This window comes from Amblyomma maculatum, chromosome 11 (genome assembly GCF_055883805.1).
Source record: "Amblyomma maculatum isolate TAMU_Amacu chromosome 11, ASM5588380v1, whole genome shotgun sequence".
Taxonomy (NCBI): domain Eukaryota; kingdom Metazoa; phylum Arthropoda; class Arachnida; order Ixodida; family Ixodidae; genus Amblyomma; species Amblyomma maculatum.
This window is the reverse complement of record NC_139354.1, coordinates 107,345,278-107,473,065: the sequence shown is the minus strand read 5'-3', so window position 1 is coordinate 107,473,065 and position 127,788 is coordinate 107,345,278. Positions and strand designations below refer to the sequence as shown.

Genomic DNA, 127,788 nt, shown 5'->3' with positions numbered 1-127,788 from the left:
GTTTTGTTTCCAGACTTGAAGACAGGAAACACGCGTGCCATTTTCCACACGCGAGGAAAGGCAGCATTTTTTAAACAGTTATTAAATATGGCAGTCAGTACTGGTACGAAGATATAACTGAAGGCTTTTATTATGGCAGCTGGAATGCCATCAGGTCCAGGAGACAAAGATGGTCTCAGACGCTTAAGACTCTCAGTTATCAACTCCTCGTCAAAGAGAATGGAATTAGATAGTGCACCAGATGGGAGGCAAACGGAATCACAATGTGGATGTTTGTAAACGGAGGAAAAATGTTGTGCAAAACTGTCGGCAACATCCCGAATTTCCGAACCCTGAGAGTCAACTAAGCTGATACTTAAATCTGATTTAATGGAACGCTTGCGAACGTAACGCCAGAACTGACTAGGACGATTTGAGGCATACCTCTCTAAAGACTCAAGATAGGAGTCGTAGTCCCGCTTGTATAAGCGTTTGCAAAGAGAACGCACACGGCGAAACTCATCTGCCCAATTGTGAAACCCAGGGCGTTTCGCTTTACGATGGGCCCGTTCCTTGAGCTTTAACGCCGTTATTAGTTCCCTTGAAAACCAGGAAGGGAACTTCCTACGCGTAGGAGTATGCAAAGGTATGTACCGACGCATACCATCAAGAACTATTTCTGTAAAGCGACTGACTTGTCCATCTGAATCATTAATGTCATTTAAAAGGGACCAGTCGACGGAAGAGAAGAAATTGAAAAGACCGACATAATCACCACGTGCATACGCGAAACGGGGCGAATTCCCCACCCGATCTGAGTTAGTAGAAGGTGAGGCAGAGACAGCAGTAGTAACTAGAAGCGGAGGGTGAAATTTATCACAGCGAGTCAGCGGTATGTCCGAACTCGAGACTCGAACACTTTCAAAATTCGATAGACAGATGTCAAGAATATTACCGCAACAGTTTTCAATGAAATTGTGTTGCTGCAAAGAGTTAAAGGCTATGAAATCAAGTAGAGAGTTACACTTACTTAGTATGTAATGATTGTTGTGAGAAGAAATAAGTGAGTTCCAGTTGATACCAGGAGTATTAAAATCACCTAAAATAAGAAGTTTGTGTTTGCTATGACGGGTTATAACATGTTCGATTGAGAGCAGAACATCATCATAGGCTGAAGGAGGTAGATTCGGAGGAATGTAGAAAGCTGCAAGTAAAAGTTTTTCATGTCGATTTAAAGTGAGCTCGAGCCACACACATTCTTCAACAGTTTCCAGATCGGAACGTCGAACACACTTCACAAAACTGTCAATAGCAATGAGCACTCCACCTCCTCTTGATTTGGGACCTGTTTCAGGGCGGTCGCTACGAAAAACAGAGTAATTATTTGGAAAGAAATCATTGGAAGGAATATCACTTGACAGCCAGGTTTCGGTAACCACAACAGCGGTATAACAAGAGGACAAGACGCTAGAAAAAAATTCTGATCCCTTAGTCCGAAGACCTCGGGCGTTTTGATAATAGATATCCAAATTAGGGGCCACTGCAATTTTGCGTCAGTTCAGAGGGATGAAGCATATCGTCGTAAAGCTTCCCACGAAAGTCCTTGTATATGCAACCCATCGGCCACATCGAAGGCTCAACAAGCTTACTGTAGGATTCTTCATCAACTTCAATATGGAAGGACGAGTAGGAGTCGTACCTTGTTTTCAGCTGCCGGCAGGAAATGGGAGTAATATTCACTGATTTTAGATGGTTGGTAAGGTCTACCGATGTAGTATCGGGACTGAGTTTAGAGACGAAAATAGTCTTCGGATGCTTCTTTTGGTAAATGGCAACGTTCAGGACAGATGAGCTCGATGCGCCAGTAATGGCTCGACTTCGGTGCTTCTTCATCTCACTGGGTAAGTCAACCGCACGGCGAGGAGCAGAGGCAGAAGATGAACAGGGAATATCTCCAGGAGTCATCCCTCGATGAAGAGCGGCGGAGTAGTCCACAGATGGCTGCTCCTCACGGGTAGGATTGCCCACGGAGACAACGAGAGGACGCTCGACGAGAGGACGCTCACACTGCGAAGCAGCGCACCGCACAAGCTCCTGGCGTAGGCCGCGAACATCGGCACGTAAAGAGGCGATAACCTCGGCTTGTTGTACGAAAGCCCGCGAGTTCTCTACACGAAGGCGCTCGTTCTCTTCCCGTAGCTGGGCAACCTCATCGCTCAGAAAAGAGATTCCCTCAAGCGCGTCGAGGAGGAGAGCCCGTAGCGAGGCAAACTCACCGCCATGTTCGCCGGTCGCGGCTGAAGGGGGAAAACCGGTCGGGTGGCTGGGCAGGAGCGGGGCACCAGGGACTCTAGCACCACCGTCGCTAAGACTAACACCGTCAGACGACGACGACGCACACAAATTACACAAGAATGGCCGAGAGCCGGACTTCAGAAGTTGCAGCTCGTCATCCGCCCAGGTGACGCACTTCGTGTGAACACGTTTCGCACAGTCGGCACATCGTAAAAACTGCTGCTTGCCAAAAAACGGGCGGGAGCACAGCGCACATGCGTCCTTACTGGGCGCCATCTTGGAAAAAAAAAAAAAGAAAAAAAAAAGAAAAAAAAAAATAATAATAATAATAATAATAATAATAATAATAATAATAATAATAATAATAATAATAATAATAATAATAATAATAATAATAATAATAATAATAATAATAATAATAATAATAATAATAATAATAATAATAATAATAATAATAATAATAATGCGTTACCAATCTAGCAGATGAGGTGACACACCGTATGAACTCCGTTTGGCACAGCTCCAACGAGGAAGTGATGCGGCTGGCGCTGGTGCGTGGCGGCCCGGTCGCCGTGGGCTTCGAGGTGTACCCGGACTTCCAGTCGTACAGGGGCGGCGTGTACCAGCACACCACGCTTCACCGCCAGCTGGGCGCCCCCTTCGACCCATTCGAGCTGACCAACCACGCCGTGCTGGTGGTGGGCTACGGCCGCGACGCCCAGAGCGGTCTGCCCTATTGGACCGTCAAGAACTCGTGGGGCACCGGATGGGGAGAGGACGGCTTCTTCCGCATCCTGCGCGGAGCCGACGAGTGTGGCATCGAGAGTCTCGCCGTTGAGGTTGACCCCATTCCCTGAATAAAAAGTCACTCATCCCCCATTGTGAGTGGACTGTTGCGCGATACGTGCAGAACTGAGCAAAAGTTAACGCAGCGCTTCTTGCGCTTGTTCGGACACCGAAGCAGCTGGTTTCCATAGCGACCTGTTGCTGTGTGAAAATGGTTTCTGCGGCAACTGCACGTACTGAGCTGGCTGTCGCCCGCCAGGTGTGTCTAAGGGTGTCTCCCAATATGGAACACACTGGTGACGGGAAGGTTCGTCTGGTAGAGCTCCGTATAACAACATTGGTTGTAAAAAAAAGGAACAAAAAGTTAGGCTTTGGCTTGGTTTGGTTTGATTTATGGTGCTTAACGCCCCAGAGCGACACAGGCTATATGAGAGACGCCGTGGTGGTTGGATTCGGAATTTTCAACCTACTGGGGTTCTTTAACGTACACTAACATCGCAGAGCACACGGATGTCTTCGTTTTCTTCTTTTCGAGGCGAAAAGCAAGGCGCCCGTGCGCTGTGCGATTGAGGGGAGGGGGGGGGGGGGGGCCGCCAACCAACGTTCAGTTCAGTTCAGTCGTTCAGTCGTGTCCGACTCTTCGTGACCCTATGGACCATGTCACGCCACGCTTTCCGGTTTCTCACTATCTTCCTAACATTACATAACTTGATCTGCAGCGCCTCCAGGATGCCATCCAACCACCGCGTTCGCTGCCTACCCCTACTCCGATGACCCTTAACCTTTCCCAACATCAAATCTTTCGCGGCGACTCCTCTCTTCTCATCAGATGACCAACGTAGTAGGGTGCAAAAGCGCATTCGAGAACCTCTTTAAGGCTGAAATACATGCAGCGTTTTTTGCGGCGCCATCCTGGCACCTTAAGATTGCAATGCTATAGCGATCCGTTCTGTATCCATCGCGCACGAATGAAAGTTGGTGAAGACGACGACATGCAATGCTCAGCTCGCTTGCCCGGTGACGCCAGATTCGGAAACGCCTTCTGGCTAGATCACGTTGCATATCTATTATATAGGTAGTTGATTAGGGCATACCGTCGCAGACACATAGGTCTATTCGAATTCATGTCAGATGCGTGTCAATTACGAAGCGAGATGGTATGACATCATCTCGGAACATGAAGAATTATTGAGTTACAAATTCATACGAAATCACGTTGTATTTTTGTCCCCACTTCCTGTCTCTACGTGCGCTTCCTGCTCACGCCGATCGTCAGGCAAGTAAGGCTTTCGCCTTGAAATGGGACGGCGTCATCACGCGATCATCTCCCCAAGCCGCACACTGGTGATAGGCGCCGCCAGTGCGCTGAGTACTGGATTGTGATGCAGGGGAACGCAAACTGCGTGATGGCAAACAGTGGGAATTTCTCAAACTACCCGATAACGGAGAAAAAATTAGCTGTGGTTTAGCTTGTGGTTAAACCTGGAGTTACGCGAGAGCAATCTGCATGGCTACGCTTAGGTTCCGCTTCAAAGTAAAGGCATGACTTTTGCTCATAGTAGTTTACTCAATGGTTTCAGCTTTATTTATGTCATAGGGGAATCACTTCGCGTATGAGTACCCCTTGCCTCTCGTCGTTGGCCATTCTCATTCGGGTGTAGAAGACTTCTAGTGGTATGACATTGTCTCTACGCCGAACTCCGGGCACACCGCCGTCACACCATTCGAACGAACCGTCTGTCTTAGCAACTCGCTGTTGTCGTTCGCCTCTACCAACTACCGAGTTATCTTCTTCTCCTTCTCCATCTTTTGTTTTTCTTCTTTTCCTTCTTCTCCTTCTTCGTCTTCTTCTTGTTCTTTTCCCTTTTCTTCTCCTTCTTTCCTCCTTCTTTTCGTTGCTCGGACACTCTCGGTCTATACCACGTGGCAGTTGCTAGGCAACGGCGTGACGCGGAGCATACAGCATACGGCACACAGTGCCACGGTGCCCAGGCGACGGCTTGAAAACCTAGCACAGTGTAGCTTTCGCTACAATAAGCGTTCATATGCTGCGTAATCAGAAGAAACAACAAAGGCTGTCGGTTTTCAAGCTGCGTATTTCTAAAACGTGTTTGTTCAGATCGCGCGTCCGTTTCACCTGAGAGGTTATTCTCTGTCATATTGTTATGCTCCCAACTGAGATCCCTGTTCTGTGATGTTTGATATGCTACACGTAATATATATATATATATATATATATATATATATATATATATATATATATATATATATATATTGTCACGACTCAAGCCACGATTCAAGACAAGGAGCCGTGAAGGTACACGGTACCGTGAAGGTAAGACCTGAGAGTCAGGTTTTCTCCTAGCTGCGATGACAGTGTCCAGCACCAGCGCGCCTCCCGAGCCAACCAACCCTTCGTCGTCGTCGGCACCAAGCACGGCAGTCGCGCGGCGCTAGGCACGTGGCAAATTATCAAGGGACTTTAGGCAATATATATCCTCGTCGTCGCGGAATATACACTAGCGCACACGAGCCTGAAAGAGCGTCGAAACCCAGCACGAGGACGAAGTGCTTTCGCTACAGGTTCAACATCTTTCTGGCTTTGTTTTAGAGCGCGGCAGTTATGCACCCGTTCCGCGGTTGAGCCGTGCCACCGTTGGTAAAGCCCCTTTAGCCGTTGATGCGTTGTCGGTGCGACTGAACGAAAGTGTCACGATCTTTCAGAAGAAGAGAAACATGAACCTGGAGCTCTGCGTCTTCTTCTAAGAAATTCTATTTTGCTCGTGAGAAAAATAAAGAGTGCTGTATACATACATACAAGCATCTCTAAAATTATTCGCCTCAATATACCGCAAACATACTTATAGATCGTAATCGATATTCGTATTCGTAATTGATCTTAGATTTTTTTTTTCGAGAACATTTTATCCTTAGTCATTATCATTGTTTTTATGCTGCACACATCATAGCGTAGCAGCGAATCATGCCTGTGTAATTTAACAATGTTAATAAGGTCATTGCACCACTACTGCATACATGGCAGCAGGATTTCCATAGTAAATAAAAGATGCCACTTGGACAGCTTGACTAGGCCACTGACAACCACCCGTGATCTTCATCTCGAAAAGAATCCAGTTAACTGCGTCTCGACATGACTATGTATAAATCATTATTACATTTTAGAACAACTGTGCAAGCAGCCGGTCTCCCCAATAATTACCAAGGCGAATCATCCGTTTGTTATCGTTGAACCTCACACCATAAAGGAGAAGCATAGTAGCTTGTATGCCGTTTGAATTAATTATTTAATTAATAAATATTTCAACAAAATATGTGCTATTACGGTGTAAATAATGACAAAGTTGAGAACAACACCTCGACTGCTCCTCGACCTCTCTCCTGTCAGAAGCAGCAATGCACACAAAGATAATTCAGAGACTAAGAAAGAAAAATAACATCGGAAAAAGAAATAAATATACTCGCTCTGAAATATTGGGCAAAGAAAAAAGCTCTTATGCAATGTGCAATGTGCTTCAAGATAAAACTAATTTTGCAAGAATTAAATATGAAGATGAGCCGTAATATCAATAACTTAACCGCATTTTGAACTGTTTTATAACTTGCTATATAAGTGTTTGCACCAGGACCATTCGTGGGCGGAATGTGTTGCAGAAGCCTATAAGGTGGATCCCTCAATGTTTTTTTATTACACTCTTAAGTGAAGGCATTAAACCTTCATTCGCAATAACATTAAAACGTATTTTAAAAAAAATGTTCGAAAATTTCTGATTTCGCATTCAGGGACACATTTTATCTTGCTGGGAACGTCGCACTTCCTTTAAAAAGCTTTTTTTTTTCTTTAATAAACATGCTCATTTAAGGCTTCATGTAGCCAAGCAACGGCTCTTCAAGAATGGCAAAACCCAGTTTGCGTTACATCTGCGTATGTTTTGGTGTTTTCGAGACTACCAGATAAAATACCATAATTTATACCTTCATGTTCCACTCCTGGTTATCTGAACAGCTATTCCATGACTGTAGCTCTTTTCATAACGCGCGCTGTCTACTCGAAATACTCGGACATAAATGAGTGGCCTAGCATACCTACATGCTCTGCTTTGCTACAAGGGAATGTTACAATCGGATTTAGTTACATTGGTCAATCGAACATCCACGCAAGGCCGCTGAAACCACGCTTTGTTATGCTATCTCATTATGAAGTTGTTTTTCTTTTGTGTGTGTGTGTGTGTGTGTGTGTGTGTGTGTGTGTGTGTGTGTGTGTGTGTGTGTGTGTGTGTGTGTGTGTGTGTGTGTGTGTGTGTGGGTGTGGGTGTGGGTGTGGGTGTGGGTGTGGGTGTGGGTGTGGGTGTGTGTGTGTGTGTGTGTGTGTGTGTGTGTGTGTGTGTGTGTGTGTGTGTGTGTGTGTGTGTGTGTGTGTGTGTGTGTGTGTGTGTGTGTGTGTGTGTGTGTGTGTGTGTGTGTGTGTGTGTGTGTGTGTGTGTGTGTGTGTGTGTGTGTGTGTGTGTGTGTGTGGGAAAGGGGGGGGGTAGTAATGAAAGCAATTTAACATCAAAGTAAGTACCCGGGACTAACAGGCTTGGGGCGCTCTTTCGGGCGCGCATGTTTTCGCATAAATCATTTAACACCACTATCCATAACAATCTGCCGCCTTGCCGCCTGCAGGAGCTGTTAAGAGCGAACAGTGAAGAACGTCTTTCTATGATTATATCTGGGCGGCCGAAACAAACGTCTGGTGAAAGCTTCAGAGCCGAAACACATCAACTCACTTCGCAGCAGAATATGACGCAGAAGTTGGCAGATCTTGCTCTGGGATTTATGGAACTATTCACGTTATTATGAGATCAAGATTATGCTACATAACTAGCCAGTACAACCTGAGCATAACACTTGCGTGCACACTGATGGCTTCGTTGTCTGCCGGTCATCCCGCGATATGTAACGAGATTGCATCTGCTGCATCTGCCTGCCGCGTCTCCCCCACCGTATTCAGTATGCTTCAGCTACTCCACTTCTTTTGGCAATATACGTCCTTTGGACTACTGATTAGGTACAAATTTGTGTTCACGTAGGCCTTAGGTTACGTAAAGGGCCATATTTCTGCGTATTTAGCTGCTCGAAAACTATTAATTTAACGCAAAAACACAGCTGAAAACGAAACCGTAACTGAAGCCAGACAAGCTTGGACAACTACTTGACTTGAGTAACTTAAAAAAGAAAGCTCGAGCCCCAAAGACTTCGCTACATAGCCACAGAGAGCTATCCCCGAGTATAAACGTTGCCCTCAGTCTCGGCCGGAGCAAAGCTGCTAGACTGCAAAACTGAAACTCTCTGAAAGTGATACTGAAACTGAAAAAAATATTGGCTTCGAGCGGTTTTAAGTGTGCTCATTTTTACTCCCGTTCCGGCCCTTGGTGATGATACCCTTTTGTAACGCCCTTCTTTAATAATGTCTTCGTCTGAGGCACACTGCCTTTGCGCTGATGTGTGTAAAAGTGGCGGCAAATGCTACGCGAGTAAGACGTCCCTATGTGCCCGAGTCAAGCGTACAAATGCTCTCAGACATAGACGGGTTTAATGAAAGGAAAACAGAGAGGTTGGCCTGATTGATTAAAAGCTGGCCTGCTACTCAGCACTGGGGCCCGGAGAAGGGAAGAATAAAGAGGATCATGATGGGTGACGATGTCGGAGAAGGCATTGGAAAATATATGTATACAGGCACGGCAACTTGCGTTACAAGCGCAAGTGAACTCTCGTGTCGCACAAAAAAAAAAGAAAAAAAAACGGCAAAGAGTCTACACTGAGTAGACATCTTTCCCCTTGTCCTGTCAAGCATCCATAGCAGCAACTCCTAAGACAGAAGTATCTTATCTAAACGCTTCAAGGAAGCAGCTAGCACTTTTCATTCACACTCATTCACTGAGCACACCAATAATATACGGTCCACAGTCTCTTGATGCCACAAGATGAACATTCCGGGGAGTCTGCCTGTCGCTTTTCGTTCCCGCTGTTCGTTGAGGCCTCCGAGATTCGCAGAAATGTCGGAGGCCATTTTTACTGACGATGAAAGATAGCAGTTAATGATTTGTACAGTTAGTAACAAGCACTTTATAATTGCGATGTCTATAAAGCTATAAATTTCATTGAGGGCACGCAATGCTCAGTAAACTAAATGCTCTGCAGAAACAGTGTGCAACGCTTTACGTACCCGCATAGGTGTTCTAGCAAAATTCTGCGATATTAAGGTACAGGCTTATACTTACGATTTTAATACATGCGTTGCTTCAGCCTGAGCAACTGCGGGACGTATATGTTCACTAACGTGAATGCTATCCAAGCGCCTCACGCCCTACCTCTCAGCCTTCCGCTGAAGGCAGTAGGCCGTCGGCAACTGGGTGCTTGAGTTCAGCGCAAATAAATTCATTGTACCGACTACCGCATTTAATGTTCCGTTAAGATATTACCACTTCAAATTATTTCTCTCGTCTCTCTTCGTCGAAGCTTATTTCCGGGTTTCACCGAGGTAAATACCGCAGCGCTGTCAGAGTCGTCGCTCGTGTCGTCTGCCAGCGCACGCTACCGAACAATGTCAGATACGGGGAGAGGAACTTGACACCCGAAAATGTCGTGCCCCAGAGTCACACATAACTCATCAGCCCATCATCATCCTTTCAACACCTCTTCAAGCACCGGCCGCTATTGTTATTGCCAAGTCATTACATATATTCAGAGGCTCCTCAGAACTTCATTGCATTACTGACAGCAAGATAATGCCAAAGGTATACACTATAGAATCATGTGGCACCTTATAGTGAAAAATACTGAGCTTATGTCTTACACTGGGTAATATGCTTGTCTTATAATGATCTTAAGTTATGACATTAAAGTTGTTTTATACCCTTGTAGGTTAATATATGATAGTCATAAAGATCTATAGCATCATGCTCACATGCAAGGCTTCTGAGAGCTGCTGGACACACGATGTGGCCTCCAACAGAAACCTGTACCTGGTCATGCTACAAGCAGTTGTACAGTTGGTACTTTTAGCGAAAGTGTTTGTTTTCTATTTCTGTTTGGCAATGCTTTTCTGATTGAAGGCTAACATTTGGCTTGCTACAACAAAAACTCCCATAGCAAAGTACTCCCTTAGAACAGTAATGTTTCTAGCTTGCTTACATGTAGGACGTAGCAATGGCTTAAACAATCGTCATAGAGCAAATTCTTTCCACATTGTCCACCACGTTACTGTTTGGCATTGTCCCTTGAAGATAGCTAGTATTTTAAGTTGAGACCGTTGTCCACTCTTAGTTTGAATTTGTGAAGGAGGAGGAGGAGGAGGAAACAACTTTATTTAACGCATTACATAAAGTGTTAAGAATGTCCTGGGCCAGGGTCACCAAGGCCAACTGATCTTGCAGCTGGTCAGAGGCTAACCAAGCCCGCCACGTTGGGGGAGGAGGGTGTGGAAAGTGAGGAGATTGGAGGGCGACAGGGCATGAAAAGATGCAATGCTCCAAGTTTGCATAGTGTTCTGGGCAATTTGGGCACGCAGGGAAATGTATGATTCTGTATAGAAAAGATCGGGCAGGAGTAAGCAGATTATTTAGTTGTATGCGTCTAAGAATGCGGATTTGCGTGGTAGTGAGAGATTTATAAGGAAGAGGAAGTGTACGGAGAGTTTCTCTAATGTTGTCGTAGTGAACGTTGATTTCTTTTTTGTAGTGAAGAGTAGTGTCCCACGTTGGTGAATAAGGCCAGGGAATCCCAGGCGCCCGGTGTTGAAGTTCGCGGGCGAGGCGATGCACTACCTCATTGCCTGGGATTCCAGCGTGACCAGGAATCCACCTCAGTGTTACAGTGCGAGGCGTAGTTTGGTAAGAGCTCTGTGTAGATCATCGTGTAGTTCTTCAGGAATGCGACCCGTGTGAATGGCGCGTATAGCTTGTATTGAATCAGTGTATATAGTATATCCTGAAGGGTTAGGGGGTGCTTGTGCGAGGTCTTGAATACTGGTAACTATTGGTAGGGTCTCGAGAGTCGCTGTAGGAGGAGAATCTATGTAAGGACCGAGGGTATGCGTCACTACATCGCTGCAGCTCTGAATTGAGTAAGCAGCCGCTCCGACGTTAGTTCGTGATGCATCTGTGTAGATGATCGTGGAATCTGTTGGATGAACATGGTTGGAAACGCGAGCGGAACGTCTGCCTGTGTTAGTGTCGGGTGCAACGTTTTTTTTTTTTTTTTTTTTTTGGAATGGGGATTATTCTGAGGTTATCCGGGAGCGAAGAAGGAAGGGTAATTAATTATAGGGAGGTCGATAGGCTTGAGTGCAACTTGCTGTAGTATCCAATGTCCTTGTTTGGTGCTAGAAAGACGTGCCATTTGCCGGTCGCGATGTTGTTGTATGAGGTCTCCCAGGGGCAATGCGTGGCGTGCGGTTTGCGAAATGCAATTGCATCCGTCGCAGCTGCGCATCAAGGCTAAGTGGCTTGCGCGTACAGGGACCAAGAGCTCCAGCCTCACGACATATGCCTCTCCGCTCCGGTACGCTTACGCTCATCGAGGCAAAGTGGCTTATACGTAGAGGTACCAGGAGCTGCTGCTTTCTCTCTGCTACGGTGCGCAGCCGCGCATCGAGGCAATTGTTCAAAACATGAAGCTATATAGGCTTATACATAGTGGCTCATACCAGGAGCTGCGGCTTCATCGCATCCGCGCATCGAGGCAATAGTTCAAATCATGAAACTATGCCAAGTTGGATAAATTATAGCGCAAAGAAAAGCCACTCCAGAAAATCAGATGCATTCAATGTCATAAGATCCTTATTATTTATACACATATTATTGGCAAGTCAAATTCTTCACCTTCATAAATGCCAGACAAGCATAACCAGGTGTGTGTCTGTAATAGTCTAGCTCGCTCTTTATCTGTAGGCTTGACTTAGACGTGTGTTTCGTTGCTATGGGTGGAACAGACATGAACCTTGGGAGTTTAAGCTCGCAACTGGTATGATATTGCTTTTTAAAGGCAAAATGTACTGTGAGCCCTCCACGGATCTTCTTTCATTTGTACATACCATGACCTTCTTCTTCCTCTTGTACATACCATCATCATCGTCCCGCGGCGCCGGCTCCGGCACACGCTTGGGTTTTGTCCATCGGAATAAACGCCAGACACGGCATCCCTTGCCTTGCCGTCTCGACCTTGCCGTCTCGACCTGGCCTTCTTCCACAACTGCAACGCTTAGTTTTCCGGATGGCGGACGTACAGGAAGAGTTGTTGCGGGACGGAGCGGAGAAACTGAGCGGCGGTATGGGGATGGGGAGCGGCGTCGAGATGCATGGGCTTCATTAGGCTCAGACGAGGACACTGGAGGCGGAGAGAACCGACGAGGCGGGCTGGGAATATACCGGCGTTGATAATATGAAGTTGAAGGCAGATCAGGTTCGAAGGCGTCGTAACCACGGCGCTCGTTCTGAACGCGGCGGCGAAAGAAGCGGGATATGTGTCCTCTAATGCCGCAGTAGTAGCAGACTGGTCGGGAGGGGCGCCAAGGTGCGTAATAGGGTGATGCAGGTTAAGCCGTCGCCATTGCATTGATGTGATTGTAGGGCGGTGCCGGTTGGGGCGGCGGAACAAAAGGAGGGGGTGATGCTGCGACGTGCGCGTAAGTCGATGCTGGGCGGGGTGCAGGAGGGTCGGCCGCCATAGGTCGGGTGATTGTTGCCAGCTGATCTTTAATGATGTTGCGGAGACCGGCGTCATTAGAAGGTACGGAAGAATGATCGCACCCGTGTCGACAGACAGGCTTGAGGGCTTGGAGCTCCTCCCGGATGATGGCTCGAATCAGTGCCCGCAGGTCCAGGTCAGCAGAGGTCGGGCCAGTAGCAATGCCGGGCTGCAATCGGGAGGACTGCAGCTGGTCGATGCGTTGGCAGGTCGCAATAACGGCGTGGACAGTAGAAGGATTCTGGGCAATTAGGGTGTTATAAGCCACAGAATTAATTCCTTTCAAGATGTGGTGTACGCGTTCAGGTTCCAGCATGGTGGGACTAATAAGCCGGCAAAGTGCAAGTATGGCTTCTATGTAAGACGCGTACGACTCATCGGGACCTTGGAGGCGAGAGGCGAGCTTGTTCTTCGCGACCTCAGTCCGAACTGCTGGGTCCGCGAAATATTGGCGGAACTGCTGCTTGAATGTGGTCCAGTTAGTGGTGTGGGGTTCGCAGTTATTAAACCAGGTTCTGGCGACCCGTCGCAAAATATCTCGCTTAGTCCTGTTTCACAAGCTCTATCATCATCCTAGCCTGATCGTGACGAATTCTTTTTTCAACCTCACTATGTATCCCATCGCATTGACCCTCATCATAAAATCGGCCTCGATAGATGTAATACACACGCTTTCTTACAGCCATTCATACCCAGAAAATCGACTGAATGGAACCATCTTCCCGCAGATATTGTTTCCATCAATGATAACTCAAATGTTCGTGCTGCTTTAGCTAATATTGTATACTGACAGGATTTTTTGCACTGCTTCTTATTGTATAAATTTTTTTGTATTTATTGTTGTATTTTAGATATTTTTGAAATTCATATCCTTGTAAACGATACGGTTATGCTTATTTTGTTTTGTTGTTAACCCACTCCCCTCTTCAATGCCTTTACGGGCCCTGAGGGTATTGTAAATAAATAAATAAAATAAATATAAGTTCATCAACTAGACAAAAACGACAGAGTGGTAGTTTACAGAATAAAAAAGTTGGTAATTTTAAATTATATTATTATTGATCACTTCTTTTTAAAGCTGGAACAATGTCTTATGAAATTTGCCTCCTAAGCCACTTGAAATGCAGGTTTCTGCCACGGCTGAGAGTGTCAAACCGGAACCGGAACCAAGCGCAAATTTCTCTCTCCATCTTGGAACTGAACCCGAACAGGAACAAATCGGAGGAACCGTTCCCGAACCGGTTCGCAGTATGGTTCCGACCCACTTTTGCTGGCAAAATACATTTATTATTTTTCTTCTATCGCAGCTTTCAGAGCGCTCTTCTCGCTTATTTCCAAAGCACCAATACACACCGCAAACATCACAAACATATTGAAAAAACATCTCTTGCAAAAAGTTTAAAAGAACAAAGAAAAAGCATATATACATGCATATATCTCTAATTTCTGGTGTCGAGTTATCGTTTCATCCCAGGCATGGATGACCGCTGCACTGCGCTATGGCGCCGCGCATGGAGGAAGTTGTCCCATCCGAGAGCCTTCCTAGACAGTGTACTGATAGCATATAATTCGTAAGCTGAGTCACATATTCAGATAAATAAATATATAACCATGTACAACTCAAAAACGAAATGACGAGTCTGTTAACGCAAATCATTTTATTTTCTCATCGCTCGACAACATCGCAATGAGTCGCATTGCACGTGCATAACAGCCGTATGCGACGGGACGCCAGCAGATGCAATTAGATTCACCGACACTTAAGGAATGCTAGGCCGACGTTGATGGTGTGAAGGCTGCATTGGGCAGGAGTTTACAGGTCTGTTCTTGAGATGTGTCTGAACTTACCACGAAGAGTCCATAAGTCAATTTCCCCTCTTGTGTTCTCTTGTGTGCCAGAAGATCAAATCAGTCGATATTGTCGACCATAAACCCTGACTGCTCATTGGAGGGTCAAATTTTAAAGTTAAAGCTCAGCTACTTTGGTCATCTGATGAGAAGAGAGGAGTCGCTGGAGAAAGATTTGATGTTGGGAAAGGTTGAGGGTAGCCGGAGAAGGGGTAGGCAGCGAACGCGTTGGTTAGATGGCATCCTCGAGGCACTGCAGATGAAGTTATGTGATGTTAGGAAGATAGTGAGAGACCGGAAAGCGTGGCGTGACATGGTCCATAGGGTCACGAAGAGTCGGACACGACTGAACGACTAAACTGAACTGACTGTTCTCTTCCTTTTGTCCCTAGTGATGACTGCTTGTTTTATTTCTCTTGACAAGTTAAACTATGCCAGGAGTGAAGCTCCGATGTTCAAATGTGAAGACTGGGAGGAGCTAGGAACTAAGTGGAATCACTCGTGGGAGTATTAATTCACAAGCTCTGTCATGGTGTGCTATCGCTCCGGCCCGTACAACTACGGCCTAAAAAAAAAGGAAAGAAAACGCACTTCATCGCGTCGTTCACCATTACTGATGCGAATACCCAACACAGTCTGAAAGGCGGCACTGAAGGCTAGCTAGAAGTGCTCTATTGACAGAAAACGTAACTAATGAGTAACCTGGTCCACCTCGTCCATAGAACGGTTGCTTGGCGGGCTAGTTGGTTCATATCTAACTTGTATTGCAGCGCGAACCACAAGAAGGGACGACGACAGACAGAGTGAAAAGAGCGCTGACTTCCAACTATTTATTTCTCTTATATGCCACGCATTTATACAAATTTGAAGCTTCAGCAGGAGAGAGCAGGAAAAGCAATCAGCATGAAAGGCATAGGCGATAGGACAAGGCCCTAATCACCATCGATCCAGAAACTTCAGCTTTTTCTTGGTTAGTGCGACTGATGGCATGCTTACACACTTTTCCTCTGTACGAGCTATGTTTACCGCCTCAATTGTCTCCCTGACACACTGATCATTGTGTCAAGCAACGATTGTGCTTTTTTGGAACGCAGGTACGCAAGGTTTTCTGCGGCGACGTGTAGACTCATCGCCACAATTACGACAGTGCGTGCTAAGATGGCCCTGGTCACCATCATTTACATTCTTGTTGTGTTCTTTCAATCTGGTATTTATACACCTGCCAGTTTGTCCAATGTATTCGCGTCCGCAGGACAACAGAATGCGATATACAACACCTACGTCGCAAGTGACAAACCGATTCTGGTATCTAATCATGCACGATTTTTTTCTTTTTGCTATAGCACGGGTTAGTTTTTTTGCATAGTTTGAGTGGGGCCGAAAACACAACGTCAACGCCTGCGCGCTTTCCAATCTTCTTCAGGTTGTGGGAAGTCTGGTGGATATACGGAATGACTGCTACTCTTTTGCGTGCATCCGGGCCTGTCACGGCATTCTTTTCAGATTGCCGGACTTCTTTCATTCTTTGGAGCAGGCCCTCGGCCACAGAAACTACAAGGGCCTCCGGGAACCCCGCGTCAGACAGGTGTCCAATTTGCAGGGCTAGACTTTCTTTAAGCATATGGTCACAGGATTTAGTCAGGGCATTTACAAAACAATATTTGACAACGCTGCGCTTTACAAGCTTGGAGTGGGCAGATACAGCGGGTAATAAACATTTTTTCCCCCGTGGTTCATACCCCCAACAAACATGGTCATTACAAAACTTTAGTCTTAGCTCCAAAAATCTAATGGAATGGTTGTTGGGCATTTCATGCGTCAAAATTAAAGGTGTTAAGTTTCGCTTGAATGTCTCAAGCACGTCTCCAGCTGTAACATGAAAATCCGCATTGGCATTGTCAATTATGATTAAAAAGTCATCTACAAATCTAAAGACTTGGACAACACTTGTACCTTCGAGACATCTTTCGATTATTCTGTCGTGCATGGCTAAAAACAAGTCGCTAAGGACAGGGGCAATACGTGATTCAATGCATACTCCGCGTTTTTGCAGGTAAAACCCTTTGTGCCAGGTGGCAAAGGTAGATCGCAGGTACACATCAAGCAATTCTAGAAAGCCACTAACATGTAAACCCCAACTGTTCTGGAAAGAAACGGCACCCATCCTATCAATGGCCTGTTCAACACATGATAGCAGGGCATCATGCGGAAAAGAGTAAAAAAGGTCCTTTATGTCTATGGAAAAGGCCGATACATTTGCAGTCTCATGCTGCCGCGAGTATTCAACAACCTGTTCAGAGTTCCTAACAAGGAATGGGTCTTCAATTGTTAGCATGGCCAACTTATCCTGCAGAAAAAGAGCTAAACATTTCTGCCACGTTCCCTTTTCTGAAATAATCACACGAAGTAGACAGCCATCCTTATGAGTTTTTGCGGAAAAGATTTTTGGAGCTAAGACTAAAGTTTTGTAATGACCATGTTTGTTGGGGGTATGAACCACGGGGGAAAAAAATGTTTATTACCCGCTGTATCTGCCCACTCCAAGCTTGTAAAGCGCAGCGTTGTTAAATATTGTTTTGTAAATGCCCTGACTAAATCCTGTGACCATATGCTTAAAGAAAGTCTAGCCCTGCAAATTGGACGCCTGTCTGACGCGGGGTTCCCGGAGGTCCTTGTAGTTTTTGTGGCAGAGGGCCTGCTCCAGAAAATGAAACAAGTCCGGCAATCTGAAAAGAATGCCGTGACAGGCCCGGATGCACGCAAAAGAGTAGCAGTCATTCCGTATATCCACCAGACTTCCCACAACCTGAAGAAGATTGGAAAGCGCGCAGGCGTTGACGTTGTGTTTTCGGCCCCACTCAAGCTATGCAAAACAACTAACCCGTGCTATAGCAAAAAGAAAAAAATCGTGCATGATTAGACACCAGAATCGGTTTTTCACTTGCGACGTAGGTGTTGTATATCGCATTCCGTTGTCCTGCGGACGCGAATACATTGGACAAACCGGCAGGTGTATATCAGATTGAAAGAACACAACAAGAATGTAAATGATGGTGACCAGGGCCATCTTAGCACGCACTGTCGTAATTGTGGCGATGAGTCTACACGTCGCCGCAGAAAACCTTGCGTACCTGCGTTCCAAAAAAGCACAATCGTTGCTTGACACAATGATCAGTGTGTCAGGGAGATAATTGAGGCGGTAAACATAGCTAGTACAGAGGAAAGGTGTGTAAGCATGCCATCAGTCGCACTAACCAAGAAAGAGCTGAAGTTTCTGAATCGATGGTGATTAGGGCCTTGTCCTATCGCCTATGATCTTCATGCTGATTGCTTTTCCTGCTCTTTCCTGCTGAAGCTTCAAATGTGTATAAATGCGTGGCATATCAGAGAAATAAATAGTTAGAAGTCAGCGCTCTTTTCACTGTGTCTGTCGTCGTCCCTTCTTGTGGTTCGCGCTGCAATACCAGCTCGTCTATAGTCTGCGTGTTGACAAGGAAAGTCGGGACTCGGGACACAGACCTTGAAAAGCAGGGAGAGGGACGAGTCCAAGCGGAGCGAAAGAACGTGCGGCTAGGCCCTAAGAAAAAAAAAACAGAGGGGCAAATTGCAGTAATTGTACTATTATTCTTAACTGCACATATATTCTCTCTATTATTCAGATTATATATATATACTTAATCTCTATTATTCTTAGTCTACGTTAATAATAATCATCACTATTTATAATTTTTATATACCTCACTAATGATTTCATTAGTAATTGATTTAAAGGAAAGGAAAGCCGCAGTATCTGTCGCGCTCTTCCTGAAGGCCCGGTTAGACCTCGTGAAACAGCGCATTCGCACTAAAATGATACTCTCATTGACTTGTCTTTAAAAAGTAATGAAACAACTGCAATCTCATTTCATCGCCGTTAGTCATAGCCTACCTCAAACACTATTTGCGGCGCATAGGTATCTCATGCATCTACATATAAATATTTAGGAATCAGCCTAACACGGGATCTTTATGGAAACAACTCCATTATGAACGTACCGACGACGCTAACCCTGTTTTTGGCTTTTAAAACATGACTTGCGCCTGGCACTGGCTACAGTAAAACGTTCCGAATAATTTACTCTTGTCCGCCCTATCAACTAGAATACTCATTCTCTATCTGGGGCCCCCAACAAAATAACCTGGCCAAAAAATTCCAATTCATTCAAAACCGCACCATAAGATTTATATATTTTGATTACTTATATCATAGCAGCTTAACATCACTGGAAACAGAACCTCCCTTGCCATGAATCCCGTCGTAAAATGAGCCAGACTCGCTTGTGTTTCCAGAAGTTTTACACTATCAAGCCCCGCAATACAACATGCCATTGCAATTCGTGGCAGTGAGAGCAGCCTGCTTCGAGTAGTGTAGGTCGACATACAACGCGCCGATCGGCAGCATGGTAACCAACGAGAAACAGCTTGAAGAGCAGTGAAGAAGCGAGAATTACACCGCCTCCCTCCTATTTCCCTAATTATGCAAACAGCCACCGAGAGCCATCCCGTCAATCAAATTAAGAATTCATTCATTCATTTTAAGTAAAAAAAAAACAATAAAAGGGTACGTAGAGTCTTCCTTCCAATGCTCGTGTGGACGAGACCGCTTACAAAACACAACGTCCCTGAAACTGTCCCTCTCATCGTTAAAAATATTTTTTTTGAGCCTGTCTGAACCAGTTTGGGCAGGGTCGAACCGGCTCGAACCGGAACGGAATGTCTCTCCGGAGCCCAAATCGAATCCGAAAGGCCTGAACCCGAACCCGAACCGAACTCGAAAAAATTCCAGTTCGGCACACTGCTGCTACCAGTGCATGCCTGTGTAATACTGCAATGCTGCGGCTGTGGTTTATGTTAATATATAGCATCCTTTATGCTTAGTTCCTCTACATGTGCCCTCCATGCCATGGCCATTGCTGACGGCTCATAGCAGCAAACAATTATAACATGATGATATGTTGGTCAGAGTGACATGTTGGAAACGACGACATAAAAACATTTATATACTGAATGCCAGTTTCTTCATGTCAAACTATGCACGCATATTTTGGTATTTTACATGGGTTTTGTTGCAGTGATTTACTATATGACCTTCCTGAATGGAGATGTACTCGTGCAATGCCATCTGAAAAAAGCAATTGAGGGTGTGGGATTCGGGCTTGCTGCGGCTGCCCTTTGCGCGGCCGCCGCCCGCTTCCCAGTTGTTCTCCCCGTTCCCTTTCTCCCGCCTGAGGCGGCGGAGAGGGGCTCGAACGACTTTTCACTGTCGTTCGGGCCACAGCTCCGCCCTGGCGTCCCAGTGGCTGTTCTCATTGGCGCCTTTTGGCGGGAACACGGCACCGCTTCGACAGCCGCGCTCGCGCGACTGTCCGAGCGGAGCCTAGAGAGAGACCCCTCCGAGACATCGCAAGGTGCGTACGCAACTGTTCTTGTCTGCCGGCCTTTGTCCGCGTAGACCAGTGTGTACTCGAGTTCGTCTGCTCCGGGTCTTACCTGAGAGCGAAGCTCGAGCCTGTCGATCGTGATCCAACGATCCGAGACAGGCGTACCTTGCGGTGGTTGCCCACACTCTCTCAAAGGAACCCTTTGGTCACTGCGAGAGAGATCACAGCACGCCCTTGCGTGCTTGCGGCGCGCACTCCGTGTCACTTGTGCGCGCAGGGGAGCCTTGCTCCTCGCGCGCTCCCTTGACACGGTGAATGCGTATGTGTGTGTATGTGCGTTTGTAAATATGCGTATGTGCGTTTGTAAATATGTGTATGTGTGTGCGTGTGTGTGTGTGTGCCGCTGGAGGATGGCGTTTCAATAAACGTCTCCTTTGTGAACTTGGAGGCTGGTGTCCTTGCAGCGAAGTGCTCTCCTCCCGGTGGAGGTTGAGTGCGCGCTGCAGTGTTTCAGTGCGCGCGCGGTGACGGCTGATCGGGGCTTCGGCTCGCGCGACGCTCGAACCCGCGGTGGTTCGTGGCCTATGTCCACGTAGAAACCACAACTGGCGCCCAACGTGAATTGTCCCTGGCTCCATGAGTCGTTGGACAGCACATCGGCCGAGCCGGTCGCCTTGACGATCAAGCTCATGCGCCATATGCCTGCCGCCCTCTGCGCGGCACTCGGCAAAGGCACTGAAACACGAACATGGTTCTTCGGACCACCCTGCGGTGGGACCGTTGACCATATGCCTCCGCTGTTTCAGCTTTACGCCGTTGTGGAAGCAATGTGCGCGACGCCGCCACTGCCGGCATCTCCGCACAACAGCACCCGTACCCCGCTTGCAGTCATTTCTGTTCGGGGAACGGCGAGGCGTCGGCCGGGCTCCCTCTGGAAACCGCACCGACAGCGCGCTCAGTTGGCTGATGCGGCTCCGTGAACTTGCGAGCCGGCTGGCGCGCCATTCTCTCCTGGTACAGCATTTCGACTTTTCGGTGCAGTATCTACAGGGGAGAACGAACGTGGTAGCTGACGCCCTATCCCGTGCTCCACTCGCCCGCGACAGCGTCTTTACGCCGGCGGGCAAAGGGGCGAAACAGCGGACGAGCCGCAGATCGGCACGGAGGGGACGCCCGCAGACGGGTTCCCCATTCCGCTATCCAGGCAAGCAGCGCCTCGCAAAGCAGGCGAGGGTGAAAGCTCTTTGTGAGCACATCTGAGACGCCGATGCCAGCGGAAGTTTTGCTGCGAACCTGCGGGGGGACGAAACCAGGCTCTCCTTTGGGATGACTGGGATCGTTTTCAGCCACGAAGAGCTACGACGGTCTAGCAAAATGACCCGTTTTGTCGCGATGTCAGCGACGGTCTCTGGGAGACGAAGCGCCGTTACGCTGCTTGTATTGCAGCGGGCGCAGCGCCGGTACGCTACTTGTATTGAGCGGGCGCAGGGGGGCACGAGTCAGCGTGTGTCGCGGCGTGCCCCGGGATTCATATTTGCTGGGCCATGACGGGCTCGCGCTGAAATACATAGCCACGGATGATGAGTCCATGAACCATTTGAAGTGGCTATTCCCCAATGTCTGAGCGGCGCTCTGTTGCGTTTCTCTCACGACAAACCATTGGCTGGTCATCTGAATGGCTCCAAGGTTTCAAGAAACTGAGTCAATCGGTGACTACAGCCCGGCATGAAGCGCGACATTTTCCGCTGTTGCCGTTCCTGCCATGTCTGTCAAATGGAGAAGTCGAGGGGTGGCAAGCCACCGGGCATGACGAAACCAACTGACAGTGTGCGTCCGTGGCAGATGGCCACCTGCGATTTCATGGGGCATTTCCCCAGTAACAAGCAGGGGCTCATTGCTGAAGAATCCCCCTATGGGGAAAGCCAGCCGTGCCTACATCGCAGACCTTAAGGCCCATGCGTAACGGTCTGACGAGCTTGCGCTGGTGCCCATTGTCACCACAGGCAAGTGCCAAGGCACAACCGATGCGGTGGAACGCAGCCGTGCCCCGCACCGGTACAAGGTGAGGCGACGTTCACCTGTGTGATTGATGCCGGACGACGGGCCTTTTCCGCAACCGAAGGCATACCGCTTCACCGAGCGAGCTTGCTCGTTCAACCCTACCCGGAAGCAAGGTTGGTCTCCCCCTGTTCTGGCTCGCTCAGTTCCAGCCTGTGTGCTTTATTATTTTTTTTGTTTTGTGTGCCTCTGTTCCCATTTTTCGCTTTCTTCTGTTTCCATTCTTGCTTCTTAACTTGTAAATATTGTACAGTGAGCGCCTTCTTTTGTACAGCGCGTCTTCTCTCCTCTTCTTGAAATTGCGAGGGTTGCTCATTAGGCAGCCCCGACGCGCGGCTTTTCTGGTGCGTGCGGAAAGGAAGTTGGGGCCGTTTGGGGACGGGGAGCATGGACGATGCCCCTTTCACCCAAGGCCGCCGCGGTTGCGAAGGTGCTCGGGGCAGGTTCGTTGCTGAAGGTCGGCATCACCCTTTGTTTGGTGTGTGAGTGGCTGTGCGTGTGCGCGCCTAGGCTTGGAGGCGACGACGTCGCGCCATGTGTGGTTGCCGGCGTGTGCGGAGCGCGGTGGAAAGGAAGCCCCGCGCGGTCTTCCCATGTGCGCCTTGGATCGCCACGGAGTCACGGACTTTCCACACCCGGGGCCCCTTCCACGTGTTCGCTGTCCCTGCACCTAACCTGTACCATCACCGACCGAGATCGTTTGCAGCCAAGGATGAACGTTGGCCACCCAGAAGTCAACGAGCGGTGAGTCACCGCAGGCTCCCTGAGTTGCACCGACGAACTTTGGAACTTCTGTATAAAGTTGTGTTTGTACATAGTTGTTCTGTACATAGTTGTGTTCTGTACATGATTGTGTTCTGTACATAGCCGTTGTTACTTAGCCTCCGGAACTTTGTACATTATTCTTCATGTCATCTTGTTCATTGTTTTTTTTTTTTTTTTGTGCGCCTTGCTAATGTTTGTCTTTCTTGAGTGTCTGTCTTTCGAGATCTTTCTTGCTGGAACTGAAGTGTAGTATTTGACTTGTTGCGTGAGGATAGCATTCTTTTCCTCATGCTGGGGACCTGCCGCGTGCTTTCACTGATGGGTAGGAGGGCAATTAAGGAGAGGAGGATGTGGGATTCGGGCTTGCTGCGGCTGCCCTTTGCGCGGCCGCCGCCCGCTTCCCAGTTGTTCTCCCCGTTCCCTTTCTCCCGCCTGAGGCGGCGGAGAGGGGCTCGAACGACTTTTCACTGTCGTTCGGGCCACAGCTCCGCCCTGGCGTCCCAGTGGCTGTTCTCATTGGCGCCTTTTGGCGGGAACACGGCACCGCTTCGACAGCCGCGCTCGCGCGACTGTCCGAGCGGAGCCTAGAGAGAGACCCCTCCGAGACATCGCAAGGTGCGTACGCAACTGTTCTTGTCTGCCGGCCTTTGTCCGCGTAGACCAGTGTGTACTCGAGTTCGTCTGCTCCGGGTCTTACCTGAGAGCGAAGCTCGAGCCTGTCGATCGTGATCCAACGATCCGAGACAGGCGTACCTTGCGGTGGTTGCCCACACTCTCTCAAAGGAACCCTTTGGTCACTGCGAGAGAGATCACAGCACGCCCTTGCGTGCTTGCGGCGCGCACTCCGTGTCACTTGTGCGCGCAGGGGAGCCTTGCTCCTCGCGCGCTCCCTTGACACGGTGAATGCGTATGTGTGTGTATGTGCGTTTGTAAATATGCGTATGTGCGTTTGTAAATATGTGTATGTGTGTGCGTGTGTGTGTGTGTGCCGCTGGAGGATGGCGTGTCAATAAACGTCTCCTTTGTGAACTTGGAGGCTGGTGTCCTTGCAGCGAAGTGCTCTCCTCCCGGTGGAGGTTGAGTGCGCGCTGCAGTGTTTCAGTGCGCGCGCGGTGACGGCTGATCGGGGCTTCGGCTCGCGCGACGCTCGAACCCGCGGTGGTTCGTGGCCTATGTCCACGTAGAAACCACAAGGGAAACTAGAAATTGCCCTCGGATCTAATCAAAATTCAGTAGAGACAACTTGAATTTCATTTTCCCTTCTTTTGCAGGAGGAGCCCAGCCTGCTTTGGACATGTAAGACCAGCAACGGCTGATCGAGTGAGTGTGCGGGATAGTAGCTGCTCCCGGCATCCCGGTCTGAGGAGGCCGCCCGCAGAGGACTCGATCTTCTTCTCACCAGTTCCCAAATATTTGGTTTCAATAAACACCTTTTCCTCCTTCCCTTCCCCAAGGGAAGAGCTGTCACGGCCAAGGATATCTTAAAAAAATGATTCAAGTATAGATTCTTAGTACTTCCGATGGTCTGCTTTTTACCATGCCGTTCTGTAATTTTGTATCCAGTTTTAACATGGATATATTTTTAGAGTAGACTGCTTATGCAAATTTTTACAATAAGGTCTAAAATAATAAAAAATGATGCTTTCACAAAAATTTCACGCTGGTATGCTTATGAACTTAGCATGTTTTCAGAGACGATGCGTTCGTGTAAATCTCAGCTAGCATATGTGCCTCTTGGACGAAAGTTTTAATGGCACACTGCTTTTCAATGCTTTGTTGTGTTAATGAAAGTAAAGCAGAGAACAGGAAACTTAAACACCTGTTGCGCATTCCATTGTCTGCTTTACTCTTCCACGAAAAACGCATTAAACACTAGTATGTGACTGCAATTTCTGTGACAGATGCTTGCTGAGCTTTACACGAATTTTAATGGCAAATTTTTACACAATAGGGAACCCTGTGAGCAAGTTCTGGAGAAACGTCCGAGTGTCTGTCTCCGGATGCCCGTCGGACATCCGTGGGACGCAATTCGAAGACACAGATGATAGTCCGACGGATGTCCACGGTAAGTATGTCGAACATAAACGGATTTCCGGCGGACATCCAAACCTCCGGAAAAAAAGGACGTCCGTCCGAAACAAGCAGATAGGTAACTTGTCAATACTTGACACATGACACTTGTTATAAAATTTAAAAAAAAAATTAATTATTTATATCAAATCAGTAATCATGTTGTAATGAAAGTCGAGAACAAACTCGTCACTAAAACTGCATATTTTAATATGAATTGAACGTGTTTATTTTTATAATGTTTACGGAGCATTACCTTTTAACATTACGAAAACGTTCCTACAACGTCAAAAGACGTTCAAGACTTAGAATATATAAACTGCCACTGTTCAGAGGTTTCTCTCTGATTTTGAGCAGTAGCGGTGGACTTCTACTGATAGAACGTTTCAAGAAAACCTCTTGGCCTCGTTCCATCCATACCTCATATATATATATATACTTCAAAAATTGTTTCAATCTGTACTGATTTACAATTCAGCAGTAACACGTAAGTTTAAGGGCTCTGCTCATGAGTAGCACAGGTTGTATATCCTATGTAGTAACTTTAATAGGATATATAATGATGAGCCCGGGTTAACAGCATTAAATAAGTGGTTGAGTTTTACATGGTTTACTGTGGCCTCTATGTTGTGCTGTCGTGCTTGCAGCATTTTTCACGCAAAGTTGATTGAAGCTGCTGTGCGCATGCACACAATTATATAATAGCGGCGTATGGTCCTTCAACATTGTTATTAAACAATATTTTAAGATTAATTAATTTTATATAAGGGCTATTATAATGTTATATTGGTTATATTTACGTGTGCGTGTAACGTTTCCCTAACGCCAGAAGAAAATCTCATCGAGAACATTGCGTTAATGTTTGACCCGAACAAATAAGTAACGTTATTATAAGGTTTGGGGCTGCCTGTGTACTACATTAAAGAAATACTACGAATTTGTTTGAACTCTTGAGTCTCGCATGTTTCCCGCTTGTCTACCCGAAGAGGTGTTATTCCCACTCACGGCACAGCTTAGCTACTCATAATGACATTTTTGATTGATTGATAAACTTTATTGGAGAAAATCGAGGTTAGGGGTAGAGGGTTAGAAAAGAGCAGTAGTCGGCCGTCCTTTGTCCAGGAGTCCGTTGGCCTCAGCATCGGCTCTGGCCCGTTGCACCAGCATGAGCTGATGAGAGAAAGTAGCACTCCCCTAACATTAGGCCCTCGGCACCTTAAATAAGAGTGTTAGTGACGGCGAAATAGCTTACGGATATTATGACATTAAAATAGTGTAAGCAGAGGGGAAAAAGCCTTTGTGAAATGTGGATTTAATAGATGGTGTGAACGTCTAGCGCTGCCAGTAATTCGGGCACAGCAGGGTCGAATTTCCAGCCGCAGGGCACAGCTTCAGCACGAGAGATGGGCGCCGGAGGCAAGCGATGGTGATGGCCATGCCGCAGCGTTTTCCGTTCTTTGTCTTCTTTACATTTGCAACAAATTATACCAAGCCATAATACTCTAAGCTGAAGCACGATAACCAGTAGCGCATCAAATAAAAAAAAAAGCGATTAAAGACAAAGTACCAGATGAAGGACGAAAAAACACATGCCTAACTTCTGCACCAAACCTTTCATACACTAGTAGTAATCCTCAGTGGAAAAGAAATACTATTACACTAAACAAAGACAACAGAAACGTAAACATGGCATGAACAGTCCTTTTCTTTTTTAATTCCGTAAACGTAAAAAATTCTATCCTGATATATTTCATGATTTCTATTGAATGGTATAAAATTGAGTATTAGCGCAGCCATAAGGATTAAGTATGCAACCATCTAGTGATGTTAGGGCCATCGGAAAAGCCGGGAGATGTCCGGGTTCTTCTATTTCCTTGATAAAAAATCTTCAAAAGTTGGAACCGAAAGTCAGAACCGAAAATAAGAACCGAAAATAGAAACCGAAACCTATTTGAATAAAAATACTTTGGCGCGTTTCCTTTCCGCCGTCTGGCAACAACGTTGTTTGTTTCTTTTTTTCCGGGAGAGATGGCGCAGTGGCAGCAGTCACGTGACTTTTGGAGGCGGATGCGCCATGGCCCGCTTGTGCAGCCTGTTCTGTCAGCCCGCTGTTAAGTTTTCGTGAGCGAATTGTGCCGCCAAAAAGGATTACCAGGGTTGGCCTATGCGACTGCGGACAACTTCGGTGAGTTTCGATTCTTGTGTCAGAGCTGCTCTGCTGACAAAAGGAGTTAGCCAACGCCGGCACGTTAAACTCGCGGCTGCTAGTCACGGCTGGCTCTACAGTCCAGCCCAGAAACCTCCCACCTCCGTCCGTGTGTAGCGCTCTTGCTTTTTTATTATTCTCTTACGTGCGCCCCTCACTTCAACTCTTGGCCGACCGTGGTCGATATTCGTTAGGCTTATGCGCTCCGTGTGTGTTGTTTATTCACGAGGTCTGTCCGCGGGGACCCTTGGTTGCGTTAAGCGCACGTCAGATGAGAGGCCGCCCGCTGGGTGATCGCGGCTGGTGCGCCGAGATTTAGCTGCGATCTTTGTTCTACGCCGTTTTCTTGATATCTTTATTGCCGGTAACAGTTGGACGATGAACAATGTTGCGCAGGTCTGTCTTCTGGTTGCCCAAGGCACCTTGCTCCCGCGCGAGCATGCTTTCTTTGGCCACCCAGCGACAAGCCATGTTTCACACGGCCACTGCCACTTTCCGCGACGCTCGCGCTATGCCGGTTTGCCCGGCAGCTTCCAACTTCCTCCTCTGTGGAATGTAGTCGTAGTAGCGGCTTGGTATGCAGCGCCGTGTGCTTCTATGTCTTTCGTTGGTCGCTCATTTAACGGAAGGTGGTTGCGATCGCTGGAACTCACGTCGGTGACAGCGGCGTTCTTCGAATGCATACGCCGTTTAGTTCTTTCGGTAGAGAAGAAAGCCGGTCGTGGAGTTTGCCGGACGGAGGTCGCGATGGTTCGACGCTCCAGTCGCATGCGCATTCCCTTGCCAGAGTGGGGATCGCCTGTTTGCCGCCTATATAATAATATTTCCCTTTTACTTCTAAAATCGTAGTGATGCCTGGCTTTCGTTGACTACTCTCAAGTTTGTGTGTGGGCTGCGAACTGCGGAAGCACGTTGCGTAGTTGCTTAGGTCGTTTGTCACTTCCGTGTTCCAATGGATCAGGTAAGAAAGTGCATCGGGCTCCCCTCGCCTGACGTTGAGAAACAAGTAGGCCTTCTGAAGCAGAGCTGAGCGGGTTCGGAGCCACGAAAACAAGGCACCTCGCGTCCTACAGCAGCTTGTCAAATACTGGCAGACCGCGGTTGAAAAGCCTCACCAGATTGCGGCCTCGCTCGATCGGGTGTATTGCCCTCGGAGGCACGCACCTGCGTGATGCAGTCGGTCGCGTCGCAACCGTTCTCGGGTACGTTCAACGGTTAACACAGCTGCGGAATGTCGATGAGCTCGCGAGGGCAGGGCAGCCTGTTCGGGAAACACGAGCTCCGTTCCAGCTGGCTGTTGTGGCGGCACTGAAGTGTTGCGCAATTGTAGTCTACTATTCAGAACTTCGTGAAACAACGCGGGTGCCTTGCTTTTCGGCGCTGATTTCGGCTCACACCCGAGTCGAAACTCCTGTCGCATACAGGGGGTTTCTTTCCGCGGATCCGTTACTTTCCTTTGCGCCGGAAGTTACCTGCTGCTTTGCGGGACGCGTAAGTGACCGAGCTGCCACTGGCCGTTGGGACGCAGTGACCGCCTTGGCAACGAGACGCTGTCGTGATTTGGTTTGCAGTCCTACCATCGTCGCCGAGGGTTTTCTACGAACCCAACTTTTTCCAAATCATGTGCTGAGGCAGTGGTCTCGCATTTTTTTTTTTCTTTTGAGGGTAGTCTATTCGACGGAGGTACATTGATTGGTGGACTGCCATGGAGTCCAATGCTTCGCAAAGAAGCGCATGTTTTTTTATTCACTTCTCCATGCGTCATACTGACAGTGTCGCCCGTTAATGCCTAACGTAATCTAACCATAATCGAAAGTATTGTTGGAAGTTGTTACCAATTGGTAATGTTTTGCGCCTTTTTCTGCTCTCGTTCAAGCCTGTGGAATGGGCCGGCGTTGCCAAAAGTCTCCACGGCCTGCGGCACGCTAGCTGACTTCCCCTATTCCTCCCATTTATTGTGAATAAAGTTATATCAGCCTCAGCCTGCTCTCCTTACACAAGTACTATAGCTGTGTTCATGAGATGCACTGTCATAATACGCTTCGCGATCATTTGCTTCAGCGGTCGGTGTGCATATCACGCTACCTGGACGACTGCCGTAAGATTGGATCGTTTACATGCCACAGCAGTGTATTTTAGCACTCATTCCTGCCTTCGCCACGTTCCTGGTGCGCTAATATCAGTAGCTATATTAATTCCTGAAAAAAAAAAAAAAAAAAAAGACCAAAGCCTAATGCACTGTTCCGAATTTATCATTTTTCCGACTGGTCTGTTTTCGTTTTTTATTTTCTGTAATTTATCGAACCTTTCATTTTGCTTCAATTCGCTACGTAATTCCCGACGATGGTTCCGGAAGTATTGCCACTGAAACGTGAATAGCATCGGGCAGGCCTCCCGGGTTGCGTTTCGATTAGGGCAAGGTGGAAGTGCGTGTTCTAGGGGAGAGACCCGTTGCGCGAGCCATGGTCGGGTTCGGTCTCATTCTTCGTGCTTGTGCTGCCCGTTCGCAGTGTGCCGCTTGAGCGGAAGTGGCGCGGGATCGAGGTTTGGCTGGATACTGCTGGGGAGAGGGCTATCGATTGAGCCAGCTCCGAGGCACCAGGTGTGCAGAACAAAGCCGCTGACGCGGGGAAAAAAAAAAGGAAACGAACTTTGCAGTACAACGAGTCTTTCCCTTGGTAGGTCGAGTATCTGAATTGCGTCGTGGTTGAGAAAGGGACTGCGCCATTAGCAAGTCCTATCCGACGCACTAGCACCGGAAGATTGGCATTCTGCAAAGGGACCGCTGTATTGCGGCCGACTCAATGCAGCTGCGTGCTGCGAAGGCTAAAACATGAATGTTTCAACACAAGTTTTCTTCATTTTTGTTTCTTTTTCACTTTCGCCAACTATCTCCACTGACTTCATCGTGCCCGTCTCGCGATCCAACAGTCCCGATCGCCCTATACAAATTAACTAGGCTTTCTTTCAGCTCAATAGCTTTCTTTCGGTTGCAGGAAGCTTCGTGCATAATCTTGTGTCGATCCGAATATTTTTAACCTCTTTTTGGCCCGTAGCGTCTTTTTGGTCCATGAGGCCCTTTCGAATTTGGCGCCGTTTGTTAATTTGTTTCCCGGGTGATCACATCACATACCTGCTTGGCCAATCTGAGCTTTCCGGGACCACATTTCGTGCGGCAGCGACGGGTTTACTTATATCGGGACACATACGGTATCCGCCTTCTTCAAACAATGGATGTCCAGCTAATTCTGGCTTGGTTCTTTCGCAGCGGAAGACGCATTGATCGGCGAGAAAGTTAGATTTTGAAATCTTCCAGCCACTCCGCTCACATTCGTGACGTCAACGCAGAAAAGGGCTCCGTGATCACCTGTTAAGTGAATGGCGTCGTTGCCTGGCCTCATGGGATCCGCCTAAAAAATCTGTGTCGACGCGCCATTTTATCCCGAGATCGGCTAAAGGGGGGGGGGGGGGGTGCACTTTTATTTTGTTCCTGTTGCTAAAACAATAGTTGGCGAGGTCAAACCACCTCACCACTCCCTGAGTCGTTGAACTGGCAGGCTCTGCCAGCTCGAGTCTTGAAACTACGATGAGAGGGAGAGATCAGAATCCTACCTTTTAGGGCCCTAAGATCTCGAGCTATACGCGCTTCGGTCACGCAGGTACGCAGCTTGGGGAGCTTACATCACGGACACCCTCTCTAGCGCGCCTCTTCGCAGGTGATTTCGAGAAGACAGTGACGTCGTTAAATACTTGCAGCATCTACCGTCATACATTCCTTATTTTCCCCTGACCCTCTCTATTCTCAGTGGTCCATACCTAGACGAAACAGACAGTAGCACCTTGGAGATTCTTTCGATTGTGCATGCGGTCCAGGAATTGACTCATTTTCCCCCGACTGACATTTTTTGCATAGCCAATAGCCAGCGTGTTCTCACAAGCAGTGATTGCACAAGCGCTGATACCAGGTCTTCAATGTGGGATCTCGGAAGTATGAAAACATCGAAGGACCCCTGCAACACATGCAACAAAAGCGAGCGGAGCAGGTTCTTCTTACCACTATAAAAAAAAGAACGGGTTGCTCCGCGCCATTTAGAAGGAGGGAGGGTTTGGTATACAGGGTTTAACGTCCCAAAGCGACTCAGGCTATGGGGAGACGCCTCAGTGGATGGCTCCAGAAATTTCGATCACCTTCGGTTTCTTTAACGTGCACTGACATCGCACAGCGCGCGGGCGCCTTGCTTTTCGCCGCCATCGAAAAGCGGTCGCCGCTTCCGGGATTTAATCCCGCATCCTTGGGCACAGCAGGCGAGCGCCCTATAACCACTGCTCCACCGCGGCGTTTCGCGTGCACTGGTCGCGAGATAAGAGGGTCCCGCCGAGTTCGCAATGAACCTGTCAATCCCAAAATTGATGATTGGACCAAAGCATTTATCCGATGCTTTCTCATTCACTGTTCGCTCCTTAAATGCTTTCCGTTAGTACTTTTTACTCGCAAATCAAGGAAAGCCTTTTTGTGATTTTTGGTGCGAAATGATCGCGGTAAACTGTGTCGTATTTTGCACCTCAGAACTGGGCAAACTAAGCAGAAAGCATTTCAGTGTTCGGTAACACGCACATATTCATTTGCATCCAAACTGCATGTCTCTAAAAAGAAAAGGTTTTTTTCGATCCCGAAAGAAAATGTGTACTAGTTAACATTTTAAACATTAGTTAGAGGAATGGTCAGGACACAAGAGTTACGCTTCTGGCGGCCGCTACGGGAGCCCCGTGCTCGCTATCTTGTTCGACCTTCTTTCTGTCGCGGCGGAAGTACACGTTGTCATTCTCAGCCAGATTGGACCGAGGCTACTCTGACGTTACGTCATATCGAGGAAGCTAATGCTCTTGGCTGTCAATGCGTCCTTTGCTGTAGGAACGAAAAGCACCAGCATCAAGAAGACGTGTACGTGAGATCGGTTTTTTGCAGGAAGAAAAGTTGGGTGGGGTTCTACTGAGGCTGCGCTGACAATTATAATTAAGCGCGAACAGACTAGGCCGAAAAGGAAAAAGGCGCATGCCTGCCCACGGTTGACTTCTCTTTTCACTCTGGAACGAATGAATCCGCTCCAACAGGACCATTTCAGCGTCCTCTCACTGCGGCTTCATCGGACGAAATTTGATTTCCGGATGGCGTCGACTACCTCGCAGGTCGGCGTACGCTACGAAGTTCGACTCGAATGATCCGGAACATCTGCGCGAGCTGATCGACGCGTTCTAAAACCAGAATGCCTAGCACTCTTCAAAAGGCTCTTTAAGTTCTCGTTTCGTAGATGTTCCATCGATCACTCAATCAGTCCACGCGAATAGTATAGGGTGCTGCGCTCGTTATCCCTCCTCTTTGTCACTGTGGCGCCAGATATACCTCGACTGCTCTGTATTTTTTAATCTGGCTAATCGGTCTGGCAGTTATCTGTAAATTCGCCATTTTTCTTTACGCTTAAATTATCTGCACTTTTTTTACTCTCGACCAGTTGTTAACCGTCAACTTCGTTACCTTTGATTATCTGGGTCATTGGGTCATCACAGGGTTCTTAAACGCTTCGCAAAGCAGTCAGAATTCGCTTCGTGAGTACATTTTCCTGTTTTTCTTTTTTCTTTTTTTAACCATGAAAACAGACCGTAAACCTTTTGCCATCTCCCCTATGATGTTTCTGTCTTCTGCGTCCGATTCTGGAAGCGGAAGTGGAGGTGCTACAGCATTGGGCGATCGGGATTACGTGTTGTCTGTGGTGGATGAGATCAACGCCGACGATGAAGTCAACGAATGAAGGCCGTTGTGCAACCCAACATGCAGGCGCTGTCGAGAGACCCCGCATCTCTTGACGCTGACTCAGCGGCGAGCTTCGCGACCGTGGCCATGCATGTGCGGCAGGATCGAGCGCCACACGAACGACCACCGAGGCAGCCTTTTCGCGAAGACCCTTTGAATGTTTATTCCGTGCGTGTTTGCTGAATGCAGGGGCTGCCGACGGAGCGTACGTCGTTCTTTACCTGCAAAACAATTCGAGGGGCGGGGCACAACTTTTTCCAGCCTGCGCTTAATCAGCTCGTACAGTCGTGAGCACTTTTGTCTAGCTCGTGATGCGAATCAAAGTGAACTCTTGCATCGACTACTGTGCCGGAGTACACGGGTTCGAATCCGACCGTCGGCGGCTGCATTTAGATGGAGGCGAAGCGAAGAGGCGTCTGCGTGTTGTGCGATGTCACGTTGCTCTGTCGCGTCCTTTATGGATAATCCATTGTCTGAATATTGTCCGAATGCCGGCAGAGTTTTGCGCAAACAGTCGAGGCACTTCGCTGTAGGCGCAGCAAGTTCTTGCTACTCATTGTGTGTAGTTGCCTTTTTGGCGGCCTTCCTTGTGGTTGTTGTAATTGGTGGGGGATACGGCGAAGGAGTATCGTGCGAGCGACTCCGCGATTCCGGTATGGGTGACTGCGCATTGGTCGGCTCACCTTAGGCGCCAGGGAGGCTGTGTGCGTAGCAGGTGTTCTCTGGTCTGTGCCACGCTACGACCACATTTAGTATGTTGGAGTACACGCTGCGACCACAGAGTGGCCTAGGCGGGAACCGCTAAAAGCATTGAGCAGCGGCAATCTGGCAGTGGCGGACACGGCCGACTGAGAGCCCGATATGCAGCGGATACGATTCTCACGCGCATATGAAAACAAAAGCGGGCTGAAGCACTACGCACCCGGAAGTTCAAACGAGCCTTGAGAATCTTCTCCCCTGTGGCGGATGATTGATTAGGGCGCTAGACTGCGAAACTCGTAAAAGCATTACACCGTTCCCGACGACGCAAAAATCTGCTCCGCTTCGAGAGACTCGTAAGACGTACTCCAAGATTAACCGGCGCGCTGGAAAGCGATGTTGGAGGCGAAAAGCAAAGCGCCCACGTGCTGTGCGATGTCAGGTGGTTGATAATGAAGCGATGGCTTCACTACGCTAGGTAAAACCAAGGCCACCGTGTGCTTCAGATGACCTTCAAACAGCTGCAGTGTCAAGCTGGAGCTTAAGCCACAACCACTTTGGGTAGCTATGTTCTCACCAAAGGTCAAAGTCAAGGTCAAATGACGTGGGAAGTAGCTTAACGCGTGAGCAGCTGCGTGGCGGAACACATGATCGCCGACGTCAATGCAGAGTGCATACAGAGGCGCGCCTAGGCCGGGGCTATAGCTTCACACTAGGAGCCCTCCATTACGGCGTCTCTCATAGCCTGAGTCTCTTTGGGACGTTAAACCCTACAAACAAAGTTTCAGAATATTCCGGGGCCAATAAGAGCTGCTATCGCGTTCCCTTTCACAGGTGCAGCAAAGGGTGCTTTGAGAAGCACGTATTCTCTTATTCCGTGGCCGCATGCTGCAAATTAATGTTGTGGATCGTAGCTTAAAGGCTCTTGCACAGCTAATTTAGGACGCCCCGACGACCCTCTGTTTGGCGGCTACGTTGAAACTTCATGTGCGTTAACTAGGACAAGATTCATGTCACATTGTTGGGAACTAGACGGGAAAACTATATGCAGGCCTAAAATTATTACGAAGAAAAGTGATCTGCTGCTTGGCAGGGGAGAAGTTTAGGATAGTCAGTGAGGTAAGTAGTTAAGATCCACATCGAGGGAAGTAAATGAGGAAAATAGCGTCGGCGGGCATTCGGCATGCAGCCATACTAAGGTTTTTGAGAGCTAGGTTTTGCGGCCACAGACCGTTATAGTAAGGAAATTTTGCACAGCCACGCCGATGCGATGACCACCACGGAGTTCTTTTCGACTTTGACGTCATGATTTTTTAATGACTGGTGATGAAGTCTTTAAGTCAGGCTTTCCCCGCGTGGTTTTTACTGCACGTGGAAAACCTGACTAAACAAGATTGGAAGGAGGGAGGGGGACCGTTAGCAGCCTGCTGATATTCGCGAGCACTTGTGTTCAGCTGCCAGCAAAAATTATAAAGGGAGGTGCGTAGAGGGCATAGTATACTGAGTGGTGGCGTTGTTAGAGGGCGAAATTGAGTGTACGGTGTATATATATATATATATATATATATATATATATATATATATATATATATATATATATATATATTAGTGTGTCAGTGTATGCTGTGTGTTTGGTTTGTAGGGTTTAACGTACCAAAGCAACTCTGGCTATGAAATCCACCGTAGTGAAGGACTCTGGAAATTTCGACCGCCTGGGTTTTTTTTTTAACGTACACTGACATCGCACAGCACACGGACGCCACTCTGTTTCGCCTCCATCGCAACGCAGCCGCCGACAGTCGAGATCGCACCTCTTAATGTAAATTGCTTTACAGGAAATGAAAGGTGCAGCAGCTGACTCATCTGCGCAGACACCTGTAGTCTAGTCTGACGTGCTCAGTGCATGCCGCAGCCACTGACTCTGCTTCGTCTGGGCGGTCGGCACTGTTTGCACTACGCGGCCTAGTATTGTGGGAAAACGAATCGAAACTTGGATTCTCGGTTGAATGCGCCGTTGTATTCTGTCGGCGGTGGGCGGCCGAGCGAGTCCACAGAATACGACATAGCGTTGGTGACACCTTCGCGCTTCAGCGGCCGGTGGGCGAGTGGAGTCGTCCTGATGAGCTGGCATTTGCGAAGAAAGTCTCCTCCTGTGCGTGGGCGTAGCGTGCGATGGCCTTCCGTCGCCGTGCGTGTAATGGCGTAGTGCGCTCCACGGTGTCTGGGGAAGATGTGCGGGCGTCGAACCGCGCCCACCTTCCTCCGATGGGGTCTCCCACGCCTGCTTCCCAAGAGGCTGTTGCCCAGCGTCGACGCCGGAAAGCGAAGGAGGCGGTTTGAAGGGCGCTTTCTACTGGGGCATCCCCCGACGGGCACCCTTGTGCGGACTAGTGTCGCAGTGATACTTTGGCCACCGTGACGTCACTACTGCACGAAGGCTGACGGGAACCATGGTTGGTCTCGTGTGCTGCTAGGCGTCCGTGACCTCGCGAACAGACGTACCGGCCCGTCTCTCCTTCCGCGGCTTCCTACGAGAGAAAGTGAGGAAATGGTCCTCACCACTCCTGAGCAGGCGCTTGCCAGCGCTCCAGCCACTGTACCAGCGTCGCGGGAAACGTGGAAGAGAAAAATAAGAGAGATGCTCTATTGTTGCTTGTCTTTTGGCGCCCCCCTTGCGACACAGTGAGCTCTGCTCCTACACGCGTGACTACTTCTGCGTGTCGTGAAACACCCTGGCGAAATCGTACAAGACGAGCAGAAAAAAAAAAAAAAAGTTTTGAGAGCACTGCAGAGACCTGCGTTTGCGAAATGCGAAAGCGTGCTCGTTGGCTGCTCTTTAATAGCTCCTAGAGTGGCATGACTCAACACTTTTGAGAATCCTGACTCGACAGTGGTCATGGTCATGAATTTGAATTGAGCATGTTATGGACACCATAGTAATGGACCTCCGATCTGACTCACTCATTACAACTGACCTTGACCGATGACAAAAACTATGACGATTCGCATGAAATGACATTTAAATAACACTCGTAGTTAACTACATACGCATTCTTGACTACCAGTGTGATCTTAATGTCATGTCATGTCACACGTTACATTTTGAACGCGGCCCAGAAAACGAAACTACGAAGCACGATGAACGTCGAAAAGCGCGGCCGGCTTAAAAATCGTAGGAGTAAAAAAAATGCGGCTGGCCTCTATCGGAAGACACCCAGCTCACTCTGATTAGTGCGCTGAGCAGCTATGCTGGGCCCTACCACTTCTTTTTTGCATCTGAGGTGCAAGCGTTAGACGACCTTTGTAGTCCTTGAAACCTCCGGATTAAGTCGTTTCGCACTACGTGAGGTATCCGGTATTGCTTTTTCTGTGGAAGCGCGAAGCGCCTCTCGCGGTTCGCGAATGTCGGCGCTTTCCTTTTCGATTCGACACGGCTTGAACGGCTATTCCACATCGAAAAGAGTTCGGATTCACTCTGGCCGAGGTTCGGCTCACGTCTCCAGCCGCGGCTTGGCCGTGGTGTCGGGCTCCGACTGCGGCCCCGCCATTCTGTCCGGACGGCTGACCCATTTCCCTGCTGTGACCCGGCCTCGCTGTGTGCCCAGAAACCGACTGTGCGCCGGAACAAAAAATAACGCAGGCTCCAGCGCGAAGCGTGAAACCGAGCTCCTTCCTCGCTCCCTCCTCGCTCCCGCGAGAGAAGAGCATCCATTGTGACGCGACACGGCCTCCACCGAGTTTCTTTGCCCCTGCGAGCATGCAGATGGATCCGCGCCACGCGAAGCCACGCGCGCAAGCGCGTTTATTTTCTCAGCGTCCCCGCGCTTAGGGCTTCTTTATTGTCGATAGAAACTCCTCTCTCTCTCCCTCCCGCGCACCACGCCTGAGAGACGGCACCTCCCAGACACAGCGCGCTGCTGTGCTCCACTTGGGAGACTAGGGCGCCGACTTGCCAGGGATGCTGCCGAGCCGTTCCTGCGTCACCGCTTCGGTGTGGGGGCGACCACGCCCGCTTCTCCGCACGCGAAGGAACAATGATCATTTTATAAAAAAACAGTGCGAGTCGTTTTTGGGCCCGCCGCCGGGCAGCGCGTAGCTCTTGCCCACTGTGAGGCGACGGCCCTCCTGCGTGGTCCGCGGACTTCATTGTCATCGGGTGAAGTGCACGTCGCCGCGAAACGATTCGAAAGCGCTGTCTGCACCTTCCTGTCTGCACCTTCGATGGTGGCGGTCTTAAGTCGCTGGACATCAGCCAGCGAATGAAAGGATTGAGGAACAGCCGAGTCTACTCTTCCTCTTGCGCGGTTTCGGGGCTCACGCAGAGCTAGCTCAGTCAGTAACTGTCCATGGAAAAGCCTAGCAAAGAAAAGAAAAACAACGGGAAATGCAGTTGTCGGTTGGTTCGTATATATAGATAGGGTCTAACCTCCCAGAACGACTCGGGCTTTGAGAGACGCCGTAGTTGAGGAGGCTCCGGAAATTTCGACTATTCCTACATGAAGAAAATGTTTAAGTAAATTCTAGCCGAAAAAACTGTTCTCTAGCACAAACAGCGGCCTTTTCTAAACCTGTGTGTTGGGCGCGTCATGTGAGCTTGTAGCCACTGATGCGTCACAAGAATCTGAGAAAGCAAGCGAAACGGTCTGGTGCCGCACTCCTTTAGTAATAACTGCTTTGCACCACTACCTGCGGCGTCTTTCATCTGTAGCAACGTTCAGGCACGCCGCCGAAGGGAACTTCGCCGCTTGCAAAAAAAAAAGAAAAAAAAAAAGGCTTTGGTTAGTGTGAAGCGATAACTGAAGTATACTTACACATGGTAAAGCTCTATACTCAGTAGGAGGCCTTTCTTTCGTTATAGCTATGAAGAGACTCCGGTGCGCGCGTTGGTGACGATGCTGAAACCAGCAAACGAGATGTCAGCGATCACGTGTCGCCACGCAGCTGATCACGCGTTAAGCTACTTCCCATGTCAGTTGACCTTTGGCCCTTGACCTTTCGTGGGAACATACCTACCCAAAGCGGTTGTGGCTAGGTTCCAACTTGACCTCGAAGCTGTTTGAAGGTCATCGGAAGTGAAGCTGTCGCTTCAGAAATAGAAGGAACAGGTGTGGCTGGTTCTGAGTAATGAGTAACCAGGGCATAGTGCACTGTTGTTCCTCTGCACAGTTAGCGGCTTCTTCCTCAAGGTGCGCTGTGGATCAGGGGTTAGGGCACCAAACTGCTGTACTCAAGGACCGCCGGGTCGATCCGGCCCCTGCAACCGCATTTTCCGTGTAGGTGAAAATCGGAGGCGCCCCTGTATTCTGCATGTGCGATGTCAGTGCACGTTAAGGAAACTCGTGTGCGCGAAATTTCATGCGCCCTTTACTAGGTGTCCCACGTAGCCTTACGACATTAAACTCTTTAAAACCGAACCTTCAGTAGCGCAAATATATGGACGGGGGGATCGAAGTCCTTTGTTGCGAAGCCCTGGCGGCGGCGATGGAAACGACTCGGCTCTGAATCCAACGTCGGCCTCGAAAGGCTTCGCAGTTTCCTGGTGCCTAACAAGTCTTTGTTGCGTTTGGCCAAAAGCCGGCGTGAAACAATGCGATCGCAAAGCAGGAAATGTCTCGCGTCGGATGTTGATTCTTATTCTGTTTGGACTATTTGGTTCATGGCTGATGTTGATTCTGACGACGGTGCGAAAGGGACGAAGGCAAAGAAGGAACACGAAAACAACAGGACAGTCGTGGCGTCCTCAGAATCAACATCAGCTATGGACCAACTAGGCCAAACCAAAGTACGTCTCATGTCTCCTGCCACTTATCCGGAAGAGCTGCACCGCCGACACTTGGCGGGAAACGGGAGATGATTCGTACATCTTCTAGTGTATCAACATGTGCGAGACAAATCCAGTTAACAGTAAATAAACTAGCGACATGGGCGGATAGAAATGGCTTCGGGTTCTCCACACAGGACTCAGTAGCTGTTTTATTCTCGTTCAGACGAGGTCTGCACACAGACCCCACAGTCTATCTCGGTGACGTTGCTCTACCAGTAAAACGAACATGGAAAGCTGTCGTTCTCTCCCACATAAACACACTCAAAAAGAAAGCTTCCCGATCCTTAAAATGCTGCCACATATACGCTGGGGATCCGAGAGGACATGCCTTCTGCAGATTTATCGTTCGGTCGTACGTTCGAGCTTAGAATATGGTTGCATTGTGTACGGGTCTGCAAGACCCTCATACCTTAAGCGACTGGGCCCAGTCCACAACCTAGGTTTGCGTCTTTCGACTAATGCATACAGGACATCGCCTGTGACAAGTCTGTACGTAGAAACAAACGAACAACCATTACAAGACAGAAGAATCATCCTTACCCCATACTTGCAAAATGCCCCTCAAGAACACTGTTCACCAATAAACCCCAAACCACATCAGGCCTCTCGTACTCCGTTTTGAAAAGCAGTGCCTGGAGCTAAACATACTGGATACACTTCCTGATATTGCACACAGACCTGACTCACTGCCACTTTGGTACATGTTCCCTGCCTTATGTGACAATAAATAACACGTTCGCAAAGCAAAAACACCGCACAAGCATATTATACAAGAATCCTTGGCATTCAATGAGAAATAACAGTAATCACACGGCATTTTATACGGATAGTTCCAAAACAACACTTTATGTTGGCAGTGCTGTAATAGAAGACAAACGGGAAAAATATGGGAAGGTTGCCTCAGTGTGCTTTAGTATTTGCCGCCGAATGTTACGCCATGTCATAGCAGTAGAAAATGTAGTCAACAACAACATAGAAAACAGTATCATTTATACAGACTCCCTCAGCGTACTTACATCACTACACACCACGAATGCAACAGTACCTTTAGTACACAAGGACTTCACATTAAATTCTGCTGGGTACCAAGCCATGTTGGATCAGCGGTAAGGAGAAGGCTGATGTATGTGCCGCAGTCGCCTGAATACTTACGTACAGAAAGTGAAAATTCCACACAATGATGCTATGTGCAAGGAAATATAAGAGAAAAATGGCAGGGAGCATAGGATAAATAGGTAAACAAGTTGCACGCAGTAAATCCAGCTATAGAGGAATGGAAAACATGTAGTCATCAGGAACCTTTCATTGAAGTAATTTTATGCCGCCTTCGTATCGGACACACGCACCCACCGTGCACGCACTTAACACACAGCTTCATTCTAGCAAAGAAAGACACCCACAGAACACTGCGGAGAGGTGGTCACCACAAACCACATCTTAACCTGTATAAAACTCGATGAACGTGGAAAAAGCGTTCGCCACAGTTCTGTGGCAAGTACAATCGTTAACACCCTAGCTTACTCCTAGGAGGAAATTCACTAGGTATGACGTCTTCTCTTGTTGATTTGTTAAAAGATGCAAGCGTCCTAAACGTATACTGCAGTGTTTTAAAATAATCGTTTAACTTCATCTCACCAAACAAACATGTAAACCTTGCACTTGTCGCATAATGGCCTGAGCTGCCTGTTTGCCATATAACCCAACACAACGCAGTTCTATCAGTGATTGCGCACCTGTGGAAATGCAGTACGTAACAGCTTAGCGGGGAACGAAGTCTGTTTAAATTCGTGCCCGTGTCTCTTGCTTGCGCTGCTGTCTTAGCTGATTCTAAAACCGCTCCCTGTCCGTGCTGACTGCAGGCATTGTGCAGCCCAGCTCCTTCCTCGTCACGAACAGCCCGGTGCGTGCCATTGCCACTTTCGCGCGTCTTGCTGCTTTTGTGCACATCCAATGGGTGCTGAAAAGACCACTTAAACGTGGCGGCCCCCAAGGGCACGTGAACCGGGCCAGAAACTCCCGATGCAATCCTTTGTGGGAGCACACATTGCAGTGCACTCCACTACATTCCTTTGTCTGCTTCTTTGCGGTTGTCTTTTTTTGGCGCGACCGATATAGCTGCGTTTCACGCATAGCTGGACATTCGCAGTCGTATTCTGCAAATATCCATTTAAAGCGTGTTTTCCACGCTTGCTGCGGCGTCGCTCCCACCCCTTGCACGACTTTGTAGCCAGTCGTAAAGAATTCCGTTTGAGTAACCTGCAGCAGTCATGACTGGCCTCTACATGGTTAACAGAATGCGCAGACACATTTAATGTTGTCGATCATTTTTGTGTAGATTTTTGAAGCGATAGCTTAACTACGCGAGGTAAAGCCAAGGTCACCGTGTGCTTCCGATGACCTTCAGACAGCTTCGAGGTCAAGTTGGCAATGAAGCCACAACCACTTTGGGTAGATATGTTCTCACCAAAAGTCAGTGTCAAAGTCAAGGGTGAAAGGTCAATTGACGTGGGAAGTAGCTTAACGCCTGAGTAACTGCATGGCGTGACACGTGATCGCTGATGTCAATCTCGAGTACATAGAGAGACGCGCCTCGGCAGGAGCTATCGCTTCACACTAGGTTTAACGAAGCTAAACCATGGCCTATTTTATTTTATTTTTTATATATAAAACGGTCCATTTGAATTTAGGTTTTCTTGCAGTAACAATTGCACCTTTCAGAAGTCCGAATTAAGAAAAAATTATATAGTCAGTGAAACTCAACTAAAGCAAGAATAATAAGTTGTTGGCTCCCAAGTTTCTGTCTAGGTGGTCTAAACGAATCCGGCTCCCTCCTCTGTGGCTGCCCACATAAGCCTTGTGTCGTATAGGGACGTTGAATCCCACAAATTATTTTTTGTTTTTTTCCTTGTCGGGGCAGCGTGGACCGAACAAACTAGTTTAGCGTCAGGGATGCTGGGACTCTGAGAACACGCCCGGCGAACTTAATGAGAACTGCGCTGGAGTTATGAATTATTTTATTTTCAAACAAGCATGCTCCCATAAATGTCTGTGGTGCGTGGTGTAGGGATGTACCAGTGTTCGTGGCGTCGTGTTGGGGGATTGGTGTTTTCATGTAAGTTAGCGATATTTCGAAACATATTGTTTGACAAGGACGTAAGAATGCGAAATTCGTATAGTTTGATGACTTTAATGATACGGAATATTGAGAAGTGGGGGCTAACGGGATGTGTGACATACATTCATTATGGCTCTCAACGGAGCCTTCTGCAATCTCAGAAGTTAGAAGTTTGTTACAAGTACCTCTATTTCCCCGCACCAAGTGGAAATAGTTGATATGCTATGCAGAAAGAGAGTGATATATTAACTCCTTGGTTCTATAGTTGGTAACATATGTTGAAATTTTCACAATACTCCTACATCACGAGCTAGTTTAGTGGCTATCAGGTCCTGGTGTAGGTAAAAACGTCCCCGGAAGAAAAGGCTTCTAAGGAAGCGGCTTGTAGGAAAAAACGCCCCCAAGCTGAAAATTGGCCATCTGAATAAAACGCCCAGGAACTCACTTCTCAAAACATTTGTCTGGCTTCGTTCCCCAGCTCTTCAAGTAGTCGGGACTAATCAAAAAACCTAAAATTGGCTGGCCGAAGTTGTAGTTTTCGGGAACCGCCTACGGCAGGAGCCTAGTGGCGGGCGCCAGCTCAGTGTAGAATTCTTGCCACACTTCCAGTGGTGATGGAGTTTTTGTTTTAGGTACAACAGGCCCAGGCTTAACCGGTCGTTCATAGGGCCATGTGAAACACTGCTCGCAGCTTCCAGCCCACCTAAGGTGGTGGTCAGCGCAGACTCTCTCCCGCAAATGAAAAAAAAAAAAAAAGCGATAACGAAGGAGCTGTCAACGTGGCTCTGTTGCATCACCAAATCACACGACGACAGTGCAGTGCAGGCCATGCCATGAAACATCACATTACGAAACAGTTCGACCAATGATGTTAAAGCACTGAATGATCCAGAGAGGTGTTTGCCTTCGGCCAGTAATTTTCTGCTATCATTATTATTTTTGTTATGAACTCCCCGCATCAGTATGTCTTCAAATCCGAAGAATTGATGTACGGTACAATATTGCAGTAAGGCATGGGGAAACGCAATCTTCGCACAGTGAGAATTACACAACGTGAAATTTATAGCAGCAAGAATGGGTGGAAACAAACTACAAACAACGTTAGAGCTGAAATCATAAAATAAGACTCAAAACAAAATCGTTAAAGGACAGTGACTGTAAAAGCGATTCATTGCTGATAAGCGGGGCGCCAGGCGAGGCTAAGCTTTGCGATACAGCACATTTGATTGCACCCACTTGGGGACATTTTTTTTTTTCCTACTTCCTTAGCGGATCCCATCAGGCCTACATGGTTGTTCCGCGGCATGAATTCGTTCATTAGTATGCGGATTGTACGGACCCGGCCTTTCGCGCGCAGCTTCCCACTGGGGAACGACCTGCGAACAATCGAACGCGTACCTGCCGCCGATGTCCGGGCGGCCAATTTGCCCGTCAGTGTGACAGCGTCGTCTCCGAGCCGAGTCCCCGCCCGGCCGCGTTCGTCGTGGCCTTGACCCGGAGCTTGCCAACGTTCCTCCGCGTACTTGGTCACGCTTCGCGACAGCTTGTCGGCGCAATGCTTGGCGCTGTCGGGAACCGTTGGCGCGCACGCGGCGTGACGGGGGAGCGTCTCGGTGCACGTGGCCGCTGTCGTCGGGCGGTTCCGTCGGAAAGCGAACCCACGACCTTGAGACACACGACGATTCCGAGGGAGAGGAGAGCACCGCGACACGTCGCTCGTCGTTGGAATTCTTCGTGCCGCAGAGTGTGTATGCTGACTCCAGAGCACGCGGTGTAATAAAGCAGAAGCGGCACACCAGCACGCCAGGGCATACCAAACTGACGATCAGCGATCTCTCCTGGCCACGTGATCAAAACCGGTACCACGGAGACCGCTGTAAAACGGCATTTATGTAGTTTTTTCAAAAAGCTTTAAAGTAAGAAAGGTGTCATTTTGAAATACATTATTTCTAAGCCTGTTGAAGCAGCATGTAGCGGTTGACTTCGTTGGTCCCTCTGTCGTTGTGCGAAGCACACAAGCATGCCGTCGATCGTTTTGAGCCAGAAGGAACTCAGAGTTTTAGTTGGTTATAATTAGGCTCCGGATGCTATGCTGTGGCATCATGACGAGCGTTGTTCCTCCTTTTGTCTGATTTCACTCTTTCTTGTATGTGTGTGTGTGTAATATATATATATATATATATATATATATATATATATATATATATATATATATATATATATATATATATATATATATATATATATATATATACACACGGTTAGTGTATGAAAGCGCCGCCGCTGTGGCTCACTGCCTAGGGCGCTCGACTGTATAGACCGAGGAGATGGGTTTGACTCCTGCCGCCTTTCGACGGAGGCGAAGCGCAGGGCTAGTTGCTACGACGGCCCGCATGGCCCATGTCACTTTGGGGCGTCATCACGTTCTTGTCATTATACGCGTTAAAAAATCTGGTGGTTGAAATTTCCGGAGCCCTCCACCACGGCGGTGTCTTTCATAGCCCGAATCCATTTATGACTCTAAAACACTACGAAACAAACCAAACCATATCTCACCTGTAGTAAGAAAATCTGCCCGCTCCTCTTGGTCGCGCGCGTGAACCCTGACAGCGCGCGACCCAATTAGCCCCTTACTACATGAGCTTTCTTTGTCCCAAACGCTAAGGTGCTCCATTCATGGCAACCTTTGTTTGAAGAAAACTGCTGTTGCGACAATTTTGCGAATTATTGTCGTGCATCATATATATGATACACCGCGCAGTTAAGTTGTGAAAATACATTGCCCATAAGCGGCTCTAACTGAACGAGAATCACATTATGGATTACCAAACGGCAATTTCACGACAAAAACATTTTTTTAAAGAGCCAGACAGAGCGGATCTAAGCACTTGGCGCATATTTACAGCTGTGGCATTTCCTGCGACAATTTCTCAACGCAAGACCTTGGAACTGTCTAAATAACAGCGCTGGGAACGACACGACGAATGAAGACACACAGACACAGGCGTTATTTAGATATGCAGTACCAACTAGCCCGACATCTCGCTCTCGTCAACCTTGGAACTAGCCGAGTGTCTTGAAACAGTGTACCATTGCTCGTCCAAGCCAAGCTATATTGCCCGAATACTGAAGAGCGTCGGCTGCGCATTCGTTTCACTGGCGTTTACCTTGAGGAGCGCTCTTTTTTTGTTATTTTTGCAGATCATTTTCTTCCACCTTCTGTCCATCTCAGCATTATCTTGTAATAGGCTGGTACAGATAATTAGTTTTTTTTTTCTTTGTTCTCGATTGCCTTTTTCTTTTTGAAGAGCTGGTTGTAGTCAAAATAAATAGTGTTTCCTCATTCCTATCGAATTTCTGCAAGAAACAACAAATGCTTCCTCCTTGCTCATTTATAATTAAAATCGCTAAGTAATTAATTCCAAAGATTCAGTTAGCGCGCACATGTATTCCAGAAGCCCACACTGTGATACTGAATAAGAGATATTTTCTTGCAGTTCAGAAGAGTATAGCGTAAAGGAAATTTATCATATACGATACACTATGCGATAAGGATCTAGGATTGGCCGTGCACTCGGTGCGACGCTTCCACGTGTGTGCAAGCTGTGGCTGTGAATGCCGAGCGGTGGTGCCTCGGCAACCATGACTGCCGCCGGTAGTGCTGGTGAAGTGTGCTGGAGGCGAAAACTAGGTCCGATCAGCAAGGAAAAAGCAGCAGCGAAAACAGACCGCAATGAACAAGAGACAGGTTACGGTGTGTCGTCTTGGCGGGGCCATTTTTAGCGCTAAACAAACCATGCGGCCCCGGTCGGTCACCGTTCTTGTCCAGTGTCGCTTAGCACTTCCTGGACCCTGCGCGGCCCGTTGCTTCCGCCGCCTGCGGGGACCGCCGCTGCTTTCGGTGACCTACTGGGAGCGCTGCCTCTTTACCTCCTTGTGCTCAGCGCGCTTGGTCTCACTGGCTCCTTTCGCGGCTTGAGCAGCCCGCTACTCCTGCAGCTTCTTGGCGGATTCGCTGCTTTCGGCGTTTTACGCGCTGGACGCATTGTAATAACGCTCGTCCGCCATTATTCGGCCTCCTTAATCGCCTGTCAATTTGTCGGATAGCCTTACAGGGAGTGCGCCCCTACCTCACAGTGGCGGCTATTTTGTGGTGCGTGTAGCAGGACGACAGGATGCATGCATATCTGATCGCCTTATCATCGCCTGCCCCGGCTTGCACTGCTAAAGCTGCGCTCCGCACCACAGAATGGCGCCCGTGACGTCATTCGAATACTTCCTACAAGGGGAGAAAGGGGGGGGGGGGGGGGGGGGGTTAGTAGAGTTTTGCTAAGGTAGGCATGTGTAGAGGTGAATAAACCGTTCTAGCCTCATTTATTAATCTGCCAACATTGCGCCCAGAGGGCATTACAGTAGGGAGGTATATTACAAAAAGTGACATGTAAAAACAAGACACAGTCATCAGGACAATCATTAAGAGCGATACGTCTTCAACGTAGACTTGAAACAAAGTTTGAAGAAGGTAATCGAGTAAACGGACCCAACACCCACAACTTGCCTACAACATACTAAGCTAAAAAAATAAAAGCAGGAATACAAGAGATACGTAAAACGAAGCATAATAGTCAAAACAATCAGTCAGAATGACAAGTCTCCAAGGTATGGAGGAAGCAGTCAACTGAAAAGACGGTAAGTAGGCATAGCAGACTCAACCCTAACTAGCCAGCAGCATGCTAAAAGCCGAAATCGAATCTTTACACTGAGGCAGGTAGGTGCTGCAACAGTAGAACTGAGTGTTTTCATGCCGTAACGGCGTATTCTGATTGTCTATTCCATTGTTTATTGTTCGTGGGAAAAAAGACTATTGGTACACAGTTGTGCGGCAGGCTATTTCACGAATTTTACGAGATTTGGCTGTTTGTGGCTTGGGCGAGATGTCCTAGCTATCACTCGACTTTACGGCGCGGTCACGCACAACAGAGCACCCAGCCCCCTACCTCATGCACTTCTCGGCTGTTCGTGACAACCACGTCATTCGATGCAGCCCTGAAGGTGCTTGCTACGCGATCGGATGAATCACAATGCACCACGCTGCATGAATGGTGTTCACTGTGACCGCCACTGTTGTTGGACGTAGGAAACATTTTTTTGACGTCCCCCCCCCCCCCCCCCTTCCTTTATTTTTGCTGTGGCTCCTGACTATATAAAAAGATCATTTTTATGTCTCTTTGTGTATGCTTCTCTGGTAGCGTATCATTCGATCAATCGTTAAGCGTTATATATATATATATATATATATATATATATATATATATATATATATATATATATATATATATATATATATATATATATATATATATCGTGAATGATCAAGGTCATCACTTTCTCCCTTTTTGCTTGTTGCATGTCAGTGTGGTGGCGCTCGCCGTCTGTGCCTTCGCGCGGCAGCTACATGCGCCAATTGTGGCGCCATGTACCGATCGAAAGCAGATTCAGTCGCCAGAAAATAATGCCTACTGCAGTTATACCAGTAATGTATATATAGTACCTATTACGACACCTGTATAGCACCAGGCACCGAGGCCGAGTGGTTCGACCAAAATAAATAAATAAATATATATATATATATATATATATATATATATATATATATATATATATATATATATATATATAGAAGCCTTTCTAGTGAAATGGTTCTAATGGTGCCCGAGGCGCGGATGTGAGGAAAGTAGTTGCTCTCTGCCGGATGCTATTTTGGACAGGAAATTCGGCTTCGAAAGCCTCAGCGGTCGGCTTTGGGACGGCTTCGCAGGGCGGTATCATGGGAGCTGAAATCGCGTTCGCACGGCAACCGCGTCATTTAGGCTTAGTTGCCCTGCCGAAGTTTAGTTGTTCCCCTTTGTTTTTTGTTTTTGTTTTGTTTTGTTTTTTCTTTTGCCCAAGTAATTCGCGTCAGGGGCGTCTTTCGTTTTGAATGCCTCCGCTACAGGCATTCGGATTCGATCGACTGACAATGATATACGCCCGAGATGTTTGGAGGAGGAGGAGGAGGAGGAGGCGGAAGGAGAGTGATTGGGATGGCGTGGTTTGGTGTGCGCGCTTGGCTCGGCAGGTCATTGGATAGCCGCTTGGTCGACCTCGGCAGCGAGAGACTGCGAGAGGGAATGAAGCAGAAAGTGGGCCGGGGCCTCAGCTATAGTGCTCTACCTCAGCGCGTGCCCGCAGCTGCCGGCGCCCAGCTGCTGTTTGCGAGCTGTCGCCGAGCTGCTCGTCGCGGGCAGCGCGGAGTCTGTCGCGGGCAGACGGCGTGGCCGAGAGGAAGAGGCTGTTTCCGCTGTTCTTCCCGTCCAGCGCTGGCGGCGCCCTTCGGCGAACGTCGTTCGATCGGCGACGGGGTGCGGCCGCCTGGCTGGGCCACATCGTACGGACGGCGCTGTCGTCGCTTTCTGAAATTCTTCGCGTGCCTCTGACCGAGTGACGTGAGCTCCGAGGTTTCGCTGCCAGATGTTTCCAGGGCTGAGCGATGGAAACGACGCAGCTGGGGGCGATCACGAACGCAGAGCTCACAGTCGTTTTGATGATGACGCGGAGAACCACATTCCTCCGGAGTCATGCGAACATGCGGAGTCATGCAACATCTGGCCTACGTGACCTTAGCTTTACTATATGATCGTTGTCGTACCTACACTTTTTTTTTTTTTGCTATCACCGAATTTAAAGATACACCTAGATGGCATTTAGCAGCTGTGTAGAATAGTTCCAGCTCTGATGCTAGCTAGATGCAATTTGCGGTTGTCCGAGCACCCCATCGTGTGCAGGATTAAAACTGCGTGTTTTCGTTGCTCAGCAGCTTCGTTTGTTTGAATTCTGATTTTTTTTTGCGCGTGTTGTTGAATATCGGCCAGGACATAAATAGTTCTAGTTGACGCCTACCCACAGTGCGTTCACGGTTGTTGGAGGATACATCCGTGCGTTGTTTGCCATGAACTGCGTGCTGCTTTGGCTCGGCAGTTATAGGGCGCTCGACTGCTCAACACAGGGACGCGGATTCAGTCCCGGCCGCTTTTCGATGGAGGCAAGGTGCACGTGTGCTGTGCGATGTCAGTGCACGTTAAAGAACCCCAGGTGGTCGAAATTTCCGGAGTCCTCCACTACGGCGTCTCTCATTGTCCGGGCTGGTGTTTGGAGACGTCAAGCAGCGCAAAACCATGAACAGTTTTCTACGAGCTAATTTTTTAGCTTGCCTTGGAGATGCTCCTTGTTTCGTTGAATAAATGACGCGCTCAGTTTCTGCCACGTATGGAATTCGCGACATAATCCGTCGTGATCGATCAGGTCACGTCCGCCGCTGGACAAAGCAAAGGGGAGGGGGGGGGGGGGCTTAAGTATGACTTGAACCTAGTGATAGAGCGAAAACTGTGAATGTTGCAGCGATAGCCTGTTTACGCCCGCTTTTCAATCTGCGGTCTTTTTTTTTTTTTCATAATTTTTATTTAAATAGCTTTTTGCGGAAACATGGGAACCTTATATTTTTGAGTGGACGCCACGGAATTGTGGCCACTTACACCTAACCAGGTCAAGATCCTCTTTTGATATTTTTTTTTTTGTACATTGGTACATCGATTTATAAGCATATTATAAGGAAGGAAATGTACAGTATCTGTCAAGGTCACTTGAAAGGGAAAATGGCGTAGTGAAGCTTTCGCTTCAAAAAGCCTGTCTTGGTGCTTTCCTAGTCATCGCTGTTTTGCATTAGCCGCAGGCAAACCTCCAGATGCCACGTCTCCGCCTTACTTTCGTGAAGGAGTTTCGAGGTTCGGACCCCAGTGCAGTTACGATACCCACCCCCTTTTCGTTTACCTGAACTTACTTTCCCGCTGCGTGGTCCTCTACCTGAGGTGGGATAAAGTATCTATTTTTGCTAAAAAACAACAAACGTGCTATGAGCCCTGAACCTTACCTTACGCCCCTTACAACACGTCCAACAAGACATCATGCACAATCTGTAATTCCGTATCAAGCCAAAATCAATGCATTTAAGTATTCTTTTTTCCCTCGTACTGTTGAAGAATGGAACAAGCTGCCTTCTGATGTAATAATGTCCATTGAATCTATTGATAAATTGCTGGCGTTTTAACGTGTTTCATATTGGTGTATATTTTCTTGTTAGTATTGAACATGTCTTATCGTAATTTGCTTGTCACTTGTGTTTAGTATGTTACTTTTGATGAATTCATATTTTATTGCATTGTATTCTTTTCGCCCCTCCTGCTAGGGCCCAGTTAGGGCCTGCAGTATTTGGTAAATAAAATAAAAATATTTGGGAAGTTGTTCTTTGGCCCCACCTTGTGGCGTCACACTCATTGACCAGTTCTGCCGTATTAATCACCATCGTTCGATCGGCTCTGTGGAGTCGCCGTTTGCGTTTTCCCCTTGAAATTATTTCTAGTTGCCCCAAGAGACATTCGGTGCGAGTCTTAAGTGCATCTACCGCTTGTTTCATGTCTAATGCGGCGGGGCTAATGTTGCCATTCAGCCGAACACTCGCGGTGCCGGCGTATTAGTAGTCGGTATTGTGACGTAAAAATCACGAGCATGCCTCCTTTATCATCATCATCATCATCATCAGCCTGATTATACCCACTGCAGGGCGAAGGCCTCTCCCATATTTCTCCACTTAACCCGGCATGCCCCCTTGCGCGTGGCAATTGGCTGCTGACATGGCCCGACACTGATTGGTGGGTTGGTCGTGTGACGTCACGAGACCACGTGACATGACCGAGTTGGCGGGAGCTACCGACTCGGGGAGTCTGGGAGTGTGGAAATAGGGATGGAACCCCCCGGAGAACTTGTATCCCGATTAAGACGAGCTCTCCCTTATGCCACGTAGGTGCGTTCATAAGTCTTTGTTAACGCTTGGTGCGAACGCGGGGCACGCTCGCATAGGGCTTGCAATGGTTAACGATGCATGCTTATGCTTGGTGAACGGGGTGCTTTAGGTCTGTACTATCGTACCTCGAAGTGTTCTGTCGAGTATGTTTCCGAAGTTGCAGCTTACCGCTATTTGTCGATTCGCTATATACAATAATTTCGTGAACAGGCTGTCTTCAGAACTGGCGCCGCTGAGAAAGCTGAAATTCTCAGCTGTTTCGTGGCGATTTTGGGCCAAATACGCATCCGATGCTTCGTCTATGCACTTCGTGCTGCGCTGCATTTGCTTTTCTCGGTGCGACCTTTTCTGAGAGCACGTGCACTGCGCGTGTTTAACGTAGAAATGAGCGACACCCTCTTCTTTGGATATCGAATCTTTATTCTGCTGTTGCTCCAAAGTAGGCCCCAACCTTCGTAATTAGTGGGTGTTACCACACAAGGTCGAAGCATGGTCGGTCGATCTTTTTATATTTATTTAAAAATTTTATATATTGTTGCCTGATGGCTGGGAAGAAGAGATCTGCAATTGGTTTTGCTGCCATTTTTTTTTTTTTTCCGAGGCACAGGGAATTAACAAAGACGAAGAGGTGGAATGCCGCGCTTATATTCTTTGCTGTTTTGGCCAACTTTGGTTATGAATTACACTAAATATTTTAGTTAGGTTTCTGAAAATTCTTTGAATAAATATATGTATGTTTTTATTTGCATTCAGTTAATTTCGATTTCCTGGGTAGTGTAAATGTTTTTATAAAATTTCTCAAAATCGGCCCAGGAAACGAAATTTTACCTACTTTAGAGGCCTTTATCTCAAAAAAGGTTTATGGCAGAGTAGCAGTAATTCCACACTATATTCTCGTTATACGCCATGCGCAGCGCCTATAGGGGCGCCACTGAAAGCCGCCTAGCGGCGGCCGTCGGAACCCGAGGCGGGCCTCATGCGGCAAGCCTGGCCGTGGCGCGCGCGTGCGATCTGCCGTTTGTGCGCGTCTCGCGGGCACTTCTGCGGTGACAGTGGGCGCAAGGGGATCGCCTTTTATAATAGCGGACATGTGTTTGATATCACGGCCGTCTGAAACTGCATCGCCTCCATATGCATCAAGTGTCTCCTGCAGACTGGCGTAAACAAGGTTGCGTATATATACGAAGTGCAGCTCATTTTGGGTGCCCCGCTTTCATTAAACGCCACCCTAATTCGTTCATTCCTTGACCTATGAACCAATGCTCTTTCTTTGCTTCATGGTACACGCTTGCTTCGTTTACATGCAATAAATTGCTATAGAAAACTAGGTAGCGTCTTCGAAACTGCGAGCGGTTTCGTAGCGGTGCGACCGCAGGAAAAGCCAGCGAGCTTGCAAATTCTGAGCATCAGATAAATAGCGCATATTGGGCTCCTGTAGCAAGAGTTCAGATTTTTCATGCTTGCGCTTTACCACTGCCTGTACGGCATGGATTTCACGTATTCCGTCGTCAAAAAGGCAGATCGGGTAGATAATTTCATGGGGAAATGAGATATCAGCATATCTGAAAAGCCGCATCACAGGTTAGCCAAGAGCATATTAGATTTAAACTTTATATGCTATTTTATTATTGTAATATCATGTTGATTTCATTTGTATCACCCTCGCACCCAACTGCAGAATTACAGCGCGCTTTATAACGAGCTCTAGAACATTTAGATTGAATATCAAGTACAGCGACATGTTATGTTTTCGTAATCTTGCCAGCCAACAAGAACACTGGCTCTGGTCTTCAAAGTAATTCCATGGCAAGTTTCAAAACGCATATTGGAAAATGTCTGTTCAATAACCTGCCGCAGCGGCTCAGGCTACTGAGGAAGATCGAGTTATCGGGACCGAAGTCGACCGCGCCGTCCGCGTTTAAGTGGAGGCGAAACGCAAAATGCAACCGTGTGCTGTGCGATGTCAATGCACGCTAAAGATTGTCTGGCTAAGCATTTCATAAATCTAATGCGTATTGTATATTCCCGGTAGCGGAGTCAACCAAATTTAAACAAGAAGTGTTCATGGAAGGCGCAATGACAAGCAGAAAACACTAAAAACATAGTTATCAATGGTTATCACTCAGCCCTGCCACACGGTAAATTTAATACCTTTTCCATCGAATGACGTTCGTTCAAAATGATATTTGTTTGCTGCTACCCGAGAAAATATAATAACATTCGATGAAAACGACCTTAGGTATCGAATGAGTTTGAGGTACTCATCCGAATGCGATCAACGAGGAAATGTGTTATCTCGACGCCAGAGACTCGATGAGAAGATACACCCAAAATAAACTACAAACATGCCACCTGCAATAAATGCTACTGTGCTCCTATAATTGTGCAGCTTGTCATGTTTGTGAAATATGCCAAATGCCACCGTAAAAAAAAAAAAGAGAAAAAACTGGCACCCATTGCTGCCAGCCAATCCGTAGCCCCAGCACCCAGCGCGGGCGGAACAGGTCGCTCCTGCTGCCGCGGTCTGTCGGCGCCGAGTTGCCGACACGGCGAATTTCTTTCGCCACCTTCAGAAACGCATGCTCTGTTGATTATGGATAATAAGCGCCTAATTTCATGAAGGAATAAAAAAAATTACTATTTCCAAAGCGCTTCCAGCTACGGCTTTGATGTGAAACCGTTTAGGCGTTTAGGCATAGCGACGACTAGGGCCTAGCACGCGGCCAGAGCGCCGTCGTCGGCTGCTTTCGCGGGAAGCGTCGTTGCGGTAAGCTCGCGGTATCCGATGTGGCAATCGTTACGAATTTGCCATATGTTTTCTTGATGAGGACAAGCTAGGGCATTTTTCGACGGGCCTTAATACGCCGAGCGAACGATCTGGCGAAAACGTACGGGAGTCAACGGGGCTGTAGTATGCTGCGCCATAGGGCGATACTCGAAGGTTCTATAGAAGCGCCTTCGGACAGTACACTAGATACTGCCTATTTTACGTGTTGATCTTGACACTTGCTTTAGTGCGCAAAGTGTACGCGTTGTTGAAACTCGTACGCGTTTCGCAGTCGAGCGCAGACGTGTGCACCTTCCGTGCCCTTTCGTAAACAAATGCCGCCGACATTGCCGCTGACTTCGTAATTGATAGTCCTAATCAACAGGTTGGTTGCAAGGCATGCAAGACAGGAATGTCAATTTAAAGGCTGCTTTCGTTTACAGCGCAGTGATCTTCGCAACATATTGAAGGCGCACCAACATTTGCATGTCAATCGCAGTTACCATACTTTGGAAATGGCATTAGCTTTGGTCGTGTAGCAGCGCGTCGAAAAAAAATGGCATTAACCTAAACGAATGTCATTCGGTGCGATTGCTTGCTTTCTGCGTCGAAAAACCACGATTCACGGCCACCGTCGTTCTCGTGAAGCATCACTGGAAACTTATACAAACATGTTCCTGGCAAGGTTTTATGTCTGTTTGAAAAATCAACTACGCAGCAATTCTTCCCGGACATTGCTAATTATTGACAGCGGCGTTATATCAGTTAAACCACGACCAAAGACGAAAACGCGACGCGCGCGCATAGAGGCTGACATGAACAGCGCCCGACCGAGCCCGCCTACGCTTTGCGGCTTTGGCGACAGGCGGCGTTGTCGGCGTTTTGCGCATCGCCTATACTTGTCTATCAAACTGCTAAAGCTCATATCTATATAATGTTTCAATACAGAGGTATGATAGCGCTATTTAAAAAAAAAAAAGAAAAAGAAAAAGCGAACAGTGAATATTTTTGTGGACAATGAAAAAAAAAAACATTTTTGATATTTCTTTTAAACTTTGTTCACCTATTCTCCTCTGCTTTAGCTTTCAAAACCGTTAAAAACATGTTGCATAATTTTGTTACTCAAGTAATTGCGGCCACTTTAATAAAACCGCAAGGCACATCGCATCAAGCAGGTCTGCTGATCCTACATTGCTGAATCGCCAAAGATTTTTAAATTTTGGCATAATATTGTAGCGGGCAGAAATATATTTACAAAAAAAAAACGATTAAATATATATACATTGAGAGACAACCAATGAGCCAGACAAAGAGTGCCCAGCTTTCGACCGGCTTCTTTCTCTTCACCTTCCACGCACGAGCGCGCCACTTCATTTTCATCATTCTCCGCCCGTAATAATATTTCATCTGGTCATTGTTGTCTCGACGTTGCAAATTAGCTGTGACAGACACCGCAAAGAATAATTCGGAATCAATTTTGTACGCGTGGAGTTCATGATATGCGCTGTGGAATCGGGCAACACACGGACGTTTTTCTCAATTCACTTTCGCCATGACGCGGATTACACTAAAAGCCGATAAAGTTCAATGAGAAAGCAACGTATTCCAAATAATTTTTGGTGAAATAGAAAAGTTGTGAAGGGCGTGGAGAACTGCCGCATTAAAACAGTGTTTCAGAACTGCAACCATATATTCTAATGGTTCGACGACGATCATTGGCTTCTTCCCTGTACACACAGTTTCGTTCATGCAGTCCCGGCTATGCGTGCCGGCTCATTTTCTAATTAAATGTTTTTCACCACCACCACCACCGGCATGAAGTATGAACAGCAGATCGAACACGTGGCAAAAGGCCCAGTTCAGACCGTATGGATGCCGTCATCTAAGATAGGCGCGAGCATCCGATTACCAATATTCCATATTATTATTATTATTTTTTTTTTTTGTATTTGATACCTCGCTTTGCCACATTCATGCTTTCCACCGATCCCATCCGGCGCAGCAGTTTCTCGGCTGTCGTCCGCGTTGGTGAAGCGGATGCTCGAAGCTCCCCGATAGTGCTTTGATCTCGCGTCCTTCATCCCCTTGTTATCGGTGTCTGGTTGAACAGCTCTCAGTTGAACAGTTGAACAGTCTCGGGTAGCTTGAACAGCTACCCGAGACTACTAGTCGAACTCTGTCGGTCCGAAGACACGAGAACGAGTTCTCACTGCGCCATCTCTAAAAACGAACGTCTGGGGTGCGCATACCCCCCGCTACATGGCCGCTCCGGCGACCAAATCGTCTCAAAATTAACGTCCTCATGTTCCGTCGACATCTATTCCGTACTGCTGGGCATTTTTTTAAGAATCTGAAATATACGCCTAGCGGGTAAGAAGTCGGGCCTACAGTAATTGCCAATCCTTGCGTAAGGGTCTTATTGTACTGGTCGTAACTACTAGTGCATCAATATTATGCAATATGTTTTTAATGATTTTGAAAGTTGAAGTAGGGGAGAATAGGTGGACAAAGTTTAAAAAATCGAAAAAAAAAAAACATTGTCTATAGAAATATTCACTGAAATTAGCGCAATGATATCTCTGTATTGAAACGTTATAAAAATATGATCTTGAGTAGTTTGATGGATAAATAAGCTAAGGACATAGTGTGGAATTATTGCTGCTCTGCCATAAACCACTTTTGAGATAAATGCCTGCAAAGTAGGTAAAATTTCGTTTCCTGGGCCGAATTTGAGAAATGTTATAAAGACATCTACATTCCCCAGGAAAGCGAAAATTGCCTGAATACAAATACTCAGATAATTTACTCAGATAATTTTCAGCTACCTAACTTTAATATGTTTTGTGTAATTCATAACCAAAGTTGGCCAAAACAGCAAACAATATGAGCGCGGCACTCCACCTCTTCGTCATTAATAATTCCCTGTGCCTGGACAAACATTTTGGCAGAAAAATAAATTGCAGATCTCTTCTTTCCAGTCATCAAGCAACAAATATAAAATTTTGAAATAAATATATAAGGTCGACCGACCATGTTTTATTTGATCCTACGTGGAAATTTCACCCAGGTATACGCCTTACAGTTTTCTCTCTGACCTTCATACTCGGGAAGCGGGTGGCAGACCACTACTGATGCGGCTGTGTCCGGTGACTCAGGCCATTGTGGTGGGTTTGTTCCTGCCGTGGCCTTGTTCTGAGCCACTGTTATAAACTGAAGGCGGAGGCCGCTCCGCCGGAAACGTTACACAGAGTCGCCAAGCAAACGACTCAGGTTTATTCTCAGTATGAGAGTATATAGGAAGAAGGGAGAAGGCCCGTATCATGCATCAGCAAACGTTATAATGACAGACGTTCCCAAGAGGAGACAGGCATAGATGATGGCTGAATGGTTTCGATTCGGTTAGCAGTGTGTCACTGCGTTTACAACAAGATCGAATGTTTTTCACCTCTAGTAGCAAAGTGCGCCACAAAGTTAAACTCTCCTAGTGATTCCTTTCTTGTAACTCGACCCGCGGTGAGTGTTCGTTGCCAAAATATACCACCTAAATTCATTCCCATCGAAATTACTCCGTAGCCCTCCACTACGGCTCCTCTTTCTCTCTTTCCACTATAACTCTCGCCTTCATCCCTTCCCTTACGGCGCGGTGCGGGTGTCCACAGAGCAAGTGTGACAGTTACTGCGCCTTTCCCTTCCTCTGAACCAATTATTATTATTATTTTAAGCACCCCACCTTCCTCCACCGCTCTCCACCAAGTGTCCACCCATCCCCACCCACCTGCACCTTCTAATCACATCCGCCCGCCTTTACACTGGAGAAAATTTTTGTCGGTTCTTGGAAGTCTTGGCAAAATTGTCGCGTCAATGCCTGTTCGCTTAGCAACTGTTTATTTAAAAAAAAAAAAAAAAAAAAAACCTCTTAATGCACACCTGCGCAATGAGCGCTCTGCTTTCAGGTATATAAGGTCTCGTTATAAGAACGCAGTAATTTATCGTTTGTCACCCGCGTTGCACGAACTTCCGACGAAGCGGCGAACTTGGTCGGTCAGCTACGCACCTGGACCGGCACATTACTGCCACTCCCTTCGTGCAGTAAATCGTGAATCTAGGCCTCGGCCGCCGCTTTTCGATGGAGCCGGAAAAGCAGGCGCCTGTGTGCCGTGTACGTCACAAAACTCCAGGTGGTCGACATTTCCGGGGCCCTCCACTACGGCGTCATAGCCTGAGTCGCTTTGGGACGAATTAAGCTCCCACAAAACAACCAACCAACCATCGCTCAGGGATCCTGTAGCCATAGCCGTGGCTCGAGCTGATTGCAGCGCCAAAAATTGCGCCTTTGTTGTGTACCGCTAGAATTGCGTTCGCAAAGTGTGGTTCCGTGTTGGTCCACTTTCAGGCTGTGCTCCGGCACTGGTTGAAAGTGTGTCGTCACTGCAGATCGACCCACGGTTCAAGAACCAGGACGCCGTGGGCCGCTTATTTTTGGTGCGGTTGCGCATCTTCCACTTCTCGACACGCGTGCAGGCTGACGTCAGGGATTGCACACCCTCCCTTGTTTGCCGGCTTCTCGGGACTTGTTCGCCTCCGCGTGTGTACCCGGTCGCCACCATCTGTTTACGTTAAAGCCGCCGTTTGAGCTTGGCCTTCGAGCCGCCAGTTTTTTCGAGCGAACGGGGAGCACGTACGGGGCGGCGCTTCACTGGTTTCCGGAGGATCCTCTTGCCACGGATCCGGCGCAGAGGGTGTGTTCTGCGGTGATGAGTGATGGCCGCAATTGCGCACGTGGGTTCACAAATATGCGCTGCACAAGTTAGTTTTTGTTTTTGTTTTTAAGGAGCGAGCTGAACGTATACCCTAATCGAAACTAAGAAAAGCGTGGCAGTTTATCCGCAGAATCCATGCGCCATGAGTTGTGCTGTGTATATAGAGCTATCCCAGAACAGCGGCGCATCTAAGTCAAATGCGAAGAGAGAAACGCAACACAGGCGCGCACACACTGCCAACTGTAATACAAAACGGAACCAGCACTTCCTGTTTCACACCCAAGCACAACTTCCTCCTCTACACCCAAGTACATCACACTCGCACACCTCTTCTTTCCCAAGCAGATATGTCTAGCCGACAATATGTTAGCCACCCTCACATCCAAGGTAGCGTCCAAGCAACGAATACAAGACCAAGTCCACCATTCACATCGTCCATACAAGACAGTCACAACTTCCGCCACTAGACACAAACTAAAAACCGCCACACATCTAACTTTTATTGCTAACATTTTTGCTGGCCAGACCTGTCTGCTTGGAAAAGAAGAGTTGTGCGAGTGTGATTTACATGCGCGTAGGAAGTTGTGCCTGGATGTGAAATAGCAAGTTCTGTTTCCGTTTTGTATTACAGTTGGTATAGTGCGCGCCTGCGTTGTACTTCTCTACGTGTTCGTCTACGTTGCACCGCAGTTCTGTGTATTATGCACCAACTCTCCCCATAGGCTGTTGTTCTTGTATATAGAGCTGTTCGGATCTGTCAAAAATAAAAGGGATTGTGAAAGAATCCGCCAAGAAAAAAAAAAAGAAAGAAAATGCAACAGTTCCATATAATCACAAATTTTCACACTGACTAAAGGTATTTACTAAGGTAATCGCTAATAGAATCAGGACAACCTTAGACTTCAATCAAGCAAAGGATCAAGCAGGGTTTCGGAAACGGTACTCTACTACCGATCATATCCACACCATCAATCAGGTGATAGAAAAATGCTCGGAATATGACCAGCCCTTATACATAGCATTCATTAATTACGAAAAAGCATTTGACTCAGTTGAAACCTCGGCGGTGATGCAGGCATTGCGAAATCAGGGAGTAGATGAGCCGTACGTGAAAGTGCTGGAAGATATATATACAGTGGCTGCACAGCAACCATAGTTCTGCATAAAGAAAGTAACAAAATTCCCATAAACAAAAGTGTTAGGCAAGGAGACACAATCTCCCCAGTACTATTCACAGCTTGCTTAGAGGAAGTATTTAGAGACTTGGAATGGGAGCAGTTAGGGATAAGGGTAGATGGAGAATACCTCAGTAATCTGCGATTTGCTGATGACATTGCCTTGCTAAGCAACTCGGGGGATGAACTGCAAATAATGATTGATGATCTAGACAGGAAAAGTAGAAAGGTAGGCTTGAAAATCAATATGCAGAAGACTAAGGTAACGTTCAACAGCCTCAGGAAGGAACAGCAGTTTACATTAGGTAGCGAAATACTGGAAGTAGTAGGCGAATATGTCTACTTAGGACAGGTAGTAACCGCAGATCCGGACCATGAAAAGGAAATAACAAGAAGAATAAGATTGGGATGGAGAGCATTTGGCAAGCACTCGCAGATTATGACTAGCAGCTTACAGGTATCGCTCAAGAGGAAAGTATCCAACAGTTGCATCTTGCCTGTACTCACCTATGGGGCTGAAACGTGGAGGCTAGCCAAGAGTGTTTTACTTAAGTTGAGGACAACCCAGAGGGCTATGAAACGAAAAATGGTAGGGGTAACATTAAGAGATAGGAAGCGTGCAGAGTGGGTGAGAGAAATAAGTTACTGACACTCTAGTGGAAATAAAGAAGAAGAAATGGGCACGGGCAGGACATGTAGTGCGAGGAGAGGATAACCGATGGTCGCTGAGGGTAACAAACTGGATTCCAAGGGAAGGAAAGCGTAGCAGGGGGCGGCAGAAAGTTAGGTGGGCGGATGAGATTAAGTTCGCAGGGGTCAAGTGGATGCAGCTAGCACAGAACCGGGTTAAGTGGAGAAATATGGGAGAGGCCTTCGCCCTGCAGTGGGTATAGTCAGGCTGATGATGATGATGATGATGATGATGGTGATGATGATGAAAGAACAGCTAACCGACCCCATGTCAAAGTAGTTTTTCGGCTCCCAAAAGGTTTGGAAAATTGAAGTTAACGCCGAGTTCACACCGCAAGAGGGCACAGTCAGGCAGGTCCCTTGCTCTGCCCCTCTGGCATTCTCCGACGAAGCACGACCACACTTGGCATTTCCTGATTGTTAAGAATTTATTTACATATTGCGCGCGTATCATACGTATTACTCGGAGCGCGGCCTCTCCGCACGACACTCCGGTTCAGTCCCCTCTGTCGTCTCTTCTCGTCACTGCGTCCACCGTGCTTGCTCCGACCCCTCTCTCCCTCCGAGAGTCCTCCGCTCCAGGTCCACGGCTGTCTTCGCGTCCCAAGCTCCCAACACCTCGGAGGTTCGAACGCTTCCCAGAAGCCGGCGACCGTTGCAGGCTCCCGCTCCCAGACGCGGGCAGCGGCCAGCTCGGATGACACGGGCAGTGCGCCTTGCGGGAGCCCATAAATTTCTCCTCCTTGCCGTCCTCCCGGCGCCGATTCTCCGGTCCCCACCGCCGCGTCGCTGCTCTGCTTTCGAGAATGTGTTTAGTCCGCCAACGCTTCGCGGGATGCACGGCATACACAAGCACGCAAAAGCCAACCGTTCGTTCTCGCGGTGCTCGGGGCAACACACAGCGTGCACGACAGGCACCATGGATCATGACAATCATTTTGTTCCATGCACCCACCGTGGTGATGGAGTGGTGAGGGCGCTCGACTTCTGTGCCCAAAGCAGCGGGATCGAATCCCGGCAGCGGCGGCCGCTTTTCAGTGGAGGCAAAAATCAAAGCGTCCGTGTGTTGTGCGATATCAGTGCACGCTAAAGAACCCCAAAGTGGTCGAAATTACTCCGCAGCCCTTCACTACGCCGTCTCTCATAGCATGAGTCGCTTTGGGACGTTAAAGCCCACAAATCAAACCAAGCCATTCTTTTGCATGCCAAGAAGGCTTCATCTTTACTCCATCCCATTATCACGCGCCAAATGGTACGTCTGCCAGACGGGTTGGTCCTTTAGGGAGAGCCTGTGAGAGAACAGAATAACAATGTTTACAGTGCAGTTAAAGAGCATCTCGTCATTCACTGCAGAGACTATGAAAGTAAACCTTGCCAGCCTATATAACTTCCATGCAAAAGTGTTAAGCAGGTACAGAGAGAAGCTAATGCGAGAAATTATTGAAGCCGCACGAATTACGTGGTCAAAGGGCGTGTGTGCAATAATAATAATAATAATAGGTTCACAGGAAGGGAAAGGCGCAGTATCTGTCACACTTGTGTCTGTAGACACCTGAACCGCGCCGTGAGGGAAGGAAAGAAAGAAAGAGGAGCCGTAGTGGAGGGCTACGGAGTAATTTCGACCACCTGGGGATCTTTAACGTGCGCTGACATCGCACAGCACACGGACGCCTCTTCGTTTCGCCTCCATCGAAACGCAGCCGCCGTGGTCGGGTTCGAACCGGGGTACTCCGGCACAGTAATCGGGCGTCTTACCACTGCACCACCCCGGCAGTGCAAGCATTGTAATTTCTAGGTGCAGGGAAGCGATGGAGGCTGTATCATATTTGTCATGCGCATGAACAAGCGGGCATCGCCTGTATGTTTTCTTTTTGTGGTTCAGATTCTTATCTTTTTATTTCCACGTTCCAAGCAGTATAGACCAATTATCGCCCGTCCGTGCGTGTCTTCCTTCCGTCATTGTCTAAGTTGCGCGGTTCTTGAAAAGATTTTATTGCAGCGGCGCAGCTTATGGTCCGCCATCGTCATATTCTTGGTTCAGATCCTCCGCATTTAAGCGATGAGAAATTAGTGCGTTGGATGGGGAAGAAGTGAAGCCACGCTACTGTCCAAGCTATACGAGAGCTGTAGCAGCTTACGGGGATATTCCACGATCGTGTTTGACCTCTTTCGACTTGCACACAGAAGCAGGATCTGTTTTTGTTTGTTTGAAAGCAAGTTTAGCTGGCGCAGAGATAAGTAGCGCTAATTCGATGCTGCTAACTTCATTTACCCTCAGTTTCTAGATTTGGCTTATTTCGAAGAACTCCTCTGATAAGCCGGGCTCGCCGTCAGGAGATTCGGTATTGCGTTTCTTTCCGTCCAGAACGTTGTGTTGTCCGAGATTTGATGGTACAGTGTTGAGTTCACGCAGTCAGGCTGCGTGTATCTTTCCGAGCGCTCATGGAAAAATGCCGGTGAAATTACTTTTTTGCTTTAATATTGCGGTCATATTGAAGGTAGCCGTATCGGTATGCGTGCAGCGCGTTCTAATGAGAGAGCGACCATCCCCATAAGTCTCATCGAAAATTTAGTTTTTATCGGCAATATATAGAAATAAAAAACTAAATACCTGCGTCGCTTTCAGTGGCCGCGGTTTCGCAAGCGGAATGCGTGTGGCAACTGTTTCGCTTTTTTTTTTTATCTCGTTTATTTCTTCGCACATTCCAGCGGCCGGATTGCCGTCAACATGGCCGGAGAGAGCCAGAATATTCTTTCTTTTTCTTTTCTTTTTTTTTACAGGACGTTAATTAGATAGATGACGTAATTTGTGGTTTAACGTCCCGAAACAGCTAGGGCTATGGGGGACGCAGTTAGTCGAGGACTTCAAATTAACTTCGCCCTCCTGGTAGGCCGTAACGCGCACAGATGTCGCACAGCAGACGGGCGCCCTCAGAATTTCGTCTCCATGGAAACGCTTTCTCCGTAGTCGAGCGGCTGGCCACCGAGCCACCGCAGCAGGACTCTGACTGCGGGTGTGCAGGGTATTATAGAGATCCTGGATTACACGAGTGCAGTGAGGCCTCACATTCGAATGGCGTGTAAGGCATGGGTGCAGTATATAACTTAACGTTGTAAAAAAGAAAGGGAAGTCATCAAGCAGGATGGCCGAACAGAGTAAAATATGCGCATTAACTTAAACGTATCTAGTAAGTGTTATAAACGTTCACCGGGGAAGTTTCAGTGCTGCACGTGCACTTTCAAACATATATAGGGGGTGGCTGTTCCTAGCCCTACGGGGCTGGGACGGTAGGTCAACGCCGCTTGCGGCGTGGGCTAGGCAGCCGCTAATTTTTATCTGTTGTAGGCCGCTAATTTTTATCTGTTGTAGGCCGCTAATTTTTATCTGTTGTAGGCCGCTAATTTTTATCTGTTGTAGGCCGCTAATTTTTATCTGTTGTAGGCCGCTAATTTTTATCTGTTGTAGGCCGCTAATTTTTATCTGTTGTAGGCCGCTAATTTTTATCTGTTGTAGGCCGCTAATTTTTATCTGTTGTAGGCCGCTAATTTTTATCTGTTGTAGGCCGCTAATTTTTATCTGTTGTAGGCCGCTAATTTTTATCTGTTGTAGGCCGCTAATTTTTATCTGTTGTAGGCCGCTAATTTTTATCTGTTGTAGGCCGCTAATTTTTATCTGTTGTAGGCCGCTAATTTTTATCTGTTGTAGGCCGTCATTGCACCCGCCACCGCTTCGGTGGTGGCGGACGACGGCTGTTGTTGCGGCGCGCGTCTTTCTCTCCCTCTTCTTTTTTCTTTGTCTATTTTCTCCTCTGTCTGCACGAGGCAGCGGAGGTGGCTCAGCTACAGAGCCAGTAGCAGGCCCGTGCATTTCCTTTTCCTTCTTCGTACAGCCACAACAACAACAACAACCAACATATATACGTATACATGCTGGCTACCGAGACGTGGCGAGCTCTCGACGGACCGGACGAAGGAAATGTCAGTCGGTACGATGGTGGCGGAGAAATACCGGCCGCAGGGAAACGGGTTCGGGCACTTTCCCTAGAGTGGTGCCATGCCGGTCGCGGGCCGACATTCCAGCCCCGGCGTGTTAGCCGTTGCCTGGGAGGGATTTCTGCCCAGGAACTCTGCGTGTGATGAGCTTCCACTGCGTTGCCGAGGAGCTCGTCGGCGTTCGATCAGCCCGCTCGAACTGCATTAGCTCATCACCGGCGGCGTTCGAGGTGGATGCATCAGCTGCGGGTGTTCTTAGTAAAGAAGCTCCGCTGAATGCGCTCACCGAGGCGAATATTTGTCCCGCGAGAACAGGCGTGAACGCTGTAGTCGAGATGTTCGTCACCCCACATCGTCACGCTTCGCACGCTGTATGCAAATCTTTCTTACCCCGTATAACGCTCGCCATTCTTGTGTAACTCTGGGATCTCTCCCGTGCGCGCCTCGCTCGGGCTGCCGCTTTTCCGACGAAGCTCGCTCTCGGGTGTGGCCTTGCACCGCTGCCCTTCCCGCGGGCTAACCCTGCTGCTGACTGTCGGCCGAAGTATCATCGCAGTCACGTGGTGAGGGTGGCCGGTTATACTGAAACCGAACACGCCCACTTGAATTAATGGAGACGAAATGCGATAGGCGCCACAGGGTGCTTTCTGCGCGGGCTCAGTCATTGCGGAGCACTCCACTCTTTGGGACGTTAAACCCCACAAACCAAACCAAACCACTCCACTCCCTCTTTCATTCTTCCTTCATTCCTCATCATTTCCCTCGTGGCGCGGTAGAGGTGCAAACTGAGACAGCGTCTCTTCTTTCATCAAAATCGATTCTGAAATAGAAGTATTGCTCTAGCTAGCACCCAAACGAGCTCAGCTGTACAGCTGTGAAGAAAAGCTTATACAGTTTTCACTGAAACTTCGCATTTAAAAAAAAAAAACAAAAAAAAAAAAACAATCGTGTTAGTCCGAGGATTCAATCCGGGACCGCCGCCCATATCTGGCGGTGGTGCCTCCCCTTTAGGAATGGTCTCTACCTTGGAAGGAATCACCTGAATGCATTGGAATAATGAACTTTTATTATTCTGCGCCGATAGGCGCGTGTGCATTTTCATCGACATCGACGCCCGCGTTTTTGCCCACCTTGCCATGCGACTCAATAAAGCCTGTTGTCAGGGCTAGTTGGTTTAAAATATTTCAAAAAACTGGGAAAAGATCCCCTAGCGAAAAAGAATTGGCGCCTGTCCGTTGTCCCCTTCTTTTTCTTGTGTGCGCCATGTGACGCCCTCCGGAATCTGCTGGCACTCATCCAAGCGAGCGCTGGTGCGTCGGCGTTCAGGCCGTGGACAGCTGCACGATGTCCGTTGGCTCGCTTTCATGTTTACGTGCTGCGTGGGCAGTACTTTGTAATAAACACTTGCCCGGTCTCCGCTGTAGCCACGGGCACAGTGGGGCAAGGTTAAAGGACGCACTGCGTAAGCGCAGGACAATAAACCGAGCATCGGTTTTCGGCGAACTGTATATATAACGTCATTGATCAGCATGGCGGAAGTTCTTAGCGTGGCATATATGCCCGCGTCATTCGGCCGGCCCACCGCAGTCGCGGTGTGACCACGCGCTTTCGACGGAGCGCTTCGCTACCTCGGCTGCAGCTCGGTGATAACGTTTTTTTTTTTTCTTTTTTCTTTTTTTCCACCGACTGCTCTTTGCGCATAGTCTCTTTCGGGCGGCGTTGAAACATCGATGCGGAACGAGAAGCGTGTTGGAAGCGTGCGTTCGATACGCGAGGGGCGCCCGTCACGGTTGGGTTCTTGGGTTCCCGCACACACGACTCCTCCCGTCTTCTTGCTTAATCTTGCTCAAGTTGCGGCTCCCCCCTCGCCAATGGGAGCAGGTCGCGGGTTCGATTTCTCCCGCTCTGCGAGCAAAGTCGCTGACGCGTTGCCTACGTAGGCCGAACTTTTGTCGGGCTCCTTTGTGAGTCACATACCTCATCACCTCGGAGCGTTGTGAGGAGGTATGTGGGAAGTGCATGCGCAGAGCGCCGGGTTTAAGCAGACGGCCGCTAGGGATGCCGGTCGCATTGCCCGAGTTAAAATACCGTTCAGCGGCATCCCGGAAATACTTGGCTTCGTGTGCTGCAATCACTTGCATGGCTGATGCTGTGCCCTACGCTCCACTGCTTAGCCGATCGGTGTGCGCTTTGGCGTTTCCTCCATGGGTATTGCTTTTCGCGAGCTAGCTACAGTGCGGTAAGAAACGGAGGGCGTGAAGATGGCCATCCGCCCTTGGCATGCAGGGCCGACGCATGTCCTCCATGGGTATTGCTTTTCGCGAGCTAGCTACAGTGCGGTAAGAAACGGAGGGCGTGAAGATGGCCATCCGCCCTTGGCATGCAGGGCCGACGCATGCTTTGCGGCGCTTTCTTTCCTTCCGGGGCTGTGCTTTTTGTAGCACCGCACCGAACAAATGACCGCGGGCAAGTTTAGTTGTCTCCGCGTGTTAGGCGTTGCATCACGAGCTGGTCACGCCACCTTATTCTCCACCATCGTGCAGTTTGCGGAGGGCAAAACGCTTGTCTAGAACACTAAGCTGCTCCCACTGGACGTTTTCAATCGAAAGTTTCACTACGCCGTGTATCAGCCAAGGTCAGCCTGTCGGCCGCTTGACCTTCAAAAGGGTTGTGCGACCTTGACCTGATGTCCACCATTCCGTGGTGTCCACCCAAAAGTATACTGCACCTTCCTTTTCCAAAACCTACCCCAAAGAGAAAAAAATGCGTATTGAGAAGAGACTATCGCGGCTACTCTCAAAGCGAGGCTTGAGCGTCCTCCGTAACTAAAACCACACATAACCAGGCTTAGCACAGCTTTAGAGCGTTATCACATAGGTGTAAGCCATGCTTGAACACCCACACTTTTCCATACTCACCCTTTAGTATCTTGCGATAACGCGCCTTGTTAATGAATGATAAAAAAATTGTAATTGTTAATTCGATTCAATTGTATCATATCAGGGAGGTTCCAAAGTCGGTAACTGCATCGGCACCTTTACGGTAAAAGAAAAGCACAGTATATGCACAGCTCGGTGGACACCTGAATTACACGCGCTGCAAGGGAAAGGGTGAATTAAGGTCGTAACGAAATGAGGAGAGAAGAGGTACGATGGTGGAGGGCTCCGGAATAATTCACTCGGGCAATCCCGGGAACGAGAAGGCTCACGAATATGCCCGAGGTTTCGTCGGCCGGGCGGTGAGCACCTCGTTTCCCGCGGGCGCGATGGAGGGCTTGCTCTCGTTACATGATATAACTCGCCATTTTAGCCTGGGAAGGCGCATCTTCCCTCCACCACACAATTCATTAAGCAAGGCCCAGGAGATACTCTGGCGCCAGCTACAAACCCGCTCCTTCCCCTGCCCCAAAGTTTATTCATATATATCCAAAGAGCAGGTTGACCCTGAATGCAAAGAGTGTGGCGTCGACGCTAATTTAGACCACATTACATGCGGGTGCGCGGCCTATCCGCCACCTGCCGATTTGCTGCCAGCTCCATCTCTGGAGGAGTGGGAGGCCGTGCTGCGCTGCTCGGACCCGGCCATCCAGGCTCGGGTCACTGAGTGGGCCGAAGAGATCGCCGACAGGACGCAACTGGCGGCCATCTGGCGCCGCCAGCAATCAAACTGAACCTCATAAAGCCGATGAAATAAATGTTTTCCCATCCATCCATCAACCACCCAGGGATCTTGGACCTGCGTTTACACGCACAGGGGGCGTTTCGATTCCCCAGACACGGTTGAGTTCGAAACCTGGTACTCCGGCTCAGTAGTAGCCGAGCGTCTGGACCACTGAGCCACCGCGGCGGTTGCTCTGTTAGAGCCCACGATCACGCATTAAACCATCGCTTTGGCATTACTTGCGCGGCCCGCTCCGCGGTCGACTGCTGCACACTGTACAGGAGCGTTCGTGCAAGCTTTCGAACTCCCGTAGAGCGCAGTTTTTACCGCTTACCCCGTTTGCGCGGCGTACTCAGTCCTCCGACCGCATTGTATTGCGGCGTCACGCGTTTTCCACAGCGCACGCTGGGTCACAGACCGATAGCCCCGCCACAGTACGCGTCAATGGAGCCACGCCTTATTCAATACCTAATTCAAGACCGAGGTTTTGGCTCAGCTGAGTGCGAGTTTTCTGGCCGCGCAATTGCGACATGCAGTGGCGGGGCTACCGGCGGCAGGCCAGAAGCACCCCGTGGATTGGTGGCATAGAATCACTGGTTCTGAGCAAGCGCGGTGTCCTTGATCACTTATTTGTTTCAAAACTGAGGCCATCTGGCATATAACGAAGAAACTGCAAGCTTCCTTGCACGATATCACGCATATAGCAATTTGCACATGTTGGTCGTATACAATAAATAAAGAAATGCACATAACTCCGAAGGGCTGTGCAAAAGCTAGTTAGTAGTACTTGCTTATTAACTAATAGTCGTGACAATACTATCCCGGCATCACTGCGCTGAATGTCCTAAACTGTACGTAACTTTATGTGGGTATAAACCGTTTTGCTGCCAGAAGTCTGTAATGGGAAATCAGACTGAAGCAGCTGCATGAAGTGCAGGACGTAAAGTTCGTGACAAACTCCAATAGTCGCGGGTCATTCGCCTCTGGATGCAAACAGTTCAACGCAGAGCGTAAACGCGGATGGCATGCCCTGTGATGATTTGCGGTGCCTCCATGCAGTTCAACGCCGACGCGAGGATTTGTGCATTAATTATCATTTTAATTACGAATATGCCGCACTGAAGCTTGGGAGTGTCCAAGCTCGAAAAATTAAATGTGCAGCTTTAGGCGCGCCTTTGCTTTGGCCAGCTACGTGAACGGCTAGGCGACATCTAGGCTCCCAACGTTTACGCTTCCTGGAACACATACGGATAGCACGCTCGGTTTTGAATTGTTTTCTCCAGCCGTCTTTTCGCGCAACATTCTTCCGACTTCTGTGCAGTTCGTGTGCCATTCTTCGGGGCGCCGGTAGTGAGCAAACCCGTCCGCATGTACACGGTTTCCAAGGAATAAAACAGTAACTGACTTGCACCCTCTACAACGCCCACCCGCTTGTGTACTCGCGTGTCACCACGTAGCGGAAAGCGAAACTCGGCAACTTGTCGCGCCCGCGCCGCTAGAGTAGCAGCGGCACTCTTCCGTCCTCTCCCCCATCTCTCTGCTGCCAGTCAGCCGTAGCATGCAGTGCAGTGTCAGTGCAGGCGGTAGTAAAACCTTGGCGAAGTGCCCGGCGACATTTCTGCTAGGCCATTCGGGCTAAATGACCTGTTGTCGCGCGTCTGCCCTCCCACTGTCTTCCCCGTGAGGTCATCCTCTGTGCAATGGTGTGCGTGGTTGATGCATCGATCACGTTTTCGAGTCGTTTCGTGGCTCGCTCACGTGCAGGTTCGCAGCGGGCAATTTCGATCGCGTTCTTCGCCGAGCTAAAAAGCGCGTTATCGTTCCATTAGTCGTTTTATCAACGTGCGCCACATCGTTGCGAGCAGCCGTCTAGCTACGATCGAGGTCGCGCCCTTATTTTGTCTCGAAAGCCGTCGGGCGATGGAGTTGATATATACTGACGTTCTGTCGACGAGGTGGCCCACATGCGGGCCCTGTCGGCTCCGGGCGCGTATCGTCGTCGCTATCGGCCGCTCCCCGTAGCGTACTCATTTGAGGCACATTCCGCCGTGCCCCGCTACCGGTCTATGTGTATGGTGCTCGCATTCGTATTGCGCCACGGCATATGCCTGCAGGCAGTTCCGCGCACTGCAGTGAAAAGGCAGCCAGCCTCGGCCCGTTAATAACTACGATGGTCGACACCTGACAGGAATCTTGGCTCCTGTTTGTATTTCCGTTCGTGACGGGAAAAAAAAAAAAAAAAAAAAAAAAAAAAACTTAGCTTGCACGTTTGGTAACAACCACCGTGGTCGCGGCATCTCCGCAGGGCTTTAATAAAATGTTCTCCAACTTCCCGAGTGTTCCCTGAGCATGGTTGGAATATTAGTTCTGAGGAGTCGTATACACTAGCTTTTGGGGTCGCATCCTGCAAAATGCTATGAGCTAGCACGAGATTATTATATGTAAGCATTGTGATGCCATGCTGTGTAGGCATTATAGGTTCAGAGTGTCTGCTTTGGCTGTACTCGGTAGTAATCAGAGCGTGCGCCTTGACAATACGCCATACTCACCTCTTCTTTGTCCCTGTAGTTAGCGCTTTAAAAGTATGTCTAATTCTGATACAACCAACAAGCCCAGCTTTCTGTTCACCAGTGTGGACATTTTATGCTGTGCTTGTAGTCATGGGTGCACTCTGCTGTCATCCAGGTAAAACCATAAAGGATTTCATAAGTGAGAATTCTGATTCACTTGATGGCTAAAGGATACAGGCATCTTGGACACTTACATGTACATGTGCAGCCCCTTTTCAGCAAAAGAGGAAAGCTGCTATCAGTGCTGTCTTTACTTATCTGAGAAGGCATAGTGCCTTTCAACAATGGGAACACCTCTTTGACATTGTCTTTTATATCTCGGCCATTTGACTGTATGCAGCTGCCTGTTTTGTACCCTCAAGAATGTGTCTTATCGTGTTATCTCAAGAATGATAATTCATAGCTGATAACACTGCCTATGAAGGGAGGTATGCATTGTTTTTATTCACACCTGTATCATCAGTCCTTGACTTGGGAAAGGTGGGACACCATTGGTTTTTCATGCACTTTCGTAGGCATAGGTTTCAAATGTTTCAGTGGTGATGTTAGACATATTGTACAACCGGTCGTATGTTTTTATCGCACTCTGTCTGTTGTTCATTACTTAGCTTGTAGACTTCAAATAGGTCCTTATAAAGTAGATTTTTTTCTGGAGACTAATGAGACAGAGTGAAGCTCAGGTTTATAGGGCTGCTCCCAGAAAGATTAAGGGGCTTGCTTGTTATGCAGAGAAGGAGCTTACGTTTTCAAATTGTTGCTTTGTTTAAATGCTGCACTGTGCCCACAGAGTGCATGAAGAACACTTTGTTCCTGTGCTGGGTCGATAACATACTTTTGGCTTTCTATTCAGAGGGTGCTGCTTCTAGCATAATTTGCTACACCCTATTTGTGAAAAGGATGCTTTTCACAAATAGGTTGCTTTACAAGTGGGAGACCAGCAATGGCAGTAGATGTTTCTCACAGTTACACGTAGCTTATCTTGTCTTCCACCATTTATGTCTAGAGTGTTTGGAACCAGTAATTAGTATGTCGTCTTCTTGAAAATTTCTTGTGCTATGTGACTTTCTGAACGTAAGTGATTTCACGGTCCCTGTGGTAAAAAACGTATAACAAATCCTGCCATTTCAATAATAGATCGCTGACAACTAGAACACTTCTGACAAAAGCTTGTATATTCCTGTAAAAAATTTGCAATTGTTTTGCTCTGGAGAAATAACAAATTGCACTCCTCACATCCTTTATATAATATCTGTTTTAAAGAGATGGGTATTTATTTCAAGTCTAAATGACAAGTGGCATCTGGAAACATAGGATTTAGCTCGTCTACATTACTGGCACACCACTACTGCTGTTCTAGTTTGATAAAAAAATTGATATTGTGAATGCTGCTTTCCAGTGATAGCATATTGGCCTGAAAATGTGTGATTTCGCATCATTTAGCACTTGCTTGTTTGAAGCAAACATTTGTCACAAGGCAGCTAGCATTCTTAAACGTCTCTTTGTGTGAACTTTCATTGCCTCGGCAAGGAGGCTGCCTCTTGGCTGTGTAGGGCCATCTTAGCACTGCCCATCTTGGTATCAAGTTGCAAAAACCAGGTAAACTTAGATGAGGCTGTGTCTCGCTGTTCTCTCTTCGCATGTAGCATTCTCCTGCCCAAGCCACACAGTAAATTTAAACAGAGCCTTGAATCATCACCACCACCAGCAAAGGCAGAGTTTGCATCAGAGTCAAGTCTCCTTCCTGTTTAATCAGACCGGTTCTTGGACTGGGGTCTAAAGCCTCTAGCGTCCTTCTGCGTGCAGCGATGGTCTGGGCAAAGGCAACAACAAGTGCTAGTTCACGCTCGATGCGCGAGCAGCACAGGTTAGGTTTGGTGCCAGGCAAGATGGAACTCTCGCTGCGCACAGTCTTATTGCTGCCTGACTGAGCAGGCCTGATAAAATATACCAAGCAGTGGTGTTGGTCTGGTCCTTCTATGCCACAAACCAAACATTTCGCGTGGTCAGTTTTGTGGAGGTAGGTCCTGGCACTGACATTTTCTGTTGGTGACATGGTGCCATTCCAGCAGACAGTGTCATGTCAGAGAGCCAAACAGCATTAAGATGGAAACAAGAAAAGACAAGGTGAGCACCGAACATTCAGCTGAGATGTATTTGAGCTGAAAGAGAAAATTTATAGCTTTGCGAAGTGGAAACAGAGGTACAAAACAAACAAAATATTTGGCAGAGTTATGTATACTCCCTGTCCGCACAGAATAAACTTGAAATAACAATATCAGTAGATAGACCTCCGAAAGGGATGAACTCTGTGCCCTGCATTTAAAAAAATAAATAAAAAGTGGGGCTACATGAGGAATGTCAGTTTGGAGCTAGTGAGGACCCCTGGTATGAACTTTAAGCATGTACTCACAAAACTCACTCCTGAAAGGCTCACTATGTGGGTGATCTACCTGTGAGGTTGTAGAGTGCCCACGTTTGTTGCGTTTGGCTGACCTCCGCCTTTCTCCGTGCGTCCATTGCCAGGTGTCAGAGGAGCAGCAGCAGCCAGGCTGGAGGCACAGGAGGCGACCACTGCAGCTGCGTCCCATGTGTTCTTCCTGGCGGGGGAGCTGCTGCGTGGGTGACGGCATGTGCGGACGCCCCCCTCGGGCTGCCCCCTTCCACGGCACCGTCCGATAAGCCATGAGTGCGTAGCAACCCCCTCTTCTTTAATGTACTCTGCGTTGCAGCAGGAAATGTCTGCCCCCTTCTTTGTTGAACATGAGATAGCACACACATGCATCAAGCGCTGAAGCCAAGCATGAAACTATGAAACTGCCAACATTTGCCACAAGCGTACTGGCCTTCATCTTCATAGGGGGCATCTTTCCGCCACTGCATTCGGCTGATAAGCATAGGGGCAGGGGCTGGAATCCCAGCTGCAATGGTCACATTTCAATCAAGGAAAAGTACACGTGGAAAACGCTTATTAATAAAAAACGCTGTGGGGTAGTTGGAATCAGTCGGGGGAGTTGTCTTGCATAGCCCCTGTATGACTTTGGGACGCTGAACCCCCTCGCAGCATACTCATGCTGTACCTGAAGAAGTCACAATGAAGTCTGATAGGGCCACCTTTCCCTTATCTGTGCAATGAAGGTAGCATGCTTATGGTCATTCTTTTAGACCCTGTTAATGTGACAGTCGTGTGAACCAAGTTCAGGTGGAGAGTGTGGCCAGCCTGCACTCACCAGTGTGGGTGCAGCTGAGCAAGCAGGAGGTGACAGCCTTTTGGGGGGGTCATCTCTCGAAAGGACATGAATAGCCCAAGATGTGGGATTCTCAGCATTGGACTCCATAGGGAGTGGTGCGATGTGAATTTGTCAATCTCACATATTATGGCCAGAGAGCAGCGGCTTCTATGGGAGGTGGTCGAGGACAGCGGGCTCTTTTATTTTCGCTGTGAATTTTTTTCTGAAATGTGTCTGTGCGGTTACGGATGCTTGCAGCTTTTCAGTGTTTTGCATTCAGTCGAATGATGAATTCACACCAGAATTCACACCACGCATAATAATAAGCTGATCACTAAAATGCAAATGATTGGTGTGCCTAGTGAAATTGTACATTGGATATCTTCTTATCTCGCAAAGCGCAAACAGTTCGTTACTGTTGATGGTGTTAACTCTTGTTTATTCGATCTCCTTCCTGGCGTTCCCCAAGGTCCGGTTTTAGGGCCTATACTGTTGAATCTTTATATAAAACATCTGGTCGAAGCACTGGAACCAACACTTTTGATTAGATTATTTGCCGATGACTGTGTAATTTAAAAAAAATATTAAATCTCTTAATGATCAAATATCTCTAAACGAAAATTTGCAATTTTTGGAACAGTGGTGCAGCGAATGGGCAATGGCCATTAACATTGAGAAAACTGTTGTACTTAACATTACAAATAGAATGAATAAACTTGAACTTCAGTATTACATAAACAGAAACCTAGTCAGGCAGGTAAATGAATATAAATACTTAGGCGTAACGATTACTTCCAGACTAAAATGGACAAAGCACATTGACAGTATATGCTCTACAGCATGTAAAAAACTGGGTTTTTTAAAACATCGAATGGGTGAGTGTCCAAGCCCATTAAAACTTAAGGCATGCAAAGCATATATCAGACCCACACTTGAATATGCCTGTGTGGCATGGGACACTTATGCATCAAATGACACCCAAAAACATGGCTCAGTAGCCAGTTTTATTTTTAATCGATACAAATCGATACAAAAGTTTTACTTTTAATCGATTTTTAATCTATTCTTCTCGCCGGCCTTGATCCGCTAAATGAAAGGAGAAAGAAAGCCTGTCTAGCCTTCCTTCAATCGTTATATTTTTCCACACTTGGCATTAAACCTTAAACCTACCTGAAAAAAGATTCCTCCAGACCCTCTCGCCATAAGCACTGTCTTGCCTTATCACCTATATTTGCCCAAACTAATATGTACAAATTTTAGTTTTTTCCACGAACAATCGCAGACTTGTCCCACCGATTGACTCGCCGTTTTTATCGCCTCCCAATTGAAGGGCCATATGTTCTACTGTGCATTGTATTGTTTGTGTTATCAGTTCATCGCTGTGTAAAATTCTTTGTTTTATTGTTTTTGAACTACATGACATCTGACGTAAACGACCTCTCCTGCTTGGGCATGTAATATGCCTGCAGTATTTCTTAAATAAAACAAAAATAAATAGATGCTATGGAAGCCTGCATAACAAGGCCTAAACTCAGATTTATTATGGAAGCCGCCACAGAGTACTAGTGGCACAAATTCGCGAACTGCCTGAACTGTATCTGCATATTAACGCTATACTTCTGGCACCCCACAAACCAAACCAAACTTTTATGAAACTAGTACACTCAGTGTAATGACACTTAAAAGGCATGTCTGTTAAAAGTCGTGAATTGAACAGCTCCACTGCGGTGGTGCGGTGGTTAGGGTGCTCAACTGCTGTGCCATAGGATGCGGGATCGAATACTGGCCATGGCATCTGCTTTTCGATGGAAGTGAAAAGTAAGTCATGTACTGTGGGTCAATGCACAATAAAGAACCCCGGGTGGTCGAAATTTCCAGAGCCCTCCACTACAGCATCTCTCATAGCCTGATTGCTTCGAGATGTTCAACTCCACAATACCAAACTAAACCAAACCATCATTAATTGAACACTGGGGGCAAAATAACGTCATTCTGTATTGATAGACAGGGATCTTCTAATAACAAAAGAGGCTACTCTCACTTAAAATGACATTTTTTTGCAGTAGAAGAGGCAGAAATATGTACGGATGTCACCATACCATTAGCTTTGTTCACAAAGAGACTGGGGAACATCAATACCAATTTTGTTCCCATGGATCCCTGATGCCGGGCTGTGCTGCCATTCACTTCCAAACAATCATCAAAGAATCATTTTTGTCCTTAATGTCATGGATCCCTACCAGGGGATGCAAAAGTTTTTCCCGGCAGTAAATCTGTTGCGTTCTGTAAGGGGGATTTATGTAATCAACTTTTTAACTGGGAACAGAAACCGGATGAAGCTGTTGCCAATGGGCCTTTAAAGTTGCCGGTGTGTTGATGGTAACATCTTTTTATGATGCATTGGATATTGCATAGTCTAGTAACTGAAACAGAGATTACTGTATAATAACAGCATCCTGACGTGCCCATGGGGCAGGCTTGGGGTGAGTGCCCTTGTGTCCTAAGTAGGAAGAAAGGCCTAGGTAGAAATTCGGATGATGCAGAGTAAGTGTAGACCAACATTCTTAGAGACAGTTGGAAAACTGTGCTGGCGCGCCGCATTGTGAAATGGGCCCAAACAATCGCCGATCCAGCGTGAGTTGATCGCAAAGCAACCGCAGTGCCACTCTCCCCCGCTCCGGTTGACGGGTGAGGCCATAGAGCTAATGCACAGGTGGAAATTTTAAAGTACTACTAACCCTCTTCTTTCAGCAATGCAACGAAAAATAAAATTGTGTTTGCATTTCTAAACACACTACACATGTAAAAGCCACCACGTCTCTTGACGCGTCTGAAGCAAGGGGGCTGTAGACGTGGTTCAAGCGGGTCGTCTGCTACCTGCCTGCTTGAGATACACCTGCATACACGCTGGCGTTTCATGCGTACAAAGGTGTGTTTAAAAAAATGCACGCGCAGTTTTATTTTACATTACGTTGCTGAAAAGAGAAAGTAATATTTTAAAATTTCCACCTCACCCATCTACCATAGCCGGAGAGGAGGCCGCTGGGGTCGCTTTGTGATCCGCTCATGCCAGATCGACTATCGACTATCGTTTTGGCCCACTTTGCACTGTGCAGTTTTCCAACTGACGGCGTAAGATCTGTTGTCACAGTGGTGGTGGTGTGTTCATGCAGGTAGTGGCAACCTGACGGAAGAGGAGCTTCTGGAGCGGGCTGCGGAGGAGCGGGCGGCCATTGTTGCGCGCTACGACCGCGGCCGGGACAAGGACAATGTGGCCCAGATTGACCCCTGGGAGGACCCTAAGTTCGAGCTGTATCACGTCACCGACAAGTATGGCTTCATCCAGTGAGTGCTGCCTCTCTGCTCCACCCCCTTCTCCTCATTTCTGGGAACCCCTCATTCTCTCCTAGTCGTCAGGGCTGGTTCCGAACATATTTGTGCAGCTGCTGACTGTGGCAGAGTGGCTGCATTAAGCCCGGCTCACTCTAGCGGGAAACTCCCCGCAGCAGCGTAGCGTTCATGGCACCGCTGCGTCGCAGCTCCTCAGAATGGCACTCACACTGCGCGCATTTTCCCGCAGCATTTGTTGTGGAATGCAGAGGGAGCGGAGCAAGAAGGGGTAGTCATGTGACACCAGAGAATAAGGGAAAGCAGGAATGCAGAAGACTAAGGTAGTGTTCAACAGCCTCGGGAAGGAACAGCAGTTTTCATTAGGTATCGAAGTAGTGGAAGTAGTAAGCGAATATGTCTACTTAAGACAGGCAGTAACCGCAGATCCGGACCATGAAAAGGAAATAACAAGAAGAAAAGATTCAGATGGAGCGCATTTGGCAAGCACTCGCAGGTTATGACTAGCAGCTTACCGGTATCGCTCAAGAGGAAAGTATACAACAGTTGCATCTTACCTGTGCTCACCTATAGGGCTGAAACGTGGAGGCTAACCAAGAGGGTTCTACTTAAGTTGAGGGCAACTCAGAGGGCTATGGAATGAAAAACGGTAGGGGTAACATTAAGAGATAGGAAGCGTGCAGAGTGGGTCAGAGAAATAACTCAAGTTACCGACATTATAGCGGAAATTAAGAAGAAGAAATGGACATGGGCAGACATGTAGTGTGAAGAGAGGATAATCGATGGTCGCTTAGGGTAACAAACTGGATTCCAAGGGATGGAAAGCGTAGCAGGGGGCTGCAGAAAGTTAGGTGGGCGGATGAGGTTAAGAAGTTTTCAGGGGTCAAGTGGATGCAGCTAGCACAGAACCGAGTTAAGTGGAGAAATGTGGGAGAGGCCTTCGCCCTGCAGTGGGTATAGTCAGGCTGGTGGTGATGATGATGATGACGTGCTTTTCTTGCGTCGTCGTCTTGCTGGGAGAGGAGTTGCAGAGAACAAGCAAAAGGAGAAGGGGCTGCTCATGTTACACCAGCGATGCTCCCGTCGCTGGCGCAGCCACCGCCAGGGAGTCATTGAACTTGGACTGACGTCACTGTCCGCGGTTGGATCCGATTGGCTACTAGGATTAGCAACCATAGCTCTACATAAAGAAAGTAATAAAGTTTTCATAAGGAAATGTGTTAGGCATGGGGACACGGATCTCCCCAGTAGTATTCATAGCTTGCTTAGAGGAAGTGTTCTGGGACTTAGAAAGAAAACACTTAGGGATAAGGGTTGATGGATTATATCCCATTAATCTACAATTTGCTGATGGCATTGCCTTGCTAAGTAACTCAGGGGTTGAATTCCAAAGAAGATTGAGGACCTAAACAGGAAAATCAGAAAGATAGGCATAAAAATTAATGTGCAAAAGACTAAAATAATGTTCGACAGTGTCGGGAAAGAACAGCAGTTTACAGTAGATAGCAGAACACTGGAAGTGGTAGGCGAATATCTACACTGAGGATAGCAAGTAACCGCACTTTCGGACCATAAAAGGGAAATAACGAGGCGAATAAGATTAGGATGGAGTGCATTTGGCAAGTACTCGCAGATTATGGCTATAACGTCTTACTGGTGTTGCTCAAGAGGACAGTATATAGCAGGTGCATTTTGCCTGTACTGACCTACGGGGCTGAAACGTGGAGGCTAACAAAGAGGGTTTTAGTTAAGCCGAGGACAACACAGAGAGGTATGGAACGAGAAACTGTAGGTGTAACGTTAAGAGGAAGCGTGCAGAGTGGGTCAGAGAAATAACTCGAGTTAATGACAGTCTAGTGGAAATCGAAAAGAAATGGGCATAGGCAAGACATGTAGTGCATAGAGAGGATAGCGATGGAAAAAGAAAGCGTAGTATGGGGTGGCAGAAAGTTGGCAGATGAGGTTAAAAGTTCCGAAGGGTCAAGTGGATGCAGCTAGCACAGGACTTGGTTAGTTGGAGTAATATGGGAGAGGCATTCACCCTGCATGATGACAGAACCTTGGTAAGGAAAGGAGACTTGATTATTTTCACTTCTTTGTTAGTCTTTCCACATGTCTGGTTTGGCTTGGTGCAGCTGCTACAAGCCTTGTTAGTACTGAGAAACTTAAGGCAATTTCCACTGGGCGCTCCGGAGCACGTTTTCTTGCTCCGGGATGAAGATTTCGAATTCCACTGGTCGACCTAGATAGGTTGCGCGTATTCCGCTGGTCGTTTGAAGCAGCTCAGGACGTCTAGCTCGATCTGCCGATCGGAGTCTGATCTCGCCAGAAGTCCTAGTCGCTGATGCGGTCGCTTGCGGACGCTGCTGGACTGTTTTGGCTGTTTTTGGCCGGTTCAGTGACATTGGCAGAAGACACTGGGCATCACCGTTTTTTTGCGCGAAATGTCGAAGTGCGTTTATCAAAAAACTTCTGTAGCGTTAAAATAGTGCGAAAGCAAGTTGTTGAGGGCCGCACTCCTGCCTATTTATCAACCGCAAAAATGTTGGCGCTGGGATGCGGTTACAATTTTCGAAAACCGGCTCAGCATTACTTCGACCAAGGCTGATTCGCTCTGTAGCGCTTTAGGTCGGTTCAGGCGCCTGGCTCCGATCGACCAGTGGAAATCGTCATTAGGCTTTTGCATCATCACTGAACTAGAAAATGCAACTGTGGCATTGCCTGATTCGCTAGCAGAAAATTAGTTTGTAGTTGTTGACAGCATGGGACCACAGTGAATTAGAGATGCAATTGCTGTTTGCGTAGTCATCCAATGAGTACCGTTGCTAATGGATATCAGGGTTCACTCTGCAGAGAAGTGGAGGTTCAAGTATAGATTCTCAACACCTGCAGTGGCTATAGCAATGTGCGTCATTCTTTTCTAAGCCAGCTAGCTGCGTTTAGTTGGGACTGTTGCATTCTGTTTCATTTTCTCTCATTGCACTTGTTCACACTTGGTTCTGCAGTATGCTGTGGATCAGAAAGGTACAAATATAACTGTATGACGAAGACATGCAGAAGCTCGTCATTTACTGTGACATTTTCGTTTTTTGTCTGTGAAATGACTTTTTGAAGAAGACAGGTTTGTGAGTTTATCGCGAGCATTTGCTGTGATGCTCCTGTGGTGCTGATGTTTTCTCTTCACCTTGTTTGCAGCAACGAACGGTTGCCAGATAAATACACGGTCCACGAGGCAAAGGTGAGTGGAACTTGTCTTCTCCAGCTGACTGCGTCCATGCCGGCTGATTGGACAGTCTTGCCTCTTTCTTTTTAAAGCGCAGATGTGCGTGGAAGGGTAGGAAATGAAGCCAGCTCTCGTGGATAAGCAAGGCGTTAGAGGAACCAGCTTGTAATGTGGCCATTGTAAACCCTTTAAGGCTTTATTTACAGAATTGCCTGCACAGTCATCCTGTACCCTCAAAATGTGCTGCGTCTAGTATTGAATTTGTTTCAGACAAATTTGTCATCCTTCACATTGCAAATATGGTGCATTTTCATGCCAAGTACTAAAGCCAGTAACTAATTTTCCTTAAAGTAGTGAGCTGTATGTCACACCTTCCATCATTGTGCAGACAGGTTTTGTTCCTCAGTAACAGCATTATCGTAGCTTCTTCTGTGCGATGTCAGCGCACCTTAAAGATCCCCAGGTGGTCGAAATTATTCCGTAGCCCTCCACTACGCCTCCTCTTTTTCTCTTTCCACTTTCACTCCCGCCTTCCTCCCTTCCCTTATGGCGCGGTTGCGGTGTCCACAGAAAACAAGTGAAACAGTTACCGCTCCTTTCCCTTCCTATAAATAATTTAATATATAAAAATTTAAATGTTTTAAAAATTACAATGCTGACGATTGAGGTTTTATCTACAAAGTGCTCGATTTGCATGTCTCTTGGTGTTTTGTGTTGAAAAACTGAATTCTTGGATAGGCTTTGTGAATGAATATTTTTTTGCATTGAAATAACCAATGGCACCCTAAAAAGAACATGTAGTTGGGGAAATACTGAAGCACAAAAAAAAAATGATTGGCAGGCTTGTGCCAAGTTGTTAACAGACACAAATTGTATTTGATAACATCACAGTTACTAGTTGAAATATTGCCAGATGACAACAAGTGGAGGTTGTTTCAGCATCTTGATGCGAGGGTAAGATATACACTTTCTCTTGAGGTGCCTCTATTGCTTGAACGTGAAGTCAAACCGTATTCTTTCAGGACTTGTGTTTTACCATTGTTGGCTGGAGACTCGCACAAACTGCATTCTGTGGGAGCTGCTATCCACCGTAAGCCAGAACGGTTCTCAGTGCTTCATTGGTACGTGTAGAAATGACACTGCAGTCATGGGGTTATAGTTTGTTAAAATGAGGCAAAGGTGTCCATCATTAGAATAACTCGGAGCCTGGTGATTGTTACGGAACACGTGGACTCACAATGGGCGGTTCTCTCTCTTCAACCCAGGTGCGTGACCAGGAGAATGTGCGCCTCAACAAGTGGCGCAAGATGCTTGAGAGCTGGGACAAGTACTACCCCAACGAGAAGGCAAGTCCCCTCTTCACTCACCTGAAACATTTCTTTTAGCACAAGCAGTGTGCATGTGGGCTGACACCAGAAGAAACTATGCACTAAATCCATATTCATGCGGTGGGTGGAGAGCCTTAGTCAGTGGCAAGCGGTAAAGGTAGTTGAAGAATGTAATTTGATGTGCAGCGTGGCGTTTCTGTGCTAGATGGGGCCAACTATGCACCTGCCAACTCAATGGTTATTGCAGCACTGTTGGACATCCTCCAGATATCCACAGGACATCGAGGGAATTTTGGTGCCCAGTAGTTGTTTTTGTGCCTGTGCTCTGTTGCTCTGGGATCGGCTAGATGGGACGCCACGAAAAATCCCCAGCCTTTTCAAATTTAAACTCCAGTTTCTAAAATTGGAGCTCGCTATTCTGCCATAGGTCATTCACAGTTTAGCCACATTTGGCTCGTCTCAAATGAGACAGGCTGTGAAGAATCATGATGTTTCCTGCAGCATCATTGTATATAAAGCATACTCAGCATAAATTTCTGGCCCAGAAGGGTAGTAGATCAGGATGACATTTTGGCTAGATCCCAGATATTTGCATCTGTTGTGGTTGGGATGCTGCCACTGTAAGCAATTATTTTTTGACAGCTCTATTCAGGCCTGATTCTTTGTCAAAAAAAGTCGACTGCTTGGCTCTTTCTTTAGATTTGCTGTGGTGTGTGTGCAACAGCAAAAGACACATTCGCTCCTGAAATAACTGGATTCAGAAATGCAATTCCACCACTCTTGGCACTCAAGGAAGAAAACAATTTCATGATCGTGTGAGAGAGTGGGGTGTTGCCAGAGAGCCACAACTAAAGAATAGCTTTGACCTCGTAACAGATTTCCTGTGAAAACAGTTGGTGGCAGATGTACCTCTGTTTAATTTGTTGCCCTTTTCTAGCATATGAAACATCCATTTCTGATAAGGTTAGCCTATATGTCGTAGGAAGTACAGTAATCACTCAATATTGGCCAGCGTCCCTTAAAGAGCCTCGCGCTGTGGTGGCTATGGCTGTGACAAATATCACTGCACAAGCTCCATTTAGGATGTGCAGATGGCAGGCAGCAAAGGGGAGCCATGAAAACCTTGGCAGTGAAGCAGGTGTCCACCAGCCTGTGGGATAAACCAGTGTTGCTGATGGCCCCTGTGAGGGCTCACATGCTGATATCATTAAACACAGCCTAAAGGGCTGCCCAAAGACCTGACTGATAACAGTGGGAGCTTGTGTTGACGGTTGAGGCACGGTTGAGGCAGGACTTCTACTTGAAGTTATGTGCTGTCAGATGGTTTGCAGGTATAAAGATTATGTAGCTGTAATCTTGTAGCCCTTGGCAGAGCTGACATCTCAAGACTGGGAAGTTTGTTTTTTTTTTGTTTGTGTGTGTGTGTGCATGCATGAAAGCATTACTGTAATGTTTGCGTGCAAACAGCTGCTAACTCCTGTTCTCTTCAGCACCTGTCTGCTCTGATTATGCAACTCTTTTTCATGTGGGAAGTGTGGAGCACAAAACAGTTTGGCTTTTTTTGCTTCCTGCACTGTTTAACTTATGCATTGTTGCCGTGCCTCTGTCTCTCTCTTCTCTCTGCTTTTCTCTGCTAACCGACTAAAAACGCCTCTCCAGGAACGCACAAAGAGCACCAAGTACACCACCAAGGTACGAGTCTCTCTTTCGCTGCCATCTTTTGCATGAGCACACATGAATGTCGGTGAAGGGTTGTTTCAAGGCTTGCTCAGCCATGGCCTAATCCTTGTGGAGGAACCTTCGGGAGAGCACTCGACTGATGGAGCTACTGGTAGCATTGGCTGCACAAAACACATGCTCTATGCTGCATGACCTTGGTAATTCAGTCTCGTGTTGCTTCCTGCATCTGCCATCCATCCAATTAGTTACAATAAGAACACTACCATTAACATTTGTAGTCTCTGTAGTACTGCGGATCTCACAGTGTCGCGAAAGAAATTTGTGTCATCCGAAATTTTATATCGCTCGAAATGGACAAAATCCGTGTGCATAAGTATGGGAAGTGCATTCATGCAGGTCCAGTCATGGCTGACAGGATTTGTTTACAGCCACAGCACAGTACTCACGGTGCGTACTGCGCGCCCGGCTATCAAGGTGCTAGCGATGTGTACCTAGCGGACAAATTAACGCAGACTCTGCAAAACAACTGTGCAGGACAGCACTAGATGGTCTTGGTGATCCCGTGTTTGTTTGCTGGGGCTATTTTTATGATCTACATCAACTAGCATGCATGGTTACTATTAACTCCACTGCTGACTTCTCACCATGCACACCACGTGACTAGTGAACTAGTGATTGTGGGGTCGCTTATGTATGGGCTGTTCTTGGCGCTTGAAGGTGCAGTGACATCTTGCACGTTTGTTTCATACATGGAGAGTGCATGGAACATTAGAAATTCAACGTGTTATACCCAACACTTACTCTGGCCGGGGAATTTTATTCGCATCGACTGGAGGTTCATATCAACCGTGCTGACGTCATCAGGATTTTATCAAATTTTAATGTCATTTTCTTTTCTTTCAGACGTGTTCTTTACCGTAAAAAGTCAGATTTTAATATAGAACATTTTCCTACTGTTTAGTTCATAAGTGCAACATTAAGACTGAAAAGCACTCCGTGACCACTGTTTGCATACAAATGACTATGCAGGCAACCTGCGAGGATTGGCACGCATAAGACTAGTCGCCTTGACCAATTAAGTCATTGCTGTCTGCTTAAGAAACAGACAGTGGTGGTGGCACCTATATTTCTTTTGAAAAAATCTTTCTTTTTCAGCTTGTTTAGCTTTTGGAAAGTTTTCTTTTCAGCAGAAGTATGCTCTTTGTTAGGAGAATGCGGTAGCCTGTCTGTGCGGGCCAACTTTTGTCTTGCCTCAGTGTCCCTGCCAGCCTTGGCTCAGATACCATGGACAGGAGAGCCACTTTACCATGCATGCCGCCTGTTCCGGGTTCATTTCCTGAGCCACAGGATGAGAAACTGTGGGATGCTACCTTGCAAGCCAACTGTTTAGAAGGGAAAGACAGGTGTTTCTCTTGAGAGGTGTGTGTTTCATAGTGGTGTAGTGCCTAGAGAGCCTCGGGTCGTCTGAGAACATTGGGGCAGTCCATGCATGGAGCTGTTTTGTTGTGAAAGAAACAATCCAACAGCCAAAGCGAGACCTCGGGCGGCCGCAGCTACACCGTGAAGAGGCGTAGCTACGGTCCCCTCATAAAAAAAATTAGCCTGCCATGACATTTGAATTCACGTTACACCTATGTCATGGGCAGGAGCTGCCAACTCTGGTCACTCCTTTCATATGGGAGGGTAATATCAGAATCAGCCTGCAAGTACCGTTTGCATTATCTTTACCCGTACGACACGCAGGCACGTCCATACGGCTTGGTTGAAGAGAGACTTTATATGTGGGTTGTTAGCTTACGCTCTCGCATCATACCCTAAAAAGATGAGCTTAAGCGTCCCCAATAGTGTAGCACCTTACACTGATAGGGCTTGATAGGGGAATAATGTAGCAGACAAAAGAAGCTTCCGCCGTTGCTTTCGCAATTCAACTTGGGTTAACCAGAGCTAAACCACAACAAATTTTATTGCGAATGCAATATACTACGCCAGGCCTAACCGCTTGTCACGTGGTCCGTGACCCGTGGACCCCCCTGCTCCTCGACCTCCTTGATAAGCCTGCCATGACATTTGAATTCATGTTAGCCTTATGCCACAGGCAGGAGCTGCCCACTTGGGTCGCTCCTTTCATATGGGAGGGTTGATATCAGAATCAGCCTGCTAGAATCGTTTGCATTCTCGTTACCCCTACGACACTCTGGCACGTTTATACGGCTTGGTTGAAGCGTGACTTTATTTGTGGGCTGGTAGCTTACACTCTCACGTCATACCCTAAAAAGATGACCTTAAGTGTCCCCAATAGTGTAGCACGTTACACTGATAGGGTGTGATAGGGGAATAATGTAGCAGGCAAAAGAAGCTTCCGCCGTCGCTTTCGCAATTCAACTAGGGTTAACCAGAGCTAAACCACAACTAATCTTTTTTTTCTCATCTGCCTCCTAACTTGTGTGGTGCAGTTGCGGCGGCGGGTCTACAAAGGTATCCCCAACGCAGTCCGGGCGGAGGTGTGGCTCCGGCTACTGGACGTGGCTCGGGTCAAGGCCGAGCAGGAGGGCAAGTACCTGGTGAGTCCTCCAGGGGGCATGCACAGATCAGGCGACCATCTTTGAGGCAACACTGGAGCACTCTAGATTTTTTTTTTGCACTGACAAAGTAATGTGCTTGCGTAGCATCAGTTCGGGCCTAAATGCAAGCACGTGGGTCGTGTTGCTAATGCTTGTCGTCATTAGCAACACCAAGCATCGTCCTTCGTCTTCCATGTGTTTCCGTTTATGCCTGACCTGGCACCACACAAGCAATGTACTAACCAGCTCAGATTCAGCAAATCTTGCAGAATAATTTGCACACAAGAGAAAAAGCAGGAACAGCGGAGATTGTGTGGACTGTTCCTAGCTGTGTAAGGGAGCCTTTCTTTGTGTTTTGGTACTCACATCAGAAGATGCACATCTCTCGTGGAATACAGTAGCATTTGCACACCATGTAATTTCATTAGTACTTCACCTTGCTCCTTACGTGTGTCTACGCTGCAAGCAGTAACAGAAGCCACAGCTTTTTTTTTGTTGGAATGCTTGCACTCCGCGATGCTTGTGCAGCTGTTTCTCCCTCGTGAGCTTTTCACGGGAGCACAGAACACTAGAGCTGAGCATGTTGGCCCAAGGCAGCTCTTTGTAAGCCCGGTACTTTTTTTTGTGTGTGCAGGAAATGCGGGAACGTGCTCGCAAGTGGTCCCCGGACATCCGGCAGATTGACCTGGACGTCAACAGGACGTACCGGAACCACATCATGTTCCGGGAGCGTTACTGTGTCAAGTGAGTGCTGTGTTGTCACCGTGTCTGGTAGAGGGCTACCCAAGGGGAGCTCATAGGAAAAGTGCAGATCTGGGTTTGCTTCGGACCAGCCAGAGTCCAGTGACGCCTTGAGGCTTGCATGTTTTGGTACCTTGATAAGAGTATTTCTTGATGAAAAGGACATTCGCCGATGTCACCATACCTAATTTTCAAGGCGGAAGCCTTTCTTTGCTCATGAGTGGGTGTATGCAGGGAGTGTCCACCAAAAGAGTCAGCTAAAAATTGTGCAAATGAACTGACACTTATATCATATTAGTAGTATTGACAGCAGTGGTACTGACGTATTTGTATGCATTTTCGTAGGGCCTTATATATTAAAAAGAAAGTAAGAGTTTTGGAGTCTCGCCGGGATGGCTGTGAAGCCTTCTTTGAGCAGCGCCTTGAAAAACTACCAATGGGTTTTGAACCCTGGCCGATTCAAAGAGATCAGCTTTACTGGCCACAACATTAGACCATTGCACGATTTCAGTAAGCCACTTTCTTCACATGCTAAGTCCTTCACACTGCGCTTTGGATGTCGTCAGCTCCTCTGACAAAGTTGCTCTAAAAACCTCGGTTGGGCCTCCTTTGTCCCAATAAAAGCGTAAAGCATGTGTTAAATACTTAACTAAACATGACAAGGCTTAGCAGAGCAAAGCAAAATGAAGCAAGACAGCTAAACAAGTGCTAACTGTTGTTTGTGCGTGTATAACCGTATGTTGCAAAGCTAAATCAGTGCTAACTTGCATGGCTAAGCTAAACCGCTGTTTTTATTTTTTTTTCACCTTGTGGATTTTATTTATTTATTCAGAATACCTTACAGGCCCAATTAGGAGCATTGAGTAAGGGGGGGCGACAAATGTATACATATTGATACAGAATAGAAAGAAACAAATATTAGACACTAACGAAACACACAGACAATGATATAAAATGACAGCTCAAAAACAATCCGAAAATACAGTGTACAGTCGAACCCGGATATATCGAACTCGATATCGCGAAATAGTTCGATATATTGATAATTTGATATACAGGAATCGACTTGTAACGGCACTTACGATGCGAAACAACAATACCGTATTTGTCGCGTAATCAACCCACTCCCATAATGAACCCATCCTCCACTTTTGCACTCGAGAATATGAAAAAAAAAAAGAAAAAGAAAGAAAGCGTTAAGGCCAGCTTGCTCACAGGCAAGCGATTGAGCGATCTCAGCGACAAGCGAAAAATTTCTAACTTGTTGGAACTGTGTCCCTCTCGCCGCTCGAGCCACCGCTGCAGCTCAAAACAAATTTTCGTGTGTGTCGCCGCAGCAGAAATCGCTTGCAAGCGTTTTCGCTTTCATGTGGATGGCGCGCGCCACTCTGTTTGGGTCGTCAGCTCATTTCTTGGCAGCGTGCCAAGATGCGTGTTTATCTTTTGATAGCTCCTGCCGTGGTGGGGAGGTGGGGAGCGAACTTGGCAGAGTGCCCGTGATGGCTTGATTGCACAAGCCTGGTTCGCCGCGCTTGGGGGCGCGGGCGTAGTCCACTGCCACAAAATCATTGGAAAGCGTGATAGCTAAATGCTGTTTGAAGCGAGAAATGCTAAAAGCCAGTTTCATAATCGCAGCTGATCGCGTGCTTTCGTTGATTCATACATGCAAGAATAAATGACTCCCGCAAAAAAAAAAAAAGAAAGAAAAAAAGCCGCTGCCATATCTCACGCTACGCCGCGCGTACAGCACCACGATAAGAATGGACGACTCCCGCAAAAAAATAAATAAATAAAACCGCCACTTCTTAACGTGCGCAGCCGCCATATCTTACGCTATGCCACGCGTACAGCACAACAATAAGAATGAACGACTCTCGCAAAAAAAAAAAAAATTCTGCCGCTTCTTAATGTCCGCAGGTGCCATAGCACGTCAGCCGCCGCGCACAGAGGGTTCGCAACACACGCTGGAAAAAGTGTCCGACGTTCTGTCTGAAAACGGGCTGAGCTGGCTTGGCGCATGCGTAGCGCGTGCTACTGCGAACGAAGGCAGGGAAAGAAAAAGAGAAATAGCTCAGCAAAAGAATGGGCTCACCCTCGCGCTTCGCTCTATCGCGTTTTCCCCTCTCGTTCCCACCAGCTCTCTGTGGTTCATTTGCGCACATGGCTTGCAAACGTCACGTGCTGGCGCGCGGGAAACGATAACCGCAGATGCGCGCGCCTTTGGGGAATGGGTGCGGCGCTGCCATAGACCAGCCGTCGCCTGTCCCCTATCATTCCTTCCGCGCGAGGCTTGAAAACGTCACGCAGCAAACGGCCGAGGGTGATGCGATCGTCTTTGATAAAGGCACACTTTCCAGTGCGTGGTGCAGAGTTCGATATATCGAACGACCGGTGAAATTGAGTTCGATATATAACACGCCTTTCCTATACTTTTACATGGGATTTTCAAGGGGATATTTCGTGAGTTGGATATAACCAAAATTCGATATATCCGGGTTCAATATGTCCAGATTCGACTGTATAATACAAAAACTTAACATGTGAAAATGCAGCACAGGAACAAAAAAAAAAAAAAAGAGTAGTCATGAAACGCAACCTAAAATAATGTTGTAAAGCTTAACGGAGAAATGTAAATCAAAATGGCAAACTGCGCAAGCATCAGAAAAAAAAAACATAAAACAGGATGAGAATTGAATGGAAATCAGCGATAATCATGTGTAATTTTGATTGGCTGAACAACGAGTCGCGAAATGTGTCGCTGTTAGCTATGGAAACAATAAAGCCAGGAAGATCATCCCAAAGTGATATGGCCCGAGACAGCACAGATGGATTGAATGTCCGAGTGTAGTACCACTGACTCATGTGAAACTAAGTTTGTTATGTAACCATCGAAATGTTACTGAAGAAATGGTCAGTGGAAGGGGACATGGGATGGTACTGTACACATATCTATGAAGTAAGCGAAGAAGAGAGACTGAACGGCAAATGCATAATGGTCATAGAAGTTCACTGTCATTATCTTGCAGATCCCGTTGCACAGACAATTGAGCTGCAGATATGGTCTACTCAGAGATTTGGCTACTCCTGAAGTAGTCTAGGAGTAGCTGATTATACACTGGTACCTTTCTGGGACACCGTGCTGCCTGATGGCAGCAGCTTGCCATACAAGTCGCTGTAGAGTTTACTTTTGTTGAATTTCCCCTCGTACAGTTGCTATTTCTTCTGTGATGCTTTCATTTACTATTGGTGTTTGCTTCCCTTGCAGGCAGCAGGCCTTGTTCCACGTCCTAGCAGCATACTCTGTCTACAACACGGTGAGTGCTGCCTTGCGCTCATCCATGACAGTGAGCAAGGGGCAGGGACGAGGAGAGTTTTGCTTTCCCTCTTACCTTTTGTTCGCTCGTCATGTGTCATTATCAGTGGTCCCTTTTTGGTTTGAATACAGTTAAACCTCAATGTAAAGAACCTCCATATAGTGAATTCCTCGATATTACGAAGTTTTTTAATTCCCCAATGCTGCATCCATTGAAGTGCGTGTATTTCAAAACTCCATGTAACGAACATGTCGCAGAAGTTCACCTTGATATAACAAACTCGTGGCGCCGACTTTCTCTTAGCTAGTGCTAAAATTACTGGATATTTCGCAAAACCCCGCAAGTTACAGGACGGTGAAACATGAACTGACGCAAGAGGAACGTCTACGATAGCAACGAGCAACCGCAGTAGATATAACACGCCATATTTCATTGCCGACGTTGCTTTTATGTGGAAAATGCAGCAGTCTCTGCTGCTTTCGCTTTCGGAACATGGCACTACAGTAGCTCATGCCAACGTTCTTAGATGAGAGACTCTCATCTAAGAACATTGGTGCAAGCTCAGAAGCAGCGAAAAATAACAGAACAAAGGAAAAATTCAAGGGGCAAACAGTTTGCATCCATCGCTGCCACGCTCGTGGGCTCCCGCACGTCGGTAGCGAGAATAGCACAGTGCGTTGGCGATGGAGGTAGTGTTGGTTTCCTAGGGCAACGCTGGCAGGCGAGTGGGAACATGCTTGAAGGTGCAGGTGCCTTCTCGCTCGGCGATAATGGGGATGCACACGCTCTCCCCAGACTGATTCCTCCTCCACCCCCGCTTTCTCCACTCCCTCGTAGACTCGTTGCGCGAGCCGCGACGGAGGGAGAGGCTGCAGATGCACCACGCTCTCTCTCTCGGCGCGATCGCGAAGCTTTTCACCGCTTCTATGACTTCGAATAATTTTGATTTACTTTAAATACTTTCAGTGGGGTTTTTCGTACAATAATTTTTTAATTCGGTTTTTGCTGTGCACGGTCCTTTGGGTTCCTCATGCAAAAACTGCATATAACTGAAACCTGGATGTAATAAAAATCGAGGACATTTTACAAGTTTGTTATATATAAGCAGGTTTGACTGTATACCCACACTAATTTTACTCTCCTGAAGTTCATTGACCTCTTGGGCAAGTTGCATTTTTTTGATGTTGCTGACTTCACTGGCAGCCTCTCATTTGGGCCAACAATGCAAACACGGGGGCGAATTGGTTGATCATACTGGGGAATATTGCGCTACTTGATCATCTCTCTCTCTCTCTTTCTCCCCCCCCCCCCCCCCCCTTCTTCAGGAGGTGGGCTACTGCCAAGGGATGAGCCAGATTGCTGCCCTGCTGCTCATGTACATGAATGAGGAGGTGAGATGAAACACTGAAGTCACGCAAAGGTGCGCACCCCTTGGTGTTCAAACGACTCCAGTGCTTGAACACTCAAGGCAATGCGTGCACGACTTTATTTGCAGAATTTTAGTCAAATGTACTTTATTTGAATTTGGAATAAACCAAACGAGGATTGAAAGGGAGCCTCAGTCTACTATGCAACGCTTGGACAAGTAGACCTGTCTTCCCCCTCATCTTGTTTGGTTCCCATTGACCCACAGCCTTAGAAATGGGTTATGACGTGCATGTAACACTGGAATGCATGTTACGTCGTCCTTCTCAGCCACCAAACATTAACGGACCAAGTGAAAACTTCTAGCTTTCCTCTTTTTATTCTTGTGTTAGTACAGTTTGGTGTCCTCTCAGTTGTGGATGTTCTTCAGGGCCCACATCCGAAGTACATTGTGCACTTTGAGCCGTACTGCGGTCCCAGTGGCATTGTTGCCAGTTGGCTTAGAATCGCCAGTTGGCTTAGAAGCTGTTTGTTTGCATCAGTTCACCCTCTCGTGGAGTCTGCTCTTTACCCTTCGGGCTTTTTTTGTTTTTGTTGTTGCAGGATGCCTTCTGGGCCATATCCGTACTCATGACGGATGAGAGACATGCTATGCATGGTGAGCCAGCTCAGTTCATTTCCTCCAGACGTGTACACCCTCATTTTTGGAATGGTCGCCTGGGCAAAAGAAAGCTCTTTGACTATGGCCTCACTATGTCCAGCGTCCCAATGTACAGCAGCAGTCGTCATTCCAAGATTATAAAAGAAAAAAAAAAAAAGGTAGTAGGTTAGCAGCATTTTAACAAAGGTTAAATTGAGTAAGACGTGCAAAATCATGGTTTACCTGTGATTAGCTGTTGATTTGTCTTTGGTTTAGCTTTATGCATTAGTCAGAGGTCGAGTCATGACCACCAGGGTGGACAGTCCGTCATTGTGGCAATTGGGTGCATATGAACATACTATTCTATACAAGGGTTTGACTATGGGTAAGTTGTTGCTATGCTAGGCCTGTTGAGGTCACACCCAAGTTCGACGAAGCGGCGAACGGTGCGCCGGTTAGACTTTGTGGTTAAGCTTTAGACTTAGACGGTTAGACTTCCATGCACTAAACTCTTATGCAGGAAATTTCGCACTGGCCCCTGCACAATAACCGCAGCTTCTTTAAGTGCCCTGCTGAGGGTTTTGTGACATGCCTATGAATTCTATCATATCCAAGACCTTGTAAAAAAAGTTTCTGCTTGATGCCAGAGGGTAGCACTAGGCTATCAGTGTGAGCATTTTTAGCTCCAGATTGGTTACAGCAGTTTGCAATTAACCCTTTTCTTCCCATCACCTCCCGTTATTACTAGCAAATATGAGCAGATTACTAATCGGAATTAAAAAAAAAAAAGGCGAAAACTTCATCAAATATTGAGCCATTAACACTTTCCTGTCCGCGGGAAAAGTAGTAGTTTTTGGGTGGTGTCATTAAACTTTTTTTTTTTACCAAAAACTTGCGTGGTTAGGAGTGTTTGGTATCAAATTGTAGAGAAGGAAATTCTCTTTACAATGAAAGTAAGCAAAAAGAATGTCTTCAAGAATTGCCAAAAAAAATGAAAACAATCACAAAAGAAATGTAGTGAGCAATAAAAAACGCACAAAGACATCAAAATTCCTTCACAAAAAAAAAACATTAAGTAAGAAAATTGGAAATATACATTTTATAGGCCAGGGACTGGTCTAACCATGTAGTAAATTTAAACTGTCTAGATACAGTAGTAATGAAGTTACAAAAGAAAATGTTACACCTAGTGACGATCGTGCCATCGCACGAATGGCTCTTGAGTAGCGCTGAGCGGAACTCCGGCACGCAACACCGAGGTGGACCCCTAGCTCTCTCTTTGTCAAAAACACGACTCTCTGCACTGTCAGCGGCAAGTAGTCCCGCCCGAATGATGTTGAGACCCTGCACATAACAGTTATGGCTTTAAGATCATTCTCACCTGTTTCTATTAGTGTGCAGCAAAAGTGGAACTTTTCGGAGGACAATCCGACACTTACCGGAGCATGGCCGTTGACGTTCCGGGTTGATTTGATGCAGTTCAGTCGTCGCTGCTGAAATCTGAAGAGCTGAAGTCATCAGAATCGTCACTGCTTCTGTCGGCATCCAAAAACGAGCTTTTAGATGCGACGATATCCGCAAAAACGCTCCGTTTCCAAGGGGCGCCAACGCGCGATGTCGATGCCATGATGCGCACAAGGAACAACTATCACCTGACACCGGAAACCGTCTCAACGTGCGCAGCAGGATGAAAAGATTAAAATCAAGGCCAACACACTGAAAGAAGGGTTCTTCTATTTCCCCACTGGCAGCCGCAACTTGTCCAGAAGCTCTTCTAAAGCGGGAAAATTCGAATCGTAAAACCATTATTAGTGGGCTAACGATCGGAATAGGCATGGGCAGGAAAGAGTTAAGCAGTATCCTTTTGTCATCATCATCATCATTTATTTCCAACATGTCGTTGGGGGTCTCCAGATAAAAAAGCTGTTGAGAACAACAACAGCTTTGCAACAAAATGCTCCCCCACAGGTCGTACCGTATGTAAGGATGATGATGTGCGGTTTGTGTATTATTTTCTTTCTCCTTTTGTGGACATTCGCTTGAATGCCACGCTTTCATTTAGATGGTCCAGCCACTAGTTGACGCATGTTATCTTCTTTTTTGCCAAGGTCTTTGCATTCTCTCATGCTCTTCAGAGTAAGGTTTTCTGGAGTCAGTGTTTGCTTCTGTCCAAAATTTAAACTCTGCATTCTGAACTTTTCCCCATTTTTTTTGTGTGTATTTTCAAAATAAAGCCGTTTGTTGCATATAAAAGGCTGGCAGCTAGTTAAAAAAACAGGTGGGAACTAGAAGTCGGTAGAAAGGATCACAGAATTGTAAGGAAAGGAAAAATGTTTTCATAAAAAATGGTGAAAGTACTACAATCCCTGTCTAATAGCAGAAAAGGGGGTTCTTTAAAAAAAAAAAAAAAGAAGGTATAGGCATAGGGTGTTTTGTAGAGTCAAGCATGCTTCAAAGGAGGTTCCCCTGAAAACAAATGCACCTGTGAAGAAGGTCAGTGATGTCTTTAAGACAAAGTTGAGGTGCTTTGATTGGCAGGGTAGGGTGCAATACAAAGCGCAAGCTTTACTAATTCCGAAACTTTGTATCACTTTCGGAAAAAAGGAAATTATTAGTTTTTGGACAAAAATATCTTGTCAGTGTTTCTGGGTGCACAGGCTGCCATTCTTCCAAGTTTCCGATTATTGAGACTGACAAATTTTCAGGTTTGTGTTAACTAGATGCAAACATCATTGCATCGCAGTTTGTGCCCTCTAACTTCATCACCCTGATTATGGCAGCTTACTTAAACTTGAGCCCCACCGTGGTTGTGCAGCGGTTAGGGCGCTTCACTACTGTGACCAAGGATGCAGGATAGGATCCCGGCCGCGGCTGCCACTTTTCGGTGGAGATGAAAAGCCAGGCGTCCGTGTGCTATGCGATGTCAGTGCACGTTAAAGAATCCCAGGTGGTTGAAATTTCCATAGTCCGCCAATGTGGCGTCTCTCATTGCCTAAGTCGCTTTGGCACGTTAAGCCCCACAAACCAAACAATCCAAACAAGCACAATTAAGGCTCACAAGCTTGTTCAGAGAACCACAACCAAATCCATATCTAGATAGGTGTCAAAGTTGTGTGTTTTAGTGTTTCCTTGGGACGTAAGCACCCGGTGTGATGCTGAAGGATGTTTGTGTGTGTGCTGCACAGGCTTCTTCATCCAGGGTTTCCCAAAGCTGCGCCGGTTCCAGGAGCACCACGACCGGGTGCTGGGCCGACTGCTGCCCAAGCTGAAGCGTCACCTGGACCGCTACGAGATGCACACATCACTGTACACGCTCAAGTGGTTCTTCCAGTGCTTCCTGGACCGGGTGCCGTTTACGCTGACGCTACGCCTCTGGGATGCATACGTGATGGACGGGGAACCCGTGCTGACGGCCATGTCGTACACGTTGCTCAGGTTGCACCGCAAGACACTGCTTCGCATGGGCATGGAGGAGATGATCGACTTCCTGCAGGCGCGTCTCGAGCAGGACTTCGGCTACCACGATGACGCCGCCATGGAAGCATTGCAGGAGGCCATGGAGGAGCTGCGCCGACACGGGCTCGCTGTGCCACCGGGCAGGGCACCCCCCGCCGAACTGCCGCAGCGGCCCTTCGGCCTCGAGCTGCCCCCTAGTGCCTGCCTGCCACCACACCACCGGTCGCCCAGGGCACCCATCCGGAACTCCAACAGCCGCACGGTGAGCTATAGGCAGACGACGGTTTATAGTGCGGAAATGGAGTAAGAGCCCTAGCCTACCATTGCGCTAGAGCATTTCTGCTACTAGGAACTCCGACAGGCTTCGATACTTCCCGTCGCAGTCGGTCTTCACGAGCATAGAAATTGGTTGATATTGTTAGTAGTTCAGCTTGTAGCAGAGGGCGGACACCGAAGACAAGGCTTTCAAACAGACGTTCTCTGCAGGCACCAGCCGAAGCTGTTGAACGTCGTCTTCTCTCCAACTCACGAGAGTCTTCTTCTTCTTTCCTTATGCGTATGCACCGCTTAATGTGACACTACCCCGCCGGCTGAAAAGCACCGTCCTGGTGCGTACTAGCGTCCAAACCAGGGTCCATGTAGTACAGCTTTAGGCGTGCAACATGGACCGTCTCGGTGCGTGGTGTAGAGGCATGGCAGACGGGATGCAAGGGCGCAATTTCGTATGTCACTGGTGTCACTTGTCGTAATACACGGTAGGGTCCTGTATAACGGGGCAAAAGATTTTCCGAGAGGCCAACGCGGCGAGCTGGAGTCCAAAGCAGCACGAGAGAGCCGCAAGAATACTCGGTGTTGCGATGACAGGAATCATAGCGACGTTTCTGGGAGTGCTGAGAGGCTGCGAGTCGGTTGCGAGCAACTACGCGGGCAGCATCAGCTCGGGCTATGGCGTCACGAGCATATGAGCTGGCAGTGGTGACAGACGGGAGCAGGCTGTCAAAAGGAAGCAGAGGTTCACGGCCGTATAGAAGATAGAAGGGGGAGTAGCAGGTAGTGTCGTGACGCGACGAATTGTAAGTGAATGTCACAAATGGCAGCGTTACGTCCCAGTCACGGTGGTCATCGGAAACTTACATAGACAACATTTCAGTGTCCAGTCAAGGCGTTCGGTAAGCCCGTTCGTTTGTGGATGGTAGGCAGTCTTGAAAGAATGACTAACGTTGCACAGCCGTAGGATCTCGTCGACTATACGAGCCAGAAAGCAACGGCCACGGTCGGTGAGGAGTTGGCGGGGAGCTCCATGGACGAGTATAACGTCGTTGAGGAGGAAAGCAGCGACATCAGTTGCACAACTGGTTGGTATTGCTCGAGTGACCGCGTAGCGTGTGGTGTAATCAGTGGCCACCGCAATCCATTTGTTCCCCGATGCGGACAGTGGAAAAGGCCCTAGAAGATCCAGACCCAATCGAGAAAATGGGTCTATGGGGATGACGATTGGCTGCAGAAGTCCAGCTGGTAAAACTGACGGCTTTTTCCGGCGTTGACAGCGGTCACAAGCAGCTACGTAGCGGCGGACTGCGCGATATAGGCCTGGCCAAAAGAACCGACGGCGCACGCTGTCGTATGTGCGAGAGACGCCTAGATGACCCGCTGTAGGAACGTCGTGAAGCTGTTGAAGGACGGCTGAGCGTAGGTGCTGAGGGACTACTAGTAGAAGGTCGGGGCCATCAGGTCGCATATTGTGCCGGTATAAGGTGCCGTCGTGGAGCACAAACAAATGAAGGGAAGGGTCATGGCGATCGGTGCTGAGGCGATTGATAATTTCGCGAAGCTGAGGGTCCTGGCGTTGCTCATGGCGAATGTTGGAGAAATCAGAAATAGAGAGCACGCAAGCATCATTGTCACATTCAGGTTGACTTGGCGAGTCGACTGGATGACAGGACAGGCAATCGGCGTCTCGATGCAACTGGCCAGACTTATAAACTACTGAAAAATTGTACTCCTGAAGGCGCAAGGCCCAACGTCCAAGGCGGCCGGTAGGGTCTTTGAGTGTAGAAAGCCAACATGTACTCTTCGTGAATGTTCGTGAATGTTCGTGAATGTACTCTTTATGTTCCTAAGAGGGGACATGGCTTTCAAAGCTATTATTCCAAGTTTTGACCAATTTGATAAAATCTGGCATATTCTGATTCAGTTTCTTGCACCAATTTCAAATATGTTACTATTTTTCCAATTGGCTAATTAGTTGAGAAGATAAATGAAATTAATTGTTCATAATTTGTGGGAACAATGAAAGAATAAATGCACTACACAAAATTCACACGGAGACTTTGCTAGGTACTAGAAAGCATAATAAGTACAATCTACGAAAAGTACGAAGAGACTTTTTGAAAATGACATTCTGGAAACCTACAGCCCATCTCCATCATGCGGTCTAATTCCCTCTCTGGGCCATTAATCCAACTTTATAAGGTGTAAACGAGCAGAATAAACCTCATCGCTGTTTACTTTTTCTCGTTTTCTCGAAATACAAATTTTTGACAGTTTGCTAGTTTACGAGAAGGCTATATTCACATCTGGGGCAGATAAAGGATCATGTTTATTTCAGTGTGCTCATGAGTGATTAAGCTATACAATGTTGGGAACAGATTTCTAATTTTCTTGTTTCCAATTTTTTTGTGCCTTCTAATCTAAGTGGCTCATAAACCATTTTTCCCTACATCAAAATTCTACAATAGTTCCTACATTGTATTCCATATACTGTATGCTATCTTGTCACATATTAATAATAGTTTTCTGATTAGTGGTGTTTTCTTCTCTATTGTTTCTGTGAACAAAGGAGTGAAAATGTTAAATGTCTTGGAAGCTAATTGACATATCAGAAAAGTGATTGTTTATTTGAAATCAGCATAAAAAAATAATTGGCTATGCATTGGTGCCCTACCGTTCTCTGAGTCCATGCGTTTGTTGCTGTCACATTCAATGCCACGTTCTGCGCCCTCATCCCCCTCCAGCTCACAAATGGTGGGAGCCGGGCATCGACGCCAACAGGTCGGGCCACACCGGCCGCCACGGAGAATGACGACGCAGTGTCGGAAGGGTGTCCGGCGACTCCCATTGGAGGCACCAGCAGCCTGCTGCGCAAGGGAGCGTCCCCGTTGGGCCGCCGGTCAGTATCCACCCATCAATTTGCCATTGGGGCAGATCAAGTCCCCAGCCTGCATGGCAACAGGCCGTGGCTTAAAGTATGGCAAAATGCAGTGATCATATCAACATAAATGATGCATTAAAAGAATGAACGAACACTGCAAAGGCAAAGCCAACATTATATTTTAACGGAAACGAAAAAACTGAAAACCAAAATGACATTATTGTATAAGTAAATGACAACCATGCACAAAATAAAATAACATGCTTCATGCAAACATATTACAAAGTAACACAGAAACATAGCAGAATCAAACTTACTTGCGTTAATTCAAACTTAGTTACGATATTGACATCAGTGCATGAGTTGTTTTTCCGGTTTACCAGTTTCAGAACGCATCTTACATTATAATCTGAAATAAAGTATGAACGTACAGCTATACCTCTGTATAACAAAACTCCATGTTGCGAATTCCTCCATAATTACACAGTTTCTCGAATCCCCAGTGCTGCTTCCATTGAAGTGCATGTATTTAAAAACTACTAATGTAAGGTGGGGGCTTATTTTTACAAGGCTTGAGAACTGAAGAAGGCGTAACAGCAGTCACTGATCAGCGAGACCAGCCAGGTGCGCTAACAAGGCGAAGACCACATGGCTCGAGGGCAAGACCCTCTTCTTCTTTACACTACCGTATTTACACGATTCTAAGTCGACCCCCCCCCCCCCTAGAATTTTATGCCCCGAAAAAGAAACATACCGTTGGATGCCTTCGGCAACAAAAATTTATTGCCTAGCTTTACTACTCGTCTCCACTTCAAATCACATATTTCCGTGATGTATGCTGCAAGCTTGGCCTCCAGCTCTGGATAGCATACCAAGTGTATCCCTTGGAAGCCTCTTTGCGTGGTATCACAGTTGAAAATTTTGTCTCGCTGCCACTGCCACTCCCGCTAACTGATTTAGAAGCTTTGAACTTACGGCCCCGCAGCGCAGTTGCTTCTTCGGCATAAATGATAGCCGCTTCCTTGAACGCTGCACAGAACAAGCGCCGAATGCTTTTTGGACTGCAGAGCTCGGGATGAAGCATGTGGTCGTAAAGTTAAAAGTGCGAACGCGTGGACTCCACAAATCATCGCTGTCAGCTTTCCCATCAATCGTCAACATTCCCTGGAAGTGCCGCTGTGTCACGTAACCCGACACGACTGACGTGCAAAAAGGGAGCGTCGCGGTGATTCGAATAGCGACTCTTCCATAAACTATCGGTTTGTGCTGCGCAGTAAAAGTTAAAAAAAGAAAAATTTTTCCCAAGAAGCACGCATAGTAACTGAATGTTGCACTAGCCATAGAGCAGACAAATTCGCCGTAGCCTCCCTGATAATGGTTTTTATCTTGCTCTTGTTAACAGTGCCATGCTTTCGTTTCAATTGGAAGTGGACCCCCCCCCCCCCTCTCAACCATTTCGGATTTGCGCATTTAAAAAAAAGGGGTCGACTTACAATCGTGTAAATGCGGTAGTAACAAACATGTTCATGCAGTTGCGCTTGATCTAGTGCACTCGCTACGCCGACTATGTCTTAGCATTTAATTACTGGAAATTCGGCTGTGCCACGCAGAAGTGTCATAGTACCCGCCTGCGAGGAATGTGCATCGCAACGAGGAATCTAGGTTTAAACAGTGCTTCATGCTCCAGGTTTCCGCTGCTTTCACCTTTGGAACATGGTCCCACAATACCTATGTTCAAAAGCAAAGAAAAATAACAGGAAAGAAAAAGATACGTGGAGCAAGCAGCATACGCCCATTGCCGCCACGTGGTTGCTAGCAAAATTCCAGTGCCAGTAGCTCTTGCATGTAAGAGTGGAAGAGTGCTAGCAACGTCAGCAGTCCGTTTCCTGGGGCAACGGTGGCTGGCAAACCAAGAGCCAGAACTTGCATCAAGAAGTATGCCCTCCTCTAGCCTTGCCATGGCGCCTCAGACTCCTCCGCCACCTCTGCTCTCCCCAGCCAACTTGTAGCCATGTTGAACAAGCAGCAGAGATGCTGTCGGTTGCGGCCGCATTCGCATCATCTGCGCAGTCACGAGATGTTCAAATTTCGAGCAATTGGTCTTTACTGTAAACATTTTCAAGGAGGTTTCCCATACATCTATTTTGGTTTCTGATCTGTATTGTTCTTTTGAGTCGTAACATAAGAACTGTGTTTAACAAAAATCTGGATGTAACGAAAAATTTGACTCTTTCCAGTTTTGTTGTCACTAGGTTTAACTGTAATGAAATTCTTTCATTGCTTTGGAAGATATCTACTGGTACATGATGTCAGAGTGTGAGGAAAAAGAGGAATTAATGACTTTTAATGCATTTGCATTTTTTAAAAATCGTAAAAAAAAATATGCAAAGGTTTAATGTGGTCGAACAGAGCATAGTACTATAAGAAAGCACTAGTTTGCCGCAGCTTGTGTTGGTACTAATATATGGTAGATATAGAGGACGTCGCTATCTTCTCACCTGCAGTTGCTCATGCTGCTTGCTACAGCATATTCCAGCCTCTGAAAGCTGCCACAAGGCATCACGCTTGTCCATTTCAAAGTAGACTTAATTCGTGCGGCTCATTGCCCAGGCTTATACAGGCAAACCATGCGGAATGTGTGTCGCTGTTGACATCGCACAGCGTTTAAAGTAAACAAACGCAAAATCAAGCATCTTCAAGAGGGGTGATGCCACAGAAACAGCCATGATGGAGGACCATGATGTATCCTGCCCAAATTGCCAGGAGGGACATAGACGTAAAGCTAGAAGCACCTCGGAGATCCGAGGTTGAGGCTTCACACATACCTCCTGTCTTTCTGATTTACCCCATGAAGTAGTGCTTTTGCACTAAAAGCCATCGTCTGGCATAAGGTCGTCGTCACCACGTGACACAATTTACATGTGCCAAAGTGTAGCGAAAAAGATCCGCCGGCTAAGCAGAAATGAAAGCTATTAAGAATGACTAAGGAAGAGACCTAGTGCTAAAGCATTGTTAGCACGTAATGGTAATTAACTACCCCTGTAATTTTAATGTGGCACCATGGCCCTTCACATAGTGTAATAGCTTAGGGCTGTGCCAACGAGTGTGCGTGTTATAATAGAGGTCCTAATTGAAGAACTAGTGATTACGCAGGCAGCAAAGTGCGTGTACTTGAACGAGGATCTGTAAGGCGAGTCATACGCAGGAACTGTTCACACTATCTCATCATACCCTTAAAGGTGGAGCTTAAGTGTCCCCCAAATTTCTGTCAAGTTTGCTTTTTTGCAGGAGTCTAATTTGATCGAAGTTTACGGGTTTCTTTCTTTTTCTTTTTCTTTTTTTTTTGATGGTTCAATTCTTGAAACCATTTTTCAAATTCCACTAAATCTGGACTACTGGTCAGTAATTGCAGGCAGATGAAAATATTTGAGCACATGAAAATGGGCAGCTCGATGCGCTAGAAATAAAGAACTGGGATGCAGCCAAAAAAAGAACTGCAGATGAAAAGAGTCCTAGAATCGTACGTGGGTGCTGTCATCACACATTGGTGGTGTGGTTTTCTCCGTTGTGGCTCAGGGGTTGTGACACCAGCGAGGATGGAGCCAGTTCGGTAGTGGACCCGCTGAGCTCGCGCAACTCTCTCGCGGAGACATCGCAAACCTCGGCTGCTGACCTGTCCAGCTTCTCTAGCCCATCGGCGACACTGCGGAGGACTCCATCGCTCTACGACAACGTTGACTATCAGGAGAGCCTGGCGGCTGCTGCTGCAGCTGCAGCCCAGACGCCCGTTGCATCGCCACCTGCCACGGCTGGAGCAGCCACCACGGTGGCCAGGGGCGCCGCCCTGTGAGTGCTGCCACAGTGAGAGCCACCCCCTCCTCCCTCACCCGCTTTCAGACATTTGCTCCACCCGTGGTGTCAGGCATTGAAGGAGAGCTCGTCTGGACAGTTTGTCGGGGTAATTTGAAGATCTGAAGCCATGTTAACACGGAGTGCGGTAGCGGCAGTCGTCTTAAATCCTCGTAGCACTTTTTTTTTTAATCCATAGTCTGCCAAGGTTGTAACTGGCTCTCTTGAATTTCGCCTCCAGCAGCTGATTCTTCAACAGCTGAAAGCATCTTTTTCAAAGCTTGAATATTATTATTGCGGTTTATGGGTTTAACGTGCCAACATGACTAATGCTATGAGGGTTGTCATAGTGGAGTTCTACGGATAATTTTAGCCACATGAGATTCAGGTTTTTGGGTGGGGCAATTAATATTGCTTTCAGTTACCAGAATATGATCGATATGAAAGTGTGCAGTATTAAATTTTAGGAGAGGAAATTCTTTTTGTTAATGCTACTAGCTTCTACTAACGTAATTTACCCATACCCAGGAGTCCATGCAAAAATATTTATTCGTAAAAGATTTGCAACTAAAAAGGAAAAGTTCTAAAAATATATGTTTTCTGTTGCAGGGACCTGTGCATTATACATATTAGTAAAGTGACTTGAAATAATTAGATCCCCAGCAAAAATTGCTCTGCAGGCAAAGCAATGCCAAGGGTGGCACCCAGTGGTCGCGTAGCGCAATTCACATCCGTGCGCCGCCATCGGCAAATGATGGCTCCTGAAAGACACTGCCACACTGCAGATAAGAACTGTGGTCTTTAGACTAGAACACGCAGGATATGTTTAGATCAGCGCGCGGAAGCCAGGCAATGATCCAGAGGAGAAATCGAAACTTATCAAGCAGATGCCTTTTGGCTTTCTAGTTCAGTTTGACGTTGTTTCACTGTCCCTGCTAATACCTGACGAACTGGAGTTTTCTTTATGTTACTGCTCCTATTGTGAGACTGGACATGAGACTGGAAACGCACCGTTTTCATGGTGCAGTGGCATGCGGCGCTGATGGCATGATGCAAACAATGCACACGTCACCTGACCTGGAGGGCGGGGCAATGAAACAAGAAACGAAACTGGGAGATTAGTGCTAGTGCTGCCCACTGGATGGCTCTAGCTGTCCAGGAACGCTTTGAAAGTGTGAAAATCTGAATTTTTTTTTACTGTTAGCTCGCTTTCAATGTGAATAGGCCTAGCAGGAAAGTTATGTGCGCTTGCATTGCGCAGTAACTTTATTGAAACATAGCGGGATACTTGATTTTTAGTAGCTATTTAATGCTCTGTGTCACGAACACACAGCATATCAGTTACATGCTATTGGCTGATTTCTGCGTAGATCTGGCACACAAATTTGGCTCTCGGTGTTTCCAATAGCCAGCACTTCCTAGGTTCAACGCTCCGACTGTGTGAGAAGTATTGAGAGTGTTGAGGGAAAAAGAATAGGGAGACATTCCTGGGATAGAAAGTTGCGTGCAATCTTCCTGGACCTTGGCCTGGTCATGCTGTATTCTCGGAGTGGTTATATTTTGCAAAAAAATTTATTGCTTTCAGTTTGTTGGTCATTTCCAGCAGTGGTTATATTTGGAAACTCTGGGCAGTTGCCCCGTAAGCAGGCTTGTAATAATTTCTGTACAACAAACTGTTTTTTTGAGCTTGCTAATCTGGAGGATGTGATTCTCTCAGAAATTATATCATGACAACTCAGCATGAAGCAAAAGCTAGAATCAGGGTGATGCGGAGGGGATGCCTCAGTTTGCTGATGAAAGCATAAAGATTCTTATGGCCACCTGACCAGTTGGTCCCCTTGTCAAAGTGTGGACATTGGTATTATGTGGCATTGCCAGTTACTACCCCTGCCGGGGTGGCACAGTGGTTAGCGCGCTCGACTACTTTGCCCCAGGACGCGCCATCGAATCCTGGCCTTGGCGGCCGCTTTTCTTTGGGCGAAAAGCTAGGCGCCTGTGTGCTGTGCGGAGTCGGTGCACGTTAAAGAACCCCAGGTGCTCGAAATTTCCCGAGTCCTCCACTACGGCGTCTCTCATAGCCTGAGTCGCTTTGGGGCGGTAAACCCTTCAAACCAAACCAGTACAGCCGAACCCGGATATATCGAATTTTGGTTATATCGAACTTGCGGAATATCCCCTTGAAAACCCTATGTAAAAGTATAGAAAAGCCACATCATATATCGAACTCAATTTCATTGGTCGTGTGCCTTCCCCAAAGACGATTGCATTACCCTCGACCGTTTGCCGCGTGACGTTTCCAAGCCACACGCAGAAGGAATGAGAGGAGACAGTTCGGCGCCGGCGGGTCTAGGGCAGTGCCGCGCCCATTCCCCAAAGGTGCGCGCATCTGCGGTTATCGTTTCCCGTGCACCAGCATGTGAAGTTTGCAAGCCATGTGCGTGAATGAACCAGAGAGAACCGGTGGGTACGAGAGGGGAAAAACGCGATAGAGCGACGCGCAAGGGTGTGCCCAATCTTTTGCTGAGCTATCTCTCTCCTTCCTCGCTCCCGGCCTTCGTGCGCAGTAGCACGCGCTACGCATGCACCAAGCCAGCTCAGCCCGTTTTCAGACAAAACGTCGGACTACGCTTTCTTCAGTGTGTGTTGTGAACCCTCTGCGCGCGGCAGCTGACGTGACTATGGCGCCTGCGGAAGCGGCAAATATATATATATATATATATTTTTTTTTTTTTTTTTTTTTTTTTTTTTGCGAGAGTCATTTATGCCTATCGTTGTCGTAGCGTACAGCATGGTGGCTGTGAACGTTAAGAAGCGGCAGTTTTTTTTTTTTTTTTTTTTTTTTTTTTTGCGGGAGTCATTCATTCTCCCATGTATGAATCAACGAAAGCACATGTTCAGCTGTGATCATGACACCGGCATTTAGCATTTTTCGTTTCAAACAGCATTTGCAGCTGTCACACTTTCCAATGATTTTTTTGTGGCAGTGGATTACGCCCGCCCCAAGTGTGGCATGATAAATCGAACCAGGCTTGTGCAATCAAGCCATCACGGGCACTCTATCAAGTTTGCTCCCCGCCACCGCAGGAGTTATCAAAAGATAAACACACCCTGACATCGCTGCACAGCACCTTGGCATGCTGCCGAGAAATGAGCTGTGGATGAGACGACCGAAACGGAGTGGCGCGCGTCATCGACATGCAAGCAAAAACGCTCGCGATTTCTGCCGCGGCAACACAGAAACCTTGTTTTGAGCTACCGCGGTGGCTTTAGCGGCGAGAGGGACGCAGTTCCAACAAGTTGGAAATTTTTCGGTCTGTCGCCGCTGCTCGTCACTGAGATCGCTCAATCGCTTGCATGTGAGCGAGCTGGCCTTAAGGCTTTGTTTTTTTTTTTTTTTTTTTTTTGTTCCAAATTCTCAGGTGCAAAAGTGGAGGGTTTGGTTTATATTATGCGAGTGGGTTGATTACGCGACAAATATGGTATCGTTTTTTCGCATCATAAGTGCCGTCCCAAGCCGATTTCTGTATATCGAATTATCGATATATCGAACTATTTCGCGATCCCCTTCGAGTTCGATATATCCGGGTTTGACTGTATATCCAGTTACTGTGTCCAAAGCCAGGTGACCCATAGTGGCAAGGATGTAGGGGGACCATGTGCGCAAACATCATTGGGGTACTGCAATGATCCACCCCTTGTGGAAGTACTTCAACAGGGGGTATTTGCGTACCTGTCAACACACTCTTATCACTCTGGAGACAGTGACATCAGCTAAGCAGTCAGTTGAAGCCAAATCAAGCAAAAAGCAAAATTCAATGCGGCTTGTTTGCTTTTACAGTGTTCTAGAAGGATTCGCCACAGCAGATGTGGTGCTTTTTCGATGAAGCTTCTGGAATGGCAGCCACGGGGCAGTGCTCTTAAACCACAAAGTACGGGGAAATCTCATGGATGCAATTCTCCGAGGAGTTCAAAATTGAAACGTGTTATCCAGAAATCGTTTCAGTCAAACGTGCTCCAAAAGGTTGATGCTGAAACATACTTTACACAGAACTTAGCCTTTATCACCGCACTTCTAAATAATCTGTCATTTTGTGATAGACTTTTTGCTTCTCAGTGTCCAGGAGAAAGCTTTTCTACGACTCTAGAAAGGCTTAGCTCTGCACCCCTCCCCCGACTACACTGTGAAGGAGAGCACTGAAAACTTGGCACTCTACCAAATTTGCAAGAGCTACAGCATCTTGTCATGCTGCCTGCATCAGCGCTGTAGACCGTGGGAGCACGATCAATCATGGCACGAAACTGTGTGAGGTCATGAGAATAAAAAAAAAAAGCAATTTCTCACTATCAAGAGCGGGGTGGCTGATGGACTCAATGCAAAGTGAATGCGATATCTCATAGAGGTCAGGTAAAACAGCTGCCACGAGCATTACCGTTACTGCGACTAGTATCACCTACCACTAAGTTCTTTTCCCTGTCTCTAGGAGCGAAAGTCGAAAACACTCGTTTTTCATGCATTTTTGCAGTTATGTCATCCAAACTTAGATGAAAATATGGCCTATTAGCCATACAAAAATGCATTGCCTTTGTAGGGCGTCAGCAGGGAATGAAAAAAAAAAAGTTATTGCACCAAAAACGTGAATGCATGAAAGTTAAAGCGCATGTTTCTACCCCCTCCCTGTTGCACATATCAATTTTCCCGATTTCTGAACTTTCCTTTTGCATCATTCTCATCATCCTAGGCCTTAAATGTACCTTTCTCTTTCAACCGAGTCACCATTTCAGTTGCATTTTTGTATGCCCATGTCATGGTGTTGAAGCTTTGGACTTCATCTTTGATGGCATCATCGTTATGGAAGTGCCTTCTGGTGAAATGTTCTCTCGGTTGACTGGAGACATGGGTGTGAACATTATTATGGAGAAGGCCTACGCTCTTTCTTGGCAGTTTTCTTCTCCCGTTTCGAGTGCCTCTTTGAGTTGCTTTAGCTTTCCACAGTATGCGCCTGTCGATGTTAATTGTGGCACCAGCAGTCTTGACTTTGACCAGCAGTGACTTTGACCCTTTCGATCCCAAAACACAGTCATCATGACTTTGCTTGCAGACTGTGTTGTCTTTCATTTTCAGGGTATTAACAAAGAGAAATGCCGCCACTCACGTTATTGCTGTTTAATCTTGGGTGTGAAGTGGAACTCGCATGATTTGTCTCCCGTATCATTTGAATCCAAAAAGTTGTCCCTTTAGCGTGCGTAGTGCCAAAGAAATTCGTGGGAAAAGTCTGCCTATTACCATTCCCTGTCTGCTGTGGAAATTCGTGGGACCTGTCTTGTGCATATCTTCAGATATTCAAACCTCTCGATCAAAATTTTAAGAATGGTGCTTCAAGGAACCTCAAAGACTAAAATGCAGAGATCGAGACTGATCCTTCTACCTTGATACGTGATTTGTTCAACTCCTGTGACAGTCTCGTTGGAAATTACGGACTAGCTGTAGTTCTCAACACTACTCGCAAGTGTTTTTGGCATCCATGCATGAGCCCTCTTACACTGTGCGAGTGGGCGATAATAGTGGATAGATTAGACACATTTTGTGGCAAAAGAATGAATAACTGAGTTAATTTGGTGCCTGTTGGTAATATCAAGCAAGAAGCTTCATCACAAATGGGTGCCCAGCCAAGACTGAGTGTCTCAGTGGGCTCAATGATGGCTTGTTTGGAAGAGGGGAAGCAATGGACACAACATTGCAACCAGCAGCCACGCGAACAGTTTCCATGCGGTCGCAGCACTTTAGAGGCCCTACTTTTGAGATTATCCTCACAGTATAAATAGCACGTACGGCTGAATTCGGCATGACTTGCAACAAGCAACATATGCTTGGCGCTGCCTTCACTAAAACAGAGAGCTAGGATATGGACCTAGTGGGATTTGGGCATCTAGCTTTCAGTTGAGCTTTCTGCGGTAGGTATCGCTTTGCAGCCTTTTGCAATGAAGCTGGAATGTTGCAGGTTATACTGAGCACGACTGTATGACCACTGTCGACAACATGCCTTACTGATCTCTTGACCGTGTTCCCCACCAGCGTGGCAGCGGCCGACGGGGGCAGTCCACCAGAGGCCACCGGGGAGGCGGTGCGCATCTATGTGCCATACCACGGGGCCAGCACCACCGCCACCACCACTGTCAGCACAGATAAGGAGTCGCCCACCACAGTGACGCCAGCAACGGTGGCCAATGGTGATGTGACACCCACCAACCAGGACCCCAACAAGATCACCATCCATGTCGACTTGCATCACTACTCCTCCGCCTCTGCGGCACCACCCTCAGTGGCGGTAACCAATGCCTGCTGCGACGGTGGAGACGGCACGCTGCGGCACAGTGCGGGCAACTCCACCTTCCACCAAGTCACCACCACAGACCTCTAGGGGCGGCTCTGGGTGCAAACCAGTGCACCACTGGGACCACAGTGTGAGTGTGTGCCATGCAATCAGCCTGTTCTTGCCACCAAGCAATGGCCTCACATGGGCCATTCCTTGCCGGAACTCATCGCTTGTTGCTGAAAAACGGTTCCGGGTGATTTGTCTTGCTTGGTATTGCTCAACTTCTAGTAGCAGTAGGAGGATCTTTTACGTTATGATGCATGTAATTTGTTAAGATGCCAGCATCAGGGAATCTCAGCATATTTGTTAAGAGGATGCACTGACTAGTCTTTAGCAAGTGCTGGGATGCACACTGGATTGAGCATCATCTAGCAGTAAAGTGGCGGACATCTGATCTCGGCTTCTATTCAACCCTTTGAGGGTTTTTACCATAAACGTACAGCTGCGGTTTTTTGTCCCGCAAAGTCTTTGCCGTACCGATACTGTTTCAATCCTCCATTTGAAATTTCGCGCCCTAATGACGATACATGCTCACTGGGAAGTGCTGCCACCTCCTAGGAATTACAAGAAACGCTTGAAATTTATTGTGCTGCCTTCTTGTGAGGATAAGCAGAAGTGATTCCTAACTGTAGTGTGTTGCCCGGTCTGTGGCAACGCCTCCCTTTTGCAGTTTCGGTTTCGCCACATGATCAAAACGGATGCGCAAAACTTGATTTCTATCTTTATGTGCGCTTCCGAGAAGGGGATAAACAGATTCCTAGCTGCTGCTTGTTGCCCAGTCTGCGGCAACGCCCATGCATTGTTTGCAAGCCCTTGTAAACTTACCCTTTAGCCCCGCATCTCTTCTTAAGGAACACTGTTGTAGGAGGGCTGCATACACCAATAAGTTGGGCCTCTTTGATAACTTTCATTTTTAGAGTGAAGGCTATTATACTTCATTGCCAAAGCTGAAAAAGCTAATGGATCCATATAGTTTTCGGGACATAAGGCCATCACGTCACGGCCGCCCCGCCGGGGTGGCGCAGTGGTTACGGCGCTCGACTACTGTTCCCAAGGACGCGGGATCGAATCCCGGCCTCGGCGGCCGCTTTTCGATGGAGGCGAAAAGCAAGGCGCCCGTGTGCTGTGCGATGTCAGCGCACGTTAAAGAACCCCAGGTGGTCGAAATTTCCGGAGTCCTCCACTACGGCGTCTCTCATAGCCTGAGTTGCTTTGGGACGTTAAACCCCACAAACCAACCAACCAACCATCACGTCACGGCCGAGTTGGTGGGCGCTGCCAACTTGGGCTTCATTACTGAGGTGGACGGGTGAGATCAGAAACCAGCCTTCTATGATCTTTGGATCCAAAGTTGAACATGCTGCCCATAGGCAGTGGAGATATGTTTGTTTGTCTTGGTTCAAGCACTTCACTGCCACCCCCGAGATAACTTGCGAGATCCCACACGCACACACCCCTGCTTCTCCCGAGTGTACTTGGCCTTTTTACCTCACTCCCTGCCTCACCCGATACTTCTCTTGTAAAAAGAAATACATATTGTGGATATGCCGCGCTATCTTTGGAGAGGCCGCATAAACACACAGAACATTTAGGGGGGGGGGGATTTCAAACAACAGATGAAGCAGATGTTTCTCTATGTGCACCATTAGCATCACCACTGCACTACCTCCATCATCTCCCTCAGCAACGCAGCCATGGCGAGTCAGTGCGCCAGGTGTGTACATGGTTTGGTGGACGAATAAATTCAAATACTGTTGCCGAATTCTGACTCGGATGAATATGATAACATGAAGCAGTCCAGCTACTAAATGGCTTGTCGAGTGAAGACAGCAATGCCCCTGCTGCCTAACAATCCGAGCAAGAAGAGGAAACTCAATGAGCAAAAAATTAGCTCTGGTTTAGCTTGTGGTTAAACCTGGAGTTATGCAAGAGCTATCTGCATGGCTACGCTTAGGTTCGGCTCGAAAGTAAAGACATGGATTTTGCACACAGTAGTTTACTCTATGGTTTCAGGTTTATTTATGCCATAGGGGGCACTTTTGACTATTACAGTGCAATGAGACGAAAGCCTCTATCTCACGGTGGTCCGAAGTCCTCCACTACAGCACTTCTTTCCTTCTGTTTGCACTCCCACCTTCGTGATGATGCAATAGCGTAAGCTACCAGTCAACATATAGAGCCCCGCTTTAACCGAGCCGTATAACCATGCGTGCGTGGCCTAGGGATAACGTGGATGAAATTGGGTCCCGGCAGACTGATTCTGATATCACCCTTCCATATGAAAGGAGAGGCCCATATGAACGCGCCTGCGTGGCGTAGGGATAATATCAATGCAAGGGTTTTGGCAGGCTTATTCTGATATCATTCTCCTGTATGAAAGGAGAGACCCGAGCTGACAGCTCCTGCCAAACGTAATGTCAGGAAGCCCTACGTCTAGTAGTGCTCAGCCATGTCAGCTGCCAGCTGCCGCCTCCCACGACTTCTTCTTTCTTCGCACTTCAGGCAGGCACAAACAGGCACGGCAAAATGGCGAGACTGTGACCAATGTAGACAAAAAATGTTCACATGCCATGCAGAGCATCATAGTGTATTACCAGCACAAAATTTCTATGAAACTAACGTACATAAAAACAAGCCGAGCCAACATTTAAAAAAATATAAAAGCGGCAGGGAGTGAGAAGTTATCTGGAAAAAAGCCTGCCGTGAAAGGGTTGATATCTGTGTCACTCATGGCAACCTGGACAGTGTTGGTAGATGCGAATTGTTGTTAGATACACAGTGTTGACAGATGCTCAATGTTGCTGGATGCTCAGTGCCGCTAGATGCCTGGTGCAGTGTCTCCGAATGCTCAGTGTTTGAAATGTTGATGCCAAAATTCCTACATGCAGCGTGGTCTCAACACAAGCTGTCACAGGAGGAAAACGGAGGCATTTTCATAGCATCTGTACAAAAAAAAAAAAAAAAAAACTGGTAGTCAGTGTAGCGGGTACATTTATTGATCAAATATGTTTATTGTTCACATGCCTGAAGATTTCTGAAGTATGTACCCTCAAGCTCATGTCATGGTGCTAGTTTTGAAACTGCGAAAGACCAAAGCTGCCAGATTTATGTATGTACAGTTCAACCTGGATATATCGAACCCGGATATATCGAATTTTGGTTATATCGAACTCACGGAATATCCCCTTGAAAATTCCATGTAAAAGTATAGGAAAGCCGCTTCATATATCGAACTCAGTTTCACCGGTCGTTCGATATATCGAACTCCGCACCACGCACTGGAAAGTGTGCCTTCCCCAAAGACGATCACATCACCCTTGGCCGATTGCCGCGTGACGTTTTCAAGCCACGCGTGGAAGGAATGAGAGGGGACAGTTCGGCTAGGGCAGCGCCGCGCCCTTTCCCCAAAGGCGCGCATCTGCGGTTATCGTTTCCCGCGCGCCAGCACGCGACGTTTGCAAGCCACGTGCGTGAATGAACCAGAGAGAACCAGTGGGAACAAGAGGGGAAAAACACGATAGAGCGAAGCGCAAGGGTGTGCCCATTCTTTTGCCGAGCTATCTCTCTCTTTCCTCTTTCCCGGCCCTTTTTCGCAGTAGCACGCACTACGCATGCGCCAATCCAGCTCAGCCCCTTTTCAGACAGAACGTCGGACGCTTTCTGCGGCGTGTGTTGCGAACCCTCTGCGCGCGGCAGCTCGGCTGAGGCTATGGCGCCTGCGGAAGTTAACAAACGGCAGATCTATTTTTTTTTTTTTTTGCAAGAGTCGTTTGCTTTTATCGTTTTGCTGGTTGTGCTGTACGCGCAGCATAGCGTAAGATATAACGTTACGAAGCGGCTTTTTTTTTGTGTGTGTGGGAGCCGTTTATCCTTGCATGTATAAATCAACGAAAGCACGCGGTCAGCTGCGATCATGACACCGGCTTTTTTTAGCATTTTTCGCTTCAAACAGCATTTGCAGCCACTTTATCACGCTTTCCAATGATTTTGTGGCAGCAGACTAGCCCGCTCCAAGCGCAGCGTGATAAATCGAACCACGCTTGTGAAAGCAAGCCATCACGGGCAGTCTGCCAAGTTCGCTCCCCGCCGCAGCAGGAGCTATCAAAAGATAAACGCGCCGCGACGTTATCGCTGCACAGCATCTTGGCACGCTGCCAAGAAATGAGCTGTGGATGAGACGACCGGAACAGAGTGAGACATGCAAGCGATAACGCTGGCAATTTCTGCTGCGGCGACACAGAAACCTTGTTAAGAGCTGCCGCGGTGGCTGGTACGGCAGAGGGACGCGGTTCCAACAAGTTGGAAATTTTTTTGCTCTATCGCTGCCGCTCGTCGCTGAGATCGCTTGCATGTGAGCGAGCTGGCCTTAACGCTTTTTTTTCTTCCAAATTCTCGAGTGCAAAAGGTGGAGGGTGGGTTCATTATGTGAGTGAGTTGATTACGCGACAAATACGGTATCGTTTTTTCGCATCGTAAGTGCCGTCCCAAGCCGATTTCTGTACATCGAATTATCGATACATCGAACTATTTCGCGATCCCCTTCGAGTTCAATATATCCGGGTTAGACTATATTAAAAAAAATGTTCGCAAGTTGGCCAGTCCTGTCTATCAGTGCTGGAGTGTCATTTCACATGAATGAAATACCCTCACCGAAATTCCTTGCGGGTCTTGTGAATCTCATTGTATCGGGATTTGGTTGTACTTCACATACAGAGAAACATGACTCAGAAAACTGTGTGCTGATGAAGACAGTTTAACAATAAAATTAACTTTCCAAAACTCATTGGCTGTCGTGCAAACATAACAGTGCAGCCAACATCTTCTGCATCTACAGAACAATTCAGAAACCATGGCTTCAATATTTTTCATTACTTTAGATGGCCATCACGTGCATATTAAATATGAATGAAACTCCCCATTTGTGACGTGAATGGAGATGCCTATCTTGGCTCTGGCCTCATATATGTCATTCATTCACTATGTGGACTAGGATGGGCTAACGAAGCTGTGCCCTTTATTGCAGCAGTTTGCCGAAATCATTCGTAATTCTCTTTGTCTCCCTGCGTCTCTTGGCAGTCAGATATGCTGATAGCATCTTCTGTCCTTCGTTTTGCAGAATTTGTCTAAACGGCTCAGGAAATGGAAGATGCGGTGTCCTCCTCTCTGGTTCCGCATCGCTTCAGAGATCTTCCGTGGAAGCAACAGGGATTCAGCGCACCAGTTCCCATATCTGGCCAAGGTGGCCAGCGGAGCTGTCCCTTCCCGTCGTCAAGATCAGCCCTGTGTCGATGCCGGTTGGCAGCTGACATCCGTGAATGATGTGGTGTCACTGCCTTCACCAGCTTCGTCTCCAGTCGTGCCCGTCTTTTGCAACAGGCGTTGGTCAAATGAAAAGCCATGCATGCATCACACAGATACAGGGCGAACACACAATGGAAGAGAGGCAGACATGCGCAGGACGTTGGCAGCGGCTGTTTAAGATGCGTGCAATGCCCTTGGCATGACTTGTCAAAAGAGACATGGAAAACCTGGGAATGTGGGATGTGTTTTTTAGCAACAAATAAATTGTGCACGCAGAGCCTAGTCTTTTCGTACAGAATCCTCGTTAACTCTAGTTCCCCTTGTGCTTTCCTGCACTCGTCTGTGTCTCATCCATTGCGCGTAGTACAGTGTGGCAAGGAGGGGGGGGGGGGGGGGGAGTAAAGCAGTTTGTGGGCAGCATACCAGCAGCTGCTTTGTGTTAAACCATCGTCAAGTGTTTCATTGCCAGAGCCGCCACCCTGCCACTTAAAGCTCTGTTTAGCCTGTGACAGCTCCTGTGGGGACTTGCATTAGGCCTGTGATGGCTGGTGTGGGGACTTGAATTTGGCCTGTGGCAGCACATGTGGGGACTTGCATTGGGCCTTTGATGGCTCGTATGGGGACTTATCCTGGTAAACATGACGAAATGGAATGTTTCGAAACACAATTGAAACGGACTGGAAACCAAGTGGAACCGATCATTTTCCATTTGGCCATGCTTAACTGGGTGACACTGTGGAATTGGTCACCTTGGCTGTTGACTGCTTGCAAACTGGACCATTGGCACTGCACGGTTTATCACTTGGGTTAGCTGGAATGTTTACAGGGAGGGGTTGACATTACGGGTCGCACTCCAGTCACTCGGGCCAGGGTTGGCTCATGTTTTCTCTGTTTATTTTTTTGTTTGAGTGACTCGTTTTTATACTCGTTGCAACGTGGGTTCGTTCATTCTGGCTGGTGAGAAAAACAAGGCCTCTGCGGCACAAAAATTCAGTGCAGTTTTCATTTAAGAAAGTTGCTTTTTCAAACCGTAGTGCTTTGCCATGTGTTCATTTTGACATGGGTCTTCCTGAACACACTTTCTTCATCTTGACAGCAGTAGCATGTTGCTGCAGTTATTCAGCCTAAATTTCATCTCATTTAACCACACTACTGTTACCGCCATCTTGCCTTGTTTGTTTTATGTTAAATTTCACCATCCACAATTACTGTTACCGCCATCTTGCCTTGTTTGTTTTATGTTAAATTTCACCATCCACAATATTTGTGGAGAAAAAAAAACACTGAACTGGGTTTTCCTGTTGTGTGTGCACTCTGACAATTTGTTTGCATCGTTCGATGTTTTTTTTTTTTTTTTTTCCTTGGGGACTGTTCTCGAGCGCCTGTGCTGATATCGACCCTCTACTCCGACGCTGCAGAGTTAGCTGAACAAGCAGGTTGCGATCATCTGGACTGAGCAGGCATTTGCCGTAAATTTGTGCCTGGCCTCACGGTTTCTTTCTGTCTCGAGCTTCTTTCTTGTGCCAAATCATTTTTTGTTTGTTTGTTTTTGTGTCAATACCTTTTTTTTAATGTGTATGTTGATGAATGCTCTCGTCTGTGTAGACGAATTATGTTTACTTATTTCCCCCGCCAACCGGCCGCCTTCTGCAAAGAATATGGTTGTTAATGATGCAAGGCTCTCATCTTGGCTGGGAGTAGTCTTGTCACCAGTGCATTTGCTCAATGCTACTGAGAAGGAGTCCCTTGCTTGCTGCTCCATATCTTTGATTCGACCACTCTCAAGTCAGTGTGGGTAGGGGAAAGTGAAAGGCAGTATCGGAAGGTTTTGTGGGAATTAATGATTTCCATTTCAAAAAGTGACCACTTCAAAAAGCGAAAAGGAAATTCAAGTGTAAATCTTGGCACAGTAAATTGCAGCGAGGGAATACACGTAGCATGTACGAGAGAATACAGTTGCATGTAGTTACATGCATGTAACTGGGCCTTGTTTCAGAGTAGTATCATCAAAAACAAAATGGCCATGCTAGTAGAACTGTATGTCAGCATCTTCCAAAGAGCCAATCTAGGTGCTCTATATTGTCCGATGATGAAATGTCTTCTTTCTTTTCTTCTTTTTTTTGGTAATTGCCAAGGATAAAAACTTACTTCAAAATCCTGCGCACAAAAGGCCGAGGCAAGCACCACAATAACTGAAAGAGATGAACAACATCCAGCATCAAAGTGAGCCTTGTGAAACCAGGGTGCAGATTAGCTGGCAGCCTAGCCATCTGTGAGGAGGTCTGTTTGCCCAATATGGCTGCATGCAGGTGGCTTGCACCTAGGGTATTGAGCTTACACGTTGACATGAGAGTTGACTGTTTTCATTGTGGCAGCCATGTTTGCCATTTTCTTTGCACTTGTTTCTGGCTGGTGTGGCTTCTTCGTCAATTTGTTTTTTTATGGTTGGTTTGATGTCGTCATTACTGTTTGTATTTTTGTGGCTGGTTTGATGTCTTTGTTGACCTTTTTGTTTTTTAAATACTCCTGCCCTGGAAGGGAGTCAATGTAGGCTTTTTCGTCCTCCTTTCGTTTTAGTTTTCTGCCTCTGTGCAACAAATACTTGCGGGCCGCCTTGTTTCCCCCACTATGCAGTTTTGTTTCCCCACTATGCAGCAGCTAGTCGTTTCTGGGGGTGTGGTTTCCATGTTGGCGGTTGAAGGTTACCTTGTATCTCAGCATCATGCATACGTGAAAGTTGCAGCTAAGGAAAAGCAGAGGTAGGATGTGGGGATCGTAGTGGCATATCTTCGGTACTTGAAAGCCTTTTTCAAACTCATGGGTGCAGACTAGCTCGAGTGGAGGTGTTCTGCGGTCTGATGGGCCCTCCCATCAAGAAGCAGGATAAGGCTTTTGACGATTTCCTGTTCTTGTGTCCATGTGCGTTTCGTGCTGCCCAATTCAATGTAGTCGTTGACCAATTGGTCTGAGCCAGACTTCTGATCTATCAGGCCATTACATAATGCCGCAAAGACAGATTGGGAGATGGAGAGGAGTTTGAAAAAGCATGTCAGGGAGTTACTTTGAGCAAAAACGTGTTGGGTTTTACTTTTGTTACAGGTTAGGTTTGGGGCTTACCACACCAGTTTGAAAAAGGTTAGAGTGCTAGTTAGTAGTTAAGCTTGAGGCAAGGCAATGCATTGTGTAAGCACAAACTTATCAAAGCGAGGCTCGTGCAGTCACCCTGAATGCCGGGGCCACTTGCGCTTGGGTAATGAGAAGGGGCCCGTTGTACTTCATTGAAAATGTTGGGAGTACTTTGTCGATGGTTGATGGGGGAAGAATGGAGACATATCTGGAGGGTGTAGCTAGAAAGACACCCATTATTTTGTCTGGCACGTACTTAACCACGGCGCCTGTCAGCCATGTACAGCTCGTAGAAATGGAGTTAGCGTGCTCCTTGTGTTTGTACCTAGCTCCGGTTGTTAATGCTTACGTGGCAGAGGGACGTAAATTACGTTGGTAACATTAAGGACGATGTTGGCTGCCCTTGCAGTGCCGCAGCACATACCATTGCTGGAGGCAGTGTGGAGTGAAGTCTCGCAGCTTCTGCACCAGCATGTTTCTTCACATGGGGATGCTGCAAGGGCGGGCCTGGAGTTCCTCGCATTCAATGCTTTGCATGTCACGAGAAGCAGAGGCCTCAGTAGATGAGCAGCTTCACTGTTCTTGAAGCACGCAGTCGTTGGGAGCTCTCAGTAAGGAGCGAATGCAGAAGGTTTACCCATTCCTGTTGCACTAGCAGGTGCTTTGCGAGCTCTTGACAGGGTGGAGCCAGGTTATTGGATATGTACCTTGCAAGTCATAAGAGTGCTTGCCGCTTATACACACACCACTCGACCCTGACTCGAAACTAGCTTACCTACAAGGCACCCTGGAAGGTGAGGTCAGCTGTCGCCACTGCAGCTTGCTCCATTTAAGGAAGACTCTGGTGCGCTCCTCACGTTTGCTTTGCTTATTCCTATGGAATTATGTTGCAGGTAGTGTCCTCCTAGTTTCTCTCGTGGGCTTAGAAAAGACCATGCGAGAAGCTTCGTTGGCAGGAATGCCAGATGCTGGGAAAGCATTTCAGGTGGTCTGATATGAATGGCATACTACATACTGAGCAATAAGAGCCGTTGCCCAGCTAGGTGTACCAAGCAGTGTATGAGGGCTGCAGCTTGGCTAATGCGGTGAGCTACCCTCAAAGAAATCCCCTGAATGTGAGAGCATCAACCTCCCTCCGACGCAGGCCCTCATTTTTAACGAAGGGTTCGTACTGATCCTGCCACGAGTTCAAATCTGTCGAGCCTGTCAATTCTCGAGCCCATGCTATGCCTAGCTGCCATAGCATTGGCAGCCGTGAGCATTGGTCATCCTTGTTTTCCTGACACTGTTAAATGTCCCCCACATGTCCGTGACCATTGCAGCACTTGGAAGGGCTGTATAACCACCCAGTCGAAAGACCTATTGGAATAGGCCGTAATACACAAAATCAAATGGGTTCAGCCCTTGGACTGGTGAACAATTTTCTGTAGTTTCCAGTAGCACTTTGAACTTTTTCATTCGACCGTTAAACAGAGTCCCATATTGTGTTAAGTTCCACAGTGCTCTTTAGGCATTAAGATCAGAATAATACCGAAACTTTCCCTTCTGATGTAGGCACATCTTCATCTAAAGCATTTTCTGCAGTATTCATTGTTCAGCTTGTGCCGCAACACATGAAAAAGCTCAGCAAGCATGCTTTGTTTCAGCTTCTCAGTGGAAAGATTAAATAAAAACACTGGCGAGCCGCTGAGTGCTAAATCCATCGCACATGCGCGCACATTTCTTGCTCACACTGTATGTGCATGTTCATGACCTCTAGCCTCTCAACTGACCTGCTTACACGGATGCCCTCCTGGCAATAGTAGTCGGACTGCAGCCTGTGTGCATACTGGCATGCATCGAATAACAATGCTGTCCCCTTACAGCCAGTGTGAGCCCCCAGCAGCCAGCCAAACCACACTTGCAGAATGTCGTACCTTCACTGGAGGAAAAGAAACTAAGATGGGCAGTGTTAAATTTTTGGGTTTTTTTTTTCACCACTTGCATTAGCTGGAGGCCCTGTTACCTATTTTATTTTTATAGAAGGGCCATGGGGGGGGTGATTATAAATGAACCTCTACAAACATGAAATTTCATAAAGAAGGCCAGCTTTCTTCTCTCCTAGATGAAAATTCTAACTGATCAAATAGGCTTAAGGCACAATTTTCAGTTGACTCTGGTTGGTTCCCGGTTAACTCCAACTGGAACTCAACTGCCAAAGTACTGGGTTTAACCACGAACTGTTCCCTAAATCAATTTCATCGGTTGGAAGTTCTACTTTGGCTGCCAGTAAGTTTGAAGCAGGTGAGGGACTGCTGCAAAGGATGGGAGTTATTACGCACATCACTGAGATCATTGAGATAAAAATTTACGTTTATGCTGAAAGGATCACCACTCTGAGACCATGCACAGCACGGGTGAGGCTTTACTTCTAGCCTGATCTCTGACGTACACTCCAGTTGTGCAGTGAGCAGGATTTCTTTTTAATATGCCACAAGTGGGAAACTTTAGGAGCAAAGCTTTAGGCAAATGCAGCATCAAAATGATAAAAGTCATCTTAACTAAACTTTGGACGCAGGAGAAATGCTGAGAGTGCACTTCCTTACTGCTAGTTCAGATGCCAGGACCAACGAGAAAAGCAGCGGCAAGAGGGAGCGTACGAATCTCGGAGCTATGAACTGCGCTGCATTTATCAATTTTGAAATTGGCAGTGCTCCCGTGAGATGCACGGCAACTTTTTTCAAAGCTGAATAATTGTTTAAAGCAAGTGTGGTGAACATTGTGCTGGCAGGGTGCTCGAACGGCTCTTTAGCTTTACACAGAGAGATAACGACAATCTGTTTGGTAAGCTGTATGTCCTTTGGGTGTCCTAGTGCAGTTTCTAGAAGTCTTCATTGCGGACTGTCTTTTCTTTGATGATGATCGAGACTTGGTCTTCAGTAGAGGTATATTCTGCTGACAGAGCTCTTTGCTCTGCGCATGCTGGAGGTGATCCTTTGCCTCTGTGAATTGCATGTGGAGACTTTGGAAAAGGCACTCTGTGGAGGCAAATTTAGCCTTCAATCTCTCAGTACAGTCGGGTTGTCACTTATATTCCCGAAAGGCTCGCGTGATAGCTACAAGGCTCATCACAGCAGAGCAGCCTCTGAGTCATGAAGCAAATAAGTGTTACTCTGTGTCATGCCTGCCTCATCCTGGCAGGTGCCTGCTGCGACACCTTTAGCTCATAAAGTTTCCTCAGCTCCAGCAGCATCTTTTAAAGCGTTTGAGTGTTTTCTTAGTTTGTGCTGTATATATATATATATACATACATATGTGTGTGTTTGGTCTCTAGAGGTAGGGGCTGTTCCTGCCCCCAAGTTTAAGCTTCGGTCATGAGTGTAGGTTGAAGGTATGGCCACGCAATACTTCTATCTCTCTAATCCCTCCCAAGCAAACGTCCTCTCAGAGGGCGAGCAGCACGACGGCATGGTAAGTGTGGTGGCCCGGGCAAAGACACCATACCCTCGGTGGCCGCAAATGAGCCGAGTCTAGTGATGCGGTAGTCCAGAGGGTGCCAGGTGTGTCTGTACTCAATGAGCGTGCCAGTGGCACGGGCGGTCTTAGCCTGGTTTAAGTGGCTGAGCAACTCTCAGACGTCGTAAGGTGCATCCGGCCATCAGTGCTGATGCCTGTGTACAGTAATAACTGCTTGCCTAGTCGAAAAGGACCTATTGGAAGCTCCAGAACACATTGGAATCATTTGGATTTCCAACCGGTTCCAGTTGAGCGTATGTAATTTCCAACGGGTCGTTTTTAACTGGGAGATGTTGCATCACCAGCGACAGTAAACAGCAGGCCCATTTTGTACGCACACTTGACTGCACAATCTATTTATTTATTCTTCCTCCGAGTGCTTTGCCAAAAAGATGCTTTGGTTCTCTGTTGAACTTGCTAGGTCTTATGTTGGTGTCATGTCTGTGCCATTCGTCATGAGCATCATGGCAGCACCTTGTTTCAATTGTCATGGGATCTGCTTGAGTGCCGTTTCAGCTCCAACTTTAAACTTATTTCAGTGTCTAACTACGGGCCGCCCATATAGCACCCACTACCATTGCGGATTAATTTGTAGTCTCATGGGAACAGTGCATTTCCTGTGTGGGGAAACTAGTGTTATGGGAAACTTATGCTCGACACACTTATGCTCGACACTGGTGACATGCTGCGTTATGATTTGTTTTTAGGTCACAGCATTTGAGAGTTGTAGTTCTCGCAGAGCTACTTTCATTTTGCAGCTGGGAATGTGACTCTAGCAATACTTTGAGAGTGCCACCCGAGTGCATGTTGTAGCAATGGGTACCAAAACCAGCATTCGGACCAAGTCTGTTGCTGCCTATGGTCTTGACACTGGCAATACCACCTGGCCTCTCACAGGTGTCGCGTAAACCACGTAACCTTCCGTGCATAAACTAATAGTCGCCATTCATGTTGTTACGTGAACAAGGAAAATATCTGATGGGCATTGAAACTCCTGTGGATGTCAGTTATAAACATCTATGGGACGTCCAAGCGAGCTTTAATGCCAATTATATAATAATGCACGCACAAAATGGCTGGGCTGTGTTTTGTTATTTTGGATTGTGATTTCAGGGCACATGAAAGCGATGTGTTTGCAATAAGTGTGTTGAACTTTCTGTGTATGTATTGCTGCAAATGGAGCAGCTGCCGTAATCGCACACCGCATGTACACCGGCCGATTGACAGATACCGTTTTGGTTGCATGCGGCATGCATGCATAGTTGCCAGAGCAGTGTTACTGTTGGCGCCTTGCATCTTTCTGCCCAGAGCTGCCTGGCTCTCTCTCTCCATTCAATCCTTTCTGCTATTTGTGCCTGCGATATGTGTATCTTACAGTACCCTTGTGTGACTCTTGTGTATAGCTTCACTCTGTAGACCTGTACATAATGCTATGGACTGATCAATGCCAACTTATATAGAATTGCTTAGAAGGGGGCCCAATTGCGTCTATGTGCACATTCCATTTTTGGTACAGGGCTGCAGAGTTCTCAACCCGACTGCCATTTGTGGTGATGGAATGCTGGGCACAAGATGGGCTTTGCCCACAACTTTATAGCAATGTGCGTAATGTTTCTTCGGGATTTATTTTCTTTCATCTTCCTCTTTCATTCTTTTTTCTTGGCCTCATGAACTTGGACACATCATGGCACTCGCTGCTCCAAAAGTGTAGCTGACTTCCACTCAGAGTAACATGTCAGTGCGTAGTAGTAAATTTGTGGGGCAAACAGAGATGATGTTTAACACTGTGTGATATCAATAACACTGGAGGAAATCAGCATGTTGGAGCTTAAATTTGATCTTAGTCATTTTATTTGTGCACAAATTGCTTTTGCTTATTTCTACCTTTCTACCGTTCCTATGAAGCCCCCATGTTAGGTGGTCGAGACCGCATTGAGAATTTAATGGTTTGAGGAAGCACTTTGTGTTGGAGGTCATATATGGGCTGTATTATCGACATATTTAGGAGCACAAAAAATTGACATGTTCAGGCAAGGTGTTCTGTGGTGCATATTGTTTGACAGGCACATGCACACAATTGCAAAGCCATCTGTGCCTAGCGGCTCGGAATGTGTATGCGATCAGTGGACGCCATTTGAGGGATGTTTTTGTTTTTTTTTCTTGTCTGATGGCCTGTGTTTGTCCTTTAATTAACTCGAACTCGGATGGACAGTCGAATACAAACGGGAGCTTTATGTGTGTGCTGTAGATAACAAGTGAAGAATTCTCTATACATAAATGTATATGTAGAACCTTTTGGTACTAAATAAATTAATTTTTATAATGATTGTGCACTTGGTATATATCTACATCTGCTTCCTTCCAGCCAAGGGTTATAAACGGTATGCAGGCTTGTCTAGGAACAAAACCGTGAGCAATGTGTTTTTTTTTCTTCCCGCAAGATTTGTAAATTGAAATTGTGAGAAATAGAATGCAGAGTCAAATAATTAGAATTTGGTTGATTAAAACTCAAACAGGAGTTTCCTTTCTCACGACACTGCTTCAGGTCAGCAGACTTGAGCAGCATAACATATTGTCCAGGGCTGAAGATGTTGTGCCCTGTAAATTTCTGTCGACCATTTATAGTGGTTGATACCCTCTGTTAAAGAACGGACCGATGGGCTCAGAACTCCAATTGATGCTTAGCAGATTAAGAGTAAAGGTGAACAAGCTTGTCTTCAACCACAGAAGGTAGCTAGATGCTACTGGTTAATCCAGTTGTACACCACGCGAGTGCAACCAGCTATTCCCTTGCATTGAGAATGTCTCACAGCCCGAGTCATTTTGGGGGAGCTTGCACAGGAACAAGGTGCTGCATAATTAAGGCTTGAGGGGGATATCTGAGCGATCACTTGCCATGTCGAAACAAGACCAATAAATTTTCAGTTGCATTCAACCTTTGTTCTTATACTCGGCCTTGGCCACCACTCCATGTATAGGAAGTGTCTGGCAAAAGACTCGTTTAAAATTAATTACAGCCAGTGAACCAAAATTGTGACATCTGTTTCAATTATTGTGAATCTGCTGCAATGTCTTTCGATACAGATAATTGGAATATTGTTTGCTATACTGCAAGCCAGCAAAGGTTCTATTAAAAAGAAGCAATATACAGCAAAGAGTTTTCATTACTCTTCATTATTGCGATTTTTCCAAAATTCAGGTTTTCAGGATTTGCATTGGTATATTCTAGCATGCTAGCATGTTGTACATCACTGTTAATGCCTCATAAAACACCCGGTTTTGTAATTTTTCATGGTGTATCATATTGATCATTTAAATAGTTGACAGATTTTGTTAATGCTAAAGTGTGACCAATTCAGCAATGTTTTGAAAACCTAGAATTGCAGTCACTGAATACCCAAAGATGCTAGTAGTATCTGTACATTACTGTTATGAACACTCATAATACACTTTCTTGGCGCAGTAACTGAACTACCTTTTTTCTGTGCATTGTTGCGAGAGTTCTCCATCTTGGTGAGGCGATAACAATGCTGTTCCACTGACTTTGCCACGCTGCCATAAATGCAAATCTGTTTTCTGCCTCCGTATATTTCAGCGTGAAGGCAAGTTTGGGGATGAAAACTAGGCAGGCCTGTGCACATACTGAAATTTTTTGATGCGAGTGCAGTTTTGATATGGAAAAAATGCCTTTGAATGTTGGCTAATAGTATGTGTGTTCACTAGAGAACAACTTTCAGAAAAATGTAACCAGGTCAACGCTGTTGGCATTACTTTTTCTCAACTGAGACAAACAAAGCTAGACTGACTGAGCACCATAAAAAGAAAACCTGCAATGTGGTTACTTAAAATGAATACATAAATTGACACATGGCTGGCAGTAATGAAAAAACAAGCCTTCATATTCTGAACTTCAAAGTACCAAAATAAAAATGAACTATCCAGAGGTCAAGTTGTAAAGTGGCTCAGGAATGATGTTGCAATGCAAAAAAGGATGAAAGACATAGGAAAAGTATACAGAAGTGCCTGTCACAGGTGGCCTTCTTATGTGCCTCATTCTTTTTGCACCCATCATAAACCACTACCAATGTGTGTACATTCTTGCCCTGCTTCATAGTAACACCCCCGCTATTTCACTCTATCGCTCAAAAAAAAAAACTGTGTAAAAACAGGAGAGGTACTCAAGCTCTGCCGCATTAAGTAAGGGAAAGGAGGGAGTCAAAGAGAGAAAGAGCGGAAGTGGAGCTGTAGTGGAGGGCTACGGAGAAATTTCATCCCCTGGGGGGGATCTTTAACGTGCACTGACATCGCACAGCACATGGACGCCTCTCCGTTTCGCTGCCATCGAAATGTGGCCGCCGCCGTCGGGATCAAACTCAGGTACTCCGGTTCAGTAGCCCTGTGCCGTACTCGCTGAGCCACGGCGACCCGTCGAGACGGTACACCAGACAAGCCGCTCGCACAGCCAGAGCCACAACACGATTAACAGGTCCTGTCTGCTGGTCCTTTTGCTGATCCTCATTTGTAATCACTTTCAAGCCAATCACTAGTCCTTTAATTTGTGCCACTGTTATTTCGCATGTACCGATTAGCATTCATTTGTCAGCTAGCACACTATGTGAAACATGACCCATCTACCACCTGCATGCCCATGATTTTCTGCACGCTAGGCTGACAGCACTGCCAATGCCTCCAGGGTTTCGTGGGCCCTTAATGCTGCAGAATCGTAGCGCAAAATTATAGTGACGGCAGTTAGGAGGCTTCATGTAGCAAAAACAGAAAACAACCCGTGATGAACACACAGTTTTGTCATGCTGAGAGAACAGTCTAAGTACAAGCAAGAGGAATGCATGGGGAATTTGTTTTATCTCCAGAATGTGTCTTCATGGGGCTGGCTTCCAACCTACACTTAACTCGATAATACCTCACAGATTTGCAAATTCATACCATCCGAAATTTGTATCCAACACGAACGAAATCCACGTATACAGAAGCATGGGAAATGAATTCACACAGATCAGTTTAGAGCCGACTAGATTTATTTATGGCTGTGTGGGCACTGCACACTGCACCCTGTGCACACAACCATATACAGCTGTGCAACACCATTGTGGCATCGGCAATATTGCCGGCAGTGCTTACTGCTCAGAGGCAATCACGGCTCATGCATTTGTATCATCCATAGTAGTGTTCGTTTAACTGGTTTCCAAAAGTTTCCAATTAGTACCACTTGGTTCCCACTGAGTTTCAGATGGAACAAACTAGAACCAATCAAACATGCTCCTGGGAGCATGTTTGGAATAACTGAAATTCTGCACATTAAATTGTGCCAAAACTACTCTGGCTACAGAATTTTGCAAGCTGCTTTACAAACTGGTGTCATCCTAAATTTATATGACCCATGTTCAAATCATTTTCCCCTCCCACCTCCTAGTAGTATCATTAGTGCCACACTTTCAGCACGATTGCACGCTTTTTGCTGGCCAGGTTCCTTGGTTGTGCCACAACACCAGACTGCATTTGTCATAACTATAGGTATGGTCAGTCAATAAATATACCACGGTCTAAGTTGCTAAAGAAAGCTGGCAGAAAGATCCCAATTTATCAATGATAATATACAGTGAAAATTTCAGTATACCCGTCTACATAACTCTGGCCATCTGAAAAATTCCCTTTTCATGACTTTCAGTGGCTGAAGGTTTACCTTGGGTTCGTTGATGCACAATCCATAGCAAATCAACACAATTTATATTTGTGTGCATAGATGCACAGTCGGAGGTGATCAGCTGCAAAGGCACGATATACAATTCTGCTTTCCATTGCAATTGTGCAAATGGAAACCGTAATGAAAAATGTGCATGAAAGACATAAGCAAATAGAGCACAGCTACTGCAGTTCACATCCAGTCTGGCAATGTTTAATGCCGGCATAATTCAGATTTGGGTCGGCAGTTTTTCTCCAGTCAGCAATTTTTTAAACACTTCTACAATCATGCTGAATTTCCATAGTTTTCATGTTTTTCATATCTTTTAACCCAATCCCCAGCAGTGTTGACACGGAGCTATGCAAAACAACTTATCTAGATTGCAGAGAGTAAGTTCAAAGCTGTAGTCAATAGTATTTTCAACTGCCATACACCGGAAATATTCACAAGCCTATTGCCTTTAACCCTGTATTACTTCGTAACAATAGAGAGCCTAGAGAAAGGTTATCAACATTATCAGGTACATCAACCCAATTTGCACCAGCGCCCTTCAGTGATTAACAGCTATTGGGGCAGAAAATGTGTAAGGGCCTGGCGCAGGTATCAGGCAACTTGAAAACACTAAAGTTAATCACTCTGCAGTCCAACATATACTCATTAGCATACAGTCATAAGCTGCCACTATGTAAAATACACCCGATATAGATAGCTTTGCTTTAAGTACTATGAATATGCTTATGTGGCACAGGACAGGTAGCATGTCCGGCTCGGAGCCA

At 47.2% G+C, this 127,788-nt stretch overlaps 2 protein-coding genes across 4 annotated transcripts in view; both read left to right on the top strand.

Moving 5' to 3' along the window:
* The window catches only part of LOC146174619 (dipeptidyl peptidase 1-like), a 42,075-nt gene extending 38,927 nt beyond the window's left edge, over positions 1–3,148 (top strand). The window contains exon 8 of the mRNA XM_084583789.1: positions 2,795–3,148. Within this exon, the coding sequence (XP_084439915.1) occupies positions 2,795–3,131 (337 nt within the window). The 3' untranslated portion in view covers positions 3,132–3,148. The remainder of the gene's footprint in view (positions 1–2,794) is intronic.
* Positions 3,149–27,015: 23,867 nt separating this feature from the next.
* Positions 27,016–123,638, top strand: LOC146174618 (USP6 N-terminal-like protein). Of its 3 annotated transcripts, XM_084583784.1 has the most exons (16): positions 27,016–27,153; positions 73,656–73,818; positions 77,533–77,704; positions 80,903–80,945; positions 82,196–82,276; positions 83,918–83,950; positions 86,392–86,499; positions 87,134–87,243; positions 90,506–90,554; positions 91,880–91,945; positions 92,523–92,577; positions 95,745–96,277; positions 99,030–99,184; positions 102,743–103,012; positions 109,089–109,477; positions 114,506–123,638. In XM_084583784.1, the coding sequence occupies exons 2-15, from the start codon at positions 73,815–73,817 to the stop codon at positions 109,432–109,434; spliced, it is 2,025 nt and encodes a 674-aa protein (XP_084439910.1). In that variant the 5' UTR covers positions 27,016–27,153; positions 73,656–73,814; the 3' UTR covers positions 109,435–109,477; positions 114,506–123,638. The 3 variants fall into 3 exon arrangements, with proteins under 3 accessions (XP_084439910.1, XP_084439908.1, XP_084439909.1); XM_084583782.1 differs by lacking the exon at positions 83,918–83,950; XM_084583783.1 differs by lacking the exons at positions 83,918–83,950; positions 114,506–123,638 and having other exon boundaries at positions 102,743–103,027; positions 109,089–109,228.
* The last annotated feature ends 4,150 nt before the right edge of the window (positions 123,639–127,788 follow it).

Excerpts from the sequence above, each read along its gene's own strand:
- LOC146174618 (XM_084583784.1), top strand. Across the intron at positions 77,705-80,902 it reads GACAAGTATGGCTTCATCCA|CAACGAACGGTTGCCAGATA; the intron begins GTGAGTGCTGCC and ends CCTTGTTTGCAG. Across the intron at positions 87,244-90,505 it reads CGGGAGCGTTACTGTGTCAA|GCAGCAGGCCTTGTTCCACG; the intron begins GTGAGTGCTGTG and ends CTTCCCTTGCAG.